General features: G+C 41.7%; 2 protein-coding genes across 5 annotated transcripts; one reads left to right on the forward strand and one right to left on the reverse strand.

Moving 5' to 3' along the window:
* Nucleotides 1-13,472: 13,472 nt before the first annotated feature.
* lmo3 (LIM domain only 3) lies at nt 13,473-75,023 on the forward strand. Of its 4 annotated transcripts, XM_086146769.1 has the most exons (5): nt 13,473-13,657; nt 20,601-20,726; nt 22,873-23,086; nt 59,115-59,240; nt 70,984-75,023. In XM_086146769.1, exons 3-5 carry the CDS (start codon nt 22,881-22,883, stop codon nt 71,087-71,089), a joined length of 438 nt encoding a protein of 145 aa, XP_086002895.1. In that variant the 5' UTR covers nt 13,473-13,657; nt 20,601-20,726; nt 22,873-22,880; the 3' UTR covers nt 71,090-75,023. The 4 variants fall into 4 exon arrangements, with proteins under 4 accessions (XP_086002895.1, XP_086002896.1, XP_086002897.1 ...); XM_086146770.1 differs by lacking the exon at nt 20,601-20,726; XM_086146771.1 differs by lacking the exons at nt 13,473-13,657; nt 20,601-20,726 and adding an exon at nt 16,036-16,373.
* Nucleotides 75,024-118,015: 42,992 nt separating this feature from the next.
* Nucleotides 118,016-122,159, reverse strand: mgst1.2 (microsomal glutathione S-transferase 1.2). The gene is made up of 4 exons (XM_086146141.1): nt 122,089-122,159; nt 121,063-121,187; nt 120,033-120,124; nt 118,016-118,802 (listed from the first exon to the last, which is right to left on the reverse strand). The coding sequence occupies exons 2-4, from the start codon at nt 121,177-121,179 to the stop codon at nt 118,556-118,558; spliced, it is 456 nt and encodes a 151-aa protein (XP_086002267.1). The 5' UTR covers nt 121,180-121,187; nt 122,089-122,159; the 3' UTR covers nt 118,016-118,555.
* Between the last annotated feature and the right edge of the window lie 22,020 nt (nt 122,160-144,179).

Consider the following 144,179-nt stretch of genomic DNA (forward strand, 5'->3'; position numbering starts at 1 on the left):
AACTGGTGAGAAAAATGTATTCATGTTTTAATTTATTTCAAAGTCATTCATTGTCCATACCGATTAAAAGCTCTTAGGGTTGCATTTTGGGGGGTTGGAGCCAATCCCAGCTGTCAGTGGGCGAGAAAGGAGGTTTAACCTCGACCCGTCACCTGTCAATCACAGGGCCGCATATAGAAACATCCAACCATTTGCTCTCTCAGTCACATTTCTGGACAATTCAGAGTCAAGGAGTCCACACAGAAAGATCCAGCCAGAATTGGGAACTTCATGCTATGAAGCAGCAGCACTAACTACTCTACATCCATGCCACAAACAGTACAGCATCAGTTATAATTGCAACATTATTAAGGTGAAGATTTGCCAACAACTGATCGACTGACCAAGATAAAGAATATAAGATTCCAGCACAGACATTTTGGAATCATGTATTTACATGTCAGTTGCTATTTAAAAAAAAAAATGAATAAATAGATAAAATAATTTGCAATCATTAAATGAAAAAAAATTTGTCACTTCTACCCTAAGAACTGGCAAAAGCATATTACTAAAGATCTGAAAAAGCTGTATGGATAAATTACCTGACAAATGAAGAAATAAAGCGGAAAAAATCTATCTTATTTATCATTTTCGGAATGCAATATTTTGCTGGTGTGACATTTTCAAAATTACTTCCTTGGTTCTGTTGAGGCCCGCTGGGACTTGACATGTCATTAATCGGTCCCTAATGAAAATGAGTATTTAGATTTAGATTTAGATTTAGATTTAGATTTAGATTTAGATTTAGATTTAGATTTAGACTTAGATTTAGATTTGATCCCAAATTTCAATTATTTTTGCTAATTTGGCTTGAGTGAAGTCTTTAAATTTAAACCGGAAACACTCAGTTTTGTCTCTCTGGTTTTCTACTCTTGATATTGGTTTGTCAACTAAGATCCAGTAACACCATAATTAATGGGCAGATTAAGCAACACATTTGATTAGAAAAGTGTGAATATATATGTTGATAATATGTATTACATTTATATTCAATTTTTCTGACTAATGCAAATAACATATTTTCATAAATGCATATTCAGGCAGTATATTGACTATTGACTATATTGACTCTGGATGTGGAAACAACCCAGTGAAGCAGGTAGTAGGAACATAAACACATTTTAGGCTGATGGTTGATCAGGCATGAATTGATAAGTCATGGAGATCCTGAGAGCAGGATTGGGCGCCAGTCAGGCGTAAGTGGTCAAGCTGTGAAACTGCAAGTATGGCGTCGGTCATTGGGCCTAAAATAATATCTCCTTAGACTTACACTGAGACAGAAGCTTCTGTCAAACACTGGGAAACTGGTTACCTGATGAGAGGTGACCTATCTTGCTACTTGAATCCAGTGGCCAATAATTGAACAGTTGTATCACTTTCAAAAATGAAAGTAGAGAAGTAGACAAGATTAGACAAGATTAAAGCGTACAAAGTCAAAGGACTAAAACAGATGTTAGAGGGAGAAACATTAATGACTGCAGCCTCTCTGTATTCCTATGACTCCCTGTTTTATTTCAACGTGCTGCCTCATGTTACTTCCTGCCTCATGAAGCATCACCTGTCAGCTAGACCTTGACATCACGTCCTGTTCTTCTGACCTATCAGCACCTTCTCTGCTCACGTGCTGGTCACCTGCAGTGTCTAAGAGTTTGCTACACAGCTACAATTCGCCATTGTATTGTTTTGAGTAGTTATTTTTACTGTTTATGTGATAGAGTTTTAAACCTGCACTTCCACCTACTGACCAGGTGCAAATACTACACCTGTTCAAACATAGTTGCGGAACTTTGTGAAAAGTAAATATTAGCAATCGTTATTTTTTTGTCCAACCATTGCTGAGTGTCTTATTGTGAGTTTTCCTCACAGTGCGGTGATTATATAACCACCCCCCCCCAAATTAATTTTGTTTCCGTTTTTTTCCTTCCTTGGCATCACAACCCATTAATTGCTAAACGGTGCCAAATCCTGTGTTTTGATCCCCATCCTGCTTCTAACCAAATCCCAGCCAGACATCACTGGCGTGTAGAAATAACTAAACTTTGCTCTGTATCGCTCAACAGCAGACACTCACTAACCTGCGCAGCATTTAGTATGAAACATCCCATCAAGGCTACAGAGGCTACACCCAAGCCGCCTAGTGTAAGAAACGTAACTGCATTGCATGTGTATGTGCGAAACTGGAAACTAGAAAAGCTTTACACTGTCTGTGACAAAAGATAAAGTCAAAGATGTACCCGGAGTAGAAGATAAGTCTATAAGACACAAAGAAATAATGGAAAAAATGATAATAACCAATCACGGCCGGTGACATGTCTGTAATGAAGCCCGTGCCTAAATCTGACAGATTTTACCACAATTTTTTTATAAATGAGGAGGTGAAACTGAAATAGTATTTTGTGAACAAAATGACATGAGAAAATGCATAAATTTCTTCTTCTTCTTCTTCTTCTTCTTCTTCTTCTTCTTCTTCTTCTTCTTCTTCTTCTTCTTCTTCTTCTTCTTCTTCTCCTTCTTCTTCTTCTCTCAGCTTTTCCCTTCAGGGTTCGCCATAGCGAATCAACTGTCTCCATCTAACCCTACTCTCCGTATCCTCCTCTCTTACACCAACAACCTTCATATCCTGTCTCACTACGTCCATAATTCTTCTCTTTGGTCTTCCTCGAGATCTCTTGCCTGGCAGCTCCAATTCCAGCATCCGTCTACCAATATATTCACTATCACTCCTTTGTACATGACCAAACCATCTCAGTCTGGCTTCTCTGACCTTCTCTCCAAAATATCTAACATGTGCTGTTCATCATATAGACTCATTCCTGATCCTATCCATCCTGGTCACTCACAAAGAGAACCTCAACATCTTCATCTCTGAAGAAAATGCATGAATATACAAATCCAAAAAGACTTTGTCATAATACTTGTCAACATAAGTATATTAAAGTAATATGGAATTAAAACTATGAATATATAGAAAATAATTTGATAGGAAATATACAAAAAAAAACTCAGACAGCTGGAACAATTCTTTGCAAGATCAATACAAAATGTACAAAATGTACAAAATGTACTGATGGCTGAATATCCAGTCTCACGATGTTCCGGTATGTTCTCTATAGTCTTTCTTTGATCATGGAACAATATAGTGTTACAACCCCGTTCAGGAAGCAGTTAAATCTTTCCTGGAGTCCAGATAAACAAGAGCCCCGTTGGAAGACAGATTGAACAAAGCAGAAGGCCTGTCTCTTTTCAAGGCTTTTTCACTCCTGCAGCCACGACACACTCATTCATAAACATATGGAGTGCATACATATGTTTGAAGCCATTACACACGCCAGCAAACACACACATACATATATGTGGACAATCTAATACCAGCCGACCGTTTGGCTGTATCTCATGCAAACTCATCTGGAACCACAAGATGGGCCTTTGAATAATATTTCTGCAAGCCTTTAATGATGATAACCTTGAACAGTGCAATGCTGGTAACTGCTACATAATATCTATCGATTCCATCCGCTGCGATTTCCATGAGTAGCTCGGGCTGAAATTACTTGTGTGTTCAGAACTGAACATTTCAAACAGACTGCTGTATACCTCAGCAGCAATCAATCAGCCTTAATCCAAAACCAATTTACTCCGCCTGGAGAGGAAAATATCTTTTAATCTCTCGCCGACAATCCCTGATTGCAGTCAGTTGACAGTCAAACTGTGCTGCTTAGAATGGGACGTTTATATTGGATTTGCGGTTGCCATCATTACACACACATGAATGAATAGTCAATTTAATACCTATGAGAACAGTTTTCCCTCGCTGAAGATGGGATATTGCTTTCAGACATCTTCACTGTTATGATTTCCTGTCCTATCCTGCGAGACAATGCAACAAAAAGATAAAAAAAAAAAAAATCTCATCTTATTTTTCCTGAGCAAAAATACTGATTTACCTGTGTAGTGATTGAAGAGACAAATGCAGAATCTTTTCACTTCTTTTTTTTTTTTTTAACAAATCTCAATCTGGATTAAAGCTCTCAATATGAACAGAAATCTTTGGAATTGTCGGTGAACATCTGACATTAAGCCATCTGTTGTGTTTAGGGATTGTTGTGTTGCACTGCCTCCTGAAGCAGAGGGGATTACCTCTGTCGGCAGCAGGACACTCGTCCTACTGGGACCATTATTGCCTCGGCTGATACGTTTGTGCCTCGTTGTGTTTGTCTGAGGGTTAGTGGCGAGACTAGATTCGCACTGAACTGTTTGGAAAAAAAAGGGTTGTATATACGCAGACATACAGGACGGGATCTCCTTTTGTCGGTGCCGACCTAAGAGATGGGAGTCACTTGATGGTTTATAAAAACACACATGTATCGTGAGATCACGCGCAGCTACTAATATTAAATGGTAAATGCTCTCTACTTACATTGAGCTTTACACTGGATTGCATTCACACACACACACACATACACACACACATGCACACACACACACACACATACACCAATGGCAGGAGCGCTACCATGCAAGGTGCTAACAAGGCCATCAGGGGCAACGGGGGTTCAGTGTGTTGCCCACAGCTTCTTCACCATGCAGACAAATTAACAATAGAACATGCCTTGTCTCCTCATAGCATTTTACTCCATATGCTTTTAATACTACTACTACTACTACTACTACTACTACTACTACTACTAATAATAATAATAATAATAATAATAATAATAATAGTAATAATGTTTATTATTATTAATAATAATAATAACAATTATTATTATCATTATTATTATTATTATTATTATTATATATATATAATAATTTTGGGGCTTCTTTTGAGGCATAGTTAAAAAAAAAATAAAACCTAAAATGCACAATCTAATGAAAGGTGATATATAGAATTATAAATAGAGCAAAGCAGTGATAAATTTAAAGCAGAGCACTGAATATACAATAAGACTGTTGGTCATACACATCAACCATTTTGGACATCTGGGACAAAAATGTATGTGTGTGTGTGTGTGTGTGTGTGTGTGTGTGTGTGTGTGTGTGTGTGTGTGTGTGTGTGTGAATATATGTAACTTGCCAGGACCATTCTAGAGCAGACATACCACTAAACAGGGTTTGTCAGTGGTGTTAAAAAAACAGAAGAAATGGTAGCAACAGTGAGAGGCCTCTTTTTTTAAGGAGGTATAGGATTGAGTTAAAGGCGGAAAAAATCAGGATATTGATTTGAAGTCAGATCCACCATCCCTCATCCCAACCCTGCCTTAAATATGATCATTAAGAATCTTTATTGCAAAACATATTGATAACCAGTTTCATTGGGTTCAGATTAAGAATGGGTGTAATTTCTTTTCTTCTGGAGGCTACCAAGGAGTCTGGCAGAATCAACTGAAGTCTGGAAAAGGTCGGGCTTTGCTCAGGAAAGAGGAGATTGAGTTAGGCTGATGATGAATACATGAATAACAATTTCCAGGTTCACAGGAGAGGATATGGGCCGTTTCAACCCTCATGTGTAAAACAAGAGGAGGAGAAAATGCTAATAGCTTCAATTAGCGCAAGGATCATGATTTAGTAAGCCTTAAATTAATTACGGTGATTGTGTGTCTGTAAAATAATAGTTAGAAGGGAACATCCTCTCAAGGAGGCTCGAAAAGACATCGGCTCAGTGAATGAATGTGATGAAAAGTGGGTAAAGCTGTACGTGCATGCCTGGAATTCAGTTATTAATGCTGTTTCTGTCTCTGTCTTGTTGCATCATACTGACAAAATGAATAGAGTTTAGTACCTTAAAAGCTTAGTGAGATGGATATTTGGCTGCCACTGAACACCTGTATACAGCCAACGGTTATGATGCACAAATTTCACATCAGTATGTATGTATTTTTATCTGCCACAAACCTATAAAAGATAAGATAATTTATTTATATTTATATTTATATTTATATTTATATTTATATTTATATTTATATTTATATTTATATTTATATTTATATTGCTGATTTGGCTAGACTGAAGTTGGTTTTGAAAATGTTTTTTTCTCTGCTTATTCAGAGGTCATGTAGACTACATGTGCAGTCAGGACAGTTGGCGGTCTGAAGTCACACCCTTATTGCAAGAGGGTGATGATATTATCAGGATCCTATTGACCCTTTAGTTTGGAAAGCATTTTTATCACGTAGTCGTAGACTCTTTCTTTTTCTAAAAATTGGCTTAGTTTGTTCATTGCTCCAGATACAATATTGTCAATGTGTAATAGTATGTATCTCTCCTGAAATGAAAAAATAGTAAAGAGTCAAGGGAGTGAAGAGCACATTAGTTCCTGTCACAGTCTAATCCAAAATATAGATTTTCTATTTTTGTGTTTACCATTTCAGATGGGACTGTGGTCAGACTTTGACTCTGTTGACCTGTTATGTTTTAGGGAATTCTACCACAGTTTATGCACTTCCTTTATGCATTGGTTATGTGGTACTTACTTCCTGTTTTATTTTGTCATCTCACTCCCCGTGAGTTACAACCTGACATACTGCCCTTCTCAATTTACATTGTCTTCGCCTGATCCACTTTTCCTTGCACTTCCTTTTCCTGGTCCATCTGACCAATCAGCCCGCTACATTCAGTACGCTGTGCTGGGTGCTTGTGTTTTGTGGTTGTTTACTTAGTATTTTAGTCATAAATGGTTAATGGTCTCCACTAATTTAGCACTTTCACACCTTAGGGTTTCAAAGCGCTTTACACTAAAATGCAGACACCCTTTCACACACACATACACACACCAACGGTGGCCGAGCTACCGCACAAGGTGGCATCAAGAGCTTTGCAAGCATCTTTGGTGTTAGTGTTATGCCAAAGGACACCGCAGCATGCCGACAGGAATCGAACCCCCAACCTACTCGGCTCCACTTACTCGGTTTCGCTTTTATAAAATGAGCCACAGCCGAAGATTCTCTTCTGAGATTCTTTACGCAGAGTAACTGTTAAATCCACCCTTTACTTGTTTGGATAAGTAACTGAATGCAGGTTTCTTGATGCTTGCAGCTCCACCTGTCCCCCCCCACACACCTTAACAGCCACTGAGTCGACTATCGACTACAAGTCTCAGTGCTCACCCACATCCAAAATAGTTCATCACCTGTCCATGCGGGGCTGTACAAATTAAACAATAAAACTGTTGTTTTTTAAACAAAAAGGAGGTGAAAAAAAGGGGTTGCGGGGAAAAAAAAGAACACGTCCCAGTATCAGAGAGATTTCCAGAGTTCTAGTCACACTGTGGATTGATGTCCCTCCATTTGGATTTTCATTTGGTCCTGCATTTCATGACCATACTGCCAAGAGTTTTACACTGTTGAGTTCCTCCGTAGGCAATCGTAACATGCTGAAAAATAAATAAATGAATAATGCCATACTGTAAAATAAATAACTAATGCACGAAAAATGTTTAAAGGCAAATGGACTGTTAGTTTATGAACATCCCTGAAAACATTGTTGATTTTTTTTTTTAAATAGCTTTAAAAGGTGCTATAAGGAGGATGAATGAATACATTCATCATGGTATATCAAAAATAAAGCAGAAAATTAAATTATGTAGTAAAAAAAAAAGAAGCTCAGAATGAAAAGCAGGGTTATTTTCATTCAAAAAACTAAATCTATAGCAGTTTCTGGGGGGCAGGGGGGTGATGGCAGGAGAGGTATACAGAGACAGATGCTTGAAAAAAACTACTTGAAAATCTGTAAAGAATCTTTTCTAAGCACACACGCATTTCTATTTTCAAAGTCTGTAAAAGCAGAATGGTGCTGGATCGTTCAGTGACCAAGCTTGTCTTCTGCGGAACAGTCTTCAAATCTTAATCCGAGGGGTGGGCAGCTTCTCTTTGTTTAAGAGTGGATTTAAAACCTTTCTTTTTGATAGAGCTTTTAGTTAGGGCTAGGATAGCTCTTGGTTATGTTGCCATAGGCCAATTCTACTGACGGATATCCCATGATGCAATTCTCTCATTCCTCCCACTCCTATCCTGTCTGGCCTTAGGTCCCTTCATCAATGCATGCTAGCAACCTCATAACGTCTCGCGAGTCCTTAGGCTTTCTCATTTCACAGGCTCCCAGAGAGCGCGGCTTGATCTACCATCTTGCCAGACACCAGCCGTTATGTCTTTATGAATATTAAAGCTATTATTGTATCATGTCACCTATTACCATGCAGCTGGTAGCACCAGTGTTAGCACCTGTCTCTCCCAACCCTCATACAACTTCCCAAACCAGTCGAGACAAAAGGCCGCCCACAATGACCTTGGGTCTGTCCAATGTTTCTGCTTGCACTTGTTGCCAAGTGCTTGTTCTTGGGGAATGTTGGGTTTCTGTTCCAGACCTGCCCTGTGTTCTGATATGATGTTATGTAAATAAAATTTGACGTCACTTGATTAGACAAGCCAACAACATTAGCTCAGGCCACTAGTGCAGCATAGATGTTAACATTTATGCCAAAATCGCACCAAACAAAAAGCTGCGTGGCATTGAATTCCCTCTACGGTAATAAATGGAAACTTTTCTCTTACTCAAATATACTATACTACTACTAACTGTATACTATCAGCTCACGGGTGTTTTCAGGAGCGCACGTGTTCCCTGGACATCTTGAAGGATGGGATGGGGACTACCTTCTGTCTGAAACTAAAAACTCGTTTCATAAATTCAGCATTCAGAAGACAAAACATTGTGGAGGAAATGGTTAACACACGGGCCTCTCCTGATGTCGCTCGTTGCGCGGATGATTTAACATCATATTCTCTTTGATTCATAATATTGTATTTGATTTGTCCTGATGAGTTTTATTGAAAGAACACAAATCCTCTATGAATGTTAAGTCTTTCCAAAAGGTAGCTTCTCTTTGATTGCTGTTTCAATCTTCTGCCGGCCTCTGCCTTTTTTATTTGGCGTTCAGAGTCGGGAGGGGGAATGAAGCAGCCCATTACCGCAGTCCCAGCTCTTTGACTGCCGCTGTTCTCCTTTTATATTCTGACTAAATGAATAGGCGCTTGAATTAAGTAATCTCCATTAACTCTCAGTGGAGTAATAAGAAGGGTCAATACTCTTTGGCCCAGCTCCTCTTTAGATTTGGAGGGTTCCCTTCTGACCTATTACCGAAGGTGATTCTCCAGACTTTTTTTTTTGTAAAGAGAAGACTCTGGAACTTCGCTCAGACACTTATCCCACTGCCAAAAGACAAAATTGGCCTACAGAGGGAGAAGAAAAGTTGTCATTAAAATTACGTATCCCTTGACCCCCACTTGAAGGTCATATACCGGCAGCAATTATTGAGTGTGTCTTTAAGGAGAGCCTCTGCTGGTCGTTAGCGTCGACAGTCTCCAGGGCGATCCCCTTGAGGGAGAGGGGAGAGAGGCTATGTGTGTGAAGGCTGGAGGACCCAGGGTCCACTATCCGGTCCTTAAGCTCTTTGATAAAGCTGCGAGGACTTTATATAGGAGGAAATGATAGCATTGGGGAGTCGGAGTATCGTCTCTTGAATGTCAAACCTCTCAGTGGAAGGACAGGCGGCGAAATCTTACGGATGGCCACTTGCATATCATAACAACGTCACCAATATTTTGCACTGTTGCTCTCTGGCGCCAAAGACTGAGAGGATCTACTACTCGCTCTGGGTAGAAGATATTTGTTTTTTGAGGGAATGAGTGGCAGGCACTTCTGACATGAACTTGTATCCCCTCACAAAAGTCAGGCACAAATTAACCTACATCTCAGCTTCATTGCCGCCATGTGGCGCCTGCACTGCAAACTGATGTGAGCAGCTCATTAAGCGTATTCGCACATTCTGCTTCTGCGCTGCATCGCTTTTCCACCTACTGTTACTCTAATGCTAACCTTCACTGCATTATCAATGCCGCTAATTCAGTTTTTCCCCATTCTAGGAATTGCATGAGAGACAGGCATCATCCTTCACCTGTGAACTACAGGGCCACATATAGTGACACCAATCCATTCAGTCTCATTCACAGCAATGGACAATTTAGTTGCTTCACTTTTTGAACCACTGAAGTACCTGGAGGCGACAAAGATTCCACACACAGACAGGTCTCTCACAGCTTTTCTGGATCCAGAGCCTTCCGGCAGTGAGGAGAGACAGAGAGAAACAACCATTGATACTCGATCGTGGCGCCATGCTGTCAATACCACGCAAACCGTCTCACCCTACAGAAGAAGCCCATCTTCAGTGTATGTCTGCTCTGTTCTTGTAATGTGGACACCAGAACAAAAATCAAGGGGTTCTGTTAATTTGACGCAGAACATGGGAAACATGGCAACATGCATATTGGTGACGCCTCATCGCGTTGCGTAACGTTGTAAACGATGCCAATGTACCAATGTACATCCATGATTTGCATACACGACTGTTCCAGTTAAATCCTTATAATTCCATTTGTTGTGAGCCATATTTTATTTTCAGAACTCACAGAATAGATAGGTTTATTTTTTCTTTAGCTCCTGCAGGGCCTCAAATGTCAAAATCTTAATGTTACAATTTTCCACGGTAAATGGTGAAGAATTATGGTTAATCCATTGTTTACGATTTATCGTTATATGGTGTATTTTGATATGATGCGTTTTATTTATGACATCATTTGATCCTCTCGCTTCAGTAACCTCTGATCAACATATTATACTAGAACCCGAGGACCTGGAGTATTTTATTGTCACTTTCAGTTCCTGTGAAAAGGTATATATTCTCTTACACTACTACATTTTGACATTTAGTATTGTATAGGTAAATCCTTTGCTGACCTCTGTCATTTTTTATTGCGTATAAGCCTTATTTGAGGCTTGAAAAGAGCGAAAAAAGTTTAAGTATATGCCAACAAAAAGCGCCGAGCGTCATTACAAGGGAGTTTTTGTGTCCCTCTGCACGAATCAATAGATCTGATATCATCATTGCTATTACACAAACAGCTGTGAGAATGAGTTTGTCCTGTTTCAAACATCCGTGGCCCATGACTTTAAAACATACCACGGTGTTTGTATAACCTTTACCAAGTTTGCTTCTGTGTGTGTGTGTGTGTGTGTGTGTGTGTGTGTGTGTGTGTGTGTGCGCGTGTGTGTGTGTGTGTGTGTGTGTGTGTGTGTGTGTGTGTGTGTGTGTGTGTGTGTGTGTTTCCCACGACATGAAATTTTACAGTACAGGGGTGATTTCGGTTTCAGTAGTCTTGGTTGTCATTACACTCTTGTTACATAAACACGCCTCATTCAGTGCTTGACTACTACAGTGGTATTTGGTGGTCACAGCTGAATTATTTTCCATTACAGATGTACTCAGGAAGTACTTGGCATATTATTACAGAGGTTTCCAACAGTTTCCAACAATTATTATTTCCTTACTATTCAAATACTCTAATTCTGTTGTCATTACAGTGTTTTCAGACAAGTTCTCAGTCTCATGCATTAGTTCATTATCTATACTGCATTTCCTGCACTCAGGATATGTTCTCAGTACTTCCCTCTAAATCTTTCCTGAACAATCAGCTGTCATTTCAGCATTAACACAAAGGCATGCAGTTATCGATGCCATCGCTACATCGCTTTTAAACAAACATTAGCGGTTACTGCATTTTCAGTCAGGTCTTCGGCAGTCATTCTTAAATGGCTGCCAGATGTCAGACTTTCTAATTAAGAAAAACTCATCAGCCAATACCCCACTGGTAAACAAATATTCTGTTTCACTGCAACATCAGCGTGCAAGTTACTCATTACTTGACAGGCTGTTACTTAACTCATTATTTGACAGGTATTACACAGTTATAACACTGGTACTCTGTATCCACTACTTTACTATTAAACCTTTATACTCACAGGTCAGCTCCTCCTTCCTCTTCTCTTAAATAGAAGTTCTAGGGAGCAGTGGTCGGGTCACACGGAGTGATAGTCATTCTAGATGTAGGCCTGTGCACGTGGTTTGCGGAAAATAAGACAATAAATCACCAGGCTTGTCGAAGGAGCATGCCTGTGTGCAACCGCCGTTGCACAAAACAATGACGTTGTCGCATCACCATCACCACCGATCTCTGTTCTCGGCTCAGATCCATAGGCCTCCAACATGTGTTGAACGTCTCGACATCCTGACGCCTGCTGTTGTGGAAAAACACGAAGTTATGCTTCAATCTGGGTCACGATGCATGTGAGCTGCACGTCTGTCAACATACAGATGCCAGAACAACACCAACCACCACCAACACCTTCTTCTCCCGTGTTGCGCAGGAAAGATTCCATTACACCCCGATCACAAATACTTTTATACGTCGGGGTGAAAATTGCCCTCTTTTTAAAGTGCAAAAGCGTGACATTACCATCTCCCAAGTGTTTTTTTCTTTTTTTCCTTTAAGCACACTGGCTAATTAGATGGGTGATAGGAGTGGCACTGATTGGCATTATAAAAGCTGCACTATCACTCCTCACTGGTTCCCAGCACCGGCTTCTCCTCCTTTTCTGTTCAAAGTTGCCATCAGAGGAATTATTTAAGATAAAAGACATTATGGAGAGTAAAAAAAAAAAGAAAAAAAACTCCCCTGACAGATATTATCATTACAACCCATTTATGGAAACTTACTTTTTTCACTTCCCTCTCTCTCTCTCTCTCTCTCTGTCTTTCTCATTCTGCGCCACTCTCCGTCTCCCCTTTACTGTCTGCCTCCCCACGGGTAAAGGGGGGTGGGGGGCGAGAGAGAGGGGGGGGAGAGTGAGCTCTGTCAATTGTGAGTGAGAGCGCTGCTAAGTCTGGCTTCACTACAAAGGTTAGCAGATCTGACTGTCAATAGTGTCTTGTGGGTGGGGAGGGGGAGGGGAGGGACGTGGAGGTGAGGTGGTGGAGGTAGTGGTGAGGAGGAGGAGGAGGAGAGGTGGATGGAGTGTGTGTGTGTTGTGTGTGTGTGTGTGTGTGTGTGTGCGGGGGGCGTCGCTTTGAGAGAAAGAGATACTTTGATATTTCGGAATGTAAGAAGGGTGAATGTGGAGAACTGGAGGTTGGGGATCTAATTACCGGGCCATAATTGGGGGCTGGGGAATAGGCTGCCGTCCTCTCAACTCGCTGCAGATCAATTATGTTAAGAGAACATCTGTAAGTAGAGCTTAATGAGGTCCATTAGTGCAACATGCGCTGCCTTCCCTAACGGTGCTTGTCAGCTTCTTGGATGAGCTGGAGTGCGCTGCTGACTGGGGACCTGGCGGAGGGGCTTAAATAGGAGAGCGGGCTCCTCTCTTCGCCGCGCTTCCCCGACCAGAGAACCGGAGAGACGGAGACGGAGACGGAGTGGGAAGGAGAGAGAGAGAGAGAGGAGAGACCCTGAAGGAAGCCGCGTGTTTAAGTGGGTTGCCCGGACTGGAGGAGACCCCCGAAGGGACGCGTGTTTTTACGCACAACTTGAGGCGTGGGAGAGGGTGGGGTAAGGGGGGGTCAGGCTCTCAAGTTTTTCCGTGGAGCTTTTTTTAAACAACTATAATTTTTTTTATTTCCTCCCCTTTATATTCTTTTTTTCCATTTTTGTAAAACAAAGTTGCCTGGTGGACAATTAGGACGACAATTAGAGATTTTTTTTTTTTGGAACACCGCTGGCTGCACTTCAAGGTACGTGCGTGTGAGGTTGTGTGTGTGTGTGTGTACATGTGTGCGTGCGCGCGTATTTCAAGCGCCCATTGTGCCGCGCGTAAAAGTGCGGGTCAAGCTCCGCGTAAAGGCGCGCACATGCAGGAGCGCCATACCAGAAAAGAATTGGTTTCTCCAGGTGGAGCGACTCCCTTCTTGGGATGAGAGGTGTCGGGGGGGGGGGGGGGGGGGGCGCCCGCCCCCCACCCCACCCCCCAACCGCCGCCGCTGTCACTTCATTTTTGTCCGTCCGGTTCTAACGGGAGCAACTTTCATTTTTCTCTCTGGGACGCGTTCGGATGAAGAGCCCCCCGGCCCCCCCATCCCACCCCCAACCTCCGTCTCCCATCCGCGGAGCGCCGAGGATAAATAATTGGCGGAACGCAGTTGAGTGAAAGGCGGGCGGAAGGGCACCGGGCGGGAGGGGAGAGAGGTGGCAGCCTCAAACATACACACACACGCGCGTACACACACTGCAGCAAATTGCATGATTACCAAGATAGGCCGCCTTGAAATAATTCAATCCATGACAAAACCTAATTACTGGCAGGTAATACCCTGTCAGCTTTAATGCATCTCATCACTCATAATGGTGCGGAGAGCATTTTATGACCCATCTCATTATCGCTGCGTTTTAGGCTGGAGCTGCGTGCCATTCCTGTCTCCTCCTCCTCCCCACGCTCTCTCTCTTTCTCTCTCTCTCTCTCTCTCTCTCTCTCTCTCTCTCTCTTCCAACACCGGAATATTTAAAGAGAAGAACTTGTCAGCGCCGTGTTGGAACCGTGCTTCCAAAGAGTTCGGGGTGGGTGGAAGGTGTGTGTTTTTGTGCGCGAGTGTGTCGTCTATGTTTGTGTGTGTGTGTGTGTGTGTGTGTGTGTGTGTGTGTGTGTGTGTGTGTGTGTGTGTGTGTATATGGGGGGGGGGGGGGTCGTGACCCCGTCCAGTCATAACCGGGGGCGCTAATTGACGTCGGACGGTCGCCACGGCAGCGCGCCGGATTATCAGCGTATGTTTAATTACAGGGATGATTTAAATAAGAATAAACGGTAATCGCGCCAGAAGAAAAAAAAAAAAAGAAAATAAGGAAGGGTTGATTTAATTGCTCGCTCCTGTTACTCTTTATTTAGTAGTTTGTCATTAAAATGCAAAAAAAAAACAAAAAAAAAAAAACGTGTAAATGGTTACCAAAATCCAAGTAAATCCAGTAAATCTGACCACTCAATAATCTGGTCACCCTGTTTGGATTAACCCACAGGAATTATTTGAAGCCCCCCTCCTCCCAATCTGAATTATTGATTACTTGGTATTTGAGCATGGATGACTGATAGACATATTTTTTGGCTTTAATTTTTTCATTTTATTTTTCACGGTCATTGATTGCAGAGTAAGAGTAAGTGAAATTGTCTTTTGAGAGGCAAGGCTATGGTTTGTGATGTCACAAATTTCCATAAATTACTCTTGACATCCAGTCACACCAATGATGTGATGTGGATTACAACAGGAGGTGGTCAAGGGCCTTCATCAAGCTAATACTGTAAAAAAAAAATATATAGATATATATTTTTTTTTCATATGATCTTCACTAACAAGAGTTAGTATTTTCATATCAGGTGTGTTAAAAGCAAAACCTTTGAATGTGATCTTCTATGCGTTATAGTGCGACATGTTCTGACACATAGCCATACTGATACTGAGTGATACCACAGAACAGAAAGTAAATACATTTAAAGTATTTACGCGATTAATTTCCATTCCTTTAAGACTTTTTTCATGAAATAAAACGAAGGGTCGCGCAAAACAATTTAACCAACTAAACAATCGAACTGAAGGAGAGTGAAAAACACACTTCTTGCGTTGTACGACTTCAGACAGCGTGTAAGTGGTTGCCGGAAACTATTTTCACCCTTCACAATAAAAGCCTGTAATATCCCACCTTTGAGCATTAAAGCATATATCTTACTTACGGCTGTTATACTGTAACAATGAGTGACGGGGTTGCTTGTCTTCGTGCGTGTACGCGCGTGTAAAAAGAGGATTCCAAGTCTTTTCTAGTCGCCCGTCTGTGTTTTTCAATGGAGAAAAAGCAATAATGGGCAAACATACTTGGCTACGATGCAATGAGCGCTGCGCGTCTGTGCGTCTGCGCGCACTCGCGACGCCCGGAATGAAGAACGCTGGAGAAAAAAAAAAAAAAAAGTGGGCGTTCCATGGCGGGAGCGCGCACGCCACGCGCGCCCCCGTCGATAGCGGAGCGCTTCGTAATAAATGAATGACCTTATCGCGGCGGTGTAATATCTCACCGGTGAGGAACCGGAGCGGGGGTGGGTGGGGGGCGCGGATTTTGGGGGTGGGGTGGAGGGGGGTAGGGGGAGATAATAGAGGTTGACTTCCTCGGTCTCTCGCCACTCGATCGCCGCCGCACGGGCACGCAAACACGCACTCACCGCGCATGAACACACCTGTTGGTTGATACCAACACACTCACACTAACACCCATCCATCCACCCATCCATGCGGTGACAGAGCCCGCAGTTTGGGCCAACTTTTCTTTTCTTTTCTTTTCTTTTCTTTTCTTTTCTTTTCTTTTCTTTTCTTTTCTTTTCTTTTCTTTTTTTCTACATTTCTATTTTCATCGCTTGCGGAGGAGGCGGGTGGAGGAACTGCGGAGTTCAGGCTTCTATTTAACTCGTAGTGAAAGGTGAGTGTCCAACTTCTACGCTATGGTTGGTGCACGCGTGTGTGTGTGCGTGCGTGTGTGTGTGTCAGACGGTGGTGGGGGTGGAATGGGGGGGGGGGGGGTCTCCGCCTCTCGTTCCGCGGTGTCACGTCAAAGTGCTGATGAGCGGCGGCCAGTAGGATTAGATGGTCGCAGCGCCGCGGAGGGGGAAGCATCTCTTTGTCGTCCTGTCAGTCGCCGCCTGCGTGTCGCCGTGCACACAGCTCCCCCCTTCTCCTGACTGCCGAGAAAAAAAAAAAAAAAAAAAAAAAAGGGGGGGGGAACGATCTGAAATAAACGGCAGCTCGAACCTCCACCTGCGTTTCGCGAGCCGGTGTTTTTCTTTTTTTTTTTTTCTTTTTTTATTCTTCCTCCCCTCCTTTCTCCCTCCTCCTCCTCCTCCGTGCTGGATTGCTCCCCCCTCCGCTTCCCCCTCCGCCCCCCCCCGCGCTCTAACAAAGCCCCGCCAGCAGCAGACAGCAGCTGCTCCGCGGACCAGGAGGCTCCGGGTTTGCGTGGCGGCGCTGAAGCGGCTCAACAAATGCAGAAAAGGGAGAAAAGTTTCGGTAAGACTTTGCGCGTTTCGGCTTCCCGTGAAGGTCACGTTTTGGCGCGCGGACGCGTGTCTTGTGTGTGTGTGTGTGTGTGTGTGTGTGTGTGTTGTGGAGGAGACACGTCTGACCCCCACCCCCCCTCCAACTCCTCTTTTCTCCAACCTCATTTACCCCCCCTCCTCTTCTACTTCCTCCGTTAACGGTAATGTTACGTGTGCTGCGTTCACTGCCACGCGTTCGGCGCGGCAAATTGACTCGGTATCGAATACGTTGCTGGCCTTTACCGGCGCTCCGCTGCCATGGCAACAGTAATTAAACCGATAGGGTGAAATGTCAGCATCTCGTCGGGCGAACAGCTGGGACTGAAATCGCGGCGAGTGTGTCCACCCCCCCACCCACCCCCACGTCACCCCCAACCCTACATCCCCCCCCCTCCCTCAACGCCGCCGCCGCCGCCGCCGCTTCCACCTCCGTCCGTGCCTCCATCCCGGTGCTTCGCGGCGCAGATGATAATACATGTGGCCGAAGGGAACGGATAAACGGAGGAACGGCTGCCGCTGCGCCACGAAGGAGCAGGAAGGAGGTGGTGTGTGAGTGTGTGTGTGTGTATGTATGTGTGTAAAGGGGTGGGGGTGGCGTTGGTCGACCAAAATAAAACAGATATCATTAGGGGGGCTCCGAGGAGCCGTGATTTCCCTTTCCCTTTTCTTTTTATGGATAATGAAGCTTTTGTTCCGCACCCCCCCTCCTCTCTTCCTCCCCATCCTCATCCTCCTCCTTCACCTACAGCCCCCTTTGCAATCGGAAGAGTGAAGTGGCCAAATTCCTGCCGTGCTTCCCCCTTATTCCCCCAGACTTGATTGCGCTGGAAAGGAAGAAAAACAAGAAAAAAAAAAAAAACAGAAAGGGAGAGTAAGGGGTGGGTGTTTTGGGGAGCGTCTAAACTCTAAATTCTTTGGGGTTGGTAATGAGCGTGTGGGGCGACTTTGTAGTGTTAACGAGGGTCCCGGACTGGCGGACGATCGCGGCGGGTGTGTGTGGATGTGTGTGCGTGTGTGTGCGTGTGGGAAGGGGGGGGGGGGGGGGGGGGGTTAAATGCTGCCAATTAACAAATCAGCAGCGCGGATGCACCGGAAACGACCATCGCTTCCGTCTTTGCCCACCCTTCCCCGACAGCCAGGTGATCCCGGGCTCCGTGCGCAACGGGACAGCTGCCGTGCGTGTCGAACCCCCCCCCCTTTCGCTCCCACTCCCACCAGCGTGCGATGTGTGTGTAAACTGGTGTTTCATTGAAAATTTAAACACACACACACAGAGACACGCGTACGGCGAGGTCCACCCAGCTGCTGGTTCTAACGAGCTGGAAACAACTTTGATTTTCTATTCAGTTGATGCTCTGATCAGCGCGGAGCTCCAGCCTGCAGACAGAACACACACACTTGATTGAAAATAATCCGCGGGGATATAATCCATTTTGGACACTCGGACTTCCACCGGATCTAAATCAGGCCGGCGGCAAACGGATGCAATGAAAAACCAGCGTTTATACAGTGGATACCCTGGAAAGGCTATTCCAGGTGATAGTCCCCGCCCGTGTGCACACACTCCTTAGTATTAGGCGTCCAGACGCTGTGTTATTTCTGAATTAACCTTTCTGAGTGACCTCAGGTTGACTCTGGCATGTGTTGTGCATGTTTTAGCTTTTTGTCAGATTTTTTTTTCTCTCTCTATCAGAAGAAGTTGAAGCCAAAGACAGTTATTTTTTTAATTTACCATTCAGGACACTCAGCTGCTTTTGCGCCCCACCATCCCTTTTCCCGGCCGGTTTCAGACTTTAAGCGTGTCTTCCAGGTGACTCGAATAAAACCGGCAAACGCAAACGCGACCGATTACATGTACTATTAAATAAGTGTACACAAGAGCATCGTACAAAGACACACGCTGTAGATAGTGTCATGATGTATTTTAATTTAACCTTAACAGAAAACATTTTCAAGAGGGAGATGTCAGAGTGGACTCGCGTCAAAAAGAAAAGGCCTTAAAATCGGATCGTTCATGAGCATCGTCTTTCCGTTTTTTTATCGGACGTGAATCCTCACAGGGAGGCTACTAATGGCCGACCTGAGGAGCAGGAGTTGACCTCTCCTCATCCTCCTTCTTTTCATCCTCCTCCATCTCCTCCCCTCTCTGCTATGGACTCTGTCTGATTGGTGCGCGTGGCCTCCTCACTATGAAAGTTCCAGAGCAGATCGTGTGTGTTGCAGCCGGACAGACCGGTGATCGCATGAAGTGTGAGAGGAGCACTGTATGTCTGTGAGTGTGTGTGTGTGTGTGTGTTAATTGCTATTGAATGAACCGGACTCACAGAGAAGCAAAAAGTATGAAGGGCAGATCATCTGTAAATATAGGGAAAGGTGTTAAAGTGTGTGTGTTTGTGTGTGGGGGGTGTCAATTTGTTTAAATGAATACAAAAGTTTGTCAAGTGAGCAAAACGACTTTCCAGAGAAGGACTCTGTGTGTGTGTGTGTCTGTATCTGTGTGTGTGCGTGCATGCTGAACGGGGGACAAAGAGGAGTGGGGGGTGTGCCTCTCCTCAGGGAATAGCAGGAGAATACTAATTCCAGCCCGGTGCAAAGTACCCGAACCCCCCGCCTCCTCAAGCCCCCCAGCGGGGCAACAAAGGCTGGGACCAAACAATACACCGGGCTGCAAAGCCCCTGGCCTGAAGCCCCGCCCCTTTAAGCACAGGGGAGATCAGTGTGCTTCAAATGTCCAGGAACAAAAGTGAAACTGTGTCTTTGTGTGGCTACTGTCAGTGTTAACTGACCGCAGCTCCTCTTCCTCTTTCTCTTCTTTTACTTCTTCTTTGTCTCATTCGCTTGCTCCTCTTCTCCACATTTATCACCACACTGGTAGATAAAGGATATAATATAAGGATATATTTTGTTTCTTCTCCATTGTTGTCAAAGTACCCTGGCCTCGAACCCCCCCCCCCCCACACACACACACACACACACATAAAGGTTAACACATGTGTTCAAAAAAAGCCTCAGGTTTGAACCCCATTGTATCCAGAGAAGGAGGAAACTGTTTATCGTCCACCTGACTGTATTTAATCCAATATTAAAATTTCACATAAACACAAAAATGGACTAAAATAATAACTCCACTGGAGTAAAAATCACAGACATGGGGTGTAAACTGACCTCCTTTTCGAGCTTGTTTGCAGATAATTGCTCAGGATGCTTTATTTTATTTTTTAATGGACAGTGTCTTTTACACACTTGCGCACACTCTCTCTCTCTCTCTCACACACACACACACACACACACACACTGGTGAGGCCCAGTGTTTTGACCCCTGCAACTCCAAACTAGGGATGTCTTCCTCCCAGCGTTTCTGTGGCGAATTTTCTTTTTTTTTTTTTTTTTGCATTTGTGCTAGTAAATTGTAAAGAAGTATCATTATCTCAGCAGCTCATCAACAGCTAGTAGAAAAGTTCTAAATATGAGACCTTAATTGTCATGAGCATTTGGGATTATCTGATTTCCCTATATTTGCGTATCAGAACTTCCAGATTATGACCACTGAGTTGTTATTGTTGTTGTGTTTTCTTGTTTTTAACATTGCTTCTACGTGTTCTCCCCGGTTACAGATCACCAGGCTTAACAGGCCCGGGCCTCCTTTATCAACTGGGTAACTTTGGGAAAAATAATTTTTTGAGCAAGATCGCAATGGGAGATGACATAAACAGCATCATGACTCACCAGTGTCAGAGCAGGTGTGTGAGCCTTAATTTCATCACACCTCACACACTGGGAGTGTGAGATGCCGTTCTGAACTCACAATCACGATACTAAATGTTGATTTGTGAGATTGTTATTTTTTTTTTTTTTTTGTTCCTTTAATGCATCTCAGCACTTGTTATATTTAGCTGTCAAAGCATCCGTACCCCTTACATACTCCGGAATGGTGTACTTTACTTCCTGCCAGTTTGACTTCATGTATCTTTCCTGCGGTGTAAGCACAATAGTAGGATGGAAACAGGTCAGACTCACTCATGATTCAAGGCCTGTATAATTGAACATTGAGAAAGTTCCACCATTCCGTCACTCCAAGTGTTTATTCGGTGCACTACCGTTCCCGGCGAAGCACTGCAAACACCAAACTCTCACCGCGTATATTTGTCTCTTTCACCTACGAGCTCATCACACCTACAGTTACTGAGCTCACAGCATCTGGATGAGACTTTCAAGATATTATCTTATCTAAAATAAGTCTTCTGCGTTAAAATCCTAATTGGCTATTTTGTTTTTGTTTTTATAGTCAAAGTACTTTAGTTGGTTTTGTCCTTTTTATTTTCATATTTTTTTTCTGATGAGGAAGGATAGAACTCTGGTAACCCCAACCGAGGAAATGAGCGTCCCAGAAAAAAAAATGTAAAAAAAAAAATCACAGCATAGAGTAACACCAGTGCATCAAATTTAAGAGAAATATAAAATAAAAACGTCATGCGGCGGCACCTGTTAAAGCAATAAAGCACGTTTAGTGCAAGAGCACAATAAAAATAAAAAGCAGCGATGGCTTAAATTGCATTAAAGGTCTTATTGGCAGGGAGATTGAGAGCTGCTTCCGAGGACAATAATTAAAAAATATCTCACATGGTAGTGAAAGTAATATTGCACGTGCTATTTGAAACATGCCATTAAACATAATAAACCTCATGTTAAATGACAATATTGGGGTTTTATTGCAGCCTGTATTTGATGGTGTTCTTGATTTTAGTTTTTCTCTTCATACCGGAGTATTCAGTGTCTCTGTGTCATTGCTATCACTCTCTGTCAAATCAACATTTACCGTCGTAGGGGGATCCATAATTTGGTTTCTCTAACCGTAAAGGCTATCGGTATTTTGAAATGGATATTTTAAAAGTGATTACATGCAATATTCGATTTTGCCTCAATGCAAAAACTACTTACTTAAATACTTATCTTGTTTTGTCCAACGTATTTGCCCGCCACAATAATAAAATCAGAATGTAAAAAATCATTGTTAAAATGAAAGTCTGAGATTACATTTCTTTTCATTTAATTTTTTTTTCATTGCCAGCAAGTTGTTTTATTTAATCTATATTTTGCGATTTCAGTAAGTAAAACATGAATAAATAAATGTATTCTATTAACAAGTAAAAGATGTAGAATTGACTCAGTAGAATTCTAGAATTCTATGTAGAATTCTAGAATATAGATACTGTTTCCTAAAGTGATTCTGCCTTTATATCAACTGATGAAAAAAGACAAAAAAATAGAAATTAAAAATTCCATAATTATCTGACACGACTTTTGGTCTTGGCAACTTAAAATTTACGTGCCAAAGTTATCGTAAATTAACCTAAATGCACGTTTAATATTTAGTAAGTAGACAGAACTATAACTTCAGAAGAGTTTTGTAATCACGTACTTTGCCAATGATTCCATCGGTTCTTGACTCATCAGATGAAATACGAAACTTTTATTGAAAAACTTTACAAAAGGGAAAATAAATTAACTCCTGGGAAAATTAAAACTAAGAACTCCAGATTTCCTTCAAAATAATAATCACTTCAGTCAATAAACGCAACAATAAAAACATCAACAAAAACAACAATAATAGTAATAATAATATCAATAGTAATAATGATAATAGTAATATTTATATTATATGTATATATTTTTATATATTTTATATTTTTTTATATTATAGTTTTATATATTTATCATCTCTCCGGACAATATCAGATTTACATGTCAAGCGCTTTCCTGGTAATTTTAAAGCTCATTCCCCAGGACCGTTCAGTTTAGTCAACAGGTCTTCGAGGTGTCCCAGACTCAGGCTGCTTCCTCCCCTCTCAATCCCAAGTGTAACCCCCATCTCCCCTCTCCCTGCAGGTATACAAATGCTCTCCGTCCAGCCGGACACCAAGCCTAAAGGCTGTGCCGGCTGCAACCGGAAGATCAAGGACCGCTACCTGCTCAAGGCCCTGGACAAGTACTGGCACGAGGACTGCCTCAAGTGCGCCTGTTGCGACTGCAGGCTGGGCGAGGTGGGCTCCACGCTCTACACCAAGGCCAACCTCATCCTGTGCCGGAGAGACTACCTACGGTAAGAGGCGCTCGTCTTTAGACACGTCTTAGGCTGACATCAGGGCGACGTCCAGGCCGGTTGCAGGGTTATGATGTTTGTAGCGTGATGTCATGTTGAGCTGCCTTTTACTTGGAGGGAGGAAAAAGGACTGTGTGCTGCTAGTGTCAAATACTATAACATTTAATCGACTTTTACAATAATCTTATATAATAACATCTTATGTTATGCCAAAAAATAAAATAAATAAAATGATAATAATTGTGAATTTAGTAAGTGAAGGGGTTCTTATTGTCGTGGCAACTGGACTTGAAGTTCTTCACTTGAAGACGTTTCACCCCTCATCCGGGAGGCTTCTTCAGTTCTAATGACCGATAGGGAAGAAGAAATTCAAGTCCAGTTGCCAAGACAAGAAGATTTCGACAGGAATTCAACATGACCTGAATGACTGAGAACCTCCACAGATAAGAGGAGGAATCATCGCTGGGTCTCCCTATCAAAAAAATCTAAAGTTAGGATGCTGAAACTCCAACGGACTAAACATGTTCACAATATTTACATGTTATAAACCAATCTGCAAATTTAAGGACAGGTCTCTCAGGCAGGCACACACACACACACACACACACACACACACACACACACACACACACACACATACACACACTCGCCAACTGACCACTTTTGGTGTAACTAATTGTATTTTGGGGTGGAAACCCATGGTTCTCTATAACCCATTCTGCGCTGGGTCCTTATACACCCCGCTGCACCTTTCTGAATTCCTATTATGTTACAGTTCTATTAACCTTTATTTGTCTATTTAATTTTTTTTTTTTTTTATAAGTGCAACCTCTCTGTTGTTAAATCTACACATTATCTTCTTCATATATATAGGTGCATGTGTTTTTTAATATAATACTTAATAATAATACTGCAATACAATTTTTTTTTTCAATTATCCTCAAAAACAGTTCCTGTTTAAACCTCATGAATATGCACCTTTGACCCCGGTGTAGCAATGTGACAACTCGGCCTTGTCAAGGGTCAATATCTTTTAATAAGATCTATACATAATAATAAAAACATAAATCAATAAATTAATACAGAAATAAACTACTAATAAAAAATGTATTAACCACTATCATAAAAAAAAAGAAATGTCTTTGGATTCAGATAAATGTTCTTCATTTGGGAAAAGACAGTGTGTGGAAAAGTTTTACACTTACTTTGTTATTGATAAGAATTACAATTCGTCGCAAAGAAATTTGATTGGCCATGTATGAATCCAGGCCGGAAAATTGTTATTGTTATTAATGGTTATTGTTTTTGGCCTCCTCATTCCTCACCACCTCCCTGCTGGAGCCTCAGGTGTGAGGGCTTTAACCCTGGAGGGTAGCAGGGAAGAGGAGATGAGGAAAGCAGTTAAGGAGTTTGATTTTACAGGGAAAAACCCTCCTCATCTTCACCCACTGGTTTGCATTTGCTTCAAGTGAATGAGATCATCAGTATTTTATTAAACATTTTTCCTCTGGTTATTGATTGGCATATTGATTCTTCAAAAACCCTTAGATGAACATAAAATAGATAACTAGATAAATAATTGAAGAGTCAGTAGGATTTTCCCCGTTCTCTATTTGTTATTTTGTTGATTAAGACCAGGCCCGCAAACGGACAACGATGACTCACAATTTCGCTCATTAGCTGTTGTTTTTTTCTACTTCTGGGTGTCAGACATCAATGTATGACTCAGTCTTACTTCATTACATTGTTCTTACATGAAAAGGCCATTTAGGCATTTTTTTGCTCTGGATTCCATTGATTTACTGGAATCATGCGTCACTTGTTAACTTGCGGCAAAAAGAAAAAAACTAAACTCCATCCATCCAGAAGGTCTTTTTAGAAATGTATTTATTGATAATTTTGTTACCCCATGGGCGAGTGAGTTTAATGGTTTAATATATATTATACATATGTATTTGTTGTTGTTGCTCAAAGTCCATTTCCTGCTATTTATGTACTGTGTATTTATCTTTTTTTTTTTCTTTACCTTTTTGTCTGATGTTGGCTGCACCTCCCAGCAGAGAGGACTAAATTGGATGTAGACACTAGTTTCTGCAAAAGATGAAGACAGTCTATGTAACTGAGAAGCCACATACCTGCATATCAGTTGGAGCCTGCCCTACATGTTTGGTGTTATAAATACCTTGTTTCTATTTATTTTTTGGCTGTTTCTAGTCGTGTGTGTGTGTGTGTGTGTGTGTGTGTGTGTCTGTGTGTTTCACCGGTAAGGTAGAAACACTGCAAGCTTGTTGTTGCACTGGAAAGCCCAAAGGTTCGTCATTTTCAGAAGTTCCTTCAAATTCTACATCAAAGAAAACAAACTAAAAAGCAATGTCCATTCAGCAGCGTAACCAAATCTCTCCATGCGTTTTAACCATTTTGAGCATATAGAAAACTGTATGTAAAAAATGAAATAAACCAATTTTTAAAATAGGGGGGTTAGTGGAAAGGATAAAGTGTCCGTGCCATCCCCAGTTCTGCTTCGACAAAATACTGGGGACTGAAATTTCCGAATGGAAAACTGTTGTTCAATGTTGTTGCCATGAACAAGAAAATTTTCAAATCATCTGTATGCAAATGTGTTATTTTTCTATGAATCAATAAATCCCCAAAAAATAACCAGGCCATTGGGAGCAATGGGGGTCGATTCAGTGTCTTGCCCAAGGACACTTTGGAATTCAGACAGGATGAGCTGGGAATTGAACTGGCGTCCTTCCAATTGGAGGGATGCCCGCTCAACCGACCGAGTCACAGCCACCCAAGAGAATAATTAGCATAGCAAGTCATTTTTTTTCTGACAATTAGTAAGAAATAACAAAACACCTAAAGATACAAGACAAACTTTAGAGATTATTAGGAGAATTAGAAGTTCAATAAAAATATAAAGGTCAGACTTGTGATGCGGCTTCATAATTATTGCATTTGAATCCAAGTGGAGCCAAACTCGCTGCATTACACCGTAACTTTTTTGTTTGTCCGCCTCAGGCTGTACTGGCTAAGCACAGTTATTTCTCTCAAAAAGGGCTCCTGAAATAATGATATTGCTGTTTTGTTTTTATTTTTTTTTCCCTCCTGCTTTAAACCAGGCATGTTACCTCTCCACCTTCGCGGCACTATTTTCTCACCAGGTATCCTGGTGAGCCGCTGAGCTCCACCACAATAAGCGTAAATGTCATCAGTGAATCGGTTGACATTGTTTGTCCAGCTGCCGGAGCGGCGGTGGCGGCGCTAACAGGGAGACCAATTCCAACATGTTATTCTTTCATCTCCAAAGTTCAAGGTGACTGAATTGATTTGACGCGAGCGTCCTGCCTGCCGACGTCTCCCCGCTGCCGCCTAATGAACGGCAAACACAGCCAACGGCAGTGGCACGTCTGAGCGGCTGAGGCTCAGTCGCCGTGGCAATCACCGGCTACCACATCACTCCGATACAATTTTATATACGCACAGCCTCTCACACAAACACACACAAGCACGCACACACAGGAAAGTGTTTCCATCACTTTGGAAGACGCGCGTTCACCTGCAGCAGGTGAACACTGACAACATGTGACCCCTCCTCACTTTATATGTCAGACTTGTGAAGGGACTGTGTCAAAAACATAAATCACAGCAAGAATATGTAATATAATTTAAATTAAGTCACCTTGACTTGTAAAACATGTTCGATATTTCTGTGATTCATTTTAAGCTAGAACATCAGACACAACCTCTTGCTTTATTATAGTATTTTTCTCATTAATAATTCATTTTTACATCTTAAAATTAATCTACAGACCTAGATACCTTTCACCTAGATTTTAATCAATGAGGATAATTTTGTATATTCTAATTCTAATTCTTTTTTTTTTTTTACAATTGTAATGTACTGTTTGTTTTTTCCACTGAAAAAAACATAAAGTGTAACAAAAAAAATCTCATATCAACTGAGAATTTGCAAAAAAATATCTATAAATTTTCCTTGTAAATTTGCTAATATCTAGATAACATGTAAAAAAAATGGAGCCATTTATTTTATCTATTTTGTATAGTAATGACAAAACTGTTTTAGTGATTTCGCAAGTTTTTGGATATTTTTTTTTTTTTTGTATAGCATCCTAGACCCAAGTATAAAAACATTTTGACATTTAGAGCTTCACCCAATGTGACCTATGTGGCAAAGATCTAATTGCAGGCAGCAAGATTTGGGCCCAAGTTTTTTGCTTTCACAGGAAGTTCCAAAGCAGCTTCAAATCTCAAGCTGGGGTACGAGCAACATCATACATGAAAAAGACCATTCTGCTTGATAAAAGCTTAAGTAAATGATCTGCGTGTCAGAATGAATCCCTTTACCTCTTCAAGTCACTCTCTGTCAGCTCAGCAGGTTGCCACGTCACAGCGTTAATAGAAGCATGAGCTAACCAGTAAAAATACTGTGAAAAGAGCAGAGGGGAAAAAAAAAACAAGCTGGAAACATTAAGCTGCAGCTGTGTGATCAAAACGATGCTCTGTGCACGGGTGCGTGCGTGAGCGGCGGACATAATTACAGGTATTATCTCCTCAAGCTTGATTTGTGCTTCGCTCTGTCTGAATACGCCGGAACGCAGAAAGGAACATTTTATCAATAAATGATACTCCGTTGATGATACTGGTAATAACGCGGCATGGCTGTTTATGCTGATGCCTGATTTATTTTATTTATTTCATTTTATTCATTTTCATTTTTTTTTTGCCCTCTCTGCAGTGAACAGCGATAATATTGAAAGCCCAGAGGAGGGAGCGGCGCAGACAGACTGACATGTTTAACTTAAAAAAAAAAAAAAAAGGATAGAAAATGAAGACTGTGGCACAGTGGCCTGCTGAGCGCACGTGCGCACGCCGTACACACTCACACAAACACACATTCACACACACACACATACATACACACCGCTCCAAGGCCGGGTTGCAGGCGTGAAAAAAGCTGTTGGGCATCAGTTAATGGAAAACTGTAAATTCGAGGCATCCGTTTTAAAGACAGCAGCAGGAGAACACTTATTTATTTATCTATGTATTCATTCATTTTTTTTAATCCAACTTCAATTTTCCTCTACAGTGGTTTTACTCAGATTGTAAATGCAAGCGAACTCAGCCAGCAGTCAACACGGCTGGATTTATTAAGGTTGTGGAAAGCTGGCTATCAGTGGGAGATAACCAACATGTAGAGCTCGCTTCACTGGAATAACTTCTATAAGCATGTATGTAAATGCATCTGCTGCTTTTCATCTGATGTCGCTCGTGCGTTGGGCGTTGGTTGCGGCCATGACATCACAGCAGGGTTTTATCTGTGGCGGCTGACAAGCAGCACCGTCCGTATGAAGCTCATCTTTTCTCCCCGTGAATCTCATTTCGATGGTGTTGTGTCTTCGTGAGCGGCTGACAAGCGTTAACGCGATGCCGTTCCGCGCGCGATTGTTCTGTTTTTTTTGTTTTTTTTCCTCCCCAGCTTGTGACGAAACAGATTGAAATGTTAGATGGCAATGACAGCGGGGATCACAAGGGCAGTTTGCATTGGATCAGGTGACCTGCTGGTTGGAACTAGAATTGCATGTAGTGATGTGTTAGTTTGAACTCCTCACATGAAAATGTTCAACCAACTAGAGATTAAATTATAAAAGAAAATTAAATCCAATTAGTGTTTCTGATCCAACATCACAGTGGTTTTGCATTGGTGGGTCATCGAACCCCTTGGTGGACAGAGCCGGGAGATAAAATCAGGGTCTGTGGCTCAGCTGGTAGAGCAGGTGTCCCTCCGGTCTGAAGGCAGGCAGTTCATTTTCCAGCTTCTCCAGTCTGCATGCTGAAGGGTCCTTGGGTAAGACTCTAAACCCCCAGTCAGACTGGTTAGTGCCTTGCATGGTAACCCTGCCAACATTGGTGCGCACGAGTATGTGTGAATGGGTCAATGTAATCCCATGTGGGGCGCTCTGAAATGGCAAGGTGATGAAAGCACAACATAAGTGGAGACAGTGATTATTTTTTTTATTTTTAATGCAAAATAATTTTCTCCAATTTGCGAAGAACTAGCAGCAATTTAGAAACTCATTCCACTTTCAACAAAAAAATATAAATAAAAAATATATAATACATACATATATAAGTATATATATATACATATATATATATATACATATATACACATATATATGTATATATATACATATATGTGTGTATATATAATACATACATATATATATATGTATGTATTATATATTTCTTTTTTATTTGCACGAGTTACTTTTCAATGACAAAACTTGAAAAAAATTAAATTTGAATAAAAGTTTTTTAAAATAGAAAAATCCAAATGGATAACTGGTTGGCTTTTGCATGCATTGAAGTAAGATGAAACTTTTTCTCATTTTCATTGTTGTTTCATTGTTTTTTGGAATTGACAAGGAACTCACCTGTAGAATTGACATAAAAGACAGACTCTTTTATGAATCCAGACTCTTCATTGACATTTAAAAAATAAAAAATCTGAAAATTAGCCATAAAACAAGATGTTTCATATGTTTTTTTTGTTTTTTTTTTCCAGTAGTCATCTTATCTTTTACTTCAAAGTCAAGGTTTGCTGAAGTACAACTTAATTTCAACTAGGTTTGACCCGTGAAACTCGTTTAAGTCAAACTTGTGTAGGTTGGTTGCAAGTACATCTAAGGTTAGCTCCGCCTGAAGTCTGACTTGCTGCATCCACTACAGACCCCCCCCCCCCCCCCCCACACCTACTCTGTGGAGCTGCTGCTCCTGGGGGGTTTGAATGTGCTGCAGTTTGTCCTTCCTGGTTCTCAGGCTGAAAGATTCAGGCCACTTTCAGCTTTCTTTACACAACTGAGGCTGAAGGGCAGGAGAACATCCTGTGCGAGGCGGAGCCTCCGCTCTGAGTTGAGAGAAGGTTTTCAAAATAAAGGCACAGAAACTTCTGTCCCTGGTCTGTGCTCGAACCCTGTTATAACACACACCTTGAATAGACTTTATCTCAATGGTACAGTTTGTTTTTAACACGACTGCTAGTTTTTTTTTTTTTAAGTTTGAGCAAGAATTTAAGATAATTGCTTGAAACTGAAGTTTTTGCCCCCTTGTGGGCAACATCTTGCTAATTGGAATGAATGACTGATGGTTGTGTGTCTCAAATGTGGCCCTGCGATTGACTGGTTCCCTGTCCAGGGTGAACCCCATCTCTTACCCAATGAAAGCTAGGATATGCTCCAGCCCACTCAGCGACCTTAGATAGATAGTGAATAAATGAATGAATTGATTAATATTCCTCTACTTGTTGACCATTCCCCGCTAAGCTTGTTGATATTTTTCCTGAATATTACAAATATTTTACATTTCATCTGATTCTTTTTTCTTCCTGATGTGTTGATGATCTTCTGTATCACACCAACCTGTCCACTATGCCTCATGTTGTCTTTTAGTTGTTGAGGAAACAAACCTCACCAGATTTCATATAAAAATGTACGGAACGTCAGCCAACAACTTCTCAAGTGAAGTTTCTGCAAATCATATGCGATCTGTTAACTCTGAGCCGCTGAGGTCAAATCCAGAGTGACACAAACATTCCCCACCTGAAACGGTGAGGTTAAGGTTTACGGCCATGTCACTCGATATTTTGGGCGTCACCTCCCGCAAACTTCTCAGGGCCAGACTGCAAATAAAAGCGTTTCGTTAACTTAATTTTTTTTTTTGTCTTTTGTTCAGATTTTTTTGAAACTCAACATACAGGGACGGGTGTAATTTTTGGGTAATTTTTTCCACATTTTTGCATTCTTGTATAAAATAGCTCTCCTTTTTTTTCGCCAAAATTTTTCTTGTGATTTCTTGCTACGTTCTTCATAATGATTAATAAATCACTCCCAGATTTATTTGAATTATTTTTATACATTTTTTAAATCATTATGCACCTTGAGTTTCTGCTGATCAGTTTTACAGTTTTTTTATTAAATTGTTTTTATTTTTATTATTTTTTTACACATCTTTTAATTTTCAATTTATTTGCAATTTAAAAATGGATTGACTTGCCAAATTATGTTTGCAATAAATCACAAGATCCCACTTGTAAATAATTGTTTAAGACCCTTCGCATCCATTTTTGTGGTCTTACCAGCCTGCGTGTGTGAGTGTGTGTGCGTGTTCGAGTGTGTGGGACAGAATCCTATCAGCTGCTTGTTTTTACAATAGAGCTCTCAGCTCACAAAGACTTCTAATGGAACGACTAGGTGGAGAAAGCAGCTCTCACCCTGTCAGTGGCGGCACTTTACCCCCTTCATCCCCCTCAACACACACACACACACACACATACACACACACACACACACACACACACACACACACACACACACACACACACACACAACCCTCTCCATCTCCTCTTCAAGCCTTTGCACTCCTGCTCTGCTTTGATGCCGCTAATCAGCCTCTCCATCTCTTTATAGATGATTAGCTGATTTTAATTACAAAGACGACTTGTTTGATGTCTTTTGTGATGTTTCTCTCTCCAACTTCCTATAGCTTTTACCCACCCTTTCCCCTCCACACACACCCACAGTCACACAGCCACACACATACACACAGCTACAAGGTGAAGTAGGCGGTGACACGTGTGATTATAAATACCTGCCGGGGAGGGGATGGGGGGGGGGGTCATAGCAGACAAGGCTGTGAAAAAGAACCCCAGGCCGGGCAAGTAGGCCGCAGCTGGGAGTTTGGAACTTCCCCCCTCCACTCCCACACACCCCTCAGGGAAATGGCTACTGAAAGCTGGAGTAATGCATGGGTGGAGAGATGAAGGGAAGAGACTTTTGGGGGAGGGGGGGGGGTGGTAAAACATGCCACCACCTGGCGCTGGTTTAGCTTCACCACCTGCTGAAGGGTCACGAGAAGAAACTTTCCGATGGCAACGGTATAGGACATTTCTTTCAGCTGGTTGATTTGTACAATGTGAGTTGAGGGGGGGTCAGCATGGTGGGGCAGTGATTTGCACCCTTGTTCCCTTGTTCGATTCCGACTAGGGGACCTTTCTGTGTGGCGTTTGCATGGTTCCACGCACTCCAAAAACACCCAGTTAATTGGAAAAAATTGAGAAAATTGCCCGGAATGAGTGAGTGAGTGAATTATCTGTCTTTGTATGTGGCTCTATGAATGACAGTCCAGGGTGTAACCCAGCTCTCACCCGATGACAGCTGGGATAGGCTGCAGCATCCCCCACCACCCTGAGTGCAGGTTAAGCGGAAGAAGATGGATGGATGAATAGTTGGGAGGGGGTTTAAGGGTAGTCTTCCTGATTGAAGTTTATCGCCTCCCTTTTTTATAAGCTGATTTGGGGACACTTTGTCTTTTGTATTCTTGATTTTTATCTTTTACAGTTTTTACATTTATCTCCAACATAAGTGGAAATTTCTGAATATTTGGAAATAATAAATACATAGGAAAGAATCATAAGGAATACATAACACTGCTAATCGATTAAAAAAGTAATTCACAGGGCCACATGCTAAGACAGACAATTCTCTCAGTCATTCGGGGGGCAATTTTCCCAACTTTTTCCAGTCAACCTTCTGCACGTTTTTGGACTGTGGGAGGAAACAGGAGAACCCAGAGGAAACCCATGCAGACATGTGAAGAACATGCAAACTGAGGCTAAAGCGCTAACCACTATTCATTTTCATTATTATAATATTCATAATCATCATCTTTGTCATTATCATTATTAAAAGGGTTTACACAAGAGAGCATAAAAATCATCTGGAACTAGTAAATGCCTAGTAAAATTATTTTAACCTGGAAACACCTGGACTAGATACCTGCATGGATAAGTAGGTGCTCCTAATGAAATGACAGTGTGTGTGTGTGTGTGTGTGTGTGCGCGTGTGTGCATGGGCGCGCTTCTGCAATGAATGTCCTCTGACAACATGCAGCTGCAGCGTCTCCCCTCTCCTCCCATGAGACGCTCAGCCTGATGCATCACAAATCCAGCTTTAACAACCTCGACACTCGACACAATCTCTTCAGATGAAATTGGTTTTGTCGAGGTCAAGGGTTACGTAGGGTTATGTGTGTTCTGATTGGCTGGGTGTGTGCTGAGCTGTATTACAGCTATCAGAAGTGTAGCGCGATATTTTCTCAATGTAAAGGCCGAAAATTGCCGGCTGCCGGTATGTTTGTGTTTGGGATTTGAGAGGTGGCAAGGCGTCCTGTTGCAGGGAACCACCGTTCAGCCTGTTAGGAGAGAGACACTCCTCTCCTAAGGAAAGGAAACTCAGTTTCAATTTCGGATGACATATCAAATCAAGAGAGGAAGCAGGCTGGGAGACATTAGATCAACTTAATTTGATATATGGCGGCTAATTGTGTGAACATGTTTACGTATATACTGAACATTATACAGGCTTAACAGATTTAGTTGTTTTTTTTTTAAATAAACGGCGTATAGGAGACAATATACATCATTCACACTTAAAAGTCAACATGAACTTTTACTACAAGTTGACACAGACCCTCTATGAGTAACTTTCATCGCATAAGGATTCAGAAAAATAATTTGAGCCAACTATAGTAATAATTTAACAGTAATATTAATAATTATAATAATAATAACAATAATAATAATGGTATAGCAAATCAAACAAAATAATGACAAAAAAATGTTTAAAATAGGCTGTATAGAGCAGGTATATATATATATATATATATATATATTTTTTTTTTTTAATTTTCTTCATTTGTATCATTTTTAAAGAAAAACCAAGTCAAACAAGGTATTTCATTTTTTTTAAATATAATATGATTGTGTTTAGCTAAAAATAAAAAAAGGGTATTATATCCCATTGAATCACTGCAACATATACATCCCAGACTGAGTCCTTGTCTAATAATTCCTCTCTAAGTTCAGGATATTGTAATGGATAATGTTTTCGATAAGTTGGGGTTGAGTTGTTATTCTGATTGTGATTCTAGTTAAACTGTTTGAAGGTTCCCTGTGAAGGGTTTGGATGCAGGAGCAATGCCTCTTCACACCCACGGTTCCCTTTGAGTTTTAAGTTTTCATAACTGAAGATTCTAAAGTGTCCTTAGGCATGGATGAGAAAGTAAATTGTTGGATGTCTCTGCATGTGGCCCTGTGATTGACAACGGGGTAAACCACACCTCTCATTCAGCTTGGATTGGCTCCAACTCACCGCAACCCTTTATGCAGGATAAGCAGAATAGAGCATGAATATATGAATGAAAAAATTCTATGTCTGGTTCTTCTCAAAACCAGACGTAATGATTCATGGCAAGCAAAAAGGAAGAGCCTGTATTTATATTTCCAGGCAAAGTTAGCCACTGAAAACGAAGCAGGTGCAGATTTACCAAAAATGATTTTTATTTCTGAAGTTGTTTGATGAGTTCACATCATAGTCATGCTGGATATATGACATTTGTTTTTCAAAAATCCCTAATTGGCACCGCTTTTAAAAGGGAAAAAACGCAATTCGGCTGTCCTTTCAACATAAATTACACAAATGAAAAAGGTTGAGGCACTCGCAGCAGTTGAAAGGAGATGAAAAGGCCCAATGGTTCACAACATTGTCGTGTCGTGATGTTCCAGATTTCTCCTCGGCAGCTGCGGACATCTGTGCGGCACCCAGTTTGCCAGTTTGGGTGCCAATTTATTACATCCAGTCAAAAAAAATTCACGTTTTGTGAAATGCACGAGCAAATCTGATTCCAAACACAAAATACTCAAACGATGCCGCAGCTTTGTTTTGTTAGAGGTTAAAAAAAGTACGAAGAGAGAAATCGTTATTTATTTTGTCTGTTTTTTTTTTTCATTTTGCGGAGAAACACAATTGTGGTATAAACGCATTAAGGTGTGTAACTGATGTGTTTATTCTTCTGGTAAACGTTGCCTCTGGATCTCCTCTGAGGAAACATTTGAAGTCATTTTCTGTGATTGAGGATCATCGAGGAAAACCCTGACGCTCCCTCCATCTTCATAACAGTGTTATTACTTCTGAGGGGAAAAGGCATTTCTTTTGTGTTCATCACGTTTTAAGCTGATTCCTTAAATACCATATATCCTGAACCTTTCATTTAGTTTCCCGAATGACCTTAAAGGGAGGCTTTTAAAGTGAAAAACCAGCACAGGAATTGTTGCCCTTTGCCAGCAGAGGCTTCACAGCATGGGAACCAAATAGTATTTAACCCTTCAAGTGCCTGGAAGCCCATGTTTCCTACGGATGTCTTAGCTGAGTTCAGCGAAGCAATAATGTCAAAAAAAAGTATATATATATTAAATTCATAACATATTTATTAAAATATATAAAGTGATATATTTAAATTGTTACATATTTTGGTGTCAAATTCCACCTCATTAGAATATAATCTGCCAAAGGTTGTTTTTTTTCTTTAATTTTGCAGCACATTTTTGTCTGGACCTTTAAATAACAGTTTTCTGGTTTCTCATGTTTTAATATTTTCTCACTGTCAAGGTAATGTTGGTATGATAATAATAATAATTCCCGTGGCCCTGAGTGCAAGATAAGCAGTAGGAGAGGGATGGATAATAATTACAGATTATTATTATTATTATTAGAATTAGATTGATGATAGTTATGTCTTTAAATTGTGTTTCCAAACTTTACTTCTAGATCAGATTCCATCTTCCTCAGTAGAGAAAAATAAACTACAAGTAAGACCTACAAACTTCAGAATGTATACAGAGCGGCTGTTGATGGTCTGCATGGTTAAAGAACAGCAGGACCCTGAGTGCTTGCACTGGAGCAGGACAATCATTCAGAGGCGAACACACACACACCACAACAAGTACGGAGTGTGTTTGCTGTAACGGCGGTGCGGCAGAGTGGGCCTCGCGTCGTGTTATTGTTGCCGTATTGATTTTTCACAGCCGCGTTCCCCTGCCAGACTTATGTAACTGAGACCACAGCCACCGGCTTCGCATCCTGCCTCCTCGCTGCTGACAGGATCAGACACAGCTGCGCAGTGACAAACTGTCAATGCCGGGCCAAACCGAGTGTAAATATTCGTAAGTGCGATAAGGTTTTGTAGGTCACATGTCCGTAAGGTATTTTTTTTCCGATTTTTAATCCGACACATACAAAAGCCTCGGCATAAATGCAGCTTTCTGTTGGTTCATTGTTGTGACTTAGGCACCATCACGTGACTAGTTCATGAAGTTGACCTGCTCTATTCCAAAATGAAATCCAGACTCAACCATATAAATGTTAAAAAAGTTTTTGTTTTTTGTTTTTCGTATTATTTCTCCTCCTTCAATTATTTATTCATGATCTTTTTAATTTTTTTGACAACTGTATCTCATTTTGCTCCAGATATCTTCAAGAATTTCAGATATTTCTTTCAAATCTGCCGTTAAGAATACATTTTTTTGTTGAATTTGCATTGTAAATCATTTTTAAATTAATTCCCTCCGTATTACCTATCATTTTCTCATTTAAAATGGGCAGATTCTCTTTCTTTTAATTATTTATTTTATGTTGTTTCTATTTAATCTTCAAGAGATTTGATGAGTTAAAAAATGTGTTCCTAACTGAAAGAAATAAATGATAGAAGGTAAAAAAATTGAATGAAATGAAAATATCACACACATTTTCATGATATTCTTGATTTTCATTTTGGCTATCTGCTATGGCATCCTGCCATACAGCAGTGTCACATACTATTTTTGTAATTATCTGTTTTTTCCTCTAACTCTGGGAACTAGGTGTTTAGGTTTAACATCCTATTATCAGAGCAAAAAAGGTAAAATATTTAGGGGTGGCTGGTGGCGGTGGGCTCTTATTTTGAAGGAATCTCCTCAATCGACCGTGGCTTGAATTATACCTCATTTGTTCGACACCTCGGACCACAGCGAGCCCAATGAATCCGTGTAGGTCTGATTCTGCTGCTAAACCCGCAGAGACCCTCCGGGACCCTTCATCCCTCCAACAGCCCCCGGCCCTCATTTCATCAGGGTTCTTATCTAATTCACTGTCCCAAACACATCAACCAGGGTAATGAAAAATTCATTGAGTGAGTTACTTTGCGCAATTGAACACATCCATCATCTTCCGGTACTTTGTAATATTGTAAATCAGGAAAGCATCCCAGACTCCGGACCCCTTCACCCACGCCGCCCTGCCTCTCTCTGATGAATATTGACTCCCATTGCGTTTGAGTCATCTGAGCAAATCAAGCTTTTTAAACAGTTAAAATCCGAATCGCCGGCAGGCCGGCAAAGTGTCGGCATTCAGATTTCTCTCAGGGTTTTCATTAAAAAAATCCCCCATCTGATGTTGGTAAGTCCATTACCTGATGACTGGACTTGGCTAAATTTTACTTCTTCTGGGCAGTGTGGATTTCTCTGCTTGAGCCCACTATTTGACATCTCCGCTGCCTTCTAGATTAACCTTTATGGCCCTAATAAATGCGCTATATTCACATCAAAGGGATTGGAAGGGGGACATGGGGCCCACCCGCAGTAATGGTGCCTGTCCACTCCAAAATTATGCTCCGCTTTGTCTTTTTAATTAAACTCGAGTGCAGTTAGGCGGCTGTTTGACCCCTGCTGCCCCCTCTTTACGGGGGGAGCCGCAGGTCATTTCCATGCATATATTAATATCCTTTCTCCTCCTGGCGAGGCTTTGCAGATTAAGGGAGGTTTGGCTCTGTTTTTTTTTTAATCCGCTCTTTGATCAAGGAAGAGACAATGTGTTTTTGGGCTTTAGTATCATGGTAAAGGTTTGACATGTTCGCGTGTTTGCCATATTCGCCGGAATTTAAAATTTTGGGGAACATTAAAAAAAAAAAAATATATATATCCTTGTAAAATCATCACTTTGACAATCACTACTTCCAAAAGTTTTCAACCTTTTTTTTTCCTTAATGTTGCATTTCTTTTGCAAGGAGATAAGAATTAAATTATAAATTTCCGTTTACTCAATATTTTTCTTTTTTTTTTTTTAAATAAATCAGCCTCTTCGGTCTGAAAGCAAATGTGATTTTTTTTTTTCTTCCATTGAGCTCCTTTTTTTTAATCTGATGTTATTCGAAACTCTGAGAATGCTCCAATTAGCCCCCGTTTTCATATTCTTTATATTCTTAGCGTTCAAAGGCCCTGATGATGTCACACCGAAGCGCATTTCAATTCGAAATAACCAAAATCCTTCCTGCTGCTCTGATGATTGTGTTGCGGTTCTAAAGGACCCTGTTCTGTTGTGTCTGTCTAGAACCGTCTCCCGCCACATATTTGGCCGCAGCCTCGCCTCCGCAGGCATGTGAGAGCGTGATAACACCCCATCCACGTCCACCCCTCGCCCACCGCCCCTCCCTCGGACAACGCGGGGTTTTTTTGGCTTCTGCCACTCTTGTTTTGTTGGAGATGTGTTTGCAAACTAGCCACAGCCTTCAACCTCTGTGTCGTCGAACGCCTCATCTGGGACACAACAAGCTCCACATCTCTGCTTTTTAACTGCTGATGTTCATTTGCTGAGTGACAATAGCAGATGTGTTTGGCGGCATTTTTTTTTTTTTTTTTTTTTTTTTTCGTGGGTGGAGTGGGGGTAGGGGGGGGGTGCAGAGCCAGCCATGCATGACTAATGGGCTGCCAGGGACGATGAAGACAGACGAGGGGCTGGCATGGTGCCCGGGATGGGATGGAGGGAAAGAATGGTGGATGAAAAAGGGAGATTGAAAGAAAGAAAGAAAGCACCTGTTAGCGAGGTGCTGCCCCTCTTTGGTAACCTTTGACCCTGGAGTGTGACGTGCAGGTGTCTGTGCAAACACAGGGTTTCGTGATCTATTCGGATCCCTTCGGGGCCGCAGAGACCCTGGTCTGGGATCAGCTGATCAGGTTCATAGTAGAAAGAGAAACCCCCCCCACAAACACACACTCACAGGTCCAGGCAAACACTTTTTCCAAGCATATTGCTCAAATAATGAGTTTGAGTGCAGTTTCCAATAAATTGTACTTATTTTTATGTATCACTACTTTATATATCCATTGACCTACATTTTCCAGGGGTATATTGTACTTTCCTCTGCATTGCGGTTGAAAACTTTAATTATTTTTCTCTTATATATTCCAGCAGTGTTCCGTGACCCTCTGTATATTGAGTGCATTTTTTTTTTTATATTTTGTATGTTTTGTACTTTTACATTGCTTAAGTAAATCACCTAAGTACTTTTTTTACTGTTGCTTTGTTATGCCACGGCGCTTCCAGCTACGTTTCATCAACATAACAGTGTGAGTAGTAATCTCAGAGCAAGAAAGAGAAAAAAAGTGGAATCGCAAACTTGAACCAGAAAGGTTTTTTTCCTCTGAAAACGGACTATTCAGTTGGAGGCCCCTCAGCCAGATCTGCCCACGCGAGGCAACTGGACCGGCAAATATGAATTAGCTCCGATAAAATCTCAGGCTAAATGCTCCACTTTCCTGCATCGCACGCATCAAGCGTCCTCCTGATGATTTATAGACCCGCTGAGGAACAACTTTGTCTGTGGAGCTGAAAGATCTCAGGCCTGAAAGCGATGAGATTGGCAAAGGACCGGCTCCGTGCGAGGTGTAAAGCAGCTGATGATGTCACCTGACCAGGTGTTGCCATGGAACTGAAAGCATAGAATTGGAACCCTTCAACCTTCTGGAGCTTAGCATTTTGTATGGATGCACTGATGTTTCCAGACTCGGTTTGCAAAGATAGCGGCATATGCGATCTGGTGTTTCTGATCTGTATGTGTGTGTGTGTGTGTGTGTGTGTGTGTGTGCCCGTGCTTGCAGATGCTGGCGTGGTTATGGATACCGTGGATTGTGTGGATTATGAACTCGCTCGTAGGCATAGATGGAACGGTGTTTGGAGGTGGCAGTGTGTGCTGGCATGGCCCCGGGTGTGACATTGTATTTCCGCAGGTGTGTCGCATGACATGAGTGACTGTGCCACCCCACAAAATCAGACGCTTGACGGGTGTCTTAGTCGACTGCTTACACACACCAGAGTCAACAAAGGCTCTATGGACTCTCTTCGACCTGATTAGTAGATAACCAAGATGTCACCTATCTCACAAAATGCAATTTTGTTTAGCATTCCCTTTATTTTGCACAGTCAAAGGTGTGTTTTGATCCTTCCTGCTGTCAAGACCCTCCTAAATGACATAAAGTTGCCCACATTAACCTCTGGAAAAGAACTAACAACTGCTATTTTTTCCAACCATCCAATAACCAACCAGAGTGCATTGCTCAGACAATGAATGGGGAACAGTTGAATTAGTGGTCGTGTATCTTGAACATGTGTATGTGTGTGTTTCACACCTTTGCTTAATAAGGCTTTTATGGAGATGGCGGGGTTGGTGGGGGTGGGGAGGTGTGCAGGAGAGGAAGACGTTGAGAATGAGATTCTAGCTACAGCTGTTAAAACAGTTGAGGGGGGGTGCTGGTGTTGAAAACAGCATTTCTGGCTGCTGATTGGTCGGTGTCAGCCTCACTTACAGGCGTTATTTGAATGGTTTAAGCAGAGCTGCGAGGCCTGCACTGAACCCCTGAGCGACTTCTCAATTAGTGGGCGGCCTAGCGGAACTGCCAGACACTATTGTGCACACCCCCTCTAAGACACACGCACACACACACACACACACACACACACACACACACACACACACACACACACACACAGACACTCAGATCCTGATCTTCCAGTGATCACACTGTGGTCAAGTCAGGAGAACATACTAGCTATAACAAGCCTTTTATTTACCATCATTTGCAAGAGCTGAGCCCAAAACGCGTTATCGGGCCCTCGTTGTTTTCAGAGTCAAAGCTTTGAGGCCGGCATGTGATGTGTTTGATGTCGCTCTCTCTCCCATGATACCCGGGATGTGATGCTTTGTAACAGGACAAACCTGAATCTCCCCGATAACGCTATCCCTCACACACATACACTCATACACACACACACACAGAGACACACACTCACATCAAGGAAGCGAAGAGCCCAGCTCTCCTTAACGGAGATCGGGCAAGTCGTAGCGACGCCGCTACGCCTGTGTGAAATGAGATGTAAATGCGGCAATTTAAACAGTCTGATTTATTCATGAGGAAGCCAAAAGAAAGACAAGAATGCTAATGCTAAGCGCACGGCGGCTTTGCCCTTGGCCAGGGCACATCGACAAACAAGTCACTCAACAAAGGAATTAACACCTTCATTAAGTTACCTGACGGCGTTGGCATATCCACTGTCCGGCTTCTCTACAGCCCATGTAAAATCTGCTACATGAGGCGGCTAATGCGTCCCACTCAGGGAAATACACTCCTGTGTGTTTTTTTTAAAAGTCTCAAGATGTTTGTCCAACCCCTTGAAAATGACAACTGTAAGGAGGAATCAGCCAGGTGAAAATCACTCACAGACTCATTACTGGGAAGACGTGCGATCTATAATTGTTTTTGTTTTTTTTAAAAAAGAATCAATGTGTTGCCGAGGTCACAAGCCGCTGTGTATCCAAGCGCACGGTGGCGAGGACGCAAACAGCGGGTGGGAGTTATACGGCTCCATTGATCGCACCTAATGGCGCTTTTCTTTCCCGCGTATGCTTTTTAATCTGCGAAATGCTAAAGAAGCAATCAAAGCAAATCTGCAGTTGGCCGTCAGCGCACCGTCCATGTGTCAGTCACCACCACTGCATTAAGGGAACGGCCTGATCAATGGCTGGGAGGGCTGCAACACGGGGTGGGAGGTTGATGGAGCGGCACAAAATCACCCCCTTGGCCGAATTGAGAACATGTCATACGAAGCAACCGGCAGAAGCGCTGAAAATAATCTAGTATACCGAACGGATATGAACACTTTATGCTAATGAAGATGAAATCGGACAAAAAGTAAAAAAAAAAATATCAATCACCGCCCAGACAGCAGCCAGGGGGCTGGCCTGGGCTCCATGTGTTCCTGTACAAACCAGAATTGGTTCAGATGAGGATAAATCATTCCAATAATCTCAGCGTTTACCAGGTCAACATTGGCTGAGTGAGGCATTAAGGACAAATTGAAACTGATTAAACAGAGATGACTTCAAACTACCTCCAGAAAAGTTGTTTTCGAAAAAATTGGTCTTTTTCAGTGTAGCGACTTCACTTCACTGTGGAAGCTGCGTAGCTCTTAAAGAAAATTACAGTGGAATGAGCTGAGCTTGAAATAACGGCATCTTTGACACATTACAACTTTAATACAACATTATCATAATCAGTAATTATGCTTTTACTTCCGATGAAGACTCACCCATAACTTTGACCCCGTTTATCGCTATACCGTCATTGGATAACCCAGTCCACAGCCTATAATCTGAGAAGGAACAGGAATGCGGCATCAACTTTCCGTTATTTTCGTAACATGTTAGTTCTCAGCAGAGAAAATATTTAAAAAGAAATATCTAGATCGGGCCCATGTGCTAACAATTATCACTCAGCAAGATCCATGGATCTCTGAACTGATTGCACATGTCGTCGATTCATCGACAATGTGCGCTTCGTTTATTTTCGGCCTGGAAGTTGAGAAGATCAGCCTTCCTCAGATATTTGCTGTCAGAGTATTCTCCTTGAAAAGTATTCCCCATCGTTGTAAAACTAAAACCCCCCTCGCTCTTGTCTGTCACCCCCCTCCCCCGCTCCTCCCACCCCGATGGGCCGGCGCCATGTGCCTCGCGTAGCTTTTAGCTCGCAGTTTGTTGTTGGCGTCTTATAGGTGACAAATTTACACAGCATGGTTATTTTCCTTTTCACTCACCGATTCGAAGTTATGAATCAACTTCTGCGGTGTAAACTCGCTCCGATCGGGCTCTCAACACCTGCTACCTTGCGGGAGAAGAAGCAAGCCTGAATTTTGCAGAAATACATGTGCATTTTCTTTCTGCTGCGAAGAAAAGAGAGAACACAGTAATATGAGATAAAAGGGATTGCTATTGAAAATGTTTCCAACACAAAAGTAATCCCTTTTTTCGGGGGGGACCGGTTGCTTTAAAAGCATTTTGACAGCAAGAACCGGGGTCTAAGTATTGTTCCAGGGCAATCGATTTACCTCCAGAAAAGACACCGCTCGAGGGGGTAGTACTTTCCAGAGATTTGGGAAATTTGTTTTCGGGGCCAGTGGCACTGATCTTTTCTGATTGGCTACTCACGGCATTTTATTTTGCCTACTCTGTTTAAAAAAGACCACAGGCCAATTGTTGGGTTGGTGTTTTTTTTTTTTTTTTCCCGATTAGAGATGAAGTCACAGAAGAAGATTTACACACAATGGATCAACAATGAGCTGCAAGCCAAGCTGAGTTTTTTTTTTGTTTTTTTTTTAATGAAATATAACCTAAATATCCTAAATATTAGATGAGGTCGAAAATCCATAATGACACTTGTCCATACACTCGTACAACAAACAATCTGTCAGACCAGACAATCAGAGCCTGGTGAAAACCCATGCAGACTTTCCATTAATAGCACTCGATATTGGACCAATTCCGGTAATTGTTGTCCCTCGTGAATCATCTGGACCCGGACACACACAAAACGGGGCCTGGATTTAAGAATATTGCAATTAGACGGTCGTCCTTGCGTGGGTTGTATAGTCCTAGCACGACAAGTGGTCTTAATAATGATGCTTTAGTCATGCATTCTTGCTCATGATGTAGCGGTTTTCAAACAGCCCAACTCGGTAAGGAGCGCCTCTCAGACTTTAATGGTTTCACATATTGGGGTTTGGCCAGACCCAAGGCTTTTTGTAGGCTCTCATTAATTTAATTGGCTGCACTCTGTCCATTCATTAGTAAAATCTCCTTTGTTCCACAGCTTTTCACACATTCTGCCGCGTCGCCATGTTTCTCGCACAATGAGAGGCCATTACACCTCTGGAAATGTAGGTGTTCCAGCCGTAATGACTCACTGTGATAAAGACCACTTTTGAAATTTACTGATAAGAACATTTAGATTGCCTTACACGGGGAGGGGGATGTATATTGGGTCATTTACTTTTGTCGCTAATCAGTTTCATTTTTGATTTTCTGGCTAAAAAATCTCAGCCCAGACTCAGCATCCGCGTTGCTTTCAATTACTACTTCGCCTGCCCCGGCCATCTGGTTTGTCGAGTTAGCTGGAATTCGCAGACACATGGCACGCCAGAGGAAAGCTCTTATTTTATTATTTTCTTTTAACTGTTTGTTCAGGTGCAGAACCTGAAAATCCAAAGTCTGCTCTTTCCATTTCAGTGATAACTCTCATTTCTTCATCAATCAATATTTTTAGGGCATCACCTTCAACTATCATATTTCGTATACTGCTGAAAGTTGTATGCGTTCGGTTTGAAAAGTTCCCAGATTAAATCGCACATTAATTTACAACCAGATGTTGGAAAGGATTCCTTGTTTAGAGGCGCAGTGAATATTTGAGCGGTCAGTTAATTAATTTTTCAGTGGAATCAGTTCATCAGAAAACATCATAACTATTCATTTGTTTGTTCATTTCTTTTCACATTATGCAGTCTCTCTCTCTCTTAGGATGAAATGATTCCCAAAATGAATTTGGAATCCGCAATATGATAACAAGACTGTCAGTGATCAATCAAAAGGCAAAAACCTCACGACATTGTCCCTCGCAGATCATCCGAAATATCTTCACGCTGTCAGTTATACCCGTCAGTATATCAATTTCCAGTGTTTGCTCGACATGTCAGTTTAAAATTGAGTGCAGATTCAGGTTTCATTTGTTTGGTTTTTTTTTCATATTGGTATTTTCAAGAAGCATTGTGGCTATTTGAAAGTGTTTCCCACTGAACGGTCTAACCAGCAGCTGAAACCGAATATCAGCGGCCCGCTTGCCTCAGAGCTGCAGTATTGTAAGATTTGTTTTTTTTCAGAAGATTATTTGTCACCCAACTTCCACATCACCGTTACTAATTTGTGGATCTGTCATTGTGTCCAGAGCATGTCAGTGCCCTCTCATTCTGTTATTCCTTATTACGTAGTACTTACGCGATGTAAAGGAGGACATTTTTACAGCGTCGGAAAAAAATGGGCTGATGAACCAATTACGCATAATATCCATGCGGGGCGAGTCCGATTTTATTTATATGACGGCAAATCACAACACAATTGTCTCAAGATATTTTAAATATAGAGCAGGTCTGGACCACACTCTAAAATGATTTACAAAAAACTATCATTCCCCCATGAGCAAGCACTCGGAAAAAAACTGGCTTCTAATTGGCGGAAACCTTGGAATCATACATAATCAATGTGGGCGGCTTTTGGTCTCGATCTGTCAGGGTAATATGGTAGTAGTATGTACTATTCTTTATGTATAATATGGAATGTACAAACTGGTGCTCAGGATGGGCCAACTTGAGGTATCAGAATCTGTATTAGGAGGAAAAACATGGTAGTGTGACATGTAATGTGGCCTCTGAGGAGAAGACGAGGGTTATAAGATGGTATCAGCATGTGAGACCAGAGCGGGAGACACCATGAATATCTTGTTGACAGTGGACTGTTGAGATATTTCCTCTGATATGCAGCTGATGGAATAATATGAAAATGCAATGAATATGAACAGATATCGGTCCTGACAACGGGTGACAATCAGACTGCAGGCAGCGTTTGGAATATTTACGCACAATATACCTTTCCGTGCCAACATGTCAGTCGGCCGGATATCGCCCGATGGGACTTTTTTCCACGCAGGTTTCACGGCCTTATCTTTTATCCGAGTGTGTGTTTTTACTAAGTGATGCAAACTCGACTGTTTTATTGAAGCTTTCACTGACGCAGTGCGTTGTTATTATGCAAGATCAACCCTGACGTTTCCTTATAAATTCCCTTATTTCAAGGGTTCAAATGGCAAACAATGTGATGCAAAGAAAGAGGTGCAGCGGCTTCCACTCAAGTTTCCAGTTTAATGAGATGGCATATAGATGTTAAAAGCTCTGAAAGCACCCTATAATTGTTATGTTGTGCTTGGTAAAGCTTGGCTGCCATTAACCTCCCAATACCACAATTCACTTCACACGTCTAGCAATTACCTCACCAATAATGTCCTAGCACACAAATGCGTGTATCTGAATTTCCTGTAATTAAATTGGGCTTTTCACATGTAATCTGAAAATGCTGAGGGGTCAAACTGGGCGCCAGTAATTGCAAGTGATTGAGTCTGAAGGAGGGTGACACAAACTGGAGGGTCTGTTTCCACCCAGCGCTTAATTGTCCTGATGAGAGGGGTCACATTTCCCGAAGGAGGGGTCAAGAGTGGGCCTTTGTTTTGTTTCGCAAAAGCATATAAGGAATTTCATTGGACGGGGAGGAAAAAAAATGACAAGCCCACGATAACAATATAATTTAGCCTTCATTTGAAGTGCAGCCCTTATTAAAATGAGAGAAATCTGAGCTTCAAAGCTCTTACAGTAGGAATCACTAGTCCATTTCCTTTGGGTGAAACCAATTCAAGGTGATGAATAATCCCTCTAGGTGGGGGTTGGGGGTCTGCATGTTGACAAGATTTCATGATTTGTCAATAGCATATCAGCTAAAAAGTGTTTGTTTATTCGCACATCTCCTTTTAACTTGTCCCTCACCTGGTTGAGAGTGAAGCGTAGCCACGAGAGACAACCGTCAATCCGGAAAAGTCAAAAATTTAGACTATTGATTCTGCCAGCGCTTGCATCAGCTGACACATCCATGTGATCTTTCTTGACACACTAAAATCTATCCTCCGCTTCAAAAATAAACACGGTGCTTGCAGTAACTTCGAAACCCCCAAACCGATCCCTTGTGGCTTCATTTAGTTTCACCGGCATCACGCCATCGCACAGTGACAACATTTTATCGGCTTGCGTCGTATCCTGTGAGTCACCTGGCGTTTTTTTTTTTTTCTTTTCATTGTACAGTCGTACCTAAGTTAATAAGTCCCAAGTCGTGCAAGAGTGGCTTGTAATACAGTTATAAGATGCTCATACAGGCTTTACAAACACTCGCTGGCCTCTTCAGTAGGTTCACCTGAAGAATGCAATGCAGTCGGACTGCAGAGCTCAGCGCTGGATCTGAGTTTGATGAAGCCGATAATGTTTCAGTCTACCAGAAAGGTCATGAAAAGGATTTTCATTTTTAGCCTGAATGTCAAACTGTTCTCTTTGTTTGGTTGTTGCAGTTGCTAAATGGTATTGCAATGGAGGCTTCGGAGAAGCAGGTGTCACCTTGAGCAAAGGTGATGAACGTGTACGTCACTGACAGATGATTATTGATCATCAAATCCGTGCGCCTCAGATCGGCAGGCCCTCCGTTTTCAACCTGACACTCAACAAAAACATTCTCCATACTCACTGCAGCACTCTTTCTGATTTGAAATAATTTCTTAAAAAATATGAATTTAAAAGATAACTGTGGGCTGTTTCTTGATGATATCGCCCCTTTTTTATACTTTCAGTTCAACTTGATGTATAAAAATGGGTGACAATCATTCAAGAAGCTTCATATAAATGAATTGATGATTCAAAAAAATGAAAAAAAAACAAAGTTTGAACATACATATATATATATACACACGTATATATATTGCACACACACACAATACACATATGTATCCATATCTATATGTATATATCTCTCTATATATCTAGATTTATATGGATTTATATCTAGATATAGATTGTTGTTCACAAACTTGATAATCAGCTTCCTTAAACAATTAAAAGGCAGATTTGTTTCCCCATATATACATCTATATAGACATTCCAGTATTTCCATTTTGACTAAAACGCCTGCGTGTTCAGTCGCCCGGACACATTATTTTTTGGACCATCCCCTCCAGTTGAGATTAGTTAAATTAGCTGTGAAGAGCAATGACTCATGGGACTGTGCATGTTTGGTGCAGATAATTGCTGGGCTGGTGTGCCACTGCCTGGCACCCAGCACCACGTAGCAGGTGGGTGCTTGGCGTTGGGGAAGTGCCTATCGAAGAGCACATCTGGCTCCCCTTGGGGGTCAAAAATCTCTCATCGCATCCCTTTTTTTCTGAAATGGACTCAAAAGCCGCGCTGACAGAAAGTCAAGCTGAAATTTTGTTCCTGATTTAAGGGGGGGGGGGGGGGGGGGGGTGGACACAGAAACTCCTGTTTCAAAGGGATTTTGCTTATATTTTGACATCTACAGATGTGTCTGGCAAATGCAGCGCCGCAGAACGCGGCCGCCACCAAGTTTCTGCTCCGCTCACCGACTTTACGGGCTCCTAATGCGGAATGGCAAATGTTTTTCGACCTTCCGGAGAAGTTTCCATCGGAACTAATTAGGAAGTGCACCGCTGCGGCTCCTCCGGCTGACACTTCAGAGGGAATGTTCCAGCGTCGGTCTGCGGTCTCTCAGAAAAGCAAGGCCATAATTCATCATTAGGATATCAGAGTCCAGGTGCAGATGAGAACTGATAGAGCCGGCAGCCAGGCAAGTCGGGGCACTCAAGGAGGAAAATCTTATCCCAGGGACAATTCCCAGGTCACGCCCGCAGTAATTCAAATAATTTTGCCCCTAAAGTTGTTTAATCACTGACAGTCAGACGCAGAGGGGGTGCTCAAATTGATGAACGTGCCGGTTTGATTACATCTGCCAGCCTTAACCATCTCCCCTCCCCCACGTCTCCGACACCTCAGCTCCCATCAAGCCCTTCCCCGATCGCTGGCCAAACCGTATTATTGCACATGAACTCCGAGCTTCATTAGAGTGTTTTCCTCCCCGCAACGTTCGTGCCAGTGGACAAACGCCGGTGATTAAATTTCAAGTGGGACGCCGGCGTGTCGGCGGGCTAGCGCAGATCATCAAATGGACAAAGCACAATCCCATTAAAAAAAAGCCTATGTTGAGATGCAACAAATCATTTGTCTGTTATTAACCCTGAGCCTGTAATTATGCAGATTAGCATAGATTTTCCTTGGGTGCCTGGAAGTGAGATCCAGGGGTTGTTCTCAGCGTGGCAGGCGGACGAGCGAATGGCCATGCATTACTGAACTTGCCACATTCATCATGTTGACTGATGGCACAGAGAGTCGGTCCCCGGGTCCCAGTGGTTAATGTAGTGGGTAATTAACTGTCATTTGCCTAGTAATAGGCCGATGATCAATGGTTTGTGAGGAAACAAATTCTAATCCGGCAGCTGATGAATGCATGCCGAGGCTGGAGCAATTGAAGCGGTGGGAGGGATGCGGGAGACAGGGGATGGTGGGTGGGTGTGGGGTTGGGGCGGATGGGTTGTGAGGAGGGGGGGGAAAGCCACCACTAGAATTTCAAATGATTACTGGAAGCGTTGGTGCAATCAGAACCCTCAGGATCCAACAACCAGCACCAAGTGTTTTTGAACACTTTGCCCCCTCCCTAAAAACCATGTAACAGTGCGAGGACAGCAGTTGATTGACGAAGGGATTGATTGATCCCTGAGATGAACTTTGACAAATATTGCAAGTTCAAACTGATGCTAGTTAAGTGTTGCGAAATAATAGTATTGTAATATTTTGGCAGTTCATTTTGATCTTGAATTATCCGGAGTGATTAACAAATTTGTGTGATACTACTATTCTCATAGCATAGCATATTCACATATTATCACCTAAAACAATTAGGAAAAATGTTTCATATTTAAAAAGATATTTTATTTTGGTCCATAAACCATAAGTTTGATTTTATTCCATTTTAATGTAATTTATTTTGTTTGATTTTATCTTGAGGAGGGTCCTAATCCCTGCTACCTCTTTATTTTGAAGCAACTTGTCTTCTTCACGCAATGTGAAACAACACGTCTTCACAAGAGCCCTTTTTTCATATATGTTAGTTTCTGCATTTCCGTCTCACAGCGTGAAGGTTCAATTCAGATATGGAGCTTCTCTGTGTGGAGTTTGCATTTCCCCATTGTGTGGGTTTCCTCCAGGTTCTCCAGTTTTCTCCCATAATCCAAAAAAGTGCAGGAGGTTCATTGGCAGCTCTAAATCGCCCAGACGTGTGGACGGGAGAGTGAATGGTTGTGTTCTCGTAAATATGGCCCTGAGATCCACTGTCAACCAGTCCGGGGTGAGCCCTGCCTCTCGTCCAATGACAGCTGGGATAGGTTACACCCCCTTGCATTTATCCCCGGTTAAGATTTAATATATCGCCATATACAGTGGAGAGATCAAGTATTTGATACACTAATGATTTTCCAGCTTTTCCCACTTACAAAGTATGTAGTGGTCTGTAATTTTTATCATAGGTACTCTTCAACAGTGAGTGACAGAATCAAAAACAAACATCAAGTAACACACATTGTATGATTTTTAAGTAATTAATTTGCATTTTATTGCATGACATAAGTATTTGATCACCTACCAACCAGTAAGAATTGCGGTTCTCGCTGACCTATTAGTTCTTCTTTAAGAAGCCCTCCTGTTCTCCACTCATTAACTGTATTAGCTGCACCAGTTTGAACTTGTTACCTGTATAAAAGAGACCTGTCCGCCTGTCCACTCACTCAATCAAACAAACTCCAACCTCTCCATAATGGCCAAGACAAGAGAGCTGTTTAAGGAAATCAGGGATAACATTGTAGACCTGCACAAGGCTGGGATGGGCTACAGCACAATAGGCAAGCAGCTTGGTGAGAAGACAACAACTGCGGGCACAATTATTAGAAAATCGAAGAAGATCAAGAAGTTCAATCTCCTGCAGTCTGGGGCTCCATGCAAGATCTCACCTCGCGGGGCATCAATGATCATGAGGAAGGTGAGGGATCAGCCCAGAACTACACGGCTGGACCTGGTCAATGACCTGAAGAGAGCTGGGACCACAGTCTTAAAGAAAACCATTCGTAACACATTACGCTGTCAAAGATTAAAATCCTGCAGCGCACGCAAGCTCCCCCTGCTCAAGCCAGTACAAGTCCAGGCCCATCTGAAGTTTGCCAATGACATCTGGATGATCCAGAGGAGGAATGGAAGAAGGTCATGTGGTCTGATGAGACAAAAAGAGAGCTTTTTGGTCTAAACTTCATTCACTGTGTTTGGAGGAAGAAGTAGAATGAGTACAACCCCAAGAATACCATTCCCACTGTGAAGCATGGAGGTGGAAACATCATTCTTTGGATGCTTTTCTGCTAAGGGGACAGGACGACTATTGAGGGGAGGATGGATGGGGTCATGTATCGCAAGATCTTGGCCAACAACCCCCTTCCCTCAGTAAGATGGGTCGTGGCTTGGTCTTCCTGCATGACAACGACCCAAAACACACAGCCAGGGCAACTAAGGAGTGGCACCGTAAGAAGCATCTCAAGGTCCTGGAGCGGCTTAGCCAGCTTAGAGTCCATATTACCCAGCGACTGCCCCGAAACCTGAAGGATCTAGAGAAGATCTGTATGGAGGAGTGTGCCAAAATCCCTGCTGCAGTGTGTGCAAATCTGGTCACGAACTATAGGAAACGTCTGATCTCTGTAATTGCTAACAAAGGTTTCTGTACCAAATATGAAGTTCTGTTTTTCTGGTGTATCAAATACTTATACCATGCAATAAAATGCAAATTAATTACTTAAAAATAATACAATGTGGTTTTCTGGATTTTTATTTTAGATTCTGTCAGTCAAGGTTGAAGAGTACGTATGATAAAAATTACAGACCTCTACATCCTTTGTAAGTGAAAAAAGTTGAAAATTCAGCAGTGTGTCAAATACATGTTCTACCCACTGTATATATATATATATATATATTTGTTGTTTTTATATTTTTATAAAATAATTTAATTAATGACACATGAACCAAAATGTAACATTTTTTGATATACAAAGACATTTTTTCTAATCTTTTTTAGGTGATAATATGTGAATATGCTATGCTATTTAAATGGAAGTATTATATTTAATTTGTTGAAAATGTATATATATGCTGTTACATATAAAGGCTTTCCTTTTTATTTTTGTCAAACAAGCTTTCCTACTATACGATGCTGTGAGGCTGCTTCAGGTGTTCAGTGGTTGAAGTTATTAAGAAAGTTCTCCAGCTGTTCTCAGCTCCAGAAGGAATATAGATGTCTGGTACGGTCTCCATCAAACATTCCAAGTACTGCAGGGGATGTGGACATTTTTATACATTTTCCAATGGATTATGTTTGATATAAATCATTCTTCCCATTCCGGCAGCTTTATATTGCGTTCCTGTGATAATTCCCATAATAGTTGAATATTAAAATTAATTATTCCTTACATCCAGTGAAGAATGAATAGTTTTATGCCTCAAAGAAATAGAACATAAGTCTAATTTATTTTTAATAACAGCAGTAGAACGGGTGACGGTAGGGCACGTTCTCACTTTCATTTGAATTAAAGTGTTGCGTCTTGATGTTTATGACCTCTCCTTACATTCTAGATTAATAATAGGTTTTAGATTAATTGGCTAAAAAATAAATATATAAAGATTGCATATTGGCTGCTGCGGCTTGTCGGGTGCTCTAACAACAGTTGAGCCTTAAAGGTGGAATCCAACTTTGGATAAAACATAAAAAAGTTGCCAATGTTTCCAGGAACGAGCAGTGTTTATATTCCAGCATAGCACGTGTCGCATCCGTCACCCCGGCAATCCGTCATCGTACTCTTGACAGGTTTAGATTGACAAAGCTGGGAGAGTCACTCCTCCAAAGGGGGGCTTTTTTTCGGGGTCCACTGGGCTAAAGCCTTGTGGAATAATTTAATTGGTGTCTGTTTTCCTCTCATCAAATAGGTACCACTGAGCCGTACCAGGCTGTAATGCACAGTGAATGCCTCTTTGACTCAAACAAGGTACGGAGCGCCGACTGACTCCGTTCTCTTTCAAATTCAGATCGGATATGGGCATTGAATTTTAATTTCGTGTTGTATCTTCAACCTTTTTAAATATACATGCTATCTTGTCAGCCATGGATATGAAGTGTGTGTCAAACCCGCTATTTACATATGTTATTCAGCTCCTTTTTATTTTTTTTTATAGTTGCCCAACAGTTTACAGCCTCCTAGATGCAGCAGACAGCTGTACTACTGTCAGCCCTACAGAACGGCATGAGGAATTTAGATATTTATTACCAATTATAATCCCTCACTAAAAGGCCCTTGGTCTTCTGCTCTCGCTCTCTGTCGTACACACACACACACACACACAAACACACACACACACACATACAATACCTCTAAACCGTCACCCTCTGATTGCGTCGGAGCCTTGTGCTGTTGAATTCATTACAAGCGAAACCAAGCTTAATTTGCCCCCCCCACCCCACCCCATTCACCCGCAACCCCCGACCCCCCCTCCTCCCTCGAGAGCCATTAGCGTGTGTGACATCAAACTGGCAGGGCGGCGAAAGACGAGTGGCAGGTACCTTCCATCCATCTCCCCCCCCCATCTAAACCCCACCCGCGGCAGTCGAAGGGTGAGGCAGTGCTTTATGTGTCCTGCCTTTTGACGAGTGTTTGCCACACAAGAGCCTGACCCCCCCCAGCCGCCGCACGCAAGGCTGCAAGGTGTCATTTAATCATTCAAGGCAAATTATCCCAGGATGGATTATGCAACAATCTGTTGGACGGGAGGTTAGATGGTTTGTTTGGGACCCCCCCGGAGGGGGATTCAGATATGTTTTTAATTTGTCTATTGTAGATAAATATGTTTATTCAAATAAAATTCTTCTTTTGTGTCGGCGAAAATTCCCCGCGATGAGAGATCGAGATTTATTTACTTATTTTAGGTCCACAAAACACCTCCTGGAGTTTCGGCGAAAAGATAACACGGCCAGCTTCTCCCAAACAGCGGAGGTCCCATCTGTCTAAGCAAAAGCTTAAAGCTTGAAACAGTAAATGCATCTTAATAAGTAGATGTTTTAAAGAAAAAAATATAATCAGTTACAGTATTTCATATTTAGAACAATAAACTGAATTTAGGGTAATTTTGAAGAACTTGAATTCTGGCTTTCTCCTTAAAACGCTTCAAGAGTGGTCATGCCATGTTCAGGAAACCACAGCTCCCTCTTGTGTTCTGGAGTCACAACAGCTGTTATTATGTTATAATTGTTATTGTCGTTGTTATTTTTGTATTTTCAACACATGTAGTGATTCTGTTTCGTTTGTCCAAGTTAGTTACCAAAGTTTGTTTCTGCAGTCGTGCTGATCTTGTCAGTATGATGTCACCGGGCGGCAGAGCCGCGCCGCTTCACACTGACAAATCGCCACGTCGCTCGGCACTCCTTTTGTGTTATTGTACAGAAATATCGGCATTTTTATCACAAGCTTGCCATTATTTTACATATAAATGATGACTTTTAACTTGCCTTCGCGCTGATAAAACACGTCAGAGCGAGTTTTTTTGTTCCTTGTGCTGAAAACGAAAAGAGAGGCGACGACGAGTAGTTTTATCTCCTTCCCTTCAAGGTGTTTTCCCTCAGCAGGAGCAGCAGACGCGCGTCCGGGTTCTGTGTTTGTTTTCCACCCTTTCACTGCAGTGGAGATACTTTTCTCCTCGGAACTTCGGGCTCCGCTCACAATGAGAAAAGTAAAAACCAGAGATAATCGGCACCTGAGTTAGCAGAAGTGCGACACAGGACGCGAGAAACGAAAGCTGACGGAAATGGTGGTGCACAAACTGAGGAACATAACAGTGATGTTGTTAAAGGTTCTTATTTCAAGCTTTGTAAATAGTGCCCGCTTATATTGGGCTTTGCACTGAATTGCATTCACAAATGGCAGCAGATCTGCCGTGAAAGCTGCTAAAACACGCCGTTTGGTCCAGTGTCTTACACGTCAGCATGGAGGAGCCAGGAATCGAACCACCAACCTTCCAAATTGTGAAGTTAACTAGGATCTCAAGTTCCCGTGTAAGAGAACATTATTTTAACCACTGGAGAGATGCAATCTTGTTATTTTTCTTTATTTTCCTTCCTCACTGCTTCATGTGGTGCCGAAGGTGGCGTGACTTTTCTCCGACCAGATTCATTTAGCTCTCCTTTATGTAGCACCCAGAATTATAGAACACGGAATTATAATTATAATTATAACAATTCATTTTTTTTTTTTCTTGCGTAATGGATAAGTATTTCAGTGCAGGCTTGCTTAAAAGGAAATCCTTTATTCTGGCAAAACCTCATTGAGACCATTTACCTCTGAGAAAGAAATACAATGACAATTAAAAGATTAGTGAATTATTTATTTAAAAACGAAGGTATATATATATATATATATATATATATATATATATATATATATATATATATATATATATATATATATTTATTGATATTGATATTGGCCAGTTTATTGAAAAAAAAACAAAAACAAAGGTACCCATCACAAATCTCACAAATCTACGTGGGGAAGGCAGGTTTTTAATAATATTTTCTTTGTTTTGTCCATAAGCCTTTGTCTTGTAGATTTTTAACCACTTTTAACTGCATTTTTTAATGTATTTTAAATCTTTCAAATCTTTTTGGGAAATCAAAGCAGTCGTTTTGATTGAAATTTTAAACGCACACACACACACACACACACACACACACACACACACACACACACACACACACACACAGTGACTGTATGGTCACAGATGCAAGGACTTTTATCAGAATCTCTGGCAGCCAAGCAGTGTGACAGTCCTCTTCACCAGTACAGGCCACCTTAAATTTGCAAGAGATGAGAGAGGAGCATGGACAGACGCAGCAAACGGCGAAACAGAATGCCGTTTTGATTCGAGCTGACAGGCAGAAAGCTTATAACATCACTTTTTTACACGAGTACCTTCCATCATTTATAATCCCGAGCCTTGAGAGCAGGCTTTGTGAAAATGATTCAGGTTACTGGAAGACAAGGACACTCGCCCTGCAGAGAGAGAGGAAGAGAGAGAAAGAGGGAGAGAGAGATGGCAACACAAAGTGCTGCTGTTCTGCTCAAACACTCTCCTCATTATCTCACACTAAATCTATCATTTCTCGCTTCTTTTTTTTTTTGAGGATTTTTTTTAGATCAATTACTCGGCTTTGTGCTGAGAGAAATCATCATTTCATCTATTTCACGCGAACGCCTTTTGGCGATGCACATTTGTTGAGGGAAGAGAAAGGACAAGAGATAACAGACATATCTAAATTTAGATGGCTCAAAGGAAGAGGCATAATTCTTTTAATTAAGTCAGCATTAATCCGTCGCGTTGGCCCTCTTTTGTTTTTCACCTCGCGACTGTGTTACGGGGTATATCCTTCAGTGTCTCAAGGTGTGTTGACAGTGGCCCTTAATTCTCGAGGTATTCATGAGGGCACAATCTATCTGCTTTCTTTGCCTCTGGGAAACATACTTTCTGAAGGTTAATAAACAACCCTGCATATCCCCGGCCCCTCAGATCATTTATCAGATTGCGATCTCTTACAGACTGTGAGAGTGGCGTGCCGTTTTATCATTTTAACAACGACGGCTAAAAGTGCCCGGAGAAGTCTGCCTAATAGGTTATTTTGTTATATGATTTGGTTATCAGATATTTGCTAGCTGGGGCTACGTGGCCGTGTCGTAACGGGCCTGAATCCCTAATGAAGCCACGCATTAATGTCCCTAGAGCAGCCGGAATAATAGGGTCCTCCTTGGGCAGCTGGAGGAGGGGGGGAGAGGGCTTGTCCCATCTATTTCCTCAACACAAGCCGGCTTTTTTTTTTCTTTTCTAACCTTCTCCCCTTACCTCTTGCTGTGGTCCGGTCCTTGTCTTGGTGATTTTGTGACAGCACATCTGTCTGGTGTTTTTTTTTTTTTGGCCACGATCCCTCTGATGGATGTCGCTCACGGTCATGATAAGATAAGATAAGATAAGATAAGATAAGATAAGATAAGATAAGATAAGATAAGATAAGATAAGATAAGATAAACTTTATTGATCCCCATAGGGCAAATTCCTTTGTCATACTAGCATAACAGTTGTGTCAAAAAATAAAAAAGTAAAATAAATATGAGTATAAAGTTAAATAAAGAGACAGAAGACAGAAGATGGCAAGACATATACAAATAAATAGACAGCAGCAACAACAACAACAACAGCAGCAACAACATCAGTAAAAGTAATGGACAACATAAAGGAACAGAAAGGGTGAAAAATACACAACCATAACTAAATGACAATATAAACAGAGTGACAATAGCAGTTAAAAGAATAAAATAAATAAACAAAAATATGCAGGATTCATGCCGGCTGGGGCCAACAAGGATAAGAAAGACAGCAGATGCAGGGCATGGGAAGCAGAGAAGGTGTGGGGAGGAAATCGCGGGAGGGGTGTTTGAAAGTAAGTCGGACCTGAGATGTTCCAGGATGTGTTTACAGTGTGTTTTGTGTTAATTCTGGTGAAGTGTGTATGTGTGATGTTATTTGAACAGTTGGTTTGGTTTCGTTTGGTTTGGTTTTTAGCAGAAATGCAGATTTTTTTTCATTGTTCAATCGTTTTTATTCTATTTTCATTTCTTTACCTGTCCAAGGAGCTGCGCTTGAAAAGCGGCGTTAGGGTCCAATTTGAGAAGCAATCTCAAGTTCTTTAATTTGAGATTGATGTGTTTTGAAAACCGCACAAACAAACGTGATTAACCATCAGATGCAGTTTGTGTTGTTCATGGAGCTCAGCGAACCCTCCAGTTTGCATCGGCAGAAATGCATCTCAGCAGAGTAAACATTTATTCTTGGTTCATAAACAAATCAGTAATTTCATCTGAGTAATGCTTTATAGTTGCCACAAAAATCCTGGATGGTTAAGCAAGAAAACAAAATTACACTGAAAAAAAAAGTTCCTTGTATTTTTGATATATGTATATGTATATGTATATGTATATGTATATGTATATGTATATATGTGTGGGTGTGTCTGTGTGTGTATTTCATAATCATCTTTGAATGTAAGAGCAAAAATATATGAAACTAGAAAGTGTGCGCATATATATGTTAGATTGAAAAAAAGGAAACAACATGAAATTATTCAAAGGTCAGATATTTGCAGTTGAATTTATGTCAAAGGTGTCTCTCTGGAGGAAGTAAAAATTTCTATTCATTCACTTCAATTTGTGTTACCTTCAAGTTCAAAGGGGCTGGAATTGTTTCATTCACAAATGCAGAGGAAAGTACAGGAAAAAAAAAATTAAACAAAACTTCTGCTCCGCATTTTAGAAGAGACATTTCCATTATGACCACGTTTTACCATCTTTAAACCAATATAATGGAAATTTATATATGAAATTGTAATTGCAAGCAAACGTTCAGAGCTGGCACATTGAATCAAGGTTCCCATGATGTCCATTCATTCAACTGCGAGTCCACTATCTGGAACGCCAGCATTGATAAGCTGTTGATAGACAGTTGAGTGAAGGTCCGCATCTCATGTGACAAGAATAAAAGTGTCAGAACATTCAATGTCAAAAGGTTTCAGGGACCATCAACGGAAACATAACGTTGTCCATTCTAATACTGAAAATTCACAAAATGCACAAAACTTCCAACAAACACCTGTACATCTTTCCTCGTATTTGCGTTTCCTTATGCTTATATTCATAATGCCTTAAATATTATCACATCCAAACATTCAGAGCAGACACAAGATCCATCTATTATTTTGTAATTCACATTTTCTTAAATCCGGCTAGAGAAAGTGATTTCATGTAAGTGAAGTTAGATCCCACGCCTCATAGCAGAAAGTCCCTGGTTTTATTCCTCCTACAGTGCTAAAATAAGCAGAAGGTTCTTTGGAGGCCCTAAATCACCCAGTGTATATGAATAAGTGAATGATTGTTTGTCTCCATGCAGTATATAGTCTCCAAAGTCTTTTTTATTTTAGTATGTAAGTAAGACAAAGTGTTCATTGTCGTCTTACAAAATTCAGAAACATATATATGTCATGTTAGCTATATCAGAAGTGTCAGATTGATAATGAGGCTAGCTTAGCTTGAGTCACTCTATCTTGAGTCTTGACCAACGTCATGTTTGTTTGCCAGGTTGTTCGGTGTGACGGGGAACTGCGCGGCCTGCAGCAAACTAATCCCGGCCTTTGAGATGGTCATGCGCGCCAAGGAGAACGTCTACCACTTGGACTGCTTTGCGTGTCAGCTCTGCAATCAGAGGTGAGTACTCAGACCTGCATTCAGCTCCACGGCAAGGCAGGATCACGACTAGTAAACCCGACTGTGTCTGATAGTCTGGGGAAGATTTATGTCCGTGACTAGCGATCGGCAGACACTTTCGGGGCCCCTCGAGGACAAGCTGGAACACGCGTGTTGAGTATAATACCGGTACAGCTTGGGACGGCGGCTGCAGGAGTAACATCCTCCCCATCAGTCTTCGTTACTGGAATTGTGCCAACAAGAAGCCAGTCGGACTTCTTGAGGAACGAGAGCGATGGGCGTGTTGGCGTCAGGCTCTGAGAGATGAGCCCGTCTTTAATTCTTTACAATGGCGTGGATGAGATTTTCCATCAGATCCAACACCAAAGGACAACCTCCTCGCCACATATCATAGGGACACTTGGTCACGGAGATCTGAGAAGAACTATGGATCTCACATTTCAGAAGATCACACTTAATTTTGTAGATACTCATGCAGTATGTCGTATATTATAGGGATAGTAGTGCAAGACATTTGTGCAGGGGGGATGGGGATGGGTTATTTTCTACTAACCAATTTCCACCTGGATAGAGATAGATAGCGGGCTCTTTCTTTGACACTGAAATCATACCTCCATGTCTTAGCAAGCAGAAAGTTAGCTTGTTTCAGTAAAATAATTTTAATTTTAAGGCAAACAAATCAGTGGGCATCAGAAAAACAACTGGCATGTTAATGGCCTCCATTCAACAGTGATGCTAATATAAATAAAGAGGCGTTGACATTTGTTGAGGAGGGAACAGGGTTAGCTGCATAGCTAACAATGGCAAGCTAATGATCATTTGGCTGATAGACATGCTTTATGTGTGTTTGTGTGTCAGTGTGTGTGTGTGTGTGTGTGTGTGTGTGTGTGTGTGTGTGTGCGCATGTGTATCTGTGGCATATACACCCTGTCGTCTTACGGTCTCGTCCGCTGGATGTTTTCAAAGCATTCTGGGATGCTTTACAGCACATGTGAGTGCTTTCAGTTTGTTTGTAGAAATCAATCCTGACAAAATAAATGTAACCAACGCTGTTCTTGGATTATTAGAAAAACCACTGTGATCATTTTTAATGTTTATATAGGGTTAGTGTAGTTAGTATATTAGTGTATACTGCATATCATTTCCTCTTTTCAAATAAAATCCATGCTAAATGACTCCATATCAGTGAGTGATAAACATATACTGTATGTATAACATTACCGTCTTAAAATAATTACCTAGGTCAGTTTTTTGACAATCAATCAACTCCCCTATCAACATATGTCTCAGTTTTTACTGATTTCTTCAAAAATTGAAACAAAGACTTTGGTGATTATTCTAAGTAAGCAACAATATAAAAACAATATATTACCTTCATAGAATAAAACAAAACAATAATTCAGTCAATATTAATACATAAACTTCAACTCAGTTTCAATTCCAACATGTATTTTCTCAGCTTTAAACTATTTTGTCAAAAGGAAGAACGCAAGAAAAGCAAAATAACGATATTGAATTGAAATATATGGAATTAGGCTGTATACATTCACCTCAGGTCTGATTCTAATAAATTTAATGAAACCGAGAATTTACAAGTTAATCAAAGAAGAGATCCTTAGCAGATTTACCCTTAAGTTTCCGAATCTCGTGATTGTTCCTGAAGGTCACAGGAACCTCCAGACCCAGCAGCCAAGCAGAGCTCCATCTTTCCATCCTGCGTTCCAAAATGTCGACTTCGCTCCAGCGTCTCTTTTACCTTCTTGTCGAAAACTTGGCTTTGTCACCAACGCACATGCACACACTCACACACACCAAACACACACACACACATGCATTCACACTAAGGGACACACAAACCAAACGCGGCGGGCGCTAAAAGCAAAGGACCTGGTTACGCACAATTAGCACTGGGTTATTGTCTTGCCACTTCAGGCGGCTGCACCAGACAGCCTCCCCTAATGGAAGAAGTCAGCTAATCTTCATCAGGCGGACTCAGGCAGCCCACTCTGCTCTCACACATTAAAACCCACTTAAGCGCGGGCAAATCTTTCTTTTTACATTAGGGCGCCTGATGAACTGTTGAATAAAATCGACGTTAGTGTGTTTCGCACGGTTCGCTGCGGCCTCATAGGTGCCGCTCAGATGCCCATCACAATTTGAGTGGGGGGCCCGGGCCCAGATTTATGGCATGGCGCCGGCTCTAATTGAAGCTGTTCCTCAGCTCTGACTTTTTGTTTTCCATTCCGTTTCTTTACATTGCAGGAGAGACACGGCCCGGCGGAATATAAATTTAAAGCTCTGTGTGCCTGAATTCACATCCTGGAGGAGCTGAAATAACAGACGGTGCCATATTCCAACAGGGCATAACTTTGAAATCAAATTTGGGGTGCATATTATTATTGTTATTACACGTGCTTTATTGCTGCATATTTCAGATGTGACATGGTAGACACCCGGGAGTGTCAGTCTGGGAGGAATCTCTTCGGTTTTATGCGTCGAGAAGATGCAATCTATTAATTAATTATGACAAAGTTAATTTTAATCTGTCTTTAGGACTACGTGAAATTCGGAATGACTTCCAAGCAATGGCATTAAATAAAAAAAAAAAGCAGGAGGGCATTCCATAAAATGCTCAACTAAAATTGCAGCTAGGAGAAAAAAAGGGCAATATCATAAAGAAAGGAAGTGAAAATAAATCCCCGGAAAATATAATGTGTCAGTATATCAACACCCTCCACCTGTGTGAGCCAGTCATGTGTCCAACACAAGCCAGGGATTAAACCTCACAAGCTCTCGCATCCTCAGCGACAGATGAACCACAACTTCACATTTTGTTTGAGGAAAAAAGTGCCTAAAGAACCGTGGTGTTTTTTTTTTTTCTCTTTTTATTTATTTATTTTTTCTTTTGCCAGAGCTTGAAATTGCTAGTTTTACTCTACATCCTCTCTGCACCTTTATTTTATGACTTTGTGTGGATAAAATGCATTATGTAATGTTTAATTTGTATATTTTATTTTTCTAGAACAACTGAACAAGCAGGTATTTTTCGTCATAAAAATCCACATTTAGTTGTGTTGCCGCGTCCACAAGCCAGACACACGCACACACACACACACACACACACACACACACACACACACGGTCACACAAGCAGACAGACATGTGTTTTGTGATGTCACAAATCCTCTTGAAATCAGATTATACTTGAGCCTGCTTTGATCAGTCATAAACCAATTAAATCCCCCAACGTTTTGAAGGCACTCTCTTATTAAGTTATCGACTAGGTTCCAATACATATGCAAATAAAAAATAAATCAATTGGATAAAATCAAAAAAGGTGACTTTTCAACAGCCATATATTATTTCACTTAAAAATATTCAGTCGTCTTATTTATTCATGTTTTTAATCCATGAAAAAGCCCTTACTACAGCAAAAACTCACACGTACGTACTACACACAGTGTAAAACCAGGTATCTTTGTTTTTACAAGTGACTGAGGGACAGATGGAAAAGAAAGACAAGTTTAGCTATGAAAGTTTGCAACCTGGAGATCACCGGCCTACTATTATTGTAGTGTTTATTATAATACCATAATAAATGGTGTCATTACTAGCTGGTCTGCCAAGCATAAAGGTGAAATAAAACTCACAAACGTAAGTGGTAACACCTAAAGAATTTCCATAGACACAGTGAGACAAAGAAGTGTTCTCCTTAATTTTTCAACTCAGAATTGTGTTCTCTTCAATGGGATTTGAATCTTTAAGACTGGGGGGGGAAGTTTATGCTGAAATTATTTAATGTCTTTCTTTCCTTGTATCATATTTGTTATTTTTTTCATAATAGATGTGTAACCTCAATTTCATAAGCATGCATGTTTTTTTTAACACTATTTGACTCTTCATTTTATGTGTTCTTCACCGTTTCTCTCTTGGGACTTCCACTTTTGTTTATTGCTCTTTTAGATGTTATCTACATGCAATGTAATTATTATTTTTTTTTTTTTTCACATTTTTATTAATTTTCAGGGGGGACATCTTAATTTGGCATCATAAACATGTCATGTTCCTCAGGCGTTTGACTTTCTAGTCTCATATATTTTCAGTTAAAATCACTAAAATCCTCATGACGACGTCATACGACTTTATAACCTCATTCCATACATATGTGTGTGTGTGGAAATGTATGGCTTTAAAAAAAGGAATCTCAGAAACTCTTTATTTTTTATTTATTTATTTATTTTATGACCTACTCATAAGCAGTTTCTCCAGTTTCATTATTTTTCCGATTATGGCTCTGATACCCCCCCGGTATCGCTCGCCGTCTTTCGCTCCGATCAACCCTGGTATTTTTATTTTTTTTACTGGCGACAGACAGGAAGATGGAAGTAATGAGTCCAAAGACAGCGTGTTTCTGAACATTTCTGTCCCGATCACCAGTGTGTCGCGTTACAAATGTCCCAGCCCCACCCGCCTCTGTCGGATCTAACAGGGTCTCACTTAAGATTCCCTGAATACTTTCTCAGTCTCGGCCTGGAAATGGGCTCCTGCTTTTTGTCTGGCATACTGATCTGCCTCCTCGCCGTCCGCTGTCCCCTCTCTCCGTCCCTCCACCTTCCCACCATCACCACCACCAAACAAACACGAGAGCCACCCCATTGACCCCCTTCCCCCCCTCCCCCTTCACTGCTCCCCCCCCGCCCCCGACAGGCCCTTCAATAAAGCAATCTAATCCATCTCACAAATGGCCCGGAGATTTCTCTGAGGAACATCGTCAGAAAATGTGAAATCTGATAAACAGAGCAGGCGGCATCGAGGTCACCCGGGGTCAGGCCGTGTAATTATCCGGCGTTCCTGCGGGTCAGCATTGTCGCACAATTGCCGTTTGAAGGTTGAATTGCTACAATCAAGTATGAACACACACACACACACACACACATATACACACATACTAACGGACTCACGTATCAATCCACGTCATCGGCTGCTTTACGGGTGAAACCTACTGCGGCCCGTGATTATGCTGATTCCATCACTGCAGAGTACGCGTGGTCATCGGCTCTGCTGCGAAGGGCGGGGCTTTCAGGAAAGAGGGCCAATTAGAGCGGCCTTGTCGGCTCTGAGCGGACATGTGACCCGCCGTCTTTTCCTCTTTGCCATCACGGCCATCAAATTGCTTTCTTTCTCGCTATGGGGAAAAAAAAAAGTCAGTGAGAGATGAAGCAGCTTCAGGAATAAGATAAATGGAAAAAGCCTGTTATCTTACTTGTGTATCTGCCAGACAGTGAAAGCCTTTTTTTTTCTTCTTTTTTTTCTGCTCCCACTTTTTCACTCGCCGCATGACTTTGAAACGGTATCAAGCCGAGAGGAGAGAATCGCTCCTGTCCCCAGTCTATCAGCGGAAATATAGGATCCCACATTCGCTCTGATTCCTCACGTCTGGCCTTACTGTGTTAAACTGGACATAAATCTACTGTCGTGACCTTCCAACCAGCCAGACCTGTTATTTTCCGAACCTGAGCCGCTGGGAGGGAAGCTCCATTTTTTTTTTTCTTTTTTTTACTTTGCCTCCTCTCATGTGAATCATTGGAGAACATTTCAGGCAAGAGAAAGAAGAAGGTTTTTTGATTTTTTTATTTATGAGTTCATTTGTAGTTTTCAGGGTAGTCAGACTAATCCAAATCAGAGCAACAGACTTTGCACTATATGTGAATATATTTCATGTATCATCTCATCTCAAATGTGGATTTCTTTTCCTTATCAAATCAATGTTTGATATATTTTATTATCTACTACTGATGGGTTGGATTAGGATTCATTGCTGACTTATGATTCCAGAGAAACTAGGGAGAAGTTAATTTTTGAGCGTGTCTGACTTGAGATTCTTCACATCTAAAAACAAAAAAAAAAAAAAACAGAATAGGAGAAGATCATCATATTGATTTTTTTTTTTTTTCATGTTGGACACATTGCAAGGAAACGTTTCTTCGGCCTAATACCGATCAGTGTTTCCTGCAGCTTCGTCAGATTGAGGTCAGACGGTGTTTCATGCGTAGAAGAATACCGCCAAGCACCTCTGAAACACGAGCTCCAGGGTTTACGTATTTGATGGCCGGGTCCCTCCTGCCCCGAAGAGCTGAGTTCGGAGCCGTGTTCGGAGCTATGAGGTTTTTGTTGCTGGAAATAAGGAGAGGGTATGCGGTTCCATCCAGAAGCCCGCTGGCCACAGATCAGCCGTGGGGGGCGTGGGGGAGGGGACAGCTAATCGATGGGGCTGTCGTCCAGCCTCATCATCTGGCCAGCACTGGCCCAATTTCCCCCTGATGAGCTGGAGGCCGCAGTGTTGGGGAGGAGAGCTGGCGTGGAGGGAGCGAAGAGCAGCAGGCTGGGTGACAGTGCAGGGGAAGGTCAGCACTGATAAGAGGGAGGGGGTAGAGCACGGCTAAGCCCAACCACTAGTGCCTTGTATGTCAGGAGTGGGGCTTGTTAGACAGGAGCCTAATAGGCAATAAGGGACACAGTTGTCACTTTGTGTATGATTGGTGTTGAGCTCAGAGCCTGAGCAGACAAACTACTGGGGAAACTACTCCCATTCCCACCACTGGAAAACACCGCCTCAAGTAACAATTAATGTACACCAATGTCCTCTCATCTGGGTCAGGGTACCAATGCGATCCGGAGCCCCGGGCTTCGGTGCAGTTTGAACGTATCTTCTCAATGAACGATCTTTTTTTTTTTTTCTTAACACGATTTAGTTCTTTCAGGTCTCTGAACTTTGTTTAGACCTCATCTTGAATTCAGTATTACGGTATACAACTTCCGCATGTCATTTTTAAGGCTATAGGCATGAGAAATGAAAACATATAAAGGAGTAATTACAATAATATTTGCATTGCCCATATTGAAGAAGCGTAGTGCCAGCAAGGAAATAAAATAAACAAAGCTGTAAAACCGCTTCATATTGTAATTAAAATGCAACAGATATAAACATGTAAAACAGCTGATATTAATAGTGAGATTTAATATCGAATGAAATTGCAGCTATTATTGTTAAAAAGAAGAATAAAGAGAAAAATGTAATTTGTAAAAAATCATGTTAATATTCACTTGCAGTTACAGAACTAGTGAAACATACATATTGTTAATCAGTGAATAGGATATTCATAGGCGATATAACGTAATAAATAATGGTTATAAGACATAGCATATAATGAGTGAAATCCACCTTGGTAGAATTACACATGGTCTCAATCTGAAAGGTTTCTTCTGACTAAAAGCAAGCGATGCAATAACCTGGTGTAAATCACAGGTCCTTTCACTTTCAAGGGATCCAAATGGAAAATCTAACCAAAGTATTAACAAGAAATTGTATGTGTAATATTTTGATAATTTCCTCCTATATGATTAAGCTGATCATACGCAATCATGTAAACAAATGGAAGACTACTCTAATTAAGCACAGAAACATGGAGCTCCTCTGTTCCCATCACATTCCCCCAACAAAACCTCATCTCCAGGCCGTCCTTGTGAGGCTACATGTGATTGGCCAGCAACAATCTGCCAGACAAGATTTACAACAAGCGATTACTATTAACCAGCAGCTTCAACCTGCGAATCCTTGCTGTGTTTTGACTGTTTTCTCCCTCTGACAATCCTTCTGTTCACAGCGGAAAGGGACTATTCCAGCGAATGTGGGCCTCCCAGGCAACTAGCTGGCATCGCAATACATCTTTAAAGTGTGGAAGCGATTCTTCTGAGCCTCCTACAAGCTGGGTCTCTGAAGACTCATTAGTCACACTCACCTCTAAGTAAAGGAGGGAAGATGGAGGGAGCAGAGTGAAGGGGAGAGAGAAAGGGAGAGAGAGGCTCGGTCAAGGCAGATTGTAATATAAATACAGCCCCGTCTTGTCTTTAATGAAGCTGAAGACGTGATGAGTCTGATCCCACACAGTCATTGTGTCTTATCACAGCGGGTGGAAGAATTATAGGAGAAATAATTAACCTGAATGAATAAATAAAAGTAGATAAACTAAATAGAAGCTGATGCTCTGGTGGTACCACCTTGACTGAGCGGCTTGAATAAAAACCCAGCTGATTGCCTGATTCCAGTGCAATAAAACTGGGGTCTCTTGAACTTCAGATCCTGACGTTGAATACAAAGGTGGTGTGAACTCCCATCCAAATATTTTATTGATTTTTTTCATTTTACAGGTTGATTTTCTTACAGTTAGGGAATGGATATGCTTTATTTTATTTTATTTTATGAAAAGAGCAGGCTCACAGAGTACTTGTGTGCCATTTCCTTGCCAATTAACTTCAGGTTTAGGAATTTTAGTTGTGGGATTTTTAATCTTTTTTTAATTCAATATGAATTCACCAGATGCAGATTAAAACTTTTAGTTTAATTTCAAATTTACTTTTTTTAATCAGTTCTTGCAATGCTTTGCTGATTTATAGGTGATTTGTGTTAGTCCTATGCTGATATTTCACTTAGGTGATCTTTATTTTTATTATTATCATTATTATTATTATTGTTATAGTTATTATTAATGTTATTATCACCATGATTATAGGCTCCAGCATCCCCCGTGACCCTGAGTGCAGGATAAGTGGCAGGCCCTAGATGGACGGATGGATGGATTATTAAATTATTATGATGATTTTGAGTACTACTACTACTACTACTACTACCACTACTTCTACTACTAATAATAATAATTCTGTTTAGTGGATTTTAAGTGACTTATTGGCATTTCGATGTTAAATATTTTGTTGATTCCAGGGTCAAGATTAGACAATAAAATGAGACATTAATTTCTGAAGATTCAGTCCTCCAAACAAATCCCTTCGTGTCACTATGATCTTCGCCCAGCCTGTCTAAGTCTCCCAGCCACCCACATCTTTAAATAAATGCAAGTTGTGCCTATTAACATTGGCTTTCTCCAGTAGTGGAACGAAATTAACGAGTCAGAATTTCGCATTTGGGATAACTAATGAGGAAGCCACCATCCCAGAGCTGGAAAAAGAACCCTTGAAATGATGAGGAGACGCCTGATGATTGTCAAGACTAAATTTATCTGAAGCATAAAGGCAGCCCAGCCTGATGGTCACCAGGCAGCAGATTCATATTTGGCTCATTTTCATGGATCCCATCATCAGGTGGAGTTTCAGTTCAGTTTTGAATTGGAAAAAAGGCTTATTTTCCCTTCATATATAAAAATGTTGATGCAGAAAATATGAAGAAGAAATATGGAGAAAATAAATGATTAAATCAGCATCTCCCTCACATTAAATCAGCCCCCCTCTAAATCGATGTCTCTCAGATGTTAAATTAACATTTCGGTTTTCCTCGCAGATATCAGCATCAGCTTAATTGCACTCTCACTGAATTCAAAAAGGTTTTTAAATTGTCCCATTTAACATTTTTTAACCCCCTCCCCCCAAAACTTAGCTTTTTAGCCCACAGCCAGAAACAGCTCTAGCCAAATGTATTATTTTCTGCCATATGATATTAAGAACATTACAATATTACACAACCCGTTGTGTTTTATTCAAGTCAGGATTGTCACAGTCAGTGAATTAAGCAACCAGCATGCGGCTAATACACAATTCAACACTTCCAAACGCTAATTCAGTGAAATAGAATCAGTATTTATTACATCAGCTGCGACCAAAACTAATTGGCTGATATTTGGATTTATATTGAATGAGCAGCAGCATGGTAATAAGATCTTCATCTAATAAAGATTTATGCAGGATTTATGGGAGACATAGCCATATATACATCTTTTTTTTGAGGAAGTCAAAATTGTACAACAACGAAAAAGCTCCTTTATTAGACACGCCTGTGAGGCCCAAGTGTTCTATCCACATCATAATTGGTACACAGATGTCACATATGCTGCTGACATTTCACTGAGCAGAAACAATTTGACCGTGCGAAGTAAGTGGAGGGCGAAGATAAGAGCTATGGGGGTGGTTGGCAGAGGGGGGCAGCCGCGGGTAGGAGGTTGGAAGGTGAAGCTCAAGTGTGAGTGGACAAGTTTCGGCGAAGACGCATCCAAAGCCAACGCTTTGCATGGAAAAAAATAAACACGAAGGAAAAAACACGGCTTGAGCTGTTGATGGTTTTGAGTCACCTTTGGAGTACAAATTACCAACTGATATAGGTTGCATCCTCATTGAAATGCTGCCGATTAACTCGATCTGCATAGAATGTGTCTCCACATCTGATCTTCCCTTCAAAATAACTGCCGTCTCATCCTCAGAACACTCTGCTTTATTCCCAAAAACAGCCCACTCCCAGACTTGCTGCTACTTTGTGCCCGTATCTGTTAATTGGTCCCAAATGGATGCAGCGAATCATGCTCTCTATCTGCCCTCCAGCTCCGAATAAATGTTGCAAATGGGCCGAGCTCGCCACGTACCTGAGCTCCGTCACTGAACTCAGCATTCCGAGTGTCTGGGGGGTTGGGGTTGGAGGAGGGAGTCAAACAGAGTCTGTCATGCAACACCTCCCCCCCGGTAAACACTGGCACCGACGCTCGCCGACCTTGTCCAACCTGAGCATGCGGGGAGATAAGCCACCCTCAGGACAATACAGCGAGAGTTACCTCTCATTCAACATAATCTCCACTTGGGGCCACACTAAAAGGTCAAGCGTAGCTACGGCCCCTCCTGACTGGAGTAGCGGAGGGGCCTGCGAGGCTTTGCGTAGCCGCTGCTGGTGGAGAGATGAACCTCAGCAGACTGAAACTGATAAATCCACTCCCTGCCACCTTTGCCAAACACAGCCACCACGGCCCTATGCCCTCTCTGTTTCACAGCAATGCAGCTCCAGGGTGGAGCGCCACTTGTTCAGGCCGCCTCTCCCAAGGACGACGTTATAGTCGGGGATCCCAGCTTTAGTCCTCGATGAGCCAGGTTGTTTTCTGAGGGCCTCTCACCTCTACAGAACGTGTAGCTCAGCGCATGCTTTGCATGTATGAGGTCCTGGGTTCAGTCCAGGGCATCTCCACTGTAGGTCGCTTTGGATAAAGGCGTTTGCCAAATGACTGTATTCTATTCTCTCGGGGAACCTCACCTCTGTGCCCGTGACTCTAAAATGATGATGTCTCTGATGGAATGGAGGAAAACTAAACAGGATTTTAATTTTTTTTTTTTCTACATTTTTGTGAGCTAGCTGATCCTTCTCTGTGCAAGATTTATTAATTTATTTTTGTAATGTATTTTTGTTAATTAATTTGAAAATACGGGGGTTATTTTATTTTATTTTTTTTGTTAGGGCAAGCAGAGACTCAGTATCCCTTTGATAGCATCTAATCTGTTTTTAGGTCACATCATAATTAATTATCTTTTTTTTTTCTTCCATTTTTATTGTCCAATTTTATTATCCCATTATTTGTTTTTCCATTTCCTTTTTGTGGTAATTTCTGAAGAAAATGTTTTGCTTAGTTTTAGGTTATTTTTTCTCCAAAATATACAAGTCAATTCTTATTAACCAAATAGATAAATAGCTGAAGAAGTCAGGGACCAACATGTAAGGGGGCATAATAACCAGTGAATATCACTAATATTATATTTGAATGCTTGTGAAAGGAAAGGAGGGTCCTCATGCGTTGTTAATCCCTTCTGAGCTAGCACTGCAGCTAGCCTATGTGCTAAGCTATCGCTGGCTATTAATGAGGTTCTTGCTTCGCTGCGTGTGTAACCTCCCCACCTCATCTGCATCTTTGTGTTTGTGCAGGTTCTGCGTGGGAGACAAGTTCTTCCTGAAGAACAACATGATCCTGTGCCAGACAGATTATGAGGAGGGGCTGATGAAGGAGGGCTACGCTCCCCAGGTCCGCTGACCCACCATCATGCAGGACCAGGAGGAGGAGGGGGAGGAGGAGCGGGAGAAAGAGAGAAGGAGAGCTTGCAATCACACAACAAAAAAATGAAAAAGCGGTACTGCTTACTGTCCAGCTCCCCACCCCCTCCCGAACCCCTCACGTGTACATAAAGAGGGCTCCCCAGGAGGGGAGGTCCTCGCTGTACAGAATAGCCATAGAGACTGCGGCGTGGCAGGGAAAAGGGCCCGGAAGCCTCAACAAACTAACGTATGAATAAAAAGTTTGTCCTTTTGTTTGTGAGCGCCGGATGCTGCCTCTCTCCCTCCCGGCTGACAAAACACTGGCCTCAGAGCAGTTTTTTTTTTTTTCTTTTTACATCATCTCCTGGCTGCCGGAGAGAAATGTTATTTACACACAGTATTGTCTCATCTGCGACAGGGACGAAGAACCGGCCCAATGACATCTACTTGAATCCAACGCGCACCAACGTGTCAAATCAATGTCATTAGGAGATGCGTACCTTTTTACTGGACGTTATCAGACTAAAAGCCGCAAATGTAAACCGGAAAGCGGAAAAAAAAAACGCAGATTTGAGGTGACTGACCTGTTGCCGTGCGCGTGCGTGCTTGTGTCGCGTGTGTGTGTGTGTGTGTGTGTGTGTACACGAGTGTGAAGCACTCTTCATGTTGGGGTGCTTTCAGTCTCACAGTCTAGTCCGGTTCGGCCTGGTCATCATACGGAGGCCCAACTGTCTCGCTTGCTCCGTTCGAATCAACCCACAGCGTGTTTCAATTGTACAGTTTGTACGGAGAGGCTCAGTTGCTGACTGAACAATCAAACCATGGTACTCGGGAGCAGTGGCGTACTTCCGCGTGAACCAATGTTCGGTTCTCTTTAGGTGACCTTGCAAGCGGACTGTTTGCATAATTTGGAGAACAAACGAAAACTGAAGTCTGAAGTTCCTGTTCTGAACCCCCCCTTTAAATAATTTCTGTTCTGAATCACTGAATCATCTGGTGAATCTGCTGTTCTGTTGGCAATCAGAGATCTCCCATGTTTCCCTGCATGTTTTCTTTGAGCAATGAGCGGTGGATTTGCCACTTTTGAGGCCCAGCTACCGGTCATCATTCAGGCCAAATGTCAAGCCAGAATCCCAACAAATCATTCTCATTACGTCAAGAAGATGTGATTTGTTCACTTGGCCACGGCCGCCAATTCCACCCAACACTAATCAATGCATTTGGTCTGATTGAGGTCAGACCGCAAAACACTGCTCCAGGGTTAGCCACAACCCTCCAACAGCGACACGGTCTGGTCGTTTTTCCCAATGGTTGTGTCACACCTCTACGAATGAACCGCACCATGAGGTGGAACTTGCCGCCTCTATTCCAACCAACCAACAAGACAGTTGTGAAAATGTCCAAATCATATTTGTTGAACATAGTAATCAGCAGCTCAGATGGAAAACAATCTGTCTTCATTCCAGATATGCCCCTGGCTTCGAATTACCATCTTTTATTATAATCATGTTTTAAAAATCACTGATGTGTAAAATGACCAGATTTAATTAAAAGAGTCTCCCACACTAAAAGATGTCTCTTCTGATTCAGGCTAGAGTTTTGAAGTTGATTTTGAATTCGAAAATTAATAGATATCAAATAATGTAACATTATACACACATATATATATATATATATATATATATATATATATATATATGAGGCACAACACAACAACAAATATAATGTAATGTCAACATCATCAACATATGATTTAAATTGCAACTGAGCAGCATTTGTCCAATTTGAGCCAACTCCAACTTGGTAGTGGTTAATATTTTGCAACAACCAAGATCACTGGATGTCAGATTAACATTAAAAGATGAATCAAAAATGAAAGACAGATTACGATCATAGTACAGCAGTGGGATGAAATTTTGCAGTTATATGACCTAAACTACTCTTTAAAATCTTTTTCTTTTTCCTTTTTCTGTTCTTTTAACGCCAAACAACCCATTTTTTCAACAACAAGGAAACATTAAGCAGCTAATGAGATATACAGATCTTGACCAACAGTGGATCCAATGTCAATAGGACAGCAACATCTGATGGATTGTGACAAACCCATTCAAACCCAATGTTCAGCTATCACGCTTTCTTCCCATCATTAACCAAGATAACAAGAGCACTACCTTGTACCATCCAGTGGCCTAAGCATTCAATGTCCCCAAGATTTAATGTTTCCTACATTTATATCGTATTTCATGGCAAGGGGGGCGATCTTGCCAGTGGCCAAGATACAGGGTTTTCTATTCCCCAGCGTTCCTCAGCTGGAGAGCCCCCAACCCCTGTCTAAGGCCAATGTGTGTTAAAAAGATGGGACTCAGGTCAGAACTAGATACACTGGAAAATGCTCAGTACCATATCGGAGGTCTAAGGCATTGTCAGGACCATGACTTCTGCTTGTGATTCAGATTTGGCTCAGATGTAATTCGCCAAAAATGGATTGGAATAATGCTGAATTAACAGAGCAATGGAGCCGATATGAAAAGGAAAGGTTTAGTTTGTTAAATCACTGATCAAAATGAACTACTGGAAAACATAAGACCTGTATTCCAAGTAGAGGGTTGTGTGAGAAACAAATGACATGACTAAATCAACGGTACAATTGTAAAAAAAAATTTCAACTTGTAAATATTTAGCGTGGCTGAACTAGACGAATCAGAGATCTGAAGGACCCTCGCCCCTATTTACTCGGGATTTACTGCCTCAACTCCAAACGTCACATATTTAGACCTTCAAACAATCAAAACGCAGGAAGGCGTGACCTTGAACATTCGTGACCGAGATGAACCAAATTCGTTAATTGATGTCTGTCAGTTTTGCCTTTTAAAGGAGTGTGGAAAAAACTGTGTAATTACTAGTTACTGATAGAGGATTGCAGGCAAGTATCTGTTTCTCCACCACTGCGTGTATCAGACGCACTCCTTTATTCTTTGGCTTATTCAGAATCTGGAATACACTGGAGGGGCGACCAGACGGAACCGCGGGGTGAGATGGACCGTGGGTTCAGCAGATTAATCTGGATGACAGGCCACCCGGCACCATTTGGAATTTTGTTGGTTTTCACTTTTTTTTTTCAATGAGCTCTGTGTTCGTTCTGTATAAACAAAGTGCAAAGAAGCAACTTTGAAAAGCTAACAGCTCGTTCACAGTTTGACCCGCCGTCTCCATATGGCCACAATTCTTTAAAAAAAAAAAAAAAACACTCATATTAGAACGCAGTTTTAGCGGTCCAGATGGGATTCTCCGCTCTGGTCTTGCAGGCGTGAGGATAGTGGGAGGCATCAACCCTCTGACTCACGCATTCAACCTCTCCAATGAATTTTGCTTCACACTGGTCAAACTAAACCACGGCGACACGCCGTCAGAGGCAGGCTGTTGCAGCAGCTTGAGAGGTGTCTGAATTGATGGGGGCGGGCGGGGGCGAGGTGTGACGGGGTGGGGTGGGGTGCCGGGGGGTCTTTTGTACACTATTTATTTGATAAGCATTCAGTGCATCAGCCCGTTGTCCAGAAATATGGCATCCTTTGACATGCTGATACTTGAAAACCAATCGATGATGTCCTGGCTTTACGTGGACAGTGTCAGTTGTCCCACAGACCCGATCACCTCGGGTCCTTTTTTCTGCCTAGAACTAAACGCAACCGTTCATTATCGGATATCAGCAATGAGCGCTGCGCATCAACGCTCGGGTCTAATCCCAATTGAAAAAAATAATTTGTAAATTGTGGGTGTACATAAAAGAAATATTCTTTTTTTTTTTTGCTTGCTATTGTACAATGATTTCTTTTAATGTGTCATCCAGCATGAGATGTTTATTTTTAGGACAACGCTTGTAAATACTGTAATTGTTATAATTTTAATCACAAATGTAATACAGTTTTATTGTGTTACAGCGAGAGTGGTGTCTTTATTTTAACCCCCCATTGCTTGTGTTTATCCATAAAAAAAGAAGCACTCTGTACTTATTTATCAAGCTGTGTGTTTGTTAAAGCTGCTAAGGTTAAATATCCAGCTCAAGGGCGCGGCATTAGATGCAAACTAGCTGGCAGAAAAACCAGCCTCCCTGTCTATTAGCCTAACCAGCAGAGCATGTTGCATCCCATCATATGTGATTGATCTCAAGCGCGATCATTTCCTCAGTTTGTTGTCTCCGCTGCTTGTAAAAATCCCCATTCCCTCCTTTTTCATCCCGACGGAAGGGCGCGCAAGAATCCCCCAGGTTGCGGGATCGAGCCCAGCCCCTCCCCCCACCATAAAAATGATACCCTCACCTATTCTTTTTTTTTTTTTCACAACTCTTAAACACAACATGTTTTCATCTTGTCAGGGTTTTTTTCTATTTTCGGTGTCACGCGTCAAACAAAGGCTTCATTTATACTTTGCCATCGGCTGCCTGGGAGTTACCTCCTCGTGGGTTGTTCCAACTAATTACCTGGATTTCAATTTAGAATCATCGGGAATGTTGCGGTAAAACATTTGGATTAAAGTTATTGCTCTAATTAGTGAGGTGCTTGGAAAGTGCCCTGTGAAGTTTGTTGAAAGCCATGCTTACATCACATTACAGAAGCATAATATCCAGACCAATTAAGCTAATTGAATTTCCTTATCCGGAGACGCTGAGAAAAGACAGAAACTCTTTGATTAGGCTCAAGCTGTTGAAAGTCCTTTAGTAGATGAAAACACTCGGAGTAGATGGAGATTACAGCTTCGTCAAATTAAAGGAAAGAGCGGCAACGGCGGGGGGAAGAGCGCTCACTAATGGCAGACATGTGTCATATGTTATTACGGTTCAGCGGCTCCGGAGTCAGACGTTAACCCCTGGATCCTTGCAGCTGATAACGTGGCATCATTAGCGCTGCGTCGTCTGCGGTGACAGGGATGATGCAACACAGCGTGATCGCACCATTACTACACGTGCAGATGAATAAAGGGGGTGTTTGTATGAAAATGCATGAGCGCACTTCATCACGGACTACACACACAGACACACCATTGAGACAGACACACATGCATGATCTAATGTGATCAAAGATACAGGAAAAAGATAATAATGCTATTCTGAAGACCACTTTTTTATCCATGTATGCCTCTGTGTATTATATCTGTCGTAAATACACAGTATGACATAAATAAACGGAGTGCAAGTCGACTGTTCCATAGAGAAAAAATATATGTGGCAACCGACCTTTAAATACAGAACATCAATTATTAGCTGTTTCTGTTTTTTTTTTTTTTTTAATCCATTATAATTGTTTTTTCATTCAATTTCAAATTTTAAAATTAATCTGGCTCATTTTGCTCACTAATTATATTCTGATAAAAAAAAAAGAATTTAAAACCCAAGGGTTGTACATGACCAGATTTAGAAGGAGAAACTGGACATTTTTCCGTAAAATACATTAGTGCAGTTTCAATTCTAATATTATCTGATGTCCCAGCACCCACAGAATATTCCCCTCAAAAAACATCGTATCTGTCAAAGAACAGGTCTTCTTGTCCTAGAAGTAAAAACATTTGTAATAACTGCATTCTCTTCTTTTCAAACAAAACAACTTGACATTTTTGGAGAGAATGGTTTATTGAAATTATTATCAGCAATTCCGCCAGTGCAGTTATTGATTATGATCTGACTTTAAACCTTTGAACCTTGTCTGACGCGAATGGCCTTTTTCCCCAGATAATCTCTTACAATGGAAAAGTCATTGCTGGCTGAGGCGCACTGTTTCTCTGTTACACTCATCATAAAGTCATGTGTTCATTTATTGTCTATACCACATATCCTATGGCTAAGGGTCAAGGGGGGGGGGGTGGAGCCTATCTCAACTGTCATTGGGTGAGAGGCAGGGTTCACCCTGAACACCAGTCGATCAATGGGGCAACACAGAGACATACAACCATCACTTCTGGGCAATTTCGGGTCTCCAATGAACCCACTGCATGAGAACCTGGAGGAAATCCACACAGACACAGGGAAAAGATGCAATTACCAAACAGAAAGGCTTCATGTCAGAACCGTACAGAGGCAAAAAGCCTGAATGAATAAATGGATTACAATTATTCCGACAGCTGTTCCTGTGATCCATTAGTTAATTTGCACAGAAAGTAAAGAAGTTTTCTCCTTTCCTTTTATTTTTACTATTTTTAAAACAGATTTTCAAAAATGTTTGTGAGTAGGCTTCTGAAGATATCATAGCAATAGCAAGAAAATTACTTCAAAAAGAAACATTTTTAAAAAGGTATGAATATTGGCAAGACATCGTGTTCATATTTGCACAAAATCCGTCACTTGGAACAGGTAGACATCTTACACCAAATATATATAATATTAAAATTGGATAGGTAGATTGACATTTTCTAAAAATGTATTTATGTGACGTTTTTATGTTGTAAGAGCACATGGAATGTTGAATTTAAGAAGAGCCTTTCAACGATAGCAGGGATGAAAATAGAGTCTATATATATATATTTCTAGGATCTGAGAAGTCAACAAACAGTCTATTTGTGATATGTTTATTTTCAGGGCTCTCTATTTTTTTAATATTCCATTCAATTTGAATACAGATTCGATTATTATTTTTTTATTATTATTTATTTATTTTTTTAATGATTTCCTCATCTGTAGTTCCCTGCATTGCCCCCTGAAATATGAAAAAACCCTGAGAAAAGTAGGGAATACGAATAACAGCCACAACTGGGCCATGTTGCTGGCAGCTACGTTGAGCTGACCAGGCACAAAGCAAAACAAGTTAGCCTGAACTCTCCTGCATTAGAATCCGCAGTCATTAAGAGCATTTAGAAAAAGCATTAGCTGCCAGGCTGCGTATCGTTAGCGTCTTCATCCCTGTGTTACAGCTGACCCTGAAGTTAGAGCTGGGTGTGCAGTTAGTCCTGCTCTCCTTTGCCAAACGGCTCCAGGGGCAAAAATAATGATCTTTACAGACATGCCAATGCTATCTGGACCAGATAACACTGCTTTAATGACTCCTTATCCTTTGGCCCCTTCAAGGAGATGGGCGCCCTGGCAAATATATTCTCGTTGTTGGGTCATTAGCTCTTTATTGCTGGGATAATGGACTTTTTTGTATTTTTGTCCTGATTTGGGTGTAAGACCCAACTGAGTAAAGCCCTCCAAGAGATCAGTCAGCGCTCAGCAGAGGCACACTCACCACTTAGGTCACTCCATCTGATTCACCATTCACAGGCTGGTAGGTGATGATGTATAAAAAGATCTATAAAAAGAACTGACCAACATAGAATAAAGATGAGATTCTCTAGATTATTTCACCAAAGTCTTAGCTTGAAGACGTTTTTGTTATGAATAATTACCAATATGTTCTCTTTGTATTGAAATATATATTCCATAAGTGGAATACACAGGGTCAGTCCAAGAGGTGTTCCCCCTCCATCCCTCCCAACACCATTAGGTGCACTGTGCTTTCACGAAACAAAGAACACAGTACATCAAGCTAATGTCATAAAATCTTTTGAGATATCAAGTGGTCCAGACAGATAACGCTGACGTTATCAGTACTGTGGTTACTCCACGCCTCATTTATGGCCGTCAATGCAGTTGCCAACAGCTTGCAATGGACGCAAAACAGTTCTGGGAGTCTGTCTGGTTCCCATCATGGGGAGATCTAACAGTATTTGAACTTAAAACTGGAAAAGTTGGAATTGTGCATGTGTTGTGATGAACAAATGGACAATAAGCACTAACATGCTTAAAAATTACACATTTGATGATCAGGGTAGAGGTTTCTGTTAGGCTGTATAAGAACAAGGCTTACATAACTTCAAATGTAGATGTTTTTTTTTTTTTTTTTGCATCGTTTAACATGAAAGAGATTTTTATATAAATGTCTCCAGGTTCAATGATGCATCCCAAAAATCCAAATTTTGCGGTGTTGTGGGGCCATAAATGTGTTATATTTCTCAGTAGTGTGTTTTAAAGTCACCTAAATTACTTAGTAATAACAAAAATAGGGCAGCGTGGTAGCACAGAGGTTAGTGCCTCTGCCTCAGAGCAAGAAGGTTGCTGGTCCTGTTCTGGCAGCAGGCCTTTCCGTTTTGAGTTTGTGTGTTCTGCGTGGGTTTCCTTGAGGTTCTCCAGCTTCTCCCCACAGTCCAAAAAACATGCAGTACATTCATCAGAGACCCCAAATTGCCAATTAGTTGGGGGGGAAGCACATTTCTCTTTATGTTGCCCTGTGATCAACTGATGACTGCTCTGAGGTTAACCCCGCCTCTCGGCCAATGACAGCTGAAAAAGAGAGCAGGATAAATGTCATTAATAATGAATAAATGAATGAATGTGAATGAATGAATGAATGAATGAATGAATAATACTATATTATATTATTACCATGACTAAAATTTATTATTATTATTATTAATAATATACAAATATATAATATATTAATTTATATTGTATAAAGTATTATAGTATATAGTATTATATACTATATCTATATAGTATCATTAAGCATTTTATTATCATTTAATGTTATACATTATTATTATTATTGTTATTATTATTATTATTATTATTATAGAGCATCATTGGTGCTCAATTTTCTGCACCACCATACACAATCTGAAAAATAAATGTATTTATTGGTGTTGCACACGCCAACACCCTTTGACAATTATTCATCAGTGAAGGTATGCAACAGCTACTCTGCTCAGCTCTCACACTGCCATATTAATATTTGAAAATTAATGTTAATGTTCCGCAAAATTTACCATAAGATATTGAAAAACTGTATTAAATTAAGACATTAATTGTCTAAACATGTACGCAATACCAAATCTACATGTTTGAGTTTTGGGATAGTATATCAACTTATTTTCATTTTTATTCTGTGAATGTGGCTAAAAATCAATCAAGCCAATTCCAAAGTATTAATTTTGTTAGTGACATTTCTTGACAACCCCCTATCCCAGTAATACAGTGTGATTGGCTGTAAATACTTTGTTAAAACTGAGAAACATAGGTGAGGAGGAGTTAGGAGTTATTGGTCACCTAGGTATTAATATAGCATATTTTGTGGCAGGTCAGGGTGATTGTTCGGTCCGAGAAACACTGGACTATGCAGCAGGAGATGTGTTACCTCACTGGCAACATATTATCCCACCGCCAAAGCATCCTAATTGACTTCCTGTAGACATAGTTGATGGTTCAGCCCCGCTTTTACTGACATTGTGCCATGTCCTAGTACTCGAATTTGGGCTTCGCAAAAATGTGACCGAGTCTGATCTGATCTCCAGCCACCATACAGTCCGGATGGACGGCAAGAGTCAAAGAGTCAAAGAGATACGATATTCTGGCGGCACCAAGTCATTTTGGGATCTGAAATCTCTCTTTTGATGTAGCAGGGTAACTTCTACCAGATGCCCATTTAGGCCCGGGTCCACGGGTTTAACCATGCAGGGAAAATTACAGCAATCCACATCCCACACAAAACGCACAGCAGACCAACAGAAAGCGTGGGCCGTGAGGCTATTGAAACTACCTCAACAACAGAAGGGGCTTGTGGCAGAGATTATCGACGTGCTAATGCTCTCAGATGGCAGCTCCAATGTCACTGCTGTCATAATTCAAAAGGTGAGAAGCTATTATTTTGCCCAGATAGGGTTTATGCTAAATCAAAAGAAACCAAGCCTCAGTGGTCCAGCTTCAAATCGAACAGCCAGTCAAGAGTCACGCTGCTTTTTGGGGTCACAGTGCGGGCTGGCTTCTCTGTTTTCTCCCGGTTAGTATCAGAGATCTGTGGGTTTTGTTTGTTTGTCCCCCCACTATCACAACCACCACCAGTGTCATGGCAATCAAGGCTAGATGCACCAAGAACACAGGGGAAACAACACTGTTCACCCATCCTTTACTGCCAGCAGGCCGACACCGCGTTTTTTTTATGATGCACTGTTTCCATATGACCTAATCTCAAACAAATTGGAAAGATGATTGTCATCTGCAGGGGGGCAGGAGCTGCCTTATTCTCAACAGTAACCTTCAAAACCCTTTCAGGATAAAAAAAAAGAAAAAAAAAAAGGTGGGGAAAAATCAAGAAGCAGATTATTGAAAAGGCAATTTTCTCCCAGTTTTTTTCAACCCACCCAGCTTGTTTGGTAGAGAAGTGTTGTGCAATGAAACGTCTTATTTTGATGTGGGAAAATGGTGGAGGAGACTCATAGGTGCTGCTCCCTCCCTCTTCTTCTCTCTCTCTCTCTCTCTCTCTCTCTCTCTCTCACTCTCTTTCTCTTTCTCGTCTCTCTCTGGAGGATGAGTGTAATCAAACAGGGCAGATGGGGGATCTGAGGAGAACTGTGTGTATCAGCGATAAACAGAGGTGCAGTTTTAGAAAATACTGCAAGCAATAGGCCTCCTGCCTACACACTAAACACACTCGCAAAGTCAGTTAAAAGCACAGGCGAGTAATGAAAATCCAAAGGTTTGTGCGGAAGATACACAGACAACAGTAGGTGGACATCCTGGTGTACTCGCTACCGCCATCCCCGCCTTGGTCATGTCCGTCATATTACATTTTATCTTTACATTGATACTACCTCCATCAATTGAAACATCTTTGACCCCTTTTTCAACCTCATATTATGTCCGCCATCTTCCTTCTTTACAAAAATCTTTTATGTATTTAACCCTGCCCCAGTTACACCTTTTAAGCAAAGGTTGAAATAATCACAACTCCAACCTAATAAGTCTGGCGGATGGGAGCCATCTTTTGGACTATGCTGATGTATTTCCCTTTTGTCAGAATCATCGGGGTGCCGCCTTCCCAATGCCGACTCACTGAAGATAAACCTGGAATTTTAGTGTAAGGTTTTAGCATTTCGCAAAACTAAATTGTGACAGTATAGATGCACGTTGTAACCTTAGACGTAACACTTTTATAACATGATTTCACACAAGGGTGTATCATTGTGGAAGTGTCAACCGACAGATTTTTGTGTCAGCAATGCATCCCACTTTTGTTTTCCATGATTGAGCACTTGTGTTAAAGTTTTCAACCCATGTGACTCCTCTGCTGTTCAGTACGTTATTCAGGAATTAGGTTAGTTTACTGCCATCAAACCCGCTGCATTCTTGCACAGAGCGCCCCACCATCCAGCGACCGCCACTGAAAAAAGGTGCTGGTGGGCGGGGGTTAAATGAGGTGAAACTGCATGAAAATATTAAAAAAACTTGACAAAATAGCACCATTTTCCTCAGTGACTTGGGCTGGAAAGAGCAAAAGGAAAGTGAGCACATCAAATAATGAAAATGTATGATGCTGCAGATCAGCTTGATAGGAGGCAAAAGTCATTAAATCTGAAAACGGTTTCGATAAAGTATCTCCCCACACTCCACGAGTTAAATTGTGTCTAAAGTCATTATGGGATAGCTGGGATTCAGCAGCAGACTGAAACCAGGTACTCGTAACATGACATTAAGATGGACTTTGCAACCCCGCTTACTTCAGAGATTATGATGCCTTACTGCATAAGGGGCAAATATACCATTATGAAGCAGGGACTTAAATCCTTCTACAAATATAATTATGTTCCATGATGTGTTAGATATATACTATAACACAAGTCCTTTTTAAAAAATATAATATATACGGGGACACAAGCCTTATTGTCTTGTAACCTTTCTTTCTTCCCCTGAGAGACGAATTTACCTTTAAAGTTCAACGGCTCAAATCCAATCTTTTTTTCTGCAGCTCTTTATCCATTGATAATTTGTCACTGTAACGTGACGGAGAGAGCAGTTTTGCCATGGCTGGAAAAGTAAAATTCGAAGTGTTCAAGGTGAGGGGCCTTTTATGATGCAGCAGCGTGTACTCACGGTCAAGTCAAGTAAGATTTCTATTCATACGGCGTCAAATCGCAACACAGTTGTCTCATGACACTTTCCATGTAGAGCATGTTTGGACCACATTCTTTAAAATGATTTTCACTAACCCAGAATTCACCAATGAGCATGACAAGTGGCAAGAAAAAAAAACTGCCTTTTACTGGTTCAGAATCCTCAGACGGATCCTATCTCAATGCAGGCGGCCTTCTGTCAAGAGAGATGGGGTAGAAAGCAAGAGTGTGGTAGAGACAGAGGAGGGTTGGAGGGACAGGCACTAATGATCTCATACTCATAATAACAGAAGCGCTGTAATAACAGTTACATAGTAATTGCTAACACAATACAATGTACGTGTGTTCGATGCAGCGTGTGGAGTAACTTCTGTTCTTTTGTATTCCTCTTTTTCCATTGCCCTTACTTGGGAAATTGGGTTTAGTGTTTGTCATTTTGCTTTGTTTCATGAAGGGCGTCTGGTATATTGGCCCGAGTTCACCCCGGTGTTATTACACCGGTTGACTGGCACTTTGATTCTCCGGTTCACTGTAGTATAATAAATCACCTCCTTGCTTTTTGAAAGTTGTATTTTGGGCGGTTGGTCAGGGGACTGGCGGGGAACCTTATGGCGCACAGAGAACAATATTTGTATCAAAGTACAGCGGTGCTTTCAAGAGTGTTGCATTCAGAGGCCACCGAGGAGACAGATCACATAATAGCAAATCTGATCCTCGTTGCCTTCAGTTCCTCAGTAGTCCTCTTCCTCCCAACACACTTTTTCTGCAGTGACAAGAAAGATCCGCTCATTTGTGATCGACAAATTTATCAATGGGCCGATGACAAATATCGTGCAGTGGCCTCCATCATGTAGCTTTTGATATACATTTCAGTGTTAAGTTAATTATTCGCATTTATGCTGAAAGTGTAAATCTGATTCCCAGAGACTGGTGCTTCTACGCACCAGTCTCGTGCTGTCTCATTACTGTTACGCATCAAAAATTGTTGTTCAAAATGTTTCCACTGCGTCTATCTGCAGGGGTGAAAGTCAGAACAATTTGATGGGAATTTAGCATGCAGCTTCCCATTAGCAGCCCGATCCAACCAGATGAACTGACTGCAGAAATTCCAAGCATTATTGCTATTGTAGTCCCATCAGGTGTGCTTAGCTGCAAATAGAATAAATATTGGCAAGGTGAAAAAGTAATCAAGTGCTGATGTAGGAATGAGGAATTCATATTACTTACATTCTAATGACTCTGCAGATTAAGAGTTTACACAAGAAGCACATTATAAGCTTGTAAAATGTTTATTATATAAGATAATTAGACAAAACTCCCTCTTGACTAACTGTGTTAAGACGCTGACACGACCAGAAGTGTTAATAAAATAGTATCATAAAGGAAGGCTGTCCAAATGGTGAGTACTTTTATTTGTGTACATATTAAATGTTCTGTAATAGTATTTCTTAAATGTATTATTCTGAAAGAGCTGAGACAAGTTGGTCTGGTAAATTAGATGAATCGAATGCACTATAGCACCAACAGTTGTTTTATTTTTAACAGCATGGTATTAGGCATTCCTCTTAGTCAGGTCTCAAGTATACCCACCACAGCCAGGCTAGTAGGTTGTGGTTGGCCCAAAATAAAGTATACCCTAAATATAAATGAGAAAATTGTGATATCCAGTCATGAACGTATCTGAGGGGGAAAATCAAATTTGATTTTGGCCATCCGAAAAACAAACAAAAAACCAAAATAAAAAAAAATTATACTTGCTCACACATATATAGGTATACAAATATGAATATATACATACATAGATACATACTGTACATATGTATACAAATGCGTGTATATGAGTGTTTGTGTACGTGTGTGTATAAACACACACACATGTACATACAGTTTTTTCTTTGGACGAATGACCTAAAATTTACTCATACGTTTAATATTTACTGGCGATAACCAGAACCCAGATCAGATCCTCAGAGTGATCATTTACACAAACTGCGATCTCTCATGGACAGACCAGTCAGATGTAAATGAAAGAAATATAGCATGTTCGCTGAGGGAAATACTCAGTTTGATAACTTATTATAAGAGAAAATATCGTTTTTTTACTAGTCTTGGTCAAAGATAAACATAGTTGCTTTTTTTTATTGACAATTCATACAAAATGCATATATTATTTAAGGCTGAGAAAAGGCTATTTCAATAGTGTAGGTTAAGAATATTTAATTACATATTTCATTTCATATTTCTTATCACCAAAAACAAAAAAGAAACATGAGAATTAGAAGTGATGCAGAAATGCTGAAGGAAGTGACAGGAGAGAGGGATGGAAAAACTCCCCTTAAATAAAGAATGGCGAGGCGGGCTATGTTACTCATTACCAGGAAAAACGTCAGCTGAATGTCTCCACTCACAGATATCTTCATTGTCATTGTTGCTTCACTGAAGTGTTTTTATTTAACCCACAACAATAATGTGTATATATATTGAAGTATCAGCAAAGTGAATTTGTAATCACAAGGATTCAAAACCTGGCTGAAAGAGCTCATTGGTAGCTTCTCCAAATGTGCATTCTGCCTTTTGTTTAACAGACAGACTGATTTTTGTTTAGAGTATTAGCATTAGAGGGTAATATTAGCACTCAGTTGGCCATTATCAGCTTGTAGCACTCTCCTGCCATGCTTTAGTAGCTTTAAGTCTACATTAATCCTTTTTTGAGTTAAAATAAATTGAACAAAGATGAAAGTCTTGCCAACAGCATGTTCTGGTGTACATACAGACGTTTTTGACGAGGGGCATCAGAATCAAAATGAATTTTGGGGTCATCTGTGGTGCTTTGAGCAAAGCCTTTTTGCAGCAATTGCTGCCATTTTCAAACCATTCACTCATTTTTTCATTCATTTAATCATCCATTCATCCTCTATACCGCTTATCCTGCAGTCAGTGTAGCAGGGGGGGCTGGAGCCTATCCCAACTGTCATTGGGCAAAGGGGCAGTAACCAGCCAATCACAGCTTTTTTGAACCAGCAGTAAATAATCTGTGTTTAGGTTGTACTGCTGTGAGGGGTCATGGCCATGTGACTGGACAGGTCTGGTGTGCAAGAGATGAAAAAAGGGAGTTTGTCCATGTCACTTAAAGGTTTGACAGCCTCAGCAAAACTCCTTTGACGTTGCCAGCTAGGGAAAATCTGATAAAGGTTGGCAGGGTGGGCGACATGCATATAATAAAATGTACGGCTCTTTGAAAATGTATTAAATCACCTTTATTGAAAAAAATACATGCTTTGAAGGTGGAATCGACAGTCAATCATGTTTCGGTGGGTTAAGTTACAGTAGAGAGAGAAAAAATCTTCTGATAATCTTTCAGCAATATTTGAAATTTTGGTGCTGGTGAACTGCATGGTTCATCCATGATTGGTTAATTGCAGGGAATGAATTTCCCAGGAGGATTAATAAAGGATAAATTATTATTATTATTATTATTATTAGTAGTAGTAGTAGTAGTAGTAGTAGTAGTAGTAGTAGTATTGTTGTTGTTGTTGTTGTTGTTGTTGTTGTTGTTATTATTATTATTATTATTATTATTATTATTATTATTATTATTATTATTATTATTATTATTATTATATGTACCCCAGATGAACTACCAAATGGTAACCAATGAAAGAATGTGAAATATTAACAAAAAAGGTATAAAACATTATTTTTGTAAGTTAGCAATGTGTTAATTATGTATGCAAAGAGAAGTTCAATCAGCATTCTGTATTTTAAACAGAATTAATCTCCTACAAGACCTGGGATAGACTTTCACTTAACTCACAAGATGTGTCTACCTAACAGATGATTTTCTGTGGTAAATATTGTGGTATGGACCTAAACAAGGATATCAATAAATACATAAATAAATACATAAATAGATAAATAAATGAATAAATAAACTCTCGATACAAAATCCCAGCCCAAGTGTCAAAGACATTTTTTCCAAAATATTGAGGTGGTTCAATTCGAACCAATAGATTTCTAAATCCCATATAATGGTGGCAAGAATGAAATGCCTTGTTAGTAAGAATGAAAGTGTGTTAGCAAACAAAGGGGAAAATAGTTTCAGCTCTCAGAGTTTGTGTCTTTTTCAGTTGACCGAGATATGGCCTGAATACGATATTAACCCAAACTATCCTTATAGACTGAGCAATTATAAGGCTTGTAGACCATTCTCTCCTTAATAATAGGTCCCGAAGACCACAAGGTCAGCATCTTTCCACCAATCCCATCTCGTGTAACATCACATGGAAGCCATAACTCCCATCATTAACTCACCCTGCACGTCTCGCCCGGCTGACTGCGGGCCTGCGAGTTCTCACTATTGAGTGCGTTATTAAGGAGGCTGTGGACTGAGGTGACGCTAACAACAACAGTGAGCAGCACAAATGAGCGGGCCGGGCTGTAATTGAGTAGCGGAGGAGCACAGGGGTTGGCTTGATCAGGACGGCAAGCCTCCATCCTAATGGATTCTCCGGAGACTCCGAGGATGGAGCCTCTCCTGCCAATCCAGCACCGTCCGACTAGCGCAAGGGATCTTGAAGGGGGCCCGGGCCACGCTGTAATTACCGTTCTCCGTCCTGTCACGAAACCTGACACCCACTAATACCTTTGCAAACCCCAGCTTGGAAGGCCAAGGTGGTCCACGGAGGCTGAGAGAGCTTCTGCTCTGATCTGTCAAAAAGTCGGCGCGATAGCGGGGCCATCAGAGGAAGCACAGCCCCGCCGCCATCGTTAGCTTGTATTAGCATCAGTTTCTACTGGATTTGGAAGCTTCTGCTCTGACTGTGAGCACTCCGCCCATCAGCAGATGGTTGTAGCGTTGTTAAATAATGAATATAAATGAAGTTTACGCCACTTTTCATTCCTCTCCCTTGCATTCTGCTATCAGCATAACTCTTGCCGTGTCACTTCTCTTCCTGTTTGTTTGCCTGCATCGGAGAAGTCATGAAAGGCTGCTTTCGGCCGCCTCCATCGTTGACCTTCCCACCCCACTTGCACAATTTGGAAAGAGCACGCCCACATATGGTATTTCTAGGGTGTAAATCACTATGGGATGGAGACGTGGGCAGGAGCGAACGAGAGACAGAGAGAGGAGGAGAGAGGCGCAGCAGCTGGTGCTGGAGAAGCAGTGTTTGTGTTTATCTTTGAAGACGGAGCCGACCGGTTGAGCGGATCGTCTCTGGAGATGAGCTCGGCCAAAGCCGTCGCCAGAGGCTCTACCCCGGGGCCCCTGAGCTCCACGCCGCACTGTTGAGGCACCGGGACTTACCTGGGACTGCCTGCAGGGACAACAAAGACACCAAAACAGCGAGCATGAATTATGGATAGGTGACACTCTGGGACACTGCTTAACAATATAGCAGTACCGGGAGCAAGTTTGAGTCCCAATTAACATGTCAGAGAAGGAAAGGAATCGGGACAGAATGAGAGGAACGGAAGGGTTACCGCCGCTATTTTTTTCTTAAATGGACCCCCACCCCAAGTATGACATTCAAAAGAAATTGGGCATGAAAACAAGATCATCTGTTTTGTATAAACACTTGGAACACAATTTGAAAAGGGTCAATGCAGAGAGATTACTTTTCCAACCTTTACTTCTTATTATCTTCCTAATTCTCATTTTCAAAACCATGTCCATCGTCCAGATTAACCAATGGAACCCAACATCTGCATTTCCCAAAATCGGGTCCTTATCCATTAGCGACTGTCCATTCGGTGTGCCAGGAGCTTGTGATCCCCACTTTTCCACTTGCTTTAAATGTTGGGTCGGACCTTTTTCCGTCTTTCTTACTTCTGTTATTGAACATAATGTGATAGAAACAACTAAAGTAGCCTGTTTGTAATCACTTCTAAATGTAACAATACCTTGCTGATATTTTGGATCATTTCTTTGCATTTTTTGAAATCCAGGATCATCTTAAACATCCTTAGAAATGTCTAATCTGTTTGTTTATGATTTGTAAAATCAGTCGCATTTCAGCGAGAAGTAATTCATCAGAATTCATAATTACAAAAAAACAGCAAGGCCTTATCAAGTCCATGTTTCTAAAAACAAATAATCACTTTTTACCATCTGGCTCGACGGACTGCTAGAAGGTCCCAATTTTCAATTAATATGAAGAAATTCCTTTCAGGTGTAGTTTCACATCTACCAAGTTTTGACTTCTGACTTCTTTTTTCATTTAGTTTAACCATAATAGCCAAAATATCCCCAAGTCACTGTTTTATGTGTTGTTTTTCATTTATATTAATCTGTGAATTTTCCTGTGTCATCATGTAAAATATAAATGATGTGTGTCATAAAAACACACCCAACACCCATTTAGTTTCATGCTGATCCGTTGGAAATATGATTCCTGCAAATGATCCAACAATTCAGGTCTATAGAAGATGAAACATTCTTCAACAAAGTAGTCCAAATTTAACAAGGCCATTTGGAAAAGATCACAAGACTGATAGCCCTAATTGTAACACAAAGAATATCAATATAGGAATTATCATTATCGTTCCTATAGCGGTCAACCAAAGTCCTCTGTCTAATGAAGGTCAAATAGATGAGACTCCTTCGTCGCTCAGTGTTGACAAAGGTCAAGCAGAGGTGCATGTTTCTGGGCGTGTGGGGCGGTCATTAAAAATCACGGATAGCTCGGATATATGACACCTTGGAAATGCAGATGCAGTACTCCCCGCACTTAGGGTTGGGCTTGAAACATCTTCTGCAAGGCAGCCTCCTGCTATAGTCATTTCCATTGCTAATGGAGCATCTGCTGATCTGGTCTCCACCAGCATCAGGACTTTGGTGCGGAAACACGAAGGGGTTTATTATGAATTTAGTCTGAAAGGGAGTCATCCCATCAGACAGGCATCCATACTTGAACCCCTTAAAGTACCCCAATCAAAGCAACTCCTCCAAGACCTATTTATTGGGGATGGCGTTAGAGGGTATTCTCTCTCCCCCCATCGCCTCCCTTCCCGAAACTTAATCAAGCGATGGAGTGAGGAAACAAGGGGTAGTAGATAAAAGAGTTGGGAATGGTAATGATGCCAAATAATGATTTCCCTGGAGGATATCTGATCTATTGCCACAGGGAAGAGATGGAGAAGAAAGACCTGGGGGAGGGGGGAAGGGGGAAAGGGGTGATGGGGGGGCAACCACATCAGCATTTTATGCAGGCGCACCTTAGCTATAGAGCAGAGACCAAAATAATGGAGAGGAAAGACTTTTTAGCACCCGGTGGGTGGCTTCATCTTCCTCTCCCGCTCTTTTCTCCTCCTCACACATACAGTGCACACACACACACTCTTCACCTCTTTCTCCCTCTCTTCCTTCTTTCCGTACGTCCCTCCTCTGTGCTGCGAGCAGATACCAAGTAGAAAGCCTTGAATTTCAGGGGTAGCGGGGTGGTTAGGTGGGGTGCAGGTGGCGCCGAGGTGAAATTAAACAGATGTGTGTGTGATTTAACAATGTTTAAAAGTCAAAAACAGCTCAAAGTAAAGGGCTGAGTAGATGTGAGGGCGTCAGGCAGACGGGGCAGGAATGGGGACATGTTGATCTCATCGAAAAATAAATTGGGATCAGCGCCGCCCCTCCCAAGGATGGGGCAAAGGAGAAGAAAGCCAAGCGTGGTCTGCGCTGTAGCTCGGTGTGGCTTCTTATTTTGTCAGGGAAGCAGCTGAAGACTTTTGACGAAAATAAAATCCAGATTTTAATATCTACAGGCAACCTGGAAGTCGGGTGTGGATGCATTTCCATTGCTTAGCATTACAGAAATATGAAAAAATATTTGTGGTAAAAAAAATACTTAGGACTGAGCCCATCATCTGACCTTTATGTCACTTAACTTGACAATGTATAATCCAAATAAAATGTGACTTGTGGTTATATTTAAAGTTGTATTTAAACCTGTTCACCTGAGCCTCATAATAATCCATGTTTTGTCTTATTAAACCAAAACATTACTTATAACATTACTCTGTAACATTACTTACGATGTTACAGAGCTACACCTACACACAAACACATACATAGCCCCAAAATCACCAGTCAAGCAAAAATAAAGCAAGCCATTTTACTCTTCTACTAGCTCTTAAAGACTATTTACAGATCAAGCTGTCATAAATCCTGACTGATCAATTGCCTACGTGTGTGTGTATGTGTCTGTGAATGTCTGCTCCTGTGGCACTCCATGCCTTTTTAAATATCATTCATTCATGCATGATAGACTTTTCATTTAAGACAAGCTCTGACTTCTCTGATGTGCAAGAGATTCGTCCCGAAACAAGCCGCGTGCCGAGAATCTACCGACACACACCTTGTTTACAGACAAACACATCATGCGTTACACAAAGAGCCCTGATTAATTGGTGACAAGTAACCGATTGGAAAGAATGGCCATTTCAAATCTATGGTACTTAGACCCCCCTTTTTGGTCGCTTGCCACAGAGGCCTTGGTTGCTCCTCTTCGTCACAAAGCTCAAAAACACACACACGGGAACAGGGTCAAAAAAGCCACATATAACGCTCTACAATTAAATATGTCTTCTTTGCAATGGATTACATCTCAAAGTGTGCAGAGTTTCTCCTGCTGTCCCACATGTGTCATCTGCCTGTCGGTTGATTTGGGAAATATAAATACCTGTTTAGCAGCGCGGCATTTCCTTTCAGTGCTTCTTAAAGGCGCATCATGAGACTTGATTGAATTGGGTCTCTTAGGGTATATTGCATAATAATATATTACTGTTATGGCACTAATACCCTCTTAGCTAAAAGTACCTCCTCAGCCACCCTCTAATTGTGTCCAATGTATCCAGCTGTCATACCCTTGGATTCATTGTGTTTTCAAAACAGCATTTAATACAAAGTTGACCAGTGTGTTATTTAGCTCACCAGACAACCTCATGGTTCATTACACTCAAGATAGATTTCCTGAGTTTAAAATGTGTTATTGTCTTTCTAGCCTCTTCATTCATTCATTAGGTAGGTTTCCAGCTGGTTCCAGGCAGGAAGCAGGGTTTAACCTGGACCAGATTCCTGTCCGTCCAAGAGCAAGCAACCATTTACATCTCTCTTGTTCACACCTATGGACAATTAAGACGCTTAAATTGACCAGTAACATAGTGCTGGGATGCATGGTTATACCCCTAAATAAAACCAATGATATTGAAATTGATACACATTCATTCATTCATTCATTCATTATCTTTACTGCTTATCCTGCACGGATGTGCTGGATGAGAGGTGGGCTTCACCATAAAATGTTTACCAGTCAATAAAAAGGCCACATAGAGAGGCAACCAATCACTCACCCTTTCATTTACACCTTTGTGGCCTGCTCTGCTGCCTGTCACCCTCCAAAATCTGAGCATCTCTTTCACGTCTTGTCGAAAATTTACCGACTTGTACCCCAGGAGGAGGAGGGAATCGCGTTCCCCTCTTACGGACTGACCCGACCTTACCAAAGGAAAGTCGCCAAGCTCCTCAACAGGTTGAGCTGCTCGTCTCTGGTTCGGGAGTTATTATGGCGGAAGCAAGGAGAGGGAACAGATGAGTGTTTTATGTGTTGGAAGACCTGTAAAGCGTAGAGAAATCCCCAGCATGCATGCTAATGCCGGCACAGCTGACATTACTCTCCATTCATCCTTCCACAAGGCGACAGCTGAACAACTCCAGACCGCGAGCGGCAATTTATTTTGCCCGCAAATACGTTTTCCCTCACCATGCTCTGAGAGTGTATGGCGTGTGAGGTAGCTATTATCCTCGCTCTGTTCAATTATTGATTCGCGAGTGCCACAGGGCGAAAGCCAGAGCTCGCCACGCACAGGCCAAATAAATCTGTTTGCTCTGTCTCCGGCTCCTTCTACGTCCTTTCCCTCCCTTTTGCACCGCCACTTCCGCAACGCAAACGCTCCGGCAGGCCCCCGGGCGTACGACCCGCTCAGGTTTTTACCCCAAGCACAAGCGGCCCACGTCCCAGAGGCAAAAGCGTAACACTGATGTGATTTTGCCTTGACAGATGCCTCCCTCTTCCGTCCTCACAATCAGATCTGTCAGAGGGATGGCAACACAACTGACACCATGACATCATTCTGTGCTCAGTCTTTGCCAACCGAGAGCAGCTCCATGTACAGTATGCGCCCTCGGCCTGGAGGAATGTTGAAATGAATACTCACAAACTGATATAATAGTCGGTTACATCAGTGGAAAGCAGAGACTCCGCGAACCTGCCGGGATTACATCATGTAATCATGGTAAGGTGGGGCGGTGCCAGGAATAGTGAGGTCAACGGGCTCAACATGCTAGTGAGGAAAGCCCGCTCGGTGGTGGATCTGAACCTCGACCATCTCCAATCGGTGGCAGTGGGGAGGGTGAAGGACAAACTGGGAGCGAATCCTGGACAATCCTTCCCAGCCCCTGCATGATGAACTGTGACTGAAGGGCAGCTTGTTCAGCCAACAGTTCATCCCACCCCGCTGCAGAACTGAGCACTTTAGACACTCCTTTGTGCCCACGGCCATCAGACTGTACAACAGCAGCCTGTACGGTACACGACTCTGACCGGCTGGAGGTGCATCTGTGCCACCACTACCTCACTACCTCACCCATTGACATGTCATGCCCTAACTCTGTTGTCTTTTTTTATCCTAGTGGGTCTCAGCCTCCCTATTTTTGTTTGTTTTGTTGATACTTGCCATCGCTATTGTCACTCTGTTTATGTTGGTGTTTAGTGTTGGTTGTCTATTTACACCTTTACTGTCTTTTTTTTTCCCCATTCTGTTGTCTATTCTTATCTTTGATGTTGCTGCTGTTTTTCTCTCTGCTGTCTATATATTTGTTGATGTTTTTTTTTCTTTTATCTTTTGCTATTTTGTATTTTGCTATTTTCTAATTGTCTTCTAATTGTCTCTGTACTTATATTTATATTCATATTTATTGACACTTATAACTATTATGCTGCTGTGACAAAAGAATTTCCCCTATGGGGATCAATGAAATTTATCTTACCTTATCTTATCTTATCTTATCTTATCTTATCTTATCTTATCTTATCTTATCTTATCTTATCTTATCTTATCTTATCTTATCTTATCACCAAGCACATTTCATTTATAAGCATCTGTCATTCTGCATGCAGCACAGATGTGCCATTTTTGTCGCGTAAACATGATCTGGCCCCTTCAAATTTCATCACACAGCGATGTCATGACATTTGTTATCACTGTGTATTAGCACTAAGGAACTAACAGGAAGTCAGTCAGGGTGGGTATACACTCAGCGGTTTTAAGAAATTCGTGTTACAAAAATTCAGCCAAACGTCATGCTCCGGTTACAGTAGAGGAACTCGATGAGCTGACGCTTAAGCAGATGAAAATAAAGAGCTTCGTCCTCGATAATACAAGCTGCTGCTTCCTGAAGCGTCCTCGGAGACATGCAACAAAGCCTCCGATGTATTCTGAGCAAGGAGAGTCCCCGTGACTGTGAATTTACGTCGTTTAAATAGCATGCCATGACTTGTTCACTCAGACGCCAGACAGATGCATCGGCGGAAATCTGATTAATATCGGATTCATTTCCACCTACGAATGGGGCCTGATGCCGATTGTGAATATCTGATTCCCTTGTGTTTTTCGCCGACTCATTCAATATATGTATCTGATCTGTGTCAAAGGGACCAAAAAAAAACAATTGATCCGGGTCACTTCAACCTGGAGATGCGGAGGACACACAAAGTGACATTATCATCCTATTTATCTTGTTTGGAAATAACATTTCTTTGCAGTTCTATACCGGTAGCTAATTCTCAAACTGGGATTCACAGGTAAACATTTCAAAGCACAAGAAACCATCAAAACCATAAAATACAGTTAGGAAAACATGACTGATTTGCTCTGTGGTTATAAGTGTAGTCCAGTTAAATTACTGTGACCCAAGATGTTGGTTTGAAGCTGTTAACCCATTCATGCTGAAGACTTTTTCATGTGTTAATAAAATACATTTACACACACAAGGGTCTCCCTTCAGTCAAAAGATTGGTGTTTCAAGCATCGGCTCTTCTGATCTGCATGACAGTGTCTTTATTGCAAGCAACTAGGGGTTCTGTGTCTTGCCCAGAGTGGCTAGTGTCATAAATGATTGGTGTGCAAGTGTGTGTGTAAACTTGGCTTAACCTTCTATGCTCACTTCAAAAAATGCAGGAAACAATTGAAATATTAACCAATCAAACAAAAAAAGATTTATGTGACATTTCATATTCATCAAGGAATCAGAAGAACTGTTCTGTCAAGTCATCTTTGAAACAACTGGAATTTGAGGGATCACCAAACGGGTCATGACTTGAGCTCAGTTTAAGTTGCGGTTATAAACAGCACTGTATTACAACATCACATATTTTCTATAGTATCTCCATGGATGAAATACGTTAAAAGCAGGTGTTGCCCTAACGGTGTATTCCACAATTTCAATTGATCCCTCTGCACTTTGGTTACCATTGCAGCCAAGTCAAGTTTTTTTCCCTCCCGGCATGTCAATATCGCATGTCAGCTACAAGTGCCAGAGACGTACCGCTGGAATGAATACGATGTGTATTATTGCAGAAAGGCCTGCTTCTCTGACGGACGTCTAAATTAAGTCATAAAAAATCCAACTGTGACATATTTGTGTCTTGTAATCAATTGGAAATGGCCTCGATCCCGAACAATCTAATTACTGTAATCTTTTACAGCAGAGAGCAGGCAGCCCGGAGTGTGAAGACACCCGGGGATTTCTGATGTGTGAGGGGTTTTTGTTTTTTTCGACTCCACGTTACTTTTCAACTGAAAGAGTTTCTCATTTAATTCATTGCACTGGACTTGCTCAGTTTGAGTTATACGTATTTAAAAGAAAAGGCAGTATATACACATTGATGATGTTTTCATCACCTTATTGCATTAAATATAAGTTTGCTTATAATGATAGAATCCCAATATCATGTCACAGCTCATTTTACTGTGGTGATTTTTTAATGTCATTAATTAGCCACCCTTATTATCGCTTTCATCTTGGTTTATCAATACTGGGTATCAATATCAATGCATTATAAAATCCAAATGCTCCTTTTGATTCCTTTTAGAACAATTTTTTTTTTAATTACTCATTACATTTATGTAATAGTTAGTGTGTCACGTTTGTATTTCATTCACTGAAGGTGTTTTAGTGAATGTACAAATCTTCATCTTGTTGCAGACTAAGTGTTTTATTATTGGTTACATTAAACATAGCCTCAACCATATTCATAATTTATATATCTGTTTATTACTCTTCCCAAAGCCTGTGACATCTATGACATGAAATAGGCAAAGAAAATTGAGTCCGACTATGGTAATATATTTCATAATGGTACACGAAATTCATAATGATGAAAAATATACATTATTTGATGTTAGTGAGTGAATTCCAGGGAAGAACTGTGACAGTATTTCAAAAATGACAGATCGTAATAACCTCACCATTTAGTCAATAAAATAAAAAGAAATGAAACATTCAAATAAACCTAAAGAGTACAACAGAACACTGCCCGAGATGATATATTAGTTTTAAAAATTTGTGTGAAAATGCAGAAACAGTCATCACCCCCAAGGAATGTCTTCTCGTATATCAGACCATGTCTTCAGCATAAATATGTGCATGTCTCAGTGGGGTCAGAAAATTTTGGAGGGGAAACGTCTGCCTTTTGTTTCAGCCTCAGTTCCTACTTAGTCTTTTTTTTTGAACAGCAATGTGGGGGTTGGCGGCAGGGGGTGGCGGGACTGGGGGAGTCCTGAATACCATCTTGCTTATTACGGAGATCATTTGAAGCCGAAACACTTATTCCCCACGGCCACCTCTGACCTGCCGGTTGATAAGCAAACTTTTATTTCTGTAATACAAAAAAGGGAAAAAAGAAAAAAAAGAATGAAGGAAACAGTCAGATTTATCTATTATTAACTCGGCTAGCCATAATGGTAACATTTGTGTCTTGCCAAAATGGGGGAAAAAATGATTAGCGATTAATTAGCCACCCTCCAGGTTATTGATTATTCCCCCACAGAACTCATTAACTCCAAACAGGCGGCCTGAATGGAACAGTTGCAGTTTACTTCATAATACCGCACACCAGAGCCCACATTACTAGAGCCGCAACGAGTGATAAATCACATGCGTTGCTTAAACCATTTCATTTGAATGGAAATCGGAAGGTTCATTGCAGTAAAAGATGAGGATTGTTTGTAATTACTGGAAGAACACAACTATGTATATGTATATAAAGGTGTCATACACACGCATTTAGCATGCAAATTTTTAATTACAGTGAGTTTGGAGATAATGATTATCTTTCTAGTGAGGCATATGAGTGTCTTTAAAAAGATACCTCTCCTCAGGTTATGTACTCGATGTGACCGGAAATGGAAAATTGTTCTGTTTTGGAAACACGGCAAAGATCAGACGTGTGTTGCCATTAAAGGACGCAAAGCTCTTAAGAAGGGTATCCAAGGGTATCCAACTTTTGTAAAATCTCCCCCCCCTATCGTGTCATCGTCATCATCTCATTCATTTGTGTCCCTACTCTTGACCCATCTCATTTGTACAGTTCTTCAATGGAAAGTGCCCTATTAACTATCAACATAATTTTCTTTTTATTGTTTCATGTTTATGTATTCAGTTTTGGACTTGCTGTTCAGCACAATGACATTTTTACGCTTAATTTATTTCTTTTTCTTTTTTCAACCATGGTTCAAAATATGTCATTGCCAGATGCAGCTTACCCTGTGAGTAACTAGTTACCACCTCCCACATGGCTGTGTCCGGGCTCCGTCTCCAGCGCCGGTGTGTCGTTCTGGTAGGATGCAATTAAAAAAAGCGGCAGCGGGTGCTTTTCCAGAAGCTGCGCCCCGCAACCACAACTCAAATCTCCCAAGAGCAGGAAGGAAAAAGGCAGTCATTCAGCCGGTCAAAGAGATGACACTCGCATGCACCCAATCCGCCACTGGCTCTCACAGACAAGAGCCGACAATACAAACAGGCTCACACTAAACTGCAACATTTTTTTTTAATACACTTTCAGCGCAGAACAAAAGATGGCAACCTTGCTCACAGAAATCTGCCTCACAGCAGAGTACAGAACTGAATAAAGGCGAGGAGTGGGGGGTGGGGGGGTTTGTTTGTTGCCACTCTTGTGAGTTGTACTTTGTGGATTTTTGTGGCATTTCAAACAGATGCAAGGTTGTATGGGCAATGTTTTTTGCAAGCATATGGCTGTATTCATAGAGGCACATAGAAGTACAGTTTCATAGCATTCTAATAGTCCTCTATGACTTACCTCCATGTGCGCAAGATGGATGAAGTCTTGGGAGGCCTGGCTTTTACACCTACACAACCTTTTACGACATCCTATTTCAAACCAACAACAGAGTAAACGGAAGCTGTAACAGCTTCCAACCCTTTGGGAAGGCGTTCCATGTGTATCTACAGTGGTTTCTTTTTTTTCCCAGTTCACCCCGACAGAGCATCTGTGAGATCACACACCAGTTTTGAACTGGGGTTGGGCGAGTAGAGTTCTTCTGCACCAAACAGGCGGAGTTCCTGCTGCTTTTGGACAGAACATTTGGAAGAATACGATTCTAAGAACTGTACGGTGCAAATTGTCTTCTAGGAACTACTTAGTTTTGCAATCCTACAGGCAGTAATGGACCATGGTAGATACTGTTGTGACTCAACCATCTGCAATGTGTACGTTAAGCACTACACTTGACAGACAAACCACCATGATGAAGAGGTACGGACAACGCGGACAACATGGAGATTGCACCAGCATTCACATTCAGCGGAAATGTGGGTATAATTATGGATTATCAAATGTGTTTATGTGTTTTTATTTTCTCCATTCATTTTTCTTTCATCCATTCATCCATTATCCGTACAGCTTGTCAGGGTCACAGGGGTGTTGGGGCCCATCCCAGCTGTCATTGTGCGAGAGGCAGCGGTCATGCTGGTCGACAGTCAATCACAGGGCCACATATAGAGACAAACTGCCATTCACTCTCTCATGACCGTGGTTGTGGAAGTCTGGAAGAACCTGAGGAGACAGGTACCAATCACCATCTAAGGTGAGGAGGGGGAGATACTGGACTCCTACAGGTACCTTGAGGTACACATTAACCATAAACTGGACTGGAAACACAACACAGATGCATTCTACTGGAAGGGTCAGAGCAGGATGTTCTCCCTTAGGAGACTGAGGTAATTTTGTGTCTGTTGTGGGCTCCTTAAGACCTTCTACCAGTCTATGGTAGCCAGCACACTCGTCTTCACTATTGTGTGCACTACAGGCTCAACAAGCTAGTGAGGAAAGCCTTCTCTTTGGTGGGACTGAACCTGGACCATCTTCAATCGGTGGCAGTGGGGAGGTTGACAAACTGGGAGCTATCCTGGACAATCCTTCCCATCCCCTGCACGACGAGCCGTGGCTGATGGACAGCCCATTCAGCTGACGGTACACAGTGCATCCCATACCGGTGCAGAGCTGAATCCTTTAGACGCTCCTTTGTGCCCACGGCCATCAGACTGCATAACAGCAGTCTGGATGGCACACAACTCTGACCGGCTGGAGGTGCATCTTTGCTACCACCACCTCACTACCTCATCCATTCACATGTCATCCCCTAACTCTATTGTCTATTTCATCCTTGTTTGTCTCAGCCTATTTGCATCCTGCTTATTTTTATGTATTTATTTTATTTTTGTCTTTTCTATTGTCACTTTGTTTATGTTGTTGTTTTGGTTGTCTATTTTCACCCCTTCTGTCTTTGTTTTTTTTTTTTTTTCCATTCTGTTTTTCCATTCTTATCCTTGATGTTGTTATTGTTGTTTTACTCTCTGCTGTTTATTCATTTGTGGATGTCTTTTGCTATTTTAGAATTGTCTATTTATTATTTTATATTCATCTTATCTTATTCACTTCACAATTTAGGGTCTCTGATGAACCTTCTGCTTGTTTTCAGATGGGGGGAGGAAACCCATGCAGACCTGGGAAGAACACCCAAACTCCACATTGAAAGGCCACAGAAGGTTCCTGGTTCAGAACCAGGGCTCTGTTGTGACCATCGCACCACCACCGCACAACTCCATTCTTAATTTTGAAAAAAAATTTATATTCTGCTGTGAGCCCTTGGCATTCCTATGTGGAGTAACAGGCCAGAAGAGATTGGTCCTCTTCATCGGTTCATTTTGTTGCAAGAAAACAGCTGACCAGTGACCACAATAGTTTTTAGAAACTGGCACACCACAAGCCACAGTGTAAGTTCTACCAATGACCAAGCACCCACATCAAATCCATTCTAATGGAACAGTGAAAAAAACCCTGCTTCACAGTGGGAGCTAAAATGTTTCCAGGACCTAGGGTTCCTCCTGGTTCCTGGGCTGTTCATATGTCCGAATGCATGAAAAAAAAAACCTTGATCCTGAAAAGCTTCTAGCCCACTGTAAAAAGGTCCCACTGTAAGAAGTTCCCACATGCCTGCAGTACAGAAACGGCTTATGAGGAACCATAATGCGCAGCTACTGAAAGAAGACCCTTTCTCATATTTCCCCTCAACCTTTTCTTTGACTATACTACCTTTTTTTAAGTAATATCACTGACACTATCTTGCACTAGATATGGCAATTCTTGTCATCTGACCTACAGCGGATGCATCCGATGAGACACAAACTTGAATTCATTCATGTTGCAGAGAAACAGGCGCAGCCAAATGAATACCTGAGAATAACTCACGGGTACGGATCGTAACCTCGGTTGATATTTACGGTTGTGATGTGTTTCCTTCGTGTTTTGACCCTCAACCTCCGTGAACGAAAGCTTGACATGCAAATCCAAAAGGAAACATCTGATTGGTCTTTGTTGCGTTCTTTGTTGAAGTAAATTAAGATCATCATATTAATCCTCCTGGCCGTTTATTTCATAGACTCAGCAGGTGAATAATTGCAGCAAGCCCGTTTGTCTCCCACCACGATCATCCCTAAAGTGTCACACATGTCTCGGCGGCTCAGGTTTCCATCTGAAGGGACCTGCGAATGAAATATGGCGGACAAGCCCCAACTCAGCTGCCATTGAGCCGCTGTGCCTGACAAGCATAAATTATGTTAATAGATTTTAATAAAAAAACGCTTTATTCCAAAGGTTTCAGTACTTTGAAATGTCAAGATGATCTAGTGCGCTACCTGGAGAGAATTCTGAAGCTTAAGTTAGATCACTAAAATATTAAAACAAGAAATTGTGATCCCTTGTGCAGAATGGCAGCACGTGATGAAAAATGGGAGCGCGGGTGTCTCCCAGGTGGAGTTTTCTACATTTATTAATTGATCTGAGGACTGAATCTCGTCCTCCATTATGGCTTGGTATAATGAAGAAGATATGAAGCAGATTTGGGAATATTTTAATGAAAGAATTGCCAGTATCATTTTTTCCTGTCAATTCCGGCTCTGCAATTTACAATCACGCTGTGCTTGTTATCTAAAAAAAACACCCAAATTGTAATTAAGTAAGAAATTGGGCTTTTGTGTCAGAGTTGGTGATTAGTAATGACGGTCTATTGAAGGATAGAATTATCAGGAAATGATTCTTATGAATGCAAAAAAAGAAGAAAAAACTGTTTTGTGTGCAGCTGCCTCCTCTCTCTTTCTCTCCCTCTCTCAAACACACAGGATGGTGGGAGTGTAAATTATCCACTGCTGGTTGTTAATTGCACATTTCCATTGTTACCGTGACAGACTATCAATTGATTGGCGGGTTGGCGCTCCCACCAACTCTCTGCTGGGGGTTTAAAAGGGCAAAGCCCACAGCCGGGCTGGGACTGGGGGAAGAGACAAAAGCAAAGTTTGATGGAAGTACAGAACCAGATCGCAAAATACTCCGAAAGAGGAAGGAGCCCCAGGAACGGAGGAAGGAGCAGGAGGAAGAGGAGAAAGAGAAGAAGGAGGAGGAGGAGAGAGAGGACGAGGAAGAGGAGGAGGGCTAAAGTTGTGGCCACCACGTTCAATTACTGTGTGCGAGAGGTTGAATCAATAACATTTAAATTGCTTATGGTAATGACCTGCACTCCAATCACTGGGATCAGCATAAGCAATCTGCTGACCCCAGCTCGCTTAGCCAGATTGAAACATATGAAGAGGAGTCAGCGGCCCAGGAGGGTCAGCAAGGATTTTGCCTATATTTATTTGTGTGTGAGCATGTGTGTGTGCGTGTTCATGGTTGTGATATATACTGTTATCTACTCTCGACCCCTTCAGATAGAAGGTCAGGTGTTTGTTTTTTTTTTAATTTTCTGTTTTGTGTGAGCACCACCAGAGTCCCACATTAAAATCAGCTGTAGATTCTGTCACACAAGCAAATAGAGGCAGACAATTAAAACATAATAAAATTGTCAGAAAGCCCCAATTTGCGAGACAGACTTATGGAGATGTGATTGATTGTCATTTTTTCTTTTTTTTAAGTGGAAAGATTTATTGTCACTGTAACAGTTTCACAAAAAAGCCGAAAATTATGTATTTTCATTTCAGTTTGTTGTAAAGACAGCAAAGTTCTTTCAACACTTCCTGGTATTTTCATTCCTAATGCACTGGATCTCATGGTGGTGGTGGCGGTGAAAGCCATGAACCACTGAACTTACTATTGTCTCAGGGGTTGGACTGATTCTACTGAAAAAAAAAATGGAATTTCATCTAAATTAGATCTATTGGCCATAAATTACAAAATACATTTGCCTTAATGACTTGGAAGTCAACTTAAAAGGCAAAGCGCAGAATATGGGGATAATTTATGTTCCTAATTTGTTGAAAACAGTGGAGCTGCACAGTCAAGTTGATCCCAAAGGTCAGAGGAAGCAAGTGGAAGGTCATTAAAAGTTTAAGAAAATGGTTACAAAAAGACATCGTAATGAGATGATGACATCCTCCATTATTACACCACAAATGGGCCTTGCAGTTTGTAAACAATACTAGGCTAGTATTAGCTTGCCTGCTAATGGAAATGGAAAGATCCTGTTGAAATTTGTTTTGAGTGACAAAAATAAAACAAGTAGGATAGAAAAGCATTATGGTTAACATCACATCACGGAGATACTTTACTACGATGATGGAAAATAGTGCCTTTATTCTTTCCTGGAGGGAAGAGGAGGCAGAATCACGCACAGCTTGAAAGATATTGAAAAACGCCAAAGGTTTCTAGTATTTGTGCATCCATGACCTTCAAATTGGATTTTGGGGTGCTGTATTGATATTTTGGTTAGTCATTAATGCTTAACCTTAAAGTTTAGAAGGGCTGCTTTCCGCTGTAGAAAAGTATAACAGAAGCATTATCATATAAAAATCAAGTCATAAACCTGATAGGAGAGAGGGAACTCTCTTTTACTTTACTTTAGTTTTTAGTTCAGAGGAAAGTAGGGAACTTGTAGTTTCTCACACTTGCAAATACATTCTTTATTAGCAATTACAAAATTACATTATTATTGCTACAATCATGTTACTACCAAACTACGCCAGTGACTAACATATACAAATGACAACGACTTGGAGACTTCATTATGTCTCACCTGATCTCAGTGGATTGGCTACACAACCATTGGCTCTTTTTGTTTGATTGTTTTACGGGGATGTTTGGAGGCAGTAACGTTCCTGTGGCCAAACAAATTCATTATTTCAATCTCCATGTTGCCAAAATCTCTTCCTGTTCCCCCCTCCCACAACCCATCAACCCAGTCAGCGTCCAATGGATTGTTTTTGGCGGTAAACAAAATAGTCAGACTACAGTTTCAGATGCAATTTTAATTAGACAAGTACTTAATTTAGTGAATATTCAAATCTATGCCTTCTTGCAAATTTACTGGTACATTGACCGGGTATTTGCATCCTTGAAAAAAAGAAATCTAAAACTTGTAAGAGATTGCCTTTGAAATTGACTCAGCATCATCTTTCTTTGTTCTTTGCTTGTTTGTCTTTGTGTGTGTGTGTGTTTGTGTATGTGTGTGTGTGTGTGTGTTTGTGTGTGTGTGTGTGTGTATGTGTGTGACACAATGAATTCCCTGATCTCATTGGCAAGAATCTTTCCAGCTGATCATGTCGCACAAATGTGTTTTCTTCCTCTATAATGGTCAGAATATAATTACATTGTTCAGGATAAACAGATACAGTGTGAACAGACTTCATCTCTATGTTGCTGGTTACCATGGTAATGAGTCCCAACCATGAGATTAGATGCCCAGAAGAAGAGCTTGTGAACACACCGGGGCCCTTTTGCCAAAAGTTCAGATTTTCAACTCCATGTGTTCAGGCAGTCTGCAAAAAACAGACAATAGGCTCAGGGAGAAAACAAAAAGTCAGACATTTTTCTGACTCATACTATCCGTCACTCTTATTGGTTGGAGGTTAAGATCATGCAGAAAACATCCATCAGAGGGTCGGCAGCAGTTTTGGTAACATCCTCTAAGATCAGAAATGACCTGAGCAAGACCTCAGTGACCTGGAGAAGCTTGCAGTTTTTGTTTTGTTTTGCCTGATACACTGTTCTGTTACTCATTTCTAGCTTATGTTACATTACCAATTGCCAGCTGTTTTTGTAAATGGTTTCTTTTTTGTTTATTAATAAAATGTTTCTGTTTATTCGATTATTATTTATTAACTTATAGTGGTCAGCACTTCTGCCTCTGACCATGAAGCTCCCCGGATTTGATTCGAACATGGGAGAGTGGATGTATGCCTTGGTTTCCTCCAGGTTCTCTGGTTTCCTGCCACAGTCCACAAACATGCGAAAGGTCAAGTGGAGACCCTAACTTGCCCAAATGTATGAACGAAAGAGTGAATGGTTATATGTCTTCACTTATATAGCTTATATTACAAGCGACTGCATGCATCCATCATCTTAGGTGTCTGGGCAGTGCCCTGCTGAAAGACATTTCGGTATGTTCACAAGAGAAGCCCATGATTGGACTGCCAACCCTCCAGTTGGAGGGATGCCCACTCGACCAACTGAGTCACAGCTGTCCCTTCACCAAAACATTTGATGTCAATTTAAAATAAGTCCCCCAAAGACAGGAAGAACTGACAATAAATTATCTGAAACAAGAATAAATAAACAAAAAAAAAAAATCGACCAAAACAATTTGCTGGAAATTTCAAAATACGTGTGCATTAAACTCATCTAAATACAAAAAAAGGAGGAAGCTTCTACACATCTGTATGACATTTCATGAAAGAAGAATCGTGTCACATAAATGGCGAGAAGTTGAGGTTGTTGCTGGGGGTCTCATGGATTCAGGCTCAATGTCTGTGTTGATAAACAGTTTTATTGGTATGTGAGTGTGTGCGTTAACGCATTGTGCAAAGAGGATAGTCACACAGGACCTGTTGGACTGCAGGAGAAGAGAAACATCACTCACACAATGTATCGCCATGGTGAGGGGAAACGAAGCGCATACTATGCTGCCTCAAAACGTCCACCTGGTGGGACCCGATTGATTCACTGTCTCTTTGGCAGCCGCGGATCAGATTCCTTCTACCTGTTCATTAAATTTCCAGGACCTTAGGTGCTGTTGTAAGATATAAATATCTGCTTCACCTCAGCGCCGCTGTGGATTGTTACTTTGAAGTTGTAGCTAATTAAGGAGCTGTGCAGTTAAAGAGCTGGTGGAGGCGCGGGGCAGAACTCTGGCGGAGGATGACAGGTAATGAAACAGACACAAAGCGCAGAGAACAGAGGAGACACCGCTGTGTCTAATCAGCCTGTCATACCAAGTACACACAAGTACACGCTGCAGGACTCAGACACACAAACATATACTTGAAATACTGCTCGTTTGCTCAGTATATATCCAGGGGAGAAAAAAGAAAAAAAAAGTATTATTGCTACCTGGACGGGGGAGCACATGTCAGACGGAGGAGGTGGTAGCGGACAGGCGGCTGATCAAATCCCGGCGTTTAGACACGGCCATGGGATTCACAGTGGGATATGAAGCTTTATGTTCCAAATAACAATTACGGTGTGTCAACGCTGACATCTCCACCTCAGAATCCAAGCCCAAATAAACTAAAAATTAGCAAAGAAAAACACATAATCCCTAAAAATAAGTGAGAGATTAGCTGAAAATGTGCTATAAAGGAGCTAATAATAAGCAAGGAATTACCTTAAAAGCATGAAAATTCAAAAGTGGTAAGAAAATGTCCCCTTTTTTTTAACTTTTTTTTTTTTTTCAAAAGTACATATCCATCTAATGTGTAGACTGGCAACAAAATCCCCACAAAATTGAAGCAAATGTCAGTAAATTAACAAGAGATAACTGAAAAATCAATAAGACACCGCACAAAATATAGCAAGGTTAAGAAGTTATGAAAAACAGCTTGTTTCTCGACTAGTCAATTTGCAACACATCTTAAACAATGAGGAGGACATTTGAAAAATAAGGATGTGGAATTCTGAACACTTTGATGCACTTTGTTGATTTGATTTGATTCTGCACAAGTGTCAGACTCACTAGATAATATTGTTTTGAATTAATTTTTATATGCAAGGCTGGATCAGGAGTATCTAACCTAAATGTTTCTGTTGTCACAGGAGTGCTGTATATTTTTGCATAATTGTGGGATTGTTAAAAACTAAAATGATAACTAATAAGAGTAACAATAATAATGCATAGAGGTCAGTTTCAGCTTACCTGTCCTAAAAAAAAAGAGTCATCCAACAACTCACTGTCCTTCACACCTATGGACAATTTCTAGTTTCGAGTTAACCTACTGACTGTTTGGATTGTTGGAGGGCAAAGGAGAACCTTGGTAGAAACCAGTTACAAGAACCTGAAGGGAACCCAGGAGGGCCCGGGGAGCTCTGTTCAAGCTCAAGGTGCTCAGTTCTTCCTGTGAGATGCAAGTCCAGAAGACTGCACCACCATACCACCCAAAATAAAAATGGGTTTGTACCAAAAATCGTGACCAAAGTCATCAGATACATTTTCGTGAATAAAATGCCCAGAGCAGGAAAATCTGCTGGTACACCGTGAAGGGAGTATAATGTTGTTAGCTGTTGACCAGGTGCAAAATACAGTGTGTAAATGCCTGTGAGCAGTGTCAGTGTGTGTGAGAGTATGTGTCGTTGAATCACTTTCCTATACAGCATCTTAACGGTTTAACAATAATAGAGCCCCTTTGTTTTCCTTCATCTCAGTTTTACTGATAAGAGGTATTTGACTTAAACTCATTGTTGATGATGTCAGTAAGCCTATATGACAACAATCAAGTGTATGTGGGTGTGTGTGTGTGTGTATATGTGTCCCCATGTATTCACATCCTCTATGACAATTATTGTTGTCAGACTATAACCATATTTCTCTGTTTAAATGGATACAATGTTAAGAAGCGTGACCTCCATGTTGCTGGTTACCATGGTAATTAGTCTCACCCATAGAAGTGAATGCCAGGATAAAGATGTGGTAAACAGTGTCTTTGAGAGAAGTTGATAATTTGAGTCAACATGATCAAGGCAAACATAATATGCAAGAATATAATGATAGGGATGATAATAGTAGTAGTACTACTATTACAAGTAGTAGAAATAACAATAATAATCGTAATGTTAATAATGATTGCTATGCATTGGAAAACTAATATTAATTACACACTAAAAAGGCATTCATTGGTTTGAATGTACAGATGAAGTGTTCCTTTTTGTCGTGAAGTGTTTTTTTTTTTTTAAGTCCAATGTTTTCCAAATCCCTATCTGACCACCTGTTCATTTTAGCACATGTGACAGGATCACATACTGTAAAGCATTTGCTTATCTTATCTATGTGTATAATGTAGCGAGTTGAGGCTTAGGAAAGCAACAATTGGAGTCAATGATAAATTACTCTTCATCCTTGAAGATGGCTTTAATTCAAAAGACAATTAACAGTGGAAGCCCAGCGGGTGTCTCTCGATCCTGAGGGTTCACCATAACTAACGGTGCAGGTTAGTGTTACACATCGAACACAACATGGTACAGTCATTCAACCATGTAACCAAGAAAAGCCCCCAACAGTCATCATCATCATCATCCTTTGGAAAGGATTCTGGGGTTCAGCTGGTCAGTCCCCGCCCCATGCTACAATATCATCTATATAACATAAATGTATACTTTTGCAAACTGTTGTTTAGAGTATACGCATTTGCAATTCCATTTTCAGACCATTTAGCAACAAATCCTGATCAGACTGCTTAACTTTATTTATTTGCTCTTACTTATTTCTAATCCCTGTACCTGTTTCCGTCACTTCTGGTTAAAAACAAAAAAAAAAAGGGGGTACAAACTATTTTGGAGTAGTGTACCTGCGGTTGATGTAAACTCGCAGTGTGAGAGTAGGTCCAGGGTGCGTCTGAGGCTGTGCGTTGCAAGAGATGCTCGGGGTTTTCCTCCCTCCCCATCCTCCTCCTCCTCCTCCTCCTCCTCTTCTTCCCACCCGGGAGGTGAAATGACCGGCTCGTCTGAGAAACGAGGGACATGAACAGGCCGTGGGACAAATGAGCTCCAACAGAACTCCACTGCCGCAAGGAGGGACAAGACACGGCGCGGACACGCTGCCTTAGCGATAATTTCACCCGGGCCGTGCGCAAAGCCCACCCGTGGGCTTCGCCCCGAACCGTGTCGACGCCGGTCACCTTCACTTGCGGACGCGTGGCATTCATCACATCCAAACACGCAGGCGCGCTCACGCACCCGAGCGGCGGAGCGAGCGACGAGGGCTCCGTGGAGGATTCCTTGCGTGTTCGCACACGCACGGGCGAAGCGAGGAGGTGATAGTGGAGGGGTAACAAATCAGGTTAAACGGTAACGAAAGCCGTCCGACGCTTTCCACGAACGCGGCGTTCCGGGGGCGCCGTGAACGCGGCACCGTGGGAGACGCGCGGGAATGTTTTTCAGCTAAGCTAATGAAGTTAATTGCGCGAGCTGAGGCTCTTTTATGAGCTGCACCTGCTCCATAAATGGCTCCTAATGAGCAGAGCGCACCGTTGACTTTTAGAAGGGCGCCCTCTTGTGGACAGATGAGGTGGTGCAGTGGAGTGACAGCCGAGGGGGGGTTGCACAGGCTTCACCCGCGCGGACCCCGACAGGGAACGGTGACTCCGTCTAATTCAACCTCTTTTTCGTATTACTCTCATCAGCCAATTAACAATATTAATTTAAAGATTCGAAGTGCTTTCTTTTTGTTTTTTTGTTTGGATTTTTTTTTTTTTTTTGGTTTGTTTTAAGTGATGTTCTACACAGTAGGTGTGTGCTCAATGCACACGTTCTATGCTATATCTTCTCAACCTGTGCAAATTTCTTGCTGATAAAAATTGTTTTTGAGTATCACATGAATTATTTATGTATGTATACATCTGTCATTGGGTGAGAGGCAGGGTTCACCCTACACCGATCGCCAGTCAATCACAAGGCCGCATACAGAGACAACCATTCACTCATTCACGTGATCTCACAAGAAAGGCCCCCTCTGTAGTAATCGAACCTTCTTGCCAAGTGGCGGAAGTGCTAACTGCTACGCCACCATGCTGTCCTCTATGTATGTATTTATTTATTTTATTTATTTTTTTCAATCCAACCACTTGGGGTCCCAAGCCCCCCGGGATAAATGGAGAGGGTTGTGTCAGGAAGGGCATCCAATGTAAAATCTTTGCCAAATCAATAAATGCAACATTAAGTTTTGTTTATTGCTGCTGATGTGCAGGTGATTTTCTGCAATCTTTTATCAAATACTTTTGCTAAATACATGTTCATTTGTGGTAATTTCTTGGATAATTTTGATTCTAATCATTTTCATGTCGGAGTTGACTTTACTGTGTTCAGCCTTGTCTCTAGCTGACTTTCTGATTATTTGTTTCTACGCGTATGGGTTTTATATGATCATTTCTCAGCAATAATGTAAATAAATATTTGATAAACTACCTGACATCCTAATACAAGATAGGAATCATCCTTTAATCATTATAATAGTTTGCCTTTTTTATAGTTTAATGTCTTGTAGATTTTTGGTCAGTTGTGGACTTTGGGTTGTGTCTTGCTCGTCTCTGTTGATTTCTGGTTGAATTTCATGTAAATCATTGATGGCTTGTAAATCATTTATTTCTGATTTTAATTTAATAATGTCCAACTAATTTTTTCATGGCATTTATTTTTAATATTTTTAAGGCCTGAAATTAATTCTCCGACAAAGTAAGGTTCATGAAAGAAGCAGAAATAATCACCAATATAAAGAGATAAAAAACAGAACAAACAGTTCCCAACAGTCATTTCCTCCGAAAACTTATTATATCACACACTGTTAACTAACAGACACACGCACACATAGCGGTGGTCTTTGTTTGTATTATCAGTTGTAGCACATTATGACAAAAATGTTCCCTCTTTAGCTGTAATCAAAATATGATGATTTTTTTTTTTTATCTTTATCTGCCAGCAGCGGAAATTAATAATGAAACACTATACATACAGTTGAAAAAATTGTGGATTTGCTAAATGTTTGATTAAATGCTAATATTAAATATAATACTGAAATATCACATTTTAACAATTAAATTGGAAGACATCCAACTCCAACAGGAGTTCTCTTGCCATCTCCTCCACTTCTCCATCCCACCAGAAACAATGATGGAGTCTGTCCCACTACCACCACCAAAATATAAGTACATTTTCAACAATTCTAGGGAAGCCTTGAGGAAGATCCAAGAGGAGCTTTATGGATGGAGTGAAAGAGGACATGAAGTAAGTTGGTGCAAGAGAAAAGGATAAAGAAGATTGGGTTAAATTGAGGAAGATGATCCGCTGGGCCGACCCCTGAAGAGAGCAGACGAAAGGAAAAAAAGATTTTTGATTCTTTTTAGGAGCTCCTTTGGTTCCGGGCTTCCCAGTGGGCTTCAAAAGATTTTACTACTGTAGGTGCTGTATTTTGGAAGTGTTATTGTGTATAAGTCACCTGTCCAAATTCCACCCATTATAATTATTTATATATGTAAGCATTTTGAGGGCGACTATAGTGATGGTACACAGTTGAGTGCCAAACCAAAATGAACTCCTGCCAGCCATGCCGTCAACCAGACCTCCTCAGGTCAAGGTGAGAACACAGAGGAGTGTAGAGTGACATCTCCCTTTCATGCCCATCAGCAGGCCTTTCCTGTCTGCCATCACCCAGGAAACACGATTCAATATGATCTCAAGGGTGAACACACAAGACAGCAACATATGACTGAAAAATATTGTGTGAAAATGGACAGAAACCGAAAGTATGATAGACTTTTTCTTCATTCCCTTTTGGCTGCTCCCCTCAGGGGTCATCACAGGGAATCATCCTCCTCCATCTAACCATGTTCTCTGCATCCTCTTCTCTCACAACAACTAACTTCATGTCCTCTTTCACTCTATCCATCCAGTAAATCTATTTTTGGTCTTCCTATAGTCCTCCTGCCTGGCTGTTCCAACCTTAATATCCTTCTGCCAATATATTCACTATCCCTACTCTGTACATGACCAAAACATCCTAGTCTGACTTGATTTCCAATACTTAAAACATGTGCTGTCCTTTTGAAGGACTCATTCCTGATCCGATCCATCCTCATCCCTCCCAAAGAGAACCTCAACATCTTCATCTCTGCTACCTCTAGCTCTGCTTCCTGTCTTTTCCTCAGTGCCACTGTCTCAAAACCGTATGGCATTGCTGGTCTCACCACTATCTTCTACACCTTCCCTTTCATTCTGATTGATAACCTTTATCACAAATTACCCCTGACCATTTACTCCACCTGTTCCAAACAGCTTGAATGCGTTACATCCTTTCTTTTCCGCACTCACCATTGCTCTGGATTGTTGACCCTCACTACTTTAAATATGTGACAGAGTATGATTGACTCCGCAACACCAAATACAAACCCCAAAAGAAAAATCTGAAGGCAGCTCACACATCTGTGGGATTGGAAAGCCACACCCACAGCATAGTGGCAGTTTATAACTACAAAAAGAAAGCATCCACAAAACTAGTGTCAGTCATCTGACACTAAATGCTCTCCTCCTGAATCCAAACACCCAGAACTGTGCAACAGTCTGTCAAAGTAAGTAGTTTACCCAACACAGACATAAAAAATATCTAGTAAGTAGTTGTAGAAGCAGCTGCAAAACATCAACATGCAAGTCACCTCCACAGTTCCGGGACCCAGAAACAAACCGGTCTCACTAATTGGTTTTAGCTATTTGTAAGCAACTCTCGGACAAAGAAAGAAAGACTAAAGGAAGCCAGACTAGTCTTTGAAGGGGGCATCTTTAAAAAACACAATTTATAACACATATTTTGAACTTTAATTTCATTCATTGTTTTATTACCATAATGCATGCTTGGTTGATGACATAAACACTGCATTGTGTTAACTTTGGCTTTCTGCTAAGTGTTAACTTTCGCCCAGTATATACAGTAATAACACCACATTGTGCTGCTTTTGGGTGCAATTTCCAGTGCAAGGGAAACAAAGGGACCGATGCCGGCCTCCACAGCTTTCCAAGGGAATAGAAGAGAAGAAAGGATTGGGAAATTGCTTGTGGACGTGGATGCTTCCTCAGGATCCACGGCAGTGTTCTCGCCACTTCTCTCCAGATTCATTTGAAGCATTTAGCCGAGCTAAGCTGCTGAAAGAGCTTACGGGTGATGCTAGTTGTAATGTAGCACTAAACCCAAATACCCTGCCTACAGTTTTTTTTTTCACAAGCATACAAAAGGTCCTTAGGGAATGAGTGAAGCCCTCTCGAAGAAATGCCACAGACGCTGGATGTTCTCCTGCAAGGATGTCAACAACCGGATACTGCAGAAGTAGCATCTAATGACAAAAGACCGCCACGATCACAGAGGAAGCTGATAATGAGTCACCCAGTCAGTAAGCACAGCAAGTCGGTCACTCTTGGGTGAAGAGCTGATGACAAAAAGTGAAATTCCTGACAACAGGTACTCTCTCTCTGCTAGGATAGTAATGTAGTAGCCACACGCCCACCAGCGACTCTGATTCCAACTCTTGCCTCTTCGCATCTTTGTTCATCTTCATTTTGAAGCTCAGTTTGACTTTTGTCTTCTTCGTTATCCTCCTTTCTCAGATGGGCCACACAGATGACAGGTTTTTTGCACTGTAGGGTAAAATGACTGGGACCGACCCCAGGTCAACCTCATTACATAATTACCCAGACAGCATTTCAACATAAACACCAATGGCAGCCTGTGAGTGAAAAGTTCAATTTTATTAACTAAGAAATGTTGAAAGATGGGATCAGGTGAGATTTGGGAGGTGACAGTTTCTTCTTTGTGGGACACACTACCACTACCTCCAACATAGGGGTGTCAGTCAGGCTTATCCATCCCAAGAATTACATATATATTACTCGAATGAGCATTACACTATTTCCCTAGCCCTGATTCTTTCAAATATTGAATCATACATCCTACTCTGATGGTAAATGCACTTTGCAGATTCAGTTCTTCTATTCCCAGCTTTCTGATTATGGCCCGTTCAATTTTCCCCGCCTCACCCGTTCTCCGCAGTACTCGCGCTCTGATGATTCCCCCAGCATGACAGCGCTCACATAATTCCGTCAGATGTTTGCCTATTTAAGTGCGGTGTTTTATTAAGTCTGGTGAGCCCCACCCTCAGCCTCCTCTGTGCTCCCCGTAGCCCACCTCCTCCTCTGCTCACCCATAGTCTTTGCTGGTGTTTTCTTTACTGGTGATTTGCAGAATGAAAAAGTCTGTGATCTCCTCCCACCCCGGCACCTTCTTTTTGGCTGACTGTCAACACTGTGCAGCCCACAGTGCTGGAATTTACATAAAGGTCTGAATATTCATATGTTTTGTTTTTACACAGGCTCCAGCAATCGTATATGGGATGTGGATGCGGCAAGGCCTGCAGCACATCACGGACTACAAGTCCACCAACACCAGCATTGGCATCTCCGCACACAGCCCAGCCTCTTCGAGAACCCCATCCACGACACAGAAGTGAGTCCCACATACGATGTGACCTCCCCCCCCACTCCTCCTCTCTCCCAACAGTATCATCAGACCAGGCATGCCGAGGTACTCAGAGCTTGTGCCAGTGAGCTGGCTGATGTTCTCGCCACCATCTTCAACTTCTTTCTCAGCTAGAGCAACGTCCCCACCTACTTCAAGAACACAACCACCGTCCCTCTACCCAAGAGGAGCCCCCCCAACGGCCTGAATTATTACAGGCCAGCAGCACTCCCTCCGATCATCATGAAGTGCCTTGAGATTGTGGTGCTGGTCCACATTCAGAACGAGATCCCATAAACCCTTGACCCCTTGCGATTAGCATTCTGGTCCAACAGGTCCACCTCAGACACCATCGCCGCCACCCATCACTACTCCCTCTCCCACCTAGAAAACAAAGACTTCCACATCAGGATGTGGACAACAGCTCAGCAATCAACACCATCATACCTGACAAACTAACTAACAAAATGTCTACCCTTGACCTGCATCCCACTCTCTGTGTCTGGTTCCTGGACTTCCTGACTGGAAGACCCCAATCTGTCAGGATAGGTAAAAGGACCATCATCATGAACATGGGCACTCCTCAGGGATGTATCCTCAGCCCCATCCTCTATACCCTGTTCACCCACGACTGTGTCGACTCCTATGAGGACGATATCCTGAAGTTCCCAGACGACACCGCAGTGATAGGACGCGTCACTGGAGAGGGATGTGAAACTGCCTACAGAATGGAGGTGGTCAGTCTGGTGTGAGGACAACAACCTCACCCTAAACATGAGCAAGACCAAGGAGATGATAGTGGACATGAGGAAGGAGAGGAGACCTTATCAGCCACCGTTCCTCCAAGGTCTTGAGGTTGAGAGGGTGAGCAGCTTCAAATTCCTTGGTATCCACATAAGCGAGGACCTCATCTGGTCCCCCAACACCACACAGACCGTCAAGAGGGCTCAACAGTGGCTGTACTTCCTGAGGAGGTACAGCTAGTCAGCTAGTCAGGAGGTTCCTGACTAGCTACATCACCGTGTGGTACGGCAACACCACTGCTCTGGACTACAAATGCCTGCAGCGAGTGGTGAAGACTGCAGAGAGGATCACCAGTCCCAGTGCCTTCTCTGCAGAGCATCTACCACTGCAGAGTCCACAGGAGAGCTGCCTCCATCGCCAAGGACCACGCCCATTCCCAATATGGACCGTTCACACTCCTACCCTCCGGCAAGAGGTACAGGAGTGTGAACTGTTGAATGACACAATTAAAGAACTCGTTCTACATGGCTGCCATCAGACTCTTAAACAGCTGACACTCATTCTTCTTGTACATGTAAAGTCTACTGTCCACTTAAACTGCACTCATCCTCGCACCTGCACTTTGTGAGTTGCCAAGCTGCACTCAAATGTCTTCTTGCACTGCCACTGTTCTATTGCAGTGCTCATATTCTATAATCATGTTTATATGATGTCTACACACATTTGTACATATACAAATGCACTGCAGACAGCAAAGTAGGAATTTCACTGTACGGGGAAACATGTTTCTACACCGTGCATGGTACAATAAACGCTTTGAATCTTGACTCTTGAATATCAGGGTCCTATTTTGGTCGCTGCACATCCCCATGTGTTGCCGTGCTGTCATTTTATATGTCACGTTTTTTCTTACATTATATAGCACATTTATGATCTTGTTATTATCTTCTCGCATGCAAGTTCTTTCCTGTTTCTAATTCAACAGGTCACCCGCTGGCCTCCGATACATTTCTGTCTGAAGAATACCAAAATTGAAAAGACGTAACAGTTTTTTCAATTGGTTGCCATATGTCACACTTCATAAATCCAATCATGTTATGGTTTTAGCATGTTATAATACTTTTTGGCTGCAAAATATCTGGATATAGATTCAAAGGAAATTTAAAAAGAGAGGAGGTTCATGAGGATACTGTTTTATATATTATAAATTTATATATATTTTGTATATTTCTGTATTTCTGGTTTGACCTCTTTCTTTCGGAGGTTATTACTTATTCTGTTAGTTACTGTACAACAGCTATAATGATTAAGTCTGCTATAGGTGAGCCCTGACATGCACACTGTAAGGCAGCAATAAATAAATAATTTGTTCATGAGCGTGTTACAACAATTCAGTTAACGTTTTGCTTGCTTTGATTGTAAATCTTAAATGAGCAGAACAAAAAGGTCGTCTGACGAAAAGATTTATCATAAATATGAAGGATTCACGTCATCGCTGCAGATCAGATAACGCACAAAAAAGTAGTATTTACAAATTCGCAAGGCTCATTATCTATTCATCATTACATTTGTTGACAGTGGGGTTTATAAAATGCTACCTTCTTCACTTTCTACAGTCTGACTGAGACTGACGGGGCGCTTCAGGGCTGCTGTTCCTCTGTCTAGAGAGAAAAGACGACACACTGTGTTTCTCCTATTTGTTTTAACCATAGTAATTAAACAATTATTTTATATTAAGTCTTATATATTAGAAATCATGATGATCATAAAATTGTCTCTTTATTTATACATATGTGTGTGTTTATATACGTGTATATGTGTATACATATGTAGGGATAGATAGATAGATAGATAGATAGATAGATAGATAGATAGATAGATAGATAGATAGATAGATAGATAGATAGATAGATAGATAGATAGATAGATAGATAGATAGATAGATAGATAGTTTCCTATACTCCACAGTCAAAATGTTGAACATAAATATTATAAGATGCATTCAATTTAGCACCTTGCCCCTTCACCGATGATGACGATGATCATAAAGGTTCATGTCCATGTCCATGTTGTAAAGCAATAATCTTCCAATTGGACTTACCAAAGTATAAGGACAGGAAATCACAAATTGTTCCTGATTGTTTGAGGAATTTCACAAATTATTTGTAACTTGTGATTTTTCAGCCCATTTAAAAAAAAAAAATTCAAAACCTTTCAATGTACTTTGGTTTCCCAAACAAAACCAGAGTAATCTTCATGCGAGCTTTCCTAATTTTCATATATCTCAAATAATACCCAATGTAAAAGGGAAACTTTTAGCTTTCTCATAGTGTTTCTGTCCACTGGGAAACGTTCAAAAAGAAAAATTCTTCATGTCATGGCTTGAAGGCTGTTGGGCAATAGCTGTACCTGCACACTTGCTCCACATCAGGATGAACTTGCACTCCTAAGGATGAACTTTGTCTCCTAATGACAAAACCAGTTCAGTGTCTTCCAGGTTCACAAACACGATGATTAGAGGTCACATTCCTCTCATACCGTCCCTTTCCTTACTCTCTGTTGTACGGCAGTCAAGAAAAACCAGCATCTGTCTTGTGAGAAGGACATTCAGCTGAGGGCTGTTCACGTGATTTAACTAGAACTGAAAAAATAAGTTCCATGAGTAAAAGATTTAAGATTAATCTCTTTGGAGAGACTCATTCCAGGTCTCGATCCTACCTTTGGGAGATTTATAGCACAAACTATAGAAATGAATGATGATAGAATTTGTGAATTATAATTCCTAATTTAATTTAAAATTAACTTTTTCTATCATTGCAGCAATAAGAAAGAACAATCTGTGGAGTGAGCCGGTCTTGCCTTCTTTTTTGCACAGTCATCATGAGCAGAAAAAAACTAAAGCGGGAGTCCCAAAGATTAGTTGGCCTGACAGCTGATAAAGGGGGGGAGGGGCCAATCACTAATGTACTAACACAAGTAATAATATTAGGAAAGGATATAAAGTCTTATTTCTTTTACTTTTTCAAATTCACTGCTCATGTTTTTGCTGGCTTGATACCACACTCTTCACATTGTGCAACACCATCTCTGCAATGGTCCAAATTTAGTATTATTATTATTAGTAGTATTATGTTTTAACCTTGTGAAATCAATGTGAAGGCGAGACATTCAGAGAGTAAAACTCTTTACTATACAAATGTAGAAATCAGCTTTGCAACAAAAAACAGGATCACACCAACACAATAAAAAGATATCTCAAAGCGGAAGTTCAAACATTAATAATTAATCATCTATTACTGAAATCAGCATTCATGTCTTCTGACACATTCAAATGGTGGACAGAGTTGTAGCACTGAATTTCTCCACATGCTATGTTTTTGTCACTGACCTTCACGAAAATAATCAGTGACAAAGCCAAGCAAGACAAAATACTTCAAATGATCAAACTTGGCAGGAAATAAAGCATAGTGGGGGAAAATTTAAAAATTCCAGAAAAAAAATGCACAATGTATGTCAATATGTTTTTTAAGCATATAGATTTTGCTGGCAAAAGAGTTTTAGTTGCTTTAATTTGTCACACTGCAAAATAGAAACCAATTGCAGCTTTCTTTGTGGGTCAAAGGCAAGCTATTGTTAATTCTGCAGGAGCTTCATGTATCAGGGTACATGAAGCAGAGAAAGCAGAGGGCTTCAAGCAGTGGTCCGGCTGGGGTCTCTAGAGGAGGACCACTGCACTGAAAACCCTGTAGGCCATGGAGAAGGTGACCAGCAGGCCTGAAATCCAGGACAGAGCCCTGAGGGGCTGAGGAATAGCTAACACATATGCCAAGGTGTGGATGATCCGCGCACCGGCAAAGATGCGAAAGTGAAGCAGAGCTTGTGAGAGCGGGGGTCCCGTCAGAGTGTAGAGCAGACCCACCATCACAAAGGGAATGATGTTCTCCAGGTCATTCTGGTGGCTCCTGGAGACGAAAACACACAGCATGACATTCATGTTTGTCTACTCAATGAAGCTGTGGGAGCTGTTTCACATGGACACACACACATGCAGGCATACGGTGTTACCACTAACATTACTTTAATCACATGCTCTTTCATTCGTTTTGATAGTCTTTTTATGCGTGCAATTCATTTATCACTTTATCTAGTCAGTTCATTTGTACAAGGCGCATCAAGGACAGTGTTTCATTTATAATACATTTCATATTGTCAATATAAAAAAAGAAACAATATTATATTGATAAAATTGATATGAAGAATATGTTTCTCGCTCTAAAGACTCTAGAAGCCTGGGAAATTACCTTAAAGCTCATTTAAAAAGCTTTACCAGCTTCTCTACAAATTCTATGATATTAGGAGTGTAAATGACATCCTTTTGAGAGCGAGGGTTCACAATGATGGGAGAAAATTCACATGGCATCGACTTCGCAATGTTTTAGCGTGTCTGAAATGATTTCATCCCGGTGCGTTGTAACCCTGTCCTGAGAGAGCTACACAATTCAAAATACAATTTTGCACACATGCACATATTCATTGAAGCTACCATTTGACCAGAACATGTATTTCCTTTGGAAAATAGTGTAATGCATTAATTATTCTGACATTAATGGTAGATTGTACCCTATGGTAAGCGATTAATGTAAAAATATATATATATAATGTGTGATATTCACCAAATAAGCAGTGAGTCCTGTAAGATTTGATTGACATTTCAACTCCAGACATATTTGAGCTTATTTGGCTTTGAAATTCAAAACAATTTGAAAAATTTGAAATCTGAAAAATAATTGCAGGTATAAATTTAGATAGACAAAATGGAAAAATATGTCTGGTTGAAAAATGCAAATAAAAAGCTCAAAGAGGTCAAACTAGTGTCAGTACAGAGCTGAAACCATCTGGTGCTGAAGTGTCTGAGGTTGAAGTTAACATGGGATCATTACATTATCACATCACATTTTCATCCTCTCAGAGTAAAGCAGGCTGAGGGAGGTCTGTTTGCCAACCAACCCAAGACAAATTTAGGAAGTGATGGTATCCTTTGGCAATATTCCTGAAGAGGGGCCTGAAAGTGACATTTGATGTCAGTGGAAAGTGATCTACAAATCTGGAACTCAAACGCTCGTAACTTGTTTAAAAGTTCACATCTCTATTTGTGATAGCAGAAGACAGACATGGGGAAACAAATGGTTCACCTTCGAACTCGCTCCACATCAGGATGCGTTCGCAGCATCTTCTTCCGCTCTTCTTCACGTTTTCTGGCCACGTCTTCTTCATTGGCAAAGCTCTTGAAGCAGAACAAATGGTGTTGGAAAACTCAAATCTCGAGCATTTGCTGGGCACCATTCAATTATAAACCAAATGAATGGGATGGCATTACAGAAATGCAGATATGCTCAAATAACTAACAAAGTCTATAATTCAAGACCATGTTTATATACGAGATTATTACATTTATAAATCATACGATCTGTCATATATGTAAAATAAACAGGTTTGCAGGGACAATATTTTAATAGTCATTATATTTCTTTTGCTTGCAATGTCACAAGAAAATCCTGCTCTTAAACCGGCCAATAAAATAAACTATGAGCAAGAATTAAATGAGCTAGACTTTACCCCAAAGATATAAAAATAGATGAGGTTAAAAAAACAGCGAGAAATAACCCACAAATCAGCTGGGATTTACTCGAGTAAAAAATGGCTCGATTGTATTTTGCCCACTTGGGTATGTTTGATAGGCACATATAAAAAAAAATCACATTATTATTGATGATGACGCATGTCTTCATATATATAAATAATTTTTCATTCATTCATCATCTCTACCACTTTCCCTGTGCTAAAGTCACATGGGGGCTGCAACCTATCACAGCTATCCAGGGCCACATGTAGAGACATGAAAACACACTCACTGCGCCACAATGTTTCCATAAATACATGACAAAAATATGCAAAAATAGATACATGGATATACCCAACTCAAATGGATAGAAATGCAAACTGTCTTATTTATTTATGTGTTTGCTTTCGGTTGAATATACATGTTCTATCAAAATAAAGTATCTGATCCAGTAACCCATTTGTTTTCTCACAAAATGGAGTATGTATACATTTTTTACAAACCCCAAGTCTCATACACCTGAATAAAACAAGCCACAGTATTTAATAAGGAGCAAACCTGGATGTGAAATGTGAGTGCAACAATAAATTGACGTCACCCACCCCTCTGCTGAAGCGGAAATATCCAGTCAGGGGTCCCATCAGCAGCATCTTCACAATCACAATAGCTGCGTAGGTGCTGAAAGCCCGGAACACCTCGTCTTGGATCAGCTTCTCCATCTCTGGCGCTGTGCAAGATAAGGACAGACGTGAGGGGAAGTTTCCTATTTTTCTTCAGGTATTTCACACAATTTCATAACTGCTTTAAATCTCCCTCCAGGCTCGCTTCCTCGGAGTTTAGAGGACGTAACAGAACTGAGGCACATATCGAAAATTGAGTTTCAAATCTTTGACAAAAGTTGGAAAAAGTTTTTCTCTAAAAGGAAAAAAAAACAGGGGAAATATTTCTGTAACTGCAGACCAAATAACCCCAAAAAGGCTGCTATAGAATGTTTCTTAAGATATTTACTGTCCAAGCAAATACAGGATAAACCAGTTATTCAGTAAAGTAAATAAATTTAATGAATTAAAGCAAAAAGTAAATAAATAAATGCATGATACATATGTAAAATAATTAATATTTATTTTTTTATTTGAATGAAAAATGTATAGATAACAGGAAACATACAATGTTTTAGAAGTAATAGATACTGAGGGGAAATTGCACATTTTGAATCAGAAAATTTAGTAGAGGAATACGAAAGTATTAAATAGAAATGCCACCTGAAAAAATTGTCTGAAAAAAATGTCTGAAAATCAGTACACAACTGTTAAAGGAATAGAAACAACAAAAAGAAACCCAAGTAAAAAACGCTGGAATGTAAAGAAGAAACTACTAGGAAATTGGATGTCACGCAAATTTAAGCAGCCACTGGAAAAGTTTGTTGTGCAAAGCTGCGGGCCGGAGAAGCTTGCAGAGACACAAGATGGGCCAGAAACATTGCGGGCAGCGGAGATAAAGTCAGATCCAGCTTTTTGGTCGAGGAGGAACTGTTAACAGCCCCTGTGTTCCACAACAATTTCCTTTTTCGTTCACATCTAAAGGAAACAAAATATCCATTCGGACAGACACAGGATTGTTGTTCTTACCTGCGGAGTATGTGGAGGCAGTGAGGAAGTGACTCAGTTAGACAAAACTATTATCTCACCCCTCACCCACTAACCCGAGAGGCGGGAACCTCCCACTCTTTGTGTGCAGCTTTACTCCCTCACTTGTTGGGGCCAAAGGCTGTCTTACATAAATGATCAGAAAGCTCCAAAATGTTGTTTTGGTGTATTTTCTCTCTCAGCTCTTGAGATTCTCTGAATACAAGACATAATTTAAGGTACATTTGTGTAAGACGCCATTATGTGTGGATAGGCTTGACCTGAAATGACTCTCTGTAGATGAATGAATGTGCACGTGAACACGTGTGTGTGTGTGTGTGTGTGTGTGTGTGTGTGTGTGTGTGTGTGTGCGTGTGTGTGTGTGCGTGTGTGTGTGTGTGTGTGTGTGTGTGTGACTTCAGCTGCATACTTGCTTGGTGTTATCTCTTTATCTCGATGGACCAGGGCCTTCCTTTGCAGTTTTATGTGCCCCTCCCCCTATGTTTAAATAGGAGATATTTGGGAAGTAATATTTTACTATGCAGTTAGCATGTACAAATACAGATTATGGTTTATGTTGCATTTATGAAATATCAAACCCATGATTTATTCTTGTTTTATCGGGGTATTTTTAAAGCATGAAACTCCTCTTCCCTGAAGAGGGTGGGTCTGCTTTGTGATTAATATATAAGCTAAAAAAAATAAAGGGAACACTAAAATAACACATCCTAGGTCTGAATGAACCGGCCCGAGGTGTGTGTGTTTATGTATATATATATACATAAACACACACCTCGGGCCGGTTCCACCTTGGTTCCACACCTTGGTTTGTCAACTTGGGCTTGGTGCACTCAGGATATTGATATCCTCCACACGTTTTTGTTTGGGTTTTGTTTAGCAAGAACAGTGTTCCGATGGGTAACAACTCCCAGATCAGCAGCTGGGTTTCTGAGTCCAGCACCCCAACCTCCAACCCCCATCTCACCTCCTGAACCCCATCTCCCCGAGGGGTCTTTATCAGCTGGTTTGTGGAGTTCTATTCAACTTCTTCCTGTGAATGCGAACAAGTCAAGTGGGGACCTGTTGACTCCCAGAGGTGTGTGAGGAGGGATAATACCTCACCAAATCCTACTCTGGATACAATTGGCATTATAACGGTGAAAATCTATAACCGCACTTGCAACTGAGTATGTGAGTAAATCATTCTTTCATGTGTTCACAAAGCCATCAGTGGTAGCCGAGTCTGACATCTACAAGTCTTGTTTTTGAGTTTGTCTCATTGGTTCTGCTACCGCCTTTTATTTATTTCCTTAATTTTCTTTTTGCCTTTCTCTGGCCTTGAAGTTTTGTGTGCTTAATCAAAAAGTATTTCCGGTGACGGATTTGTTTTTCTTTCTAATATTTTCTCACTATATATGAAGATCTACAGGAACATAAACGTAATTGCCAGTCGGAGCAAAAAAAATCAACCTACGCCAAATGAAACCTTTAAGTACATCCTACTCATCCTCCTATATTTACGAGTTCAGACAATTTCTTCATCTTATCGTAGTATTGTATCTTATTAATATCATTGTTATTTCTATATACTGCATATGTATATTCTCCCACAACCCAAGTTGCTGTGTTCCATATCGTCATAGACAAAAAAAAGTGCCTGAATCAACTCCTTATTCAATATGACAGCTCAGTTTTTTAGTGTTTTCTGAAAAACTTTAAAAAAATACTTATATTCCAATTATTTTAAGAAGATGACAAAATGTGTGTATTAATTGCACAACACATGACACAGACATTAAGTTATTTTACGTATACAGAGGAGGGTCTTAGAGATGATCCAGAAGGCCGACAGAGATAGGCTTCAAACCATGGGTCAAAAGAGCCGTGCCTTTTGAGAGATTTAGTCAATTTTAGTCGTCGAGTAATAACTGGAGCAATTAGTTTTAAGAGGAATGTCTTTAGCAGATAACCAAGGATTCTCGTAGAGATTTGATTTAGGTGACAGGGTCCCATGACAGTCTATGACCTGTCATCACCGACTTATAAAGTAATATGGCACTTATGGCGGATCGGCATCGGAGCACTGTGCAGATGGAAGCATCCCCTTTCCCTGTCTTAATGTATACGAGGGCTGGAAGCCAGGAGAGCTCCGAAATAGGACAGGCCTGCAACAGCAAAGGAGGAGGTTTGTTGCATAGGCAATCCACTGTACACTAAAAAGAAAGGTTGAAGGTAATGTCTAAGTACTGAGACCTCTCTTATTACTTTGTGCTTGGCTGTAAGTAAGGGATGGCAAGCAGAAGAAAGACCACCTTTGGTACAAAGTGTTTGTAAGAGCAAGGCTATGAATTGGGAATATCAATCTGACACAATATCCATTGCAATGCAGATGGAGAAACACTTTTTTTCAATATGTAAGATGAGGTATGCGGAGTTGTCTGACGGAAAGAGGAGTGACAGGGAACATTTAAGCTTCACTTTGGGAAAGGTTGAACTCACTGCAGAAGTCTCTAAAGGACTGGGTGTGACTTCTGGATGTCTGTGGCACCATTTACCGTACATGCAAAATACAGAATTAAATTGAAGTTGCAAACAGGCAGGACAAAGAGTCAGACACTGCAGATTTCCTATCAATCAGTTTTGACACAAATGGGACCATTTGATCACATGTGAACTCCATTTAGGATGTAGCAGCAGGTCTGGGTCAGAAATCAAGAAAAAAAACAACATGGTGCCCTTCGAGGAAGACATGTTTGCTCGCCCCACAGCAGCATGCTAGCTTTTTTTCAATTAGAGCAGACTCCTCTGGTCTAATGATAACTTTTTGTGCAGTGCACGAATGCCTCCACTATCCTACTGCAGGCAAACACTTTCAGATATTGCATCACATCTCTCTGTTTCTGTGCCCCGCGTACGGACAGAGACTGAAACTGACAAACTCCATAACCAGAGAAATCAAACTCTGGACCCTGGGTTTAGAGAGCATCCTTCAGGATTGTTTTGCTACAACCAACTGGTATTTGTTCAAGACTACATCAAAGTTCTTTCAGCGTACAGAAAAGAGCAGACTATGTGACTGGGTACATCAGCACTTGTCTTGACAACATCTTGCCCACCATACGAGTCAGGATGTTCCCCAACCAGAAGCCCTGGCTGAACAGTCAGGTAGGCCACATGCTGCGTGCCTGCTCTCATGCGTTTAGGTCCGGCAATGAGACGGAGTACAAAGCTGCTAAGTGGGGACTAAGGAAGGCCATCAGAACAGCCAAGAGGCAGTACAGAGAGAAGCTGGATGGCTCAACATCTTCTATACCCGCTTTGAGAACCCTAATTACAACACAGGTGAGTCACACACACGATGGGACCACCAAACCCCCCTCACTCCTCCTCTCTCCCAACAGCATTCTCAGATCAGGTACACAGAGCGCAGAGAAGGATCAACCCCCGCCACGAAGCCGAAACATCCCGTGGCAGGCCTTCAGACCACCACTAACCCCTCACACACCAAGAGAAAAAAGACTCCTACATCAGGACGCTCTTTGTGGACTGCAGCTCCGCATTCAACACACAACAAACTAACAAACAAAATGTCCACCCTTGGCCTGCACCCCACCCTTTGTGACTGGCTCCTGGACTTCTAGGAGTTTCACCCTGGCTCAAGAGATATTGATCTGAAGAGGAACTAAATTAATTGATGACACACAAATAAGTGGGACATGACTGAATGACCCAAATCCTGAACAGATTGAACTCAATGAAGCCTCCCATTCACAATAGATGTAACTCTGATTGTAGGAAATTGTGACGTGACCAAAAAACAGGAGTAATCATTTCTTTCTTCAGTAGAGAGCCAGCCTTAAGTTTTTCTGCCTCAGTCCATCCAGGCAGCTCGTATCGTTGCCCACCACAACGAGCGAAGGCAAATGGAACCAAGCAAACACAACACGGTCACTAGTCAAAGATATTTATCAATCCATCCATCCATCCAACTTCCCCTACTCATCCAGTCGGGTCGCAGGGGCAGAAGCTGGGGCTGTGAGGCCCAAACCTCCCTCTACCCCTCCACATGGTCCAGCTCTGCTTGGGGGATCCCAAGGCATTCCTAGGTTAGCCTAGAGACAAAGTCTCTCCAGCGTGTCCTGGGTCTTCCCCATGGCCACCTCGCAGATGGACATGCCTGGAATACCTCCCCTGAGAGGCATCCAGGAGGCATCCTGACCATATGCCCAAGCTACCTCGTCTGACTCCAGCAGCGATTGTACTCTGAGCTCCTCCCGGATGACCAAACTTCTCACCCTATTCTGTAAGGGAGAGTCTGGCCACCTTGCAGAGAAAACTCATTTCGGTCGCTTGTATACGCAATTTCGTTCTTTTCTCGTTCACAACCCATAGCTCACAACCATAGATAAGGGTACGAACGTATATCAACCACTAAATTAAGAGCGTCGCCTACTAACTCCCTCTTCACCATGACAGACTGGTACAGAGTCCGCATCACTGCAGACGCTGCACTGATCCGCCAGTCAATCTCACACTCCATCCTTCCCTCACTCATGAACAAGACCCTGAGATACTTGAAGTCATCCACTCGGGGCAGGACTTCTTCCCGGACCTGGAGTGGCCACTCCACCCATTTCCAGTTGAGCACCATGGTCTCGGATTTGGAGGTGCTGATCCTCATCCTAGCTGCTTCACATTCGGCTACGAACTGCTCCAGTGGGACTGGATATTGTAGTCTGATGACGCCAACAGAACCACATAATCTGCAAAGAGCAGAGACTAGATCCTGTGGCCACCAAACCAGATCACCTGGACACCCTGGCTGTGCCTAGAAATTCTGTCCATAAAAGATATGAACAGAATTGGTAACAAAGGGCAACCCTGGTGGAGTCAAACTCTCACCGGAAACGAATCCAACTTACGACCAACAATGTGGACCCTGACATCCAGACAGTGCTGCAAAGACATGTCAGCCAGGACAGCCCTACAGCATTAAGAGCCTCTGGGAACCCAGGGCAGACTTCATCCACCTCCAGGGCCCTGCCACTGAAGAGCTTTTTGACTGGCTTAGCAATCGCTCCAGAGCCCCCCGGGTCTGCTTCCTCATTGGGAGGCATTTCGATGGAATTGAGGGGGTCTTGGTCCTGCCACGATCTACAACATCTCAAGTTGATGTCCCCTTCCTGAGTCGCCCGATGGGGGACCAGCATCTCCTCCATGCCCACCAGACATCATTCTCCTTGGTCTCCTAAAACTCCTCCCATGCCCAAGTTTCTGCCCAGGCAATCACCAAAGCAGCGTGCTGCTTGGCCTGCCAGCACCTGTCAGTTGTCTCTGGAACCCCACAGGCCAGAAAGGCCCAATAGGGCTCCTCCTTCAGTTTGACAGCATCCCTCCCTGCCGAGATCAACCAACGGGTTCGAGGGTTGCCACCCCAACAGGCACCGATCGCCTTACGGCCACAGCTCCATTCTGCCACTTGAACAATGGAGGCATATAATATGGCCCATTCAGACTCAAAGCCCCCCTACCTACCTCAGGACGTGGTTATCGTTCTGCTGGAGGTGGGAGTTGAAACTCCATCTGACAGGGGACTCTGGCAGATGTTCCGAGCAGACCCTCATGTTACGTTTGGGTCTTCCAGGTCTGACCAGCATCCTCCCCCACCATTGGTGCCAGATCACCACCAGGTGGTGATCAGTTGACAGCTCTGCCCCTCTCTTCACCTGAGTGTCCAGGACATGGGACCACAAGTCCAACAGTGCTACCACAAGGTCGATCAAAGAACTGTGACCTAAGGTTCATTGGTGCCAAGAGCACATATGGACACCTTTATCCCTGAACATGGTGTTCGTTGTTCATTCTGGACAATTTGTAACAAGCAAAGAAGTCGAATAATACAACACGGGGTCAAAGTGAGGGGGCCGTTCTTCCCAGTGATGCCCTTCCAAGTCACTCCGTCATTGCCCATGTGATTCCTCGGTAGGAGCAATCTCTAGCAACCCCTTCAGAGACCCCAGGCAGGGTGGGTAGACTGAACTGCTGTTGGATGCATAGTCATAAACACCAGTCAGAACCTGTACCCCCAGGTGACAGCGAAGGGTGGCTACCCCCTCATCCTCCAGGTCGAACCCCAACGTACAGGCGCCGAGTCGGGGGGGCAATCTATATGCCCACACCCGACTGACGCCTCTCACCAGGGGCAACTCCAAAGTAAAAAAAGAGTCTAGCCCCTCTCAAGAGGCCTGGTTCCAGACCCCACGCTGTGCATCGAGGTGAGTCGGACTATATCTAGTCGGAATCTCTCAGTCTCACGCACCAGCTCAGGCTCCTTCCCTGCCGGAGAGGTGACATTCCATATCCCAGAGCCAGCTTCTGCAGCTGAGGGTCAGACCACCAAGGCCCCCTTCTCCGGCCACCTCCTGGCTCACACTGCACACGACATCCTTGGCCTTTCCACTGTGTGGTGAGCCCAGGGGAAGGGGAACCTATGTCAATCCTTGGGTCCAATGGGTGCAAGCCCGGCCACCAGGCGCTCACCATTGAACCCCGCCCCCGCGCCTGGCTCCAGGGTGGAACCCCTGTGACTTATGTCTGGGCAAGGGACAACTGGGTCCAAACTTTTTGATCTTCACGGGTGGTCTTCTGGTCCCTCATCTGGGGCACGTTTACCTTGGGTGACCCTTCCAGGGGTGGAAAGACCCTGACAACATAGCTCTCAGGAACCACTGGGACGCGAAACCCCTCCACCATGGTGAGGCAGCTCAAGGAGGGGTTGAAACTCAAGTGGTCAAAGATCAGAAAGTCAAAGATATTATCCAGCAGTAAACAAATAATGCGATTATATCACTGCTATCTAATGAGATAATCAGCGTGCCATGGTGTTTTGGCCAATTGTTCAATTCGACTGCCTTCTTAATCCTCACAGGACGGATTCCAATGTGGAGGCCCGATGTAGGATTAAACAGAGAGCTGAAGAGGAGCGAGGGGATATATGCTTCTCAGCCAGGATGTTATTTAAACACTGAAAATCAATGCATGGGCCAAGTAACTTATCCTCCTTGGCCTCAAAGCAGATTTAAGCTCTCAGAGGTGACAAGGAAGAGCGAATCAAGCTGACCGGCAGGGGACTCTTTAAGGCAGCGCTCCAACGAATCCCCCGGGTCGAAATGCAAAATAGACATCTGGTGGATTCAATGTCATGACGAAGCAGGTGAGCAGTACACTTGCGGTGGAAAAGTGATGAAACACATCCGCTAGCCGTAGGTTGGAGGTGACCACGGAGGGTAAGACAACAGGACAGGTGATGGGGTGAGACTGGACGGGAAGCGGGGTGCCATCGCATCATGTCTGCTCTCAAACAAGAAACCTAAGGCAAAGGGTAGAACAGGGCAGATAGAGGGGATATTGAAAAACCAGCAAGCATACTCAGAGGAGTATAAGGCTGAGCGTATATCACAACACGATAATAACACAATATTCATATGATCATGACATTGAGACGAACGGTGTCAGGACTAACATCCTCCATGGATAATTTTGTACTGAGCAGCAAAGAATGAATAAATAAAATACATACATATGTGCATATATCCATACATATATACATTTTTTTTCTGTTTAATTGTTCATCGTTCTGAAAGTTGTTTTATATATATATACACACATATTTGTATATATGTGTGTGTGTGTTTGTGTGTGTGTGTGTGTATATGCCTGTGTGTGTGTTTACACTGATAGATAGATAGATAGATAGATAGATAGATAGATAGATAGATAGAGAGATAGATAGATAGATAGATAGATAGATAGATAGATAGATAGATAGATAGATAGATAGATAGATAGATAGATAGTTCTCCCAAGAAAACCCATCTATTTACTCTTTAATGCACTTTATAACTGTTTTCAAGGTGGTCACACATATCTTGTATGAAGCTATGTCACACAAACTAACACACAAACACATCACCAGGAATAGAGTTCTACTAGTATAACCCCGCCAAAAAAAAACATTTTATGTGTGTGTGTGTGTGCGCGCACGCATGTGTGTGTGTGTGTGTGTGTGTGTGTGTGTGTCGCTTCCTCCTGGGCGGATCGAGCGAAAGGCTTCAAACCTCAGCCCGCAATTCGTCTCCAGACTGCGGCTCGACTGGAGCTGCTCCAGTCAAAATCACTTTTGTCTGAAAGTGCTGTCACGTCCCTTTAATCAGACACGTGTCACGTCGACGCGTTTGCGCACCAGGTGCTTGAAACACCCCCAGCGTGAACAAAGAAGCCGTGTCTCGCCAGCGTGGGCCGCTTTGAAAAGACTGTGAAACACCTGATAAAGAGAACAATCTTGTTATTCCTCCCAGTCCGCCAGCTCCCTCCCTGTCACACACCAGTAAGCCCAGTGCTCTTGCCTAGTTGGGGAGGGGATGTGGCAGTTTGGGATGGGAGTCGCAGCCTGAGAGAAACATGATGTTGATAAAGTGTCTGTTTGGCCCGAGGCATGTTTTCCATGATGTGACACGCTGATACATGTGGAAGCATGAGGGTAATCACAGACGACGCGCTTGCACGGGGTGTTAGTTTTGGCAGTTTGTTTCCGCTCTGTGTTCATTATTACCAGAGGCTACAGCTGCATGATATATATCCAAAATTGCATTTCTGTGATGTTGTGCAATGGGGGGTTTCACAATTAGACATCATCACCGATGTCAATTAAACCTACGTATATTTCTAATCATATTTGCATTAATTTCAATTTCAGACACATGTTTAGATAAGTAGAAAAGTGGGTCAGGATTTTTTTTTGCATTGAAACTTTTGGTGTAAAAATAAATGCAGAAAATTATCTTTTTAATAATCCCAAAACACCTTTTTAAATAATACCGTTTGAATATAGGCTTACATGTTATTATTTATATGTACACTACTTTACCCTGCATTAATGCAAACCAGTAAACATCAGCACAACCAAAATGTCATGACAAACCATACCTTTTCTGAGATAATTGCTGGCTTTTTATTCATTCATTCATTCTCTATCCCACTCACCCTGCACTTAAGGTCGAAGGAATGCTGGAGCCTATCACAGCAATCATTGCGCAAGACCCTGGAACCGTCCCCAATCGAACACAAGGCCACGCATAGAGACAAACCATTTACCCTCTCATTCACACGTCTGGGCAATTTGGGAGCTTCGATGGACCTGCAGCATGCTTTTGGACTGTGAGAGGAAACTGGAGAATCACTAAGGAAGCACATGCAGACACGGGGGGACATGCAATCTCCACACAGACAGGTCCGCTGTCAGAATCGAACCAGGAACCTTCTTGATGGGAGGCGGAAACGCTTGCTTGACGACTTAAATAAATGTTCGAATACACACACGTGCATATATTGATATAAATTTCTTTGAAAAAGGGCGAGATGTCACACAAAGAACAACAAAAATGGAGCATCAAATGATCTAATTTTGGTAAGAAGTTCATTAAAACCTGTCCAAAAAAATATTGTGTAAATAGCAATTAAGCGTGATTTCGTGAGATATCAAAAGAAATGAACCAGAAAAATTATGAGAAAATGAGGTACAAGATATATACAGAATGTTTTCAATTATTGAAATGATATACTGATGCTTGTCGACGTGTCAGACTTCCTGAGTTTAAATGAATGTAGCTGATTTCTGGGGTATTTCGGTCCAATCAAATCTAATCACTACTCAGTTCATATATTAATTTAAATTATTTTATGAATCAAACCTTTCATTTTTTTTTCCTTCTTTCGCAGATTAATGCATGTCATTCAAGCTTAAACGCCGACAGTGGACACTTGGGTTCTTGCTTAATTCAGTTTTCATTTAATTGGCTTGATATCACAGCTTGGATTATCCAAATTTTCCTTACAGCTACGACGGCTAAAAATAAAATTACAAGTTTTGGCCAGTCTTTTATAGACTTTCTCAAAATTTGTGCTTGGTATTTTTGAGAACTCTGTGATCCCTTTCCTCACAGCCCCTCTGAAGAGGAGCAGCAGGTCTGTCACTGAAGAGCTATGAAGGGTTCTGTCAGTGACAGTTGATTTCTCTGCAGTTACTTCACTATTTGTTCATTTTTGTTTTTTTCACATTTGCGCCTGCCAGTGATCAATGCGTCACGTCACTGCAGCATCTGCCAGCAAAACCATATTTGTTATTTTTTATTTTTTTCTGGCTCTGTTTTATTTATGTCCTGTTGTAGGATCCCAAACGCCTCAGATGGATCTTAAATATCAGCACCCGGGCGTCTGCCTTTTGTGCAGCAGATTCTCCAAGAAAAATAATGTCCTGTGATTTCCCACAAGAAGAGGTAATGGCTAAAAGCCGCATTGATTCCTCGCCAGCTCTGCCAGTAATTGGGATGCTGGCTGTGCTGCGCTGCCATTGATTTCTTATGGTAGCCAGGTTGTGCTGCTGGTGTCGGACAACAATGACTAAATAACAGCCCGGCCGATGATCTTAATGCCAGAAGCCAAGCACAGCTATTGATTTCATTATGGAATGCCTCCTAGGTTCTGGCCACATACATTTTTATATTGATCAGAAGCCGTGTCCACATTACTTTCACAACTGTCACATTGTCTCATTGTCTGGTTAAAGAAAAAAAAAGGAAGAAAAAATAAATCGAGCCTCGGATGTTTTTTTTTTTAATTTTGTTGTTATCCTTCCTAATTGGTACATCAAATTTCACTGTAGATTGATCAATGTGATACTGGAAAACTCATGGGAAAATTCTTTGTCAGCCAACATTTTCTCTAAATATCCATGAGAAAACACCTAGAAAAAAAATAAAAATCCAGACAAAAAAATGAATAAAAATTAATTATCCCAAGTAAGAGGGCGGGTCTGAAACAAATTATCTTAAAAAAATTAAATTAGACATTACCCCCAAATATTCAAACAACCCCACACAAACATAGTCAGAAATAAAACAAAAAATTACCCCCGATGTCTGGAACTGATCAATGAATTATGTTAAAAAAAAAAATTGAAAATGACTTAAAAATGAAAAGAAAATATCTACGTAAATCAAAAACTGTATTGAAAATTTCATGAAGGGGTCACATTTTCAGAAAAATCATGTATAAATGAGAAGTTATAGAAAGACAGACCGTCCAATGATCTTAATGTCAGAAGCCAAGCACTGCTATTGATTTCATTACGGAATGCCTCCTAGGTTCTGGCTGCATACATTTTTGTATCGATCAGCGGCCTTGTTCACATTACTTTCACAACTGTCACACTCGGCCGCCAATCAATGAAAGCAGAATTGTGAGCGCGGGTGGTTGCACAGGTACAGCGGGGGCACAATAAATTTGGAGGCACATAATCAGGATTTGGAAGGTGACCCCGACTGACAGAAGTGATAAGTGTGAGCATTTTCACTGCAACCTGTGGGATAAACTGCAGATATTATGTGATTAACGTGTCCAATTGGGTTTCATTTGACTCCCGTTCACATCTCAGAGGTCCAAGGGCGCCGAGAAAATAAGAAATCAGAGCAGCAGCCGGACAGGAGAAATGCTGCGATAAGAGTGTGCGGATTCTATATATTCTATTTTTCACAAATACAGGCATCATATTAACGGGGTGGGCTGACAGAAAATAATGTTTAAAGCCTCAGACTAAGTAATCTGTTGATATTTGTTCGACTGGAACACAATGGTGCTGTCATCCAATATTTTCAATGGCCGCACAGGGGTGAAGGGTTGGGGTGTTTCACAACATGATTTCCAGTGGCCTGCAAAAATCTGATTTTTTGAATTTGTTGAAGCTATTAGAAAAAATGTCAGAAAAGTCAGAAATGAAAGAAAAGTAAAATGAGAAGAAATAAAAACTAAAAGTGAGCCTAAAATAAACTGGAAAGTGTGAGCTGTTATCTGACAATAACAAAAATGAAAAGATCATTTCAGCTTTAAAGATTTGATTTGAAATATATAATTTTACTAATCAGATGTCAAGGCCGTGCAATGGTTAGAGTGCTTCTGCCTCAACAGCAAGAAAGTCTTTGGGGGCCTTTCAACACCCACAGGATTGACATAGGTCCTTCTTCTCCTGAGCTCACCACCGACTGGAAGGGCCAAGGGGGTGATGAGAGGTGGAGTGGGGGACTTTGGCGGTCTGACCCTTGGCTGCAGAAGTTTGCTTCCCCCACTCTTTGGCAGGGAAGAGGCCCAAGCTGGTGAAATTCTGACCGACCTGGAGAGATTCTGACTACATATAGCCATACTCACCCCGATGCACAGCATTGGATCTGGAACCAGGCCTCTTGAGATGGGCTGTACCCCTTTTTTTACTCTGGAGTGTCCCCCCGTGGGAGATGCCTGGCTAGGTGTGGGCATATTGAATGCCCCCCAACTGGCACCTGTACGTTAGGGTTCAAATGGTGGACGAGAGGGTAGCCTCCCACCACCTTTAGGTGGGGGGACAGGTTCTGACTGGTGTTTATTGCTATACTCCCAACAGCAGTTCAGTTTTCCCACCCTTCTTGGGGTTCCCTCAAGGGGCTACCAGAGACCGCTCCTACCGGAGACTCCCTCGTTCTACTGGGTGACTTCAATGCTCACATGGGCAACAGCAGTGCGACTTGGAAGGGCATGATATGGAGTTACGGCCCCCTCACTCTGAACCCAAGCGGTATTTTATTCTTGAAGTTCTGTGCTAGTGACTGATTTTCCATAATGAACACCATGTTCAGGCATAAAGGTGTCCATTTGGCACCACTTGGCACCAACGCACCTTAGACCACAGTTCTTTGATCGACCTTGTGGTCATGTCGCCGGACTTGCGGCCGCATGTCCTGGACACTCAGGTGAAGAGAGGGGGGAGCTGTCAACTGATCACCATCTGGTGGTGAGCTGGCTCCAGTGGTGGGAGAGGATGCTGGTCAGACCTGGAAGACCCAAACGTAATGTGAAGGTATGCTGGGAACCTCTGGCAGAGTCCCCTGTCAGATGGAGTTTCAACTCTCACCTCCAGTAGAACTACAACCGTGTCCTGAGGTAAGTGAGGGACATTGAGTCCAAATAGGCCATGTTCCATGCCTCCATTGTCAAAGGGGCAGACCCGAGCTGTGGCCGCAAGGTGGTCGGTGCCTGTTGGGGCAGCAACCCTCGAGTCCGCTGGTGGATCCCAGCGGGGTGGGATGCTGGAAACGGGTGGAGCCCCCATTCCAGGTCGGGGAAGAAGTCCTGCCCCAAGGGGAGGAGTTCAAGTGTCTGGGGTTCTTGTTCACAAGTGGCGGAAGGATGGAAAGAGAGATTGACTGACGAATCAGTGCAGCGCCTGCAGCGATGCGGATTTTGTACTTGTCTGTCGTAGTGAAGTGGAAGCTGAGCCAGAAGGGGAAGCTCTCTATTTAACGGTCAATCACTGTTTCTACCCTCACCTATGGTCACGAGATGTTGGGAGTGACCAAAAGAACAACATTGAAGATACAAGCAACAGGGTGACCAGACTCTCCCTTAGAGATAGGGCGAGAAGTTTGTTCATTCAGGCGGAACTTGGAGAAGAGTCACTGTTCCTCAGCATAGGGATGAGTGGGATGAGGTGGCTCGGGTATCCGGTCAGAATGCCTGCCTCCCAGGGGAGCAGTGACGTGCGGTGAGGTTCATGGCTGGTGAGGCACTGACATCATCACTGTCAGATTTACAAATATATGAACCCTACGGAGTAGCTTATTCACCATTTTATTGGCAGCAGATAACGTGTTTTGTTTAAAATATCATGTCAGCCTTCTTTACATATACAAACTGTGGCAATGAAAAAAGCACATTTAAAAAAACTTTATCATCTCTTACCTTTACTTATATGTGAAGTCCATGCGCCGCTCCATCTGAAGAAAAGCATCGGCAACTTGCTTCTAGAAATCGTCCTTGTCTTTCTTCAGTTTTTAAAAGTCTGTCTGTCTCAATAGAAATCGCTGCCAGTGAAGACAGTCGTCCTTGATCGGTCCTGTTCCGACTGTATGTTTTCAGTCTTTTCAGTGCAGAGAATGAATCTCTCGGTTTTCCTTTATCTTAGCATTGTGGATGCTGATGTTTAGTCTTTGCTGTTCATTCAAAGCCAAATCTATCCTGGACATCCCGAATGTGTTTAGCACGATTTGACTTTGAATGTGAGTGGCCGACCGCTCATGTTTGATTGGGCTTCTTTGCAGATTCTTCAGGTCCCAATATCCCATTTGACTCCAGACATTGTCAGAAGTTGAGAAAAGAATGCAGGGAAAGCAGAAAAGGCGCTTTCTCACTGGACATCCACACAGCCCGCCTTTTCGTGTGTACCACTATGTTTGAAAAGACAGAGTCTTCTGTCTCGTAGTCTGAAGCATATCTGCTAGCGCCGGCGTCGGTCTTCCCTTGCTTATCATCTCCTGCTTCGACTGAAAGTCCTGTTTATAAAATTTTTACTGTTTAGCTATGTAATCCTCCATTTTGGAAATAAAGCCAAGCAAGAGGAAAAAAATAACTGGATGGCTGCATTTGACTTGCTAACTGTTTACAGTAGCTTGATATTGCAAATTCTATTATTCTTTCGCAGAGTAGTAAAAAGGATCCCTGGGATCACCAGTGCCCCCTACCATGAGGCCTCATCACTGCGTGCCTCACTTAGTGTGTCTTCGCTGTCGCTTTATGATCGCTCGGCATGAGAAACACGTTACAGTTGTTAACGAAAAAAATTATACACATCAGCTAAAGTATGGAAATTTAGTTCATATATTAGTGCTTGAAGTGTTCGAAAATTTTAATAGACATCCACAGAGACAGCCATACGATCTCAGCCGCATAGCATGGCAGCACAGTTAGCAGAATCATTGCGCAATCCATACTGTGTTCTGCTGGTTGCCATGTCACCGCACGTCTCTTCTTCATATTTAAACGCTAATTTTTTTTCAGCGATTTTGAAAGAAAACGACTAAAAATTGTTACGTTTGGTGGAAAATAACTTTATAGAACAAATCACTGAATGAATGTACCCATTTAATTTATTTTTTCATCTTACTTTTTTTTCTTTCCATGATGCCAGGTGAGGCCCGGAACTCACCTGCCTCCACTGACTGCACGTCACTGCAGGGGAGGTATTCCGACTCCCCGACTCCAGATAAGTCATGGAAAATGGATGGATGGATGGATGGATGGATGGATGGATGGATGGATGGATGGATGGATTTTTTCAGTTGCTATCCTACCCCTTGTTCCCTCCAATGGCCCCTGGGGGATAAATAAAGTCTTTCTGATTCTGATTCTGATTCTGATGTCTATATCAGAATCTGTAGCCCAGTGATCGACTGGCATGAGCCCTCCCTCTCGCTCAATGACAGCTAGTTTGCCCCCCCAATAGGCCATGAATGAACTCATCTAGGCTCGAGTCATCTTTTGTTTGGACTACTGCAACTCCCTCCTTGCCGGTGCCCCATCAAGCCTCTGGAGCTTATTCAGAAAGCGGCAGCCCGCCTGGTGTTCAACCGTCCTAAATTCTCCCACACAACTCCCCTTCTTATGTCCCTACACTGGCTCCCGGTAGCCGCTCGCATCAAGTTCAAGACTCTTGTGCTCGCCTACCGGGCAGCGAATAGGACAGCCCCGTCTTATCTCCAGGATATGGTCAAGCCACACGCCTCTACCCGTCCCCTCCGATCTGCCACCTCTTGGCGACTGTCCACCCCATCACTCAGAGCCCCTAGCTGCCAATCGAACCGGTCTTGGCTCGTCAGTGGTGGAACAAACTCCCGAAAAAGGTCAGAACAGCGGGGTTGCTGTACATCTTTCGCCGTGAGCTGAAAACATACCTCTTCACCAAGCACTACCCTAGTAATCGCACTTAGCCCCCAACCCCCCTGGAAAAAAAAAAACAATGAAATTAATGTATGTATGTATATGGTTCTGAGGTGGCTATTTGGTAGAGTGGTCACTTCTGACTTCCGACTACTGGTACTTCAGATCTTCGGTGACTGAATTGCACTTTTTGTAAGTCGCTTTGGATAAAAGCCTCTGCCAAATGACTGTAATGTAATGTAATGTAATGAATGATTGAGTGTTACCAAGCTCATCATAAAACAATAGTTCCCATCAAAGGCCATTTCTTTTCAAGCGAAATTAAGAAACTCTGATATGACATTGTCTCCAATATATTTAAGGTTCTTAGTTGATGTCAAATAAAACCACACTGAATGTACGATCATATAACATTTATCAAATACAAATTGCTTTATTAGATGGAAAAATTTACTTTTATGGCTTTTTTGCTTTCATAAGGAACATTATGTAGCTGTTAACCAGCATGTAATATCACCTCCTCAGTATTGTGTCAACTGCACATAAGAGGAGACCTCTCTCACTGTGTTGTTGATTCAACCGCTTTACAAGCAATTTGCAGGCAGAAACATCTTGTTGTTGTGGGAAAGATGACTGTTGTTCAGTAGGAGGAAAAATGAAGTAGCATGATGTTGCTATCGATCGCTGCTGCTCTTTGGGAGAAGGTGGCTTTGAAAGGTCGGTGTGCAAAGTGTGAGAATATCAGTGTTCATGTCTCCTATTAATGGGTTGGTGTGATTTATTTAACCGGCACCTTCCCCTTCGCTTACGTACTTGGATTTAGTGGCCACAGCATATGTTAAAAACAGGGGCCAGACAACGCTGACAAATAAAACCTAGACCAGCCTGCTTCTGCAATGAAATATCTCACACGAGTGTTTGTGACTTCCACAGCGCAGGGTTCATTTGATGAATGAGGTCCTTTTGCTAAATTAAAACTTGAGATTCAAGTTAATTTCTACGCGGCTGATTTGTCAGTTACTACTACCTGGTCTCGTGCAGATCAGCAATGTAATGTCAGAGGTTCTGTGATCAATGATAGTATGTTGTCAGCCACATGCTGTCAGTCAGATTATAGATTTTCAGCTGTGCAAAAATTTTCATCCATGAAATTCTTTCTAAATTTCATCTATATTTGCTTTGTCAGTTAATGTGAATCTGAAGCTGTGGGTGTATGGGAGATCACTTTGAGAGAAATTATATTTATCATTTTAACAACTAAAATCACCAGGTCTCAGCCAGTGAGTAGTTAGCCTGCAAAGATCAAGCATGCAAAACTGAGCAACATGCGCCGTCAAGGCTTTCTCAGAGGTGAACAAGAGAATCATAAGATACCGATGTAACTTTGGATTGGCCGGTCTCTTACTCATTGTCTCTCCATTTTACTGTAAAATAAAGTCTATCATATCAAATCCCACCATTATGTGAAACACTTTGAAGTTGCTTGGTTACCAGTTGTGTTGCAAGTGTTGCTGTCTCTGATGCTTGTGTGGAAGCACGGGTTGTGTGAAAAAAAAGGATTAGAATTTTATCCAATCTGTAACCGTATATCCATAACCTAATCTGGTTTGTTTTGCATAAATTTGCCCCCAGTTCATCAGAGGCAGGTTGCGTTTAAGACTGGTCTGCTGGAAGGTCCATGAAATTTTATTTTATTGTCTACACTTGACTCCTTGTTTTTCCCTGCCTTCGGCAGCCAGATGAATAATGCTCTGTTACCTTGAAGCTATTCAGCCCCATAATCATGTAATGTTCCTAAATCTTCTTGGCCAAAGAGAACGCAAATACGTCATTTGCAAATGTTGGTCAATTCTTCTGGGTAGTTCGTGATTGCTCTGTTAAAATTTACAGCTGTGTTTCTCGGGGGGATATTTTTCGCTTTGGTTTGTTTTGTTTTTTTGAGCAAACTTCCTCAAACGGCATCTGGTTCCCTTGTTTTGTTAGCCTCATCTCCATCTTGACGGAAGCTACCACGAGCGAGTCAACACATGACGTTACTTTGAGCTGCACGCCATTTAATTCAATCTTCATAAGTGTGATATAACTCCTGGCCAGGTTGATTTCTTTGTCCTCTCTTTATTGTGGTTAGTACAAAGCAATCTTCAATTTGTATCAAAAGTGATTGACAACCAATCTTGATAAATGAATGTTTATCCCCTTGGGTCCAAATTGCACCTGTGGAGTCGAATTCCATTTGAGTTTTCATTCTATGTGTTTGAGAAAAAGAAAGGAAAGTGGGTAATTGTTGTGTTTAGTAAAAAATAGAACTAAAACTGGATGAGTCTCCCCACTATACATTCTCATAATATAAGACAAAGTGGTGTAAGTTGGGCCAAAATAGGTTATCAGATTTGTTGAATTTTATCCTAAATTGGGAAGCACCTGAAACATCTTTTGAAAGCTGAGGCATCTACCATGATGACATACCCACGAGTTCAAACTTGTCTGATATTTGGAATCCTGTTTAAGACATCAGTTACCAGCTGGCCATACCAATTGTAAAAGGAAAAAAATAATTTCCCACATATCATCTTGCGATGCTATGCTTGCATCCCCCTGCTACACAACGTACACCGTCCACTCACACATGCCCACATGCAAAAAGTGTAATAAGAGGAGAAAATTAATCTATGTCCCAGCGTAGCTGTGCACATTTACCAAAGGATTAGGAATATCACCCCTGTTGTTACTTCATTCTCTAATATAGCGCTGTTAAGGGGAATCTTAATATCACCAAACATGCCAGGGTGTTTTTTATTGGACCGAACCGGGTCAAGTCACGTTTGACAGACTTGCCGATTGGCGATATTAGGGAGGACACTCATGTGGTGATGGCGCATGTTGACTCCCGTTGGGTGGCCGAGGGGGGGGCCGGCTACAGACGTTTCCCTTGCAAATGCCTTTTAATGAAGGAGCTCATTAGGGATCAACAGTTGCTCCGCTGTGTTAATGAGAAACACACAGCTGTTCATTATGCTCAGGCCTGTGGGCTTTGTCTTCTCACCGATCGCGGCTCCATCATGTCCGCGTCTTTAGTGCAGCATCGTGGAGGTGTCTGATCAAGAGCACTGTTCAGAACCTTTAAAGCTTTCTGAAACAAGAGAGGTAGTCTGAAGGGCCTTTGTGGTCACCAGATGCCACACAAATGTTGCTTCAATGCATTTGACATAAATAACAATCAGACGGGAGGTTAACAAGTAGGTGCGGGATAATAACCTCGATTGTCACTCTCAGAGAGGTAGGAAAGAAAACTAATAACCATTTTCACATATTTGAAATCTCATGGCTACTGGTCAGAATATCTCCAGAGTTAGATGCACAGGAGAAGGATTCTATTTTGTCTGCATCCAGAGTTGGTCTGTTTTCATTATGGGAGCAACTAATGGTAAACAGTCTGTGCTTATATAGCTCTTTCAAACCTTGCAGTTTCATTGCACTTTGCACTGAGTTTCTCATTTACATTGATGGCGGCAGAGTTGCCATGCAGGGCACCAACCAGACCACTGTAGCAGCTGGGGAGGTTCACTGTCTTGCCCAAGGGCACTTCAGCATGCCAACTGGAGGGGAATGGGGATCGTACTACCAACCCACCCAGTTGCCTGTTCTACCAACTGAGGCTCAACTGCCCCCAATATATAGTACATGCAGAATAGAACAGGTATAAAACATATCAGTACGTGATCCTATTCAGCAGACAGCGTCCATAAAAATGGTCCAAAGAATCAACTAGAAATTAAATTTAAAAAACTGTTTAAAAAATAAGCATTATGTTTCTGAAGGTAAGGGTTTCGGATTTTTTTTTTTCATAATGTCTTTTTTCAATCCATCGGTTCATATACTTGGTCAAGTTATGTTTACATTGATTCTGACCCACATCCATTTCACCTTTTTCTCAACTTCTACTATCTCGAGTCACCCGTACTGTTTCTTACCATGACAGCAAGTTTAACAGTGAAGTAAAAAATATCATATACTCTATAATGTGGAATGCATTGCATGACCAGCACGAATTGTAATTTTCTGGAGAATTTCCTGGCTCTGGTGAATTCTTTATGACAACCATCTTGTGATCCTTGATCAGACTCTCGTGACCTGGGAGTAGGTAGCAAAAAATATGGACAGTGTTTAGTGCTATAGAAAGATTATTTATGATTGATTTAACAAAACCAACATATTTTCATGAATGAGTTATGCTTTATCCACATGGTTGGATGATAAACAATACCTCATTTCACTCAGGACTCGTGATATCGTCACCCCCAAAACTGACAGTAATGTCAGGATCCGCCTGCCACAGTCATTACTTGATAATTAATGTTTTAACCTGTGTTATATACCAAGAGACGACTGGCCTGACAGAGTGTCTGCAACCGCAAGACGAGGAGAGGGAGACTCTAATTGAGTCGTCAGTGGGTCTTCAGTAATTCTGGAAGTGTCATCAAGCCCTCCTTATCTGCAGTTCAGACCAGACGGGCGTCTGAATAATGAGTTCTCACTCAGCGTTTAAGGGAGAGCCGCATGCTGGGAGTCGCTCTGAGTGGACAAGAGGACAAGTGAAAAGCGATCCAGCAAATGCACAGTGGGCAGTGACATTTTCATCAAGACCTACTCATTTAGGATTATCATAATACAGAGAGCTGTGGAAAAGATGGAATGTGATGATATTCAGACGTCCAGTCTTTGATACTGACATATAGCATAATATCTACCTCAGTGTGGAGCATCACTCTGTCAGTCCTATTTAAATGCCACTGAAAGGCTTCACTGCATTCCCAAGATGACATTTTTGGCAAATTGTTGCTTACTTTTAGGAAATGCAATGCTATTTTTTTGTAGTTAATTTCATACAGTTTTCCCTGTTATTTTGTGCGTAGGTTTAGTGGGTTATTTTATACATATTTTATAGTAATTTCTTGGCGAAATGGGTGCCATGTCTCAATTGATTTCAAAAATTTTTTTCCTGATTGTTGCAGATTTCCTAGGTCATTCATTACCATTCTTGTAAGGCACCGTTCGCTTTTCGGTATGTGAACGTTGATTCACACTGACAAGCTCTGAGAAGGTCAGGTGGAGCTTTATCGTGCCTTTGTAGATCTAGAAAAAGCATATGACAGGGTGTGCTGTAAGATAAGTGGAGGAGAAGTATGTTAGAGTGGTCCAAGACATATATGAGAACCATTAAATAGTGGTGAGATGTGACATAGGAGTTCGAGGTAGAGGTGGGACTACATCAGGGATCAGCTCTGCGCCCCTTCTCGTTTTCTATGTTGATGGACAGGCTGACAGATGAGGTTAGACAGGAATCTCCACTGACAATGACGTTTGCAGATGGCATTGTGATCTGAAGTTAGAGCAGGGAGCAGGTGGAGTAAAACCTCTCGAGTTCTTGGAGTCAGTAGTCCAGAGCAATGGAGAGTGTAGAAAAGAGGTGAAGAAATTTGTGCAAGCTGGTAGGAATGGGTGGAGAAAAGTGTCAGGGGTAATGTTTGATAGAAAATCAGCCAAAACGATTGGGAAAGGTATACGAGACAATGTGACACCAGTGATGCTTTATGGTTCAGCATTGAGGAGAAGACCAGAGGCAGAGGCAGAGGTAGCAGAGATGAAGATGTTGAGGTGTTCTATGGGGAAGGGGAGGATGGATATGGTCAGGAATGACTCCATCAGAGGGACAGCATGTGTTAGAAGTTTTGGAGATATGGTCTGAATGAGAGGGTTTGGACATGTGCGGAGTAGGGATAGTGAAAATATTGATAGAAGGATACTGAGGTTGGAACTGCCAGACGGGAGGCCGAGAGGAAGACTGAAGTGGAGAATTATGCATGGACTAAAAAAAGGACGAATTTGGTGAGAAAGAAAAGGAAGGTTAGATGGGGACAGATATTTTACTCTGGCGACCTCTGAAGAGAGGCTTCTTTAGTTCTGGACTTAAGAAGTTCTGAAGTGAAGAAACGTCTTGGATGAGAGGTGAAACATCTTCGAGTGAAGAAATTCATGTCCAGTTGCTACGACAAGAAGATTTCAGACAAAACTTTTCCACAACCTGGATGACTGAGAACCTTCACAGACACTTTGCAGTTAGCAGAAGTTTTCACAAGAACATTGTTTTTTATTCCCATTATTATTTTCTACATTTCTTAACAAACATACCGGTACTTTGTTTATGAGCGTTCAGCAGAAATATCATAATTCAGACATTCTGCTTGGCAGCTCATCTTCCTCAAACACACGAAAAATAAATATCTTGCTTGTAAGTT

The sequence above is a fragment of the Fistularia commersonii genome, chromosome 5 (assembly GCF_037954325.1).
Source record: "Fistularia commersonii isolate RoL2024-O1a breed Wild chromosome 5, RoL_Fcom_v1.0, whole genome shotgun sequence".
Lineage (NCBI taxonomy): Eukaryota > Metazoa > Chordata > Actinopteri > Syngnathiformes > Fistulariidae > Fistularia > Fistularia commersonii.

Excerpts from the sequence above, each read along its gene's own strand:
- lmo3 (XM_086146772.1), top strand. The coding sequence starts at position 16,933 with ATGCAGAAAAGGGAGAAAAGTTTCG. Across the intron at positions 16,958-22,872 it reads GAAAAGGGAGAAAAGTTTCG|GTATACAAATGCTCTCCGTC; the intron begins GTAAGACTTTGC and ends CTCTCCCTGCAG. Across the intron at positions 59,241-70,983 it reads TGTCAGCTCTGCAATCAGAG|GTTCTGCGTGGGAGACAAGT; the intron begins GTGAGTACTCAG and ends GTGTTTGTGCAG.
- mgst1.2 (XM_086146141.1), bottom strand. The coding sequence starts at position 121,179 with ATGGAGAAGCTGATCCAAGACGAGGTGTTCCGGGCTTTCAGCACCTAC. Across the intron at positions 120,125-121,062 it reads ATTTCCGCTTCAGCAGAGGG|AGCTTTGCCAATGAAGAAGA; the intron begins GTGGGTGACGTC and ends TTCTGCTTCAAG. Across the intron at positions 118,803-120,032 it reads GATGTGGAGCGAGTTCGAAG|GAGCCACCAGAATGACCTGG; the intron begins GTGAACCATTTG and ends TTTCGTCTCCAG.